Source organism: Dipodomys merriami, unplaced genomic scaffold (genome assembly GCF_024711535.1).
Source record: "Dipodomys merriami isolate MVZ:Mamm:240054 unplaced genomic scaffold, mDipMer1.0.p SCAF_418, whole genome shotgun sequence".
NCBI classification, from domain to species: Eukaryota; Metazoa; Chordata; class Mammalia; order Rodentia; family Heteromyidae; genus Dipodomys; species Dipodomys merriami.
Window position 1 is genome coordinate 811,225 of NW_027205804.1, and position 144,179 is coordinate 955,403.

Below are 144,179 nucleotides of genomic sequence, written 5' to 3' on the forward strand. Positions count from 1 at the left end.
GTGGTGTTGGTGGTGGTGGTGGTGGTTTTGGTCGTGGGCCTTGAAATCTGGGCTTGGGCATAGTCCTTCAGCTCTTCAGCTCGAGGCTAGTCATAGTGCCACTTCTGGTTTTCTGTTGGTGTATTGGAGATAAGAGTCTCATGGACTTTTCCTGGCCAGGCTGGCTTTGAACTGTGATCCTCAGATCTAAGCCTCCTGAGTAGCTAGTATTATATATGTGAGCCACTGGCACCGGGCTTGAGTCAGTATTCTAAGTACAAGGAAAAAATACAAGCGGTTTGAAACAACCACATAGTTATCTCAATAGATGCAGAAAAAGCTTTTGACAAGATCCAACACCCCTTTAGGATGAAGACGCTGGAAAAACTATGAATTCAGGGAACATTCCTCAATATAATAAAGGCTGTATGTGGCAAACCTACAGCCAGCATTATACTTAATGGTGAAAAACTAAAGCCATTTCCTCTTAACTCAGGACAAGAAAATGATGTCCACTCTTTCCACTTCTCAATTTAGTATTAGAATACCTAGCTACAGCAATAAGACAAGATGCAAACATAAAAGGTATCCAAATAGGGAAAGATGATGTATAACTCTCCCTCTTTGCAGATGACATGATCTTCTACGTAAAGAATCCCACAGACTCCACTCCCAAATTACTCATGCTGGTTCAAACTTTGGCAAAGTAGCAGGGTATAAAATTAACTCTCAAAAACAATGACTTTTCTGTATGCCAACAATTAGAAAAGCATGGCTGAAATCAGGAAAGCAACTCCATTCGAAATAGCCCCACAAAAAATAAAATACCTAAGAATTAACTTAATCAAAGAAGTGAAGGATCTTTATGATTAAAACTATAAAAACCTGAAAAAGTTAATCAAATCGGAATTTAGAAAGTGGAAAAACCTTTCATGCTCCTGAATTGGAAGGATCAACATCGTGAAAATGGCAAAACTTCCCAAGGCTATTTACAAATTCAATGTGATACCTATCAATATTCCAAACTCATTCGTCAAGAAAATAGAAGAGGCAATCCAAAAATTTATATAAAACAATAAAAGATGCCCTATAGTAAAAATGATCCTTAACAGAACAGTGCTGGAGGAATATCAATACCAAATTTTAAACTCTACTACAAAACCATAGTAATCAAAGTAGCTTGTTAGTGGCATAAGAAGAGACCTCAGTACCAATGGAATAGAATTGAAATCCGAGAAATGAACCCACAGATCTATAGCCACCTAATCTTTGAGAAGGGAGCTAAAAAAATAGAATGGAAGAAAGACAGCCTCTTCAGTAAATGGTGCAGGCAAAATTGGTTAATCATTTGTAGAAAACTAAACATTACAGGAAAAATAGGAGATATCCTAACTCTCCTTGGAACAGGCTGAAATTTTCTTAATAGCAACCCAGAAACACAACATGACAAAGGGCAAAAATAGAAAATTCAAAGGAAAGCCACTGATTGGTTGAAGATCTTCACTAGAAATACAACAGACAAGGGTCTCATATCTAAAATATACCTGGAACTCAAAACATTAAATCCCCCAACAACAAATCCTCAAAGAAACAACTGCACAATAAATAAGTGGGCTAAAGACTTACAGGGAAACTTCTCTGAAGTATCTCTGAAGGAGAAGGAAGGAAGGATAGCCAATAGACACATGATGAAATGCTCAAGCTCCCTAGCCATAAAAGAAATGCAAATCTAAAAAACACTGACATACCTCCTCACCCCACGTAGAATGGCTATAATCAAACTAATAAGAAGAGAACCTGGAGGAGATGTTGGTGGGAATGCAAAGTTATTCAACAACTTTGGAAAGTAGTATGGAGGTTCCTCAAAAGACTCTACATAGAGCTCCCTGATGTCCCAGTAATTCCACTTTGGGGCATTTACCCAAATGTTCACAAACAAGACCATACTAAAGCTACCAGCACAACTATGTTTATTGCAGCTTTATTTACCATAGCTAAGATATGGAACCAAACCAGATGCCCATCAGTAGATGAATGGATCAAGAAAATGTGGTATATATACACAATGGAATTCGATGCTGCCATCAGAAAGAATGCCACTGCCCCATTTGTTAGGAAACTGAAAGACTTCGAAAAAATTATATTAAGTGAAGTAAGCCAGGCCCAAAGAAACGTAAGTCTGAGACAAAGGGAATCTTTCAGACAGGTTAATGTTCAGTGAAATGAACACCAAGATAAAGACTCAAATGGTTTTTCTTTCTTGCTATTGTTTCTAGCATGTTTATAAGATTATTTCTTTGTTGATTTGTATGTTTCTCCCTCATGGTATAACCCTTGTTTTCAATGTATTTGATGTTGGTATAATTTGGGGAGGGCAAGGTAAAAACAAATTGGGATACAGGTGGATCCATTGCAACAATGACATGCAGAAGACATTATGTCCAAAAACGAAATTTCCAACTTTGGTGTGGCTTTGGGTGGGCAGAAGGGGAGATGGGAAGGAGAAACAAAGGAGGAGACAACAATGCTTGTTAAGAAATTTACTCATTACCTTGTCGAGTAATTGTGAACCTTCTCTATGTAGTTTCAAAATAAAAAAATCATGAAATAATAAAGTAAAAAGCATGTCAATTTTTTTTGTCGGTCTTGGGGCTTGAAATTTGGGCCTGGCATGGTCCCTCAGCTCTTCAGTTCAAGGTTTCCACTGTATCACTTGAGTCATTGTGCCGTTTTTAGTTTTTAAGACATATAATGGAGATATGAGTCTCACAGACTTTTCTGCCCAGGCTGGCTTTGAACCACTATCCTCAGATCTCAGACTTTTGGGTAGCTAGGATTACAGGCATGAGCCACTAAAGCGCAGATCCAAGACAATTAAAAAAAAACAAAATTTATTAAAATTTTTTTAATAAATAATCTTACTTTTTCAGCATTAGTTTATAACTATGAGTTATTTTTATATGTAACTGTGAATTTTTAAATAGAATCCAATATGTTTTACTATTACTCAGTATCTTACAAAAATCCACTGTAATTGAGTTTCCCCAAAGTCAATTATTACATACTCTATTACTCACAATTATTATTACACTCTATATTACATATAGTTTGAAGTGAAAATAGTTTGGACCATTTGAGATAAATTAGTAGATATTATTTTAGCATTATAAATTCATATCTGGGCTTTTTAAACGAAGGAAAGAAGATTTTAGAGTTAAAATCAAATATGAATGTGTACTGTGTCCCAATTGAACCAAAAATTCAGAGTTGATACAGACAAAATTATTTTCTTTACACTAAAGAGCTTGACGTAATACTATTGGAAATAGTGAGACAAGAGGAGGAAGAATTCATACCATTTCACAAAATAACTCTCTTATTCTGCTACTCCCTCCACTATGAAGACCTGCCCATTCCCAATTGTCAAAAAATTCCAAGTCTCTCTTTGAGAATTCTATTTGGAAACGTTCTAAATCACTGATTTTTTTTACTTTCCCTTATATGAAAAAAAATATAGACACAAAACAATTGAAATAAAATGCACACATATGTTTAAGTCACCACAATTGGAAAAACAACCAACAAAGTAGAATATCCCCAGGAACAAAAACATGTGCCCAGTTTTTTTAAGGATTAAAACCTCAATTACATGATACATTGGAGTACAGCCATAAAGATAACTGTGTCTAAGAAATACGGTTGTGTTAATTTGTAATTAAATTCATAAAAATGAACCTAACATAGCAAATCCATTGAATGGATCAAATTGTTTAAAACAAATGTGACTGTAGGCGGATTAAGACCTGCACATATCTAAAAGAATAAAATAACTAAATAATGACATACTTAAAAAATTCAGAAATGCAACGAATAAGTCTAATAATATCCATATTGAGAACTAATTCCTACTTATTTAACAAGAAAAAATATGCAAATAACAGAATCTGAGCAGTGTACATGAGTGTATATAATTTGAAAGTACTCCAAATTATACTTTGTAGAAGATTGAATGTGGCTTATCTAAAGGAAAATATCAACACATGCTATAAGTGAAATTAAAAATCTCATGAAAATAGAGAAGCAGTTTCTGGAAAATAATCTCTCTAATACTGACAAAATTGCATACCTATTTAGATAGATAAAAAAAAAAAAAAAAAAAAAAAAAAGACCCAAGTTCCTCGAGCTGTTTTGAAACTTTGGCAAAGTAACAGGATACATCTGTAACATTATTATGGATGTTGACTTTGGCATGTAATTCATTTTCTCTTTGATCTGACAAATGAATATATGAAAGAACAGAACTGCTCCAACTAAATATCAAGACCTAACTAAACATATAACCCAAAAAGTCATCATGTAAGCTGTATTGCAACTGGAGTAAAAGAAAAATCAGTCATAATGATTCTATATTTATTGCAAATGTTGATTTTTTTCATAAATTATTTCCATTAGCTTGCATTTTTAAAACTTTCTGTTACATGATGTATATCTGATGTATAGCTTGGTAACTAATTTAGGATGCTTCCTTAAAATTTGTTCTGGGTATAATGACTCACTTCAGTTCCTGTCCCATGAAATGATATTAATAACAAAAATTCTAATAACTACTGTTTACAATACACAAAATCTCATAAGTATGACACAGGTTAGCATTAGTTAACATTTTGATATCATGGTCCCATGACTGATGAGGCCTATCTGTATGAGTATCATTGTACCTAGATTACTAAACCTAAATTTAGCCACTGTTAAAAAATGTTTATATCTTTATTTGTCACCCATCAGAGATTAAATCTGAGTATAAAGCTTAAGTAAAATGATGAAGTAAGAATTTAGTTTTTAGGGATATAAAGTAAACAAAATACAACATAGAGTAACACACTGGTCTAAAATCAACCTATTTCTCCAAAACATATTTCTTTACATTGTGTATTATTCTCATGAAGGGAATGGGGAATGTGAGAAGAGGACTAATTTTATCCTAGAATCATTCAAGAAGTGCCCATTCAATCATAACATACATCACATTCCATTGGTATTCATATACATATACGTCACGACCGACCGCCTCGACCACCAAGGAAGACGTGACACCGAACTCTTCTTTCTGCAGTTTATTCAGGACTTTTGAGCAATCTTCTGACCCCAACCCCGGGGAGAATTCCCCACAGCATTAAGTACCCGCTGGGTAGCCAACCCTAATACGCCACGTGGGAACCACCAATAGGTTCAGGTGCGCGGAAGCAAGCCAGATTCTTTGCCTTAGCCATATAAGGAGTTGTTTACCACAGAGAGCACTCGCCATCGGGAAGGCGGATGGCGGAAGCAGGTGCCATCTTCCAGGTGCAGCCTCTCACAGCTCTCTACACATATGAATGAATTTCTTAGTATTTCCTGCCATTTGGAGGTGGAAGGACCAGTATTCCAACTGTGGGCTCCAGCTCCTACCACATTAACCTGAGCACAGGGAATTCATTGGTCTTTCCAAGAACAGCAAGACCAATGATTAGGCAGGCACCAGTGGCTCTCAGCAGTCCTCCTTGATACTTACAAGGCTGTGATAGGAGGATCATTGTCAAAGTCACCCTAGGCAAGAAAGTCCTTGAGACCCATGTCCAACTTCAGTGCCAACAAAGCCAGAAGTAGAGCCATGTGGCTCCAGTGTTAGAGGGCTAGCCTTAACCAAACGTAGCTCATCTGTGCCCAGATCCTGAGTCCATGGTCTGGGACTGGCAAAAAAAGACATACACAGAAATCTGTGCAGCCATCTGGATAAAGCAGGTCACACACAGCAGCCTTTATTTACATTTTATTATGAGACCAATGCAGGAACAGTCATAAACCAGGCAAGGGAAGAAAAGATCAGGTTTCTCAGAAGTAACCAGTATTCAGAAAATTAAACTTGGATTAGTAAAATGGTAGCATACTTATGTAAAAACTACCATTAAGAAAAAGATAAGGGGGGGCTGTGAAGGTGGCTCAGTGGTAGAGCACTTGCCTTGCATGTACCAGGCCCCCTGGGATTGATTCCTCATAACCAAATAAGCAAAAAGAAAAAAAATGACAGAAGTGGTGCTGTAGCTCAACTGGTAGAGCGCTAGCCTTGAGCTAAAGAGCTGAGGGACAGTGCGGAGGCCCAGAGTTTAGGCCCTATGACCAGACCCAAAAACAATTCACAAAAGAAAAAAAAAACAAAAAGAGAAGAGGGGGCTGGGAATGTGGAGTAGTGAGAGAGTGCTTGCCTAGCATGCAAGAAGCCCTGGGTTCAATTCCTCAATAGCACATCCACATAAAAAGCTAGAATTGATGCTGTGGCTCAAGTTGTAGAGTGCAACAGACAGTGCCCAGGCCTTGAGTTCAACCCAAGAACAGGCAAAAAGATAGCTAGGTAGGTATGTAGGTATGTAGGAAGGTAGGTAGGTAGGTAGTTAGGTAGGCAGATAGATAGATAGATAGATGGATAGATAGATAGATAGATAGATAGATAGATAGATAGATAGATAGATAGATAGATACATACATACATACATACATACATACATACATACATACATACATACATACATACATACATACATACATAGATACATACATACATAGATACATAGATACATAGATACATAGATAGATACATAGATACATAGATAGATAGATAGATAGATAGATAGATAGATAGATAGATAGATAGATAGATAGATAGATAGATAGATAGATACATAGATAGATAGATACATAGATAGATAGATACATAGATACATAGATACATAGATACATAGATACATAGATACATAGATACATAGATACATAGATAGATACATAGATAGATACATAGATAGATAGATAGATACATAGATAGATACATAGATAGATACATAGATAGATACATAGATAGATAGATAGATAGATAGATAGATAGATAGATAGATAGATAGATAGATAGATAGATAGATAGATAGATAGACAGACAGACACATAGATAGATACATAGATAGATACATAGATAGATACTGGAAACATAGATACATAGAAAGATGAGAGATGAAAATGGTCTTGGATGTCAGGAGGAAAGAAGGGAATAATTCCCAGTCATGAGGCCTTCTACAGTGTGCCAGGCCACCAGCATTGCCTTCACACAACCACAGAGCAGGAAGACTGTCCCTTTCCCACTTCTCAGGCAACCGAGGGCACCAGAGTCAAGTGGGCAGAGCCAGGTTCTAACTCAAGTGCTTGGCGACAGAAGAGAAAAGGCCTTGCCTATCCTTGGACTGGGGACTTGCATTAATGATGTGGAGAATGGAGGAAGGAGAAAATACTGGCAGAGGTCGAAGAAGCGTTTTCAAATCTGACAGATGGAGAGCCAAAAACCCACTCCCTAAGACCAGAGAGCTGGGTTTTCTGCTCTGTTCCTCCCTTCTTCCCCACTAAACTGGCTCTCTATTGGTAACCTAAAGATATCCTGAGGCTCCCTTCACCTGAGGGAGGAAGGTTAATTAGTCATTGTTTGAAGAGGATGAGAAAAGCCTGACCCTGCTGTGACTCTAACAAATGTTTCAGGTTTCCCCCACATGCTGGCTGTGCCTGGAATGAATGAAGAGGTTTTGCAGCTCGCTTCCCTGTTGAGTGTGCACATTCTGTCGCCTAATCCTGCAGGCCTGATCTCTTTACGTAGCCTGGCTTTTGAAATTGTTTTCTATCCTTCAAATACAGTATTTCACTGGAGTTCTTCCTGCTAACGGGGCTAGGGTTTGGATCCTGAGAATTTCATTTGAACCCATGATGGGTCAATAATGTTTTTTTCATGCTTCTATAGCTCAAGAACACTAAGAATATTTAGAGTGCAAGTAACTTCTCATCACCAAAGGAAACACAAGAATCTCTTGAACATCTGACCTTTCAGAAGTGGAAGTCAAAGTGTCATAGATTTTCCAGCCCTAGTTGGCTTTACCCTGTGATCCTCAGACCTCAGCTTTCTGAGCTTGGGTGACAGGCGTGACCTATTGGTGCTCTGCTAGGTTCAGAACTATAATGACATTGATAATACAAGTCAACTGCAAGGGGCTTGGTGAGCCTTTCAACAATGGACCTTTCAGAACCCTGTAGGACACAAGGTTATAATGCTAGAGCTGAGCATATGGATATGCTACATTTGAACCTTGAGCTCTGACTCCAATTCTGGTGTACACCAGCATTCATTTTACATAGAATGTTTTCCTAATTAGCAAATAAGAAAAGTACTTGGATTAACCCTCACTTTTTTCCATTTACGTGTCTCAAACTCAAGCCTGGGCATTGTCCCTGAGCCCTTCAGCTCAAGGTGAACATTCTACCACTTGACTCACATCGCCAGGTGGGGTGTTTTTCTGGTTCATTGGAGATAAGAGTCTAACAGGCTTTCCTTGCCTAGGCTGTCTTTGTACTGTGGTCTTCAAATCTTAGTTTCCTGAAAAGCGAGGGTTCCAATTGTGAGCCACAGGCATCTGGCCTATAGTTTTTGACAGTCCTGGGGCTTGATCTTAGGGCCTTGGAACTGTCTCTGAGCTTCTTTTTCTCAAGTCTAGTGTTCTACCATGTGAGCCACTGCACAGTTTCTGGCTTTTTCTGAGTATGTGACACTGAGGATTCAAACCCTGGCATTCATGCATGCTGAGTGAGCTCTCTACCAATACACCACATTTCTAGCACCACCCTTGCAATTTTATCCTTAAAACTTCCGTATCCTCTAGAAAAGGGTTCTGAGTATAAATCATCTAAAAAATCCCTATAGGATGTGTCCAAAGATAAATAAGACAAAGCTCTTATTGGAGAGACTCTAAGCAGGTGAAGCCTTTGAAAACTGCTTCCATTAAATCATATATCATGTTTCAACACTTAAAAATGTATTAATGAAAAATTAGTCAATGTCCTAAATTATTGTGTATAATTTTATAATAGATATACAAAATATTATGTGTATAATAATACTAAATACAATGAACAATAAATAAATGAATCAAGTAAAAATAAAATAAATACAAAATCATTAATAAGAATCATAATATGGAGTGGTTCCAGGAAGATGGCGGAGGAGAAGCTGGAGGCTAAACAAGCTCTCCCATAGAAAGCAGTTTTAGAGTTCCAGTGAACAGTCCTAAGCCACAGAATCACACAAAGTGTGCAATCACAGGACAGAGAGTTAGGCCAGAAAGGGAAAATCCAGCTAAGGAGACAGATCTGAGCACTTTCCATCAGCTGCTACTGCCAGGGTGCAACGGTAGTGGCAGTGGACGAACCAGCAATACCTGAATCACAGAGAGTGCAGGATGAAGGAGCCAGACACAGCGGATGAGCGGATTCTACTCAACACCATCAAGAACTGACAAGGAGCGGATATCTTCATCCTGCAGTTTGCAGACCAGAGACAACCCAGAAACCAAGACTCGGTGTGAGTAGAAGCCTGACGTCCTCACTCCTTCTTAGGAAGAAGAGGAGGGAAGGTCACCCCTCCCCCCCAGCATGGGAGATCTCCATCTTGGATACTGACAAAGCTCGGCAGAGCTGTTAGCTCCAACTCAGGCCTTGGAAGAAAACTAGAGTAATTTAGCAGGTCACAAGAGCCTGACCTGACCTGCCAGACTGAGCTTCACCCAGGGAAAAGTCACCCAGCTCGGGCACCAGCCCCAGGAGTGGCTTTCTTCACTGGGTAAACAGAGCCAGAGGCTGCCTCTCCATTTAGCAACCTTGACAATCAATTGAAATTCAGTAAACAGAAACCCTGAGAGTGGCTCCAGGCTGGGCTCTGTGAGTTTCTCACAAACTAGAACCCAGGAAAGCTACTGTTTGCTGAAAGTCCTCAACTCTACCCAGAACCTAGCTTTATCACAGCATCTCCAAACTTGAGGAAAAAGCCATCTCCCTATTTTGTGATACTCAAAGCAGATCACCTTCCCATTGAACTAACCTAGGAGGAGGATCACAAAATCCTGGGTAAAGCAGAGCATTTTTGTGCCTGTTCAAACAAACTGACTTAAGAAAGTAACCAAGCCAAAGGACCACAAGCAGACCAGAGACTCCAACAAGAGGCTGGTTATGGACACAACGAATATACAGTATTTTTCCCAACCCTCCCCCAAAAATCAAAAAACTTTCTTTTTTCTTCTTTTTTTTGTACCTTTTATACAAAAAATTATTTTCTAAAACTTTTTTTAATTTTTACCTTTTTTGAAAAAAAATTGTTTCTAGTAACCTTTTCTCCTCTTATAATTTTTATTTTAGGGTTACATTTGTGTGTATATTTTTCTTTCTTTTTTTTCTTTCTTTTTTTAAAAATTTTTTTTCTTATTTTTTGTTTAGCTCTACTGAAGTTCTGATCTTTTTTTGTTGCTTTCTTATCCTTTTCACCTTTTCTTCTCTTTTGTTCTTCTTTATGTGACTTAATTGTTGTTCTGCCCATCCTCATATAAACCCTTAGTTGACTATTAGACCGTATCTCCCATTGTGTACACACTTAATCCACAAATCTATTACTCAATTCAAAACCTCTGAGACTTAAATTCCTTAATAGCAGTACTACCTCTTTATACCTATATAATATTTTAATTTTTTTTATTTGTAAGTTTTTCACATTTCCTTTATATCGCTCCCCTTCTCTCATTATATTCACGTTCTTTTCTGAATGGTTTGTTTTTGTCTACAAAATATTTTAATTTTGACTTTTCTATTTTCTCTGGTCTCTTTTTTTTCCCTTTCTCTTTCTTCTTTTTTTCTCTCTCTCTACTTTGATCCTATCCAACCTATTTCCTGCTTTGAGATTAGGAGTTATTTACGTTAACTCTCCCTGTGCCTTCTCACATCACTCTATTCGTATTTTTTTACCCACATCTCTCCCTAAACCTAACACTTTCTGGTTTTCCAAATTCTTCTTTGTGGTGTGTGGCACATTAATATATAGTTGTTTGATATTGAATAGATGTATCTGTGGAACTACGTTTTATCTGCAGACTATTGACTGTGCAAATACAGACTTTGGTTGATGCTTGCCTTAAGGTAGTGTTCTAGCACTAAAGTGGTGTAATCTTCATACCAAATGGGCAGAATAAGCTGGAAAAAAACACAAGAAAAATGGCAAATCCGGGTATCTCAACTCCCACTCTTGATAACCAGGGGACAGAACAGATAATGTATAATCCAGAGGAGAGTTCCCAAATAGCTCTACAAACACTGCTGGCAAACATGATAAATGAAAAGATTGAAATCATACAAAGGACTATGTATGAGCGTGATTGGGAGAGAGAGGAGGCAAACAAAAGGATAATGTAGGAAAAGATTGAAAACCTACACGGGACACTGTATGAGCGTGATAGGTAGAGAGAAGACGAAATCCAAGGGTTTATACAGGAATACCATGAGTGTGAGGAAGCTACTCAAAAAGTGATAGAGGATTTACGTGAGCAGATTGAGAATAATCAAAGAGAAAGGCAGGAATGGTGTGAACAGGCTGAGAACACTCAAAGAGAACTAAAGGAATGGTATGAATGGAAGGAAGCTAAGCAAAGAGTAATACAGGAATTGAGAGAGCAGGATGAGAATACACAAAGATCACTAAAGGCATTCATGAATCCATTAACAAACAGTTGAAGGAAGTCAGGGAGACCACAAAGGGAATGCTGAATGGAAACCAATTGAAGGAATGGGAGTCCAAGGAAACCATAACAAATCAACTAAGTGATTTGAGAATAAACACTGAACACCAAATTAAGGAAGTAAAGAAGTTCATACAAGATCTAAAACAAAGCTACAACCAAGAATTTGAAGCCATCAAAGCTGACCAATTAGAAGCAAAAGACATAAAAAACAAAGTAGAAAGTCTTGACAGCAGGTTAGACCATGCAGAAGATTGAGTGTTGGGGATATTATAGATATTATAGAGAAAGAACATACAACCATCCAAGACAAGTCCAAGAAAAATGATAGATCTATCCAACACTAGGAAGACACCATCAAAAGGCCTAATCTAAGGATAATGGGTGTATAGGAGCACCTAGAAACAGAAGTTAATGGTCTAGGAAATTTGTTTAACAAGATCCTAGCAGAGAACTTCCCAAACATTCAAGAAGATAGGCCTATTCAGATACAAGAAGCTTTTAGAACTCCAAATACACCATACCAGAATAGGACATCCCAATATCACATTATAATCCACACAGGATCAATTCAGACCAAGGAAAAGATCCTTAAGGCTGTCAAGGAGAAAAGGTTAATCACCTATAAAGGGAAAACAATTAGAATTACCTCAGATTTCTCAGCAGAGACAATGAAAGCAAGAAGAGCCTGGAATGATGTATGCCATTCCCCAAAACCAAATAACTATGAACCAGTAATACTGTACCCAGCTAAAATCTCCCTCATAACTGAAGGCCAAATAAAAACCTTCCATAGCATAGAAAAATTGAATCCATCTCCACCAAACCAGCCCTAGAAAAGATTCTATAGATGTCCTAAACATAGAAAACCAACAAAACCACAATAAAGGTCAAGAAACTTCAACCAAAATGAGAATCCAAGAACCATAGGAACAATCCAGTCTACGCAGCCCAAAGAAGGTGGATAATATGGCAGGAACTCCCAAATACCTCTCAATTTTATCTCTCAATATTAATGGACTTAACTCTCCAATTAAGTGACATAGACTGTCTAATTGGATTAAAAAACAAGATCGTTCTGTCTGCTGCATTCAGGAGTCACATCGTGCCTGTAACACCACACATTTTCAACATTAAAGGCTGGAAAAAAATCTACCAAGCCAACGGCCCCCAGAAACAGGCAGTAGTTGTAATCCTAATATCAGAGAAAATATACTTCAAATTAAAATTTGTGAAAAGAGATAAAGAAGGTCGCTGCATAGTGATTACGGGAACTCTCCATCAGGAGGATATTACAATTCTAAATATCTATTCGCCAAACAATGGAGCACCCAAATTTATCAAAGAAACACTACTTTCCCTCAAATCCCACATAGATCCAAAGACATTAATTGTAGGGAATTTTTACACACCATTCTCCCCACTAGATAGATCAACTCGGAAAAAAACTCAACAGAGAAACCGCAGACCTAAACAGCTGCATAGATCAATTAGATTTAACAGACATCTACCGACCATTTCACCCAGCAGCATCTGAATACATGATTTTCTCAGCAGCACATGGAACGTTTTCTAAAATAGACCACGTTTTAGGCCACAAAGCAAAGTTTTCCACATTCAGAAACATTGAAGTTATACCTTGCATTCTCTCTGACCACAAGGGAATAAAATTAGTACTCAACAACAAAAGCCACCAAAGAAAGTCCGGTAACACATGGAGGATGAACAACACTCTGCTGAATCACGAGTGGATCATGAAGAGATTAGAAAGGAAATTCAAATGTTCATGCTATTCTACAAAAATGAGCAAAAAATTACCAGCTCCTAAGGGACAGTACTCAGAGGGAAGTTTATATGTCTGAGTTCCTACATCAACAAATTGGAGAGATCTGAAAGCAACAATTTAATGAGACATCTAAACCTCCTTGAAAAAAAGCAACAAGATAAGCCCTAATCCAGTAGATGGAAAGAAATATTTAAAATTAAGTCAGAATTAAATGAATTAGAATCCAAAAAAACTATAGAAAGAATCAACAAAAAAAGAGGTGGTTCTTTAAAAAATTAACAAAATTGACAGACCCTTAGCAAATCTTATCAGAAAAAGAAGAGAACACACCCAAATAAATAATCTCAGAGAGGAGAATGGAAACATCAGCACGAAACAACCAACATTCAGAACATTTTAAGGGAATATTTCTCAAATCTTTATGCTAATAAGTTTGAGAACTTGGCAGAAATGGACCTTTCCCAGCAAATATTGACAGGACAAAACTAAACCACGATGAGTTAAGCCATCTTAACTGGCCCATATCGAGTACTGAAATAGAAACAGCAATAAGAGACCTCCCAGCTAAGAAAAGTCAAGGATGAGAAGATTTTACAGCAGAATTCCACAAGGCCTTCAAACCAGAGCTCACACCAATACTCCTCCAATTCTTCAATGAAATTGAAAGAGAAACTTCACTACCGAACACATTCTATGAAGCCATAACCCTTAACCCAAAACCAGGCAGGGACTCATCAAAAAAAGAGAAGTATAGACCCATTTCTTTGATGAATATTAATGCAAAACTTCTCAACAAAATTTTGGCAAATCGACTTCAACAATTCATCCAAAAAATCATACACCACGATCAAACAGGATTCATTTCAGGGATGCAAAGATGGTTCAATATATGAAAATCAATTAATATTATTCTTCACAGCAACAGGACCAGGATAAGAACCACATGGTTATCTCAATAGATGCAGAAAAAGCATTCGACAAGATCCAACACCCCTTTTTGATGAAGCTTTTGGAAAAATTAGGAATACATGGAACATTCCTCAATACAATAAAGGCTATATATGACAAACCTACAGCCAGCATTATACTGAATGGTGAAAAACTAAAGCCATTTCCTCTTAACTCAGGAACAAGACAAAGATGTCCACTCTCTCCACTTCTCTTCAATCTACAATTAGAATGCCTAGCTACAGCAATAAGACAAGATGCATACATAAAGGGGATCTAAATAGGGAAAGAAGAAATGACATGATGTTGTATTTAAAGAATCCCATAGACTCCACTCCCAAATTATTTAAGCTCATTCAAAACTTTGGCAAAGTAGGAGGGGAAAAAATTAATCCCCCAAAATCAATGGCTTTTCTGTATGCCAACAATGAGAAAAGTGTGGCTGAAATTAGGAAAGCAACTCCATTTGTAATAGCCCCACAATAAATATAATACCTATGAATTAACTTAACCATAGGAGCAAAGGACCTCTATGATGAAAACTTTAAAAACTTGAAAAAGGAAATCAAACCAGAACTTAGAAAATAGCAAAAGCTCCCATGCTCCTGGATTGGAAAGATTAAAATCGTGAAAATGGCAATACTTCCCAAGGCTATCTACATATTCAATGTGATACCTATCAAAATTCCAACCTCATTCTTCAAGGAAATAGAAGAGGCAGTCCCAAAATTCATATGGAATAATAAAAGACCCCGAATAGCAAAAACGCTCCTGAATGGAAATAACGCTACTGGAGGAATATCATTTCGAAATTTCAAACTCTACTATAAAGCCATAGCAATCAAAACAGCTTGGTACTTTCACAAGAACAGACCTCCGGAACAATGGAATAGAATTGAAATCCCAGAAATGAACCTACAGACCTATAGCCATCTAATCTTCAATAAGGGAGCTTAAAAATAGAATGGAAGAAAGACAGCCTCTTCAGTAAATGTTGCTGCGAATATTGGTTAACTACTTGTAGAAAACAAAAGCTAGGTCCTTATATATCACCCTGCACCTGAATCAATTCCAAATGGATCAAAGACCTCGAAGTCAAAGCAGACACTCGGAAAACATTACAGGATGGAATAGGAGAAACCCTAGGTCTCCTTGGTATGGGCCAAATTTTTCTTAATAGAGACCCGGAAACACAACAAATCTAAGAAATGTTGGACAAATGGGATTGCATGAAGTTACAGAGCTTCTGCATGGCAAATGACATATCTAGCAAGATCAATAGAAAGCCCATGGATTGGGAGAAGATCTTTACCAGCCATACAACGGACAAGGGTCTCATATCTCAAATATACTTGGAACTCAAAAAATTATATCCCCCAACAACAAATCCTCAAAGAAACAACTGCCCAATAAGTATGTGTGCTAAAGACTTAAAGAGAAACTTCTCTGAAGAAGAAAGAATGATGGCCAATAGACACATGAAGAAATGCTCAACCTCTCTCGCCATAAAAGAAATGCAAATCAAAACAACATTGAGATACCAGCCTACCCCAGTTAGAATGGCAAAAATCAAGAACTTTAATAACAACAGATGCTGGAGGGGATGTGGACAGATGGGAACCTTACTTTATTGTTGGTGGGAGTGTAGACTTGTTCAACCACTTTGCAAATTAATATGGAGGTTCTCAAAAGACTCCACATAGAGCTCCCCTATGATCCAGCAATCCACTTTTGGGCATTTACTCTAATGTTTACAAACAAAACCACACTAAAGCTACCAGCACAACTATGTTTATTGTAGCATTATTTACCATACCTAACCTCTTGAACCAACCCAGATTTTACTCAGTAGATGAATGGATCAAGAAAATGTGGTATATATACACAATGGAATTCTATGCCTCCATCAGAAAAAAATGACATTACCCCATTTGTTAGGAAATGGAAAAAAATTGAAAAAAATTATATTAAGTGAAGTAAGCCAAGCCCAAAGAAACATATTTCCCATGGTTTCCCTTATTAGCAATATGTAGTATATGTATGAGTCAAGCAGAAAATTTCTGATAAGGTGATGTTAGGAAAATGAACACTTAGGTATGTATTTAAATATTTTTTATGCATTTGTTTCTAACGCATTTATAAGTTTATTTCTTAGTTGCTTTGTATGTCCCTCCCCCACAGTATAACCCCTACTTTCACTGTATTTTATGTCGGTATAATTTGTGGAGGGGAATGGGGAAAACAAGTCGTTTAAATAAGGATACAGGTGGACCCATTGCAGCAATGAGAAGTACAAGTTGTCATGTCGAAAACGAAGTTTATATCTTTGGTGCGGGGTGAGGGGGGGAGGAGGATTGGTTGGGGGTTTGGGGGTGGCTGGGAAGGGATGTGAATGGTAAACAAAGGAGGAGGCTAGAATGCTTAATAGGAAATGTACTCATTATCTTGCCCATGTGATTGTAACCCCTCTGTACAGTATGTTCACAATAAAAAAAAATCTCAAAAAAGTCATGATATGTAATACACATACACAATTAAATATATATCACATATTACACATATATAGAAATATTTTTCCTTTGTAGGGCTTTCATTCAGACCCTGGGAACTCTAGCATGAATTTGTTTTCCTCAAGTACAGTGAGCTTTTCCTTCACCCATGGTGCTAAAGAGTTACCTGGATGGTGAAATCAATTCCCAGCAATGATGGAAATAATGGCCCTAGTTCCAAGACAGTGACTTAATTTTTTTTAATGAAAGCAGTTATCTTTATTCAGTGCTATACTGAACATTAAATAAAAGCCGTGAGAATTTTGTACAGCTATTCAGGTATCTTTCCCTTACCCCCCAAAAGATCCTCTGAGCGCAATTTTTTTTTTGCATTTTTGTTTTTGGATCCAGTCGTGGGGCCTGGACTCTGGGCCTGGGCGTTGTCCCTCAGTTCTTCAGCTCAAGGCTAGCGCTGTACCACTTGAGCCACAGTGCCACTTCCGGCTTTTTTACTTTTTGCTTATGTGGTGCTGGGGAATTTAACCCAGGGTCTCATGCATGCAAGGAAGCGCTCTACCACTGAGCCACCTTCCCACCCCTATTTTTTCATTTTTTATTGTAAAAATGTTTTACAGAGGGGTTACACTTAAATGAGCAAGGTAATCAGTACATTTCCTATTGAGCATTGTTGCCTCCTCCTTTCTTTTCTCCCTACTATCCCTTCCCTCCGTCTACATAACTATTCCCCTGCCGAGCTCAATGACTTAATTTTTTTTTCTTTTTACTTTTGGCATTGCATGTGTTTTGAACTCAAGTGGTGACAACTCTGCACTTTCCCTCACATTGCTACAGATTTACCAAGACCCTGAGTTCAAATCCCAGGCTAGGGAATAAAACTAACAGAAATTCTAATCCAGGGAGCTTTATTTTTTTAATTTATTAATTAATTAAAATTTTAATTTATTATTTATTTTGCTAACATGGGGCTTGAACTCAGGCCGCAGTAACTCTGCCTCAACTTCAATCACCCTAGGATGGGGTGCAGCCTCCGGACCCATAGCTGATCCTGGGATCCTAGGCCCAGAAGACTTGCAGGAAGAAAAAAAAGTTGCATAGCACAAAAAGTGGTGAGCTGCAGAGGGCTGGGGTTTTACTTCTTTCTTTTGCATAGTGACCCATCCTGGGTCTGAATGACAAGGCTGCAATGTGGACTTGACCTTCCATTGCTGAAGGCTGGTGGGCTATCAGGGAAGCCATAAGCCAACCTGTCAATATAGGCCCGGTCCTGGTCCTGAAATCCTGGTCCTGACACCTACCAATGGCAAGAGATCACAAGAGACTCCTTCCTATGCATAGGTATACCAATTGAAAGAATAGATCATGCTTTGATGGAGTCTAAAATTGGATGCAATAATCCTAGGATGCTAATTTATCTTAATTAATAGTTTATTAAGCATGAAAATAATAATATTCTGCAATGGCAGTATAGTAAATGCCTAAGAGTTGGTAGGAATATAGAAGGTGTCATTCAATCATAGATAGATGTCTCTGGTGCTCTTTACCAATATATGTTTATTTGTGTACCAACAAATGCTTATCCATGTATCACTGTTTTGGCCAATCCTGGGGCTGGATCTCAACACTTGGGAACCAACTGACAGTTTCATTGACTACAGACTGCAGTGCTCACACTCACCCATTCATGAATTTGGCCTGCTAGGCCCTGAGTTCAGATCCCAGCAATGCCAAATGTTTAATGCTGGAGTAAGAAGTTGAGTGTGACACATATTTTCCTTTTCTGCGAGGGTCCTGTGTGTCAGGCATGATAGAGATGACATCAGAGTCAGTAAAATAAATGGTACATAAATGAATACAAGAAGAAATAAAATGAATAACCACACCAAATACAATATGGACTAAATATCTGTACGGAAGTATAAATCCTATGTTTGAACATATATAAGGAGTATGTTTTCTAGGCCTGAGGCTTGAATTCAGGCCTAGGGATAGGCCTGACTTTCTTGTCTTCAAGAATCGTTAGATTCCCTTCCCTCACAGTGTTGCACATTTACCCAGAAATTGAGTTCAGATACCTGGCCTGGCAGAAAAAATGGCACTAAATGCACACAAGTGAGCTAAATAATTTTTTTAATTGTGTGCTATTGGGGAAGCCGTACAACCATGCCACAACATAAGCCTACAGTTCAAAACCCAGTCATGCCACTTCCAGATGGTGGAAGATCCTAAGAGACTACTTCCTATCTATAGGAATAATGATGGAATGTTGTCAATTTCACAGTTGAATGAATTGCTCATGGGTGATACTCGTATAAAATTAGACGTCATGATTTCAGTCAGCTGATTGATTTTACTTAATATCTTATGAAGCATGAAAAGAATAATATTTCTCACAGGGAAGAAATAATTTCAGGATAATGATTTACTTAATCATTTATAAAGGATGAAAATAAAAATAAAATTACATGGAAGCATAATAAATACCCAAGAATTGGTAGGAATGTAGTCTATATAACTGAATAATGGATAGACATCTCTGGTACTGTATAAAGATATATATTTATTAGTGTACTACCATCTGCGTGTCAATCTGTTCTTACTTTATCAAACCCTGGGGCTCGATCTCAGGTCCTGGGAACTGCTTTCAGCTCAATTTGCCCCAGGATGGCATGCTGATAATCACCCATTCATGTATTTGGCCTTGTAGGCTATGAGTTCAGATGCCAGCACTCCCAAACAATGAATTGTGAAGTAAGAAGGTGATGTTTACATGTTTTCCTTTTCTGTGAAAGTCTTTGGTGTCAGGTATAAGTGGAATACATATACAGACCTATATAGTATATAATCAATGTAATCAATGTTCTATGTGCCATAATAGTCAATAAAACAAACATGAATAAAACAAAAATAAAATGAATAACTACACTGAATGCAATATGGAGTCAATATATGTATATAAATATAAATCATATATTTAAAATGTACATGAATAGGATGTTTTCTAGTGCTGGGGATCGATTTCAGGCCTAAGGAACAGACATGAAGTTCTTGACTTCAAAGAGGTGAGCTTCCCATTTCCACACAGTGCAACAGAGTTACCCAGACCGTGACTTAGAATCCCGTCTTGGCAGAAAAAAATGGCACCTTTATACTATGTGATGCACAATTCTTAGGTATTTCATTCTGCCTCCATTTAATGAATGTGATTGATCAAATGCTTCATAAAATTTTGATTAAAATTGATCAGTGTCCTATAATATAAATGTGTATAATTTTATCCTAGAATCATTCAAGAAATGCCCATTCAATCATAACATACATCACATTCCATTGGTATTCATATAGATAGGAATGATTTTCTGAAGATGTCTTGCCATTTGGAAGTGGCAGGACCAGGATTCCAACTGTGGGCTTCAGCTCCCACCACTTTAACCTGAGCATAGGGAACTCACTAGTCTTTCCAAGAACAGCAAGACCGAAGATTAGGCAGGCACTAGTGGCTCTCAGCAGTCCTCCTTGATACTTACAAGGCTGTGATTGGAGGATAATTGTCAAAGTCATCCTAGGCAGGAAAGTCCTTGAGACCCCTGTCCAACTTCAGTGCCAACAAAGCCAGAAGTAGAGCCATGTGGTTCCAGTGGTAGAGGGCTAGCAATGAGCAAAAGTATCTCACAGATTGCCGAGTTCAAGGTCAAAACTGACCACAAACAGACATACACAACAATCTGTGTAGCCATTCGGCTAACATAGGTCACCCTCTTTTCCCCAACTGAATTAGACAGAGTTCTCTGGGAAAGAGGCTGGGGGAGCCGCTGTCATCTTGACTCTGCCCATGTTATATGCATCACAGGATTCCAGCCACACCCCCATTCTTTCATGGTTCTTTCTGACCAATGGGATACAAGAATTGTCACCACCCCCCACATTCCATGCTGCCCAGTACCAGCATTCTTCTCTGTTGGTTGATATCACCACCAGGAGTTGAGGAAAGTAGAGGTGGCTGAGTGGTGAGCAAGAGACTGGAGGCAACTTTGCAGTAGAGTAGGAAATTGACATCAGTTAATGAGAGAATAGAAAACTTCCCAGAGCCTGCGAATGTGGCCAACCCATCTTTCCCTTCCCAGCATTCAGAGGTCTGAAACAACAAGACTCCTTGAGAGAGCTCTCACAAGAAACTATTGCCAGAACACCAGCAGAAGAATCCTCCCATCAGACCTGCAATATTCAAGAAAACAAAAAACATGAAAAAGGGAGGAATCCCCAAGACAAACAACACGGAAGTGTGATTCAGCAGAGGGTCCAGCCAAAGGTGATGATGACCATGGGCCTCCCCTGCCTTTGGACACAGTCACGTCCCCCAGGGTCAAGATTGTCAAGGATCCCGATACCACCAAGGATCTGCAGAGGTGCTACCAACACGTAGTGCCTGCCCGGGACCACAGGAAAAGAAGAAACCAGGCACTATGTGCCAAGATCCAACCACTGAAGTAGGAAAAGACAGACCTGCAGGATCAATGGGAGAAAGAGAGGGAGAAGATAGCCCAGGTGCACAAAGGACCAAAAACAGAGCTAGAGATCCACAAGCCACCCATACAGAGGTCGGTTTTGGTAGAAAGCGATTTACAATCTGCACAGGCCTAAGTGAAGCAGGTGGCCAAGACAAAGAAATGGAGCAAAAAGCTCTCACAAACTGCCTGCATGCCACAGAGCAGCTTGTGGCGGAGCTGGAGATGTGGCTTCTGTGGTCACTGCTGCACAGAAGGAGACCAAAATGTTCTTCGAACAGCTGAATGATATGACACTTCAGCTTGAGGAAAAGACCAGAAGCTTCTATTACCTGGAGTAAGTGAACACAGAATTTCAGAAGAAGCTGTAAGCACTCTGGACACAGAAGAGCAACAGGAAGAAGAGAATCTGCAAGTTCCAACAAGTGCTGGTGAGGTGTGAGGTACTGAAGAGACTACTGGACAACCTGAACTGGATGGTGACCTCAGCAAATCTGGAGAGGACCTGAGCATTGAGAGGTCAACATGGAAGGAAGAGGCTCAGTGGCTGACTGAGCAGGTGAATGAACTGAAAGAAGGGACAGAGGGGAGGGAGAGGCAGGTGCTGGACATAAAGAATACTGGGAGAACTGAGAAGCAAGCTGACCGGGCCAGAAAGCCCTGAGGGACCACTCAGGCCAAGCAGCAGTTGCAGACACAGGCCTACCTCAGGCAGATGGAGTTGAAAAACCTGGAGTAACAACTTCACATCCAGGTCCAGGAAAACTAGAGGCTCCGTTTCCAAAACACGGTGCAGCAGGGGCAACTACAGAGACTGGAGGAGAAGGCCAAGGATTGGCAGGAGATCCCCGTGACCCCATGATGCCCATGTGTGTGAAACCCATAGCAAGAGTAACAGCTGGCCCTGCTGCAGGATGCTTTTCACAGGGAGAACAGTGAGAAGGAGGCACTTGCCAGCATCCTGGACTCAGAGCAGCATGTGAAGAAACATCTGTGGGAACAGCTAGACCACTCAGAGGAGAAGATAGAGCCATGAGAAGAGATGCCTGAAAGAGAGAGCCAAGTGGCTTAGGATGCAGGAGCAGCAGGAGCAGTCCCTGGCCAAGCTGTAGGAGCTCTGAGCCACCTGTGAGTAGACATTGCCTCCAATGACCAGCTGAACTCCAAGAAGGAGGCCCTGTAAGAGCACCTGCAGGGGCAGACCCAGCTGCTGGCGCAGCTGAAGCAAGTGCAGGGCCGGACCAACTGGGGGACCAGGCCACCCCATAGTGGAAGGACACTCTCAAGTGCCTGGAAGTGACCAGACAACAGGAGGATCACCTGCAGGCCCAGCTGAGCTTCCTGGCTTTCCCTGAGGATGGGGAAAGTGTGAGCCTTGGAGAAACAAAAGGTGAGGATGTGAATCCTCCCAAAGTGACCATCACAGATGATGGAGACATGCTCCATGACTAGAGGTATGTGGCTCTGCGAGTGCTCTCAGAGGCTGGCATCCACAGGGGGAAACTCTTGCTGCAGGAGCAGTGGCCCCACTGCAGGTGCCAGCCTACCAGGTAGCTCAGTGCCAGACCAAGTTGGAGCCACAAGCCCTCCGCCCCCATGAGCTGCCACCACTGCAGGCATGAGGATGGGAAATGGGACACGTGGGCATCCAAGAAGAAAATCTGATTTGTCCAAGACCTGCATGATAAGGTGGACTTCCATAGTCCAGTGGATGAGCTCCACCATCAATGCAGCCAGCTGTCAGAACACATTCGCACCATAGAGGAGTCCCTCATGGCATGTAAGAGCAGATATTCATCCGGGATGAACTGTGTTGGGAGAATGCCAAGAGTGTGTGCTGGGACTCCCAGGAAAAGATGGAGAAGAGAGAACTGCAGGAGCTGCTGTCGGTTCTTGCAGGAGATGCAGCAGAGTGTGGGCTCCAGATGCCGGCACAGGCTGAACCCCCCCACACTCAGGCTCTGGGGTGGGGGAAATGAGGGAGGAGCAGAAAGGTTTTGAATAATTGCAACTTCAAGACAGCTTGGAAACTGCCAGAGGAGAGGTTGGGGTTCCCAACCCCATAGATGACTCCCCCATGGAGCACATTCTGCCACAGATGCCCACATCCAGAGCCTCCTACAACTCGTGGGCTTGAGCAAGGAGTGTTCCAGCCCTTCCTTCTGTAGACTGATGTGGATGATGAGTGTCTATCCGACATACTAATTCTCAAAAGCCTTGGCAGCCACCAGAACTAGGTGGCCAGGTGACCTTCTCTCAGGCCTCCATCTGCTGTGAGATGAGATGGATTAACTGCGGGCCAGGTAGGGCAGAGGCTGCTGAGAAGAGGCCCAAATTCAAGAGACATCTAATGGCCCTTTGGTGGCCTGGGAAGAGACCCTTGTTATGCTGATCACAAACAATAAATTGTTTTCAAAGGGAAGAAAAGCCTCCAACAAAGATTTGTTCTTCCAGTCCTGGGGATTGAACTCAGGGCCTGGCCACTGTACCTGAGCTCTTTTTGATCAAGGCTGGTGCTCTATCAGTTGAGCCCCACCTCCCCTTCCAGCTTTTTCTATGTAGAATGGAACCCAGGGTTTCAGGCATGCTAGGCGACCACTCTATCACTGAGTCACAATGTTAGCTAGGATGATTTTCCCCCATCCCAAACCCATATGGCCATTCCTCAGATAAATAGGAAGTAGTGGCTAGGATGATTATGAAGTACAAGTCTGGTTCACAGATAAATACTTCCCTACCCCTCTTAGACCCCCTTAGTTGAAATTTCTCTTCCACCACTGAGGGATGAGAGAGGGAGAGGGGAGTCCCTAGAGAGGAGTACCAAGAACAGTGGCTCTCTGAGCCCCACAGCTTACCCCACACAAATGGTCCTCTACATTCCAAACTTACCTAACTCAATGTGGAGTCTACAATGTCTCCCCACCTCTTGAAGGCTCAGATGAAAAAAAGGTCAGCCCTGGCCTCATCCCACACTCAGGGTAGAAGCTCCTAGTCCCAGACTGACTTCCACCTCTGACTGCCCTGAGTGAGGCTGGACCCACCACTCATCACAATGTTGACGGTGATGACCTCATGGAGGGATTCCAGGAAGAAGATTTATGGCAAAAAGCAGAAGCAGCAGAGTGACTAGGGCAGAAGGAGGCTGGGTGATTACTCTGGAATCTTCCTCCTTGGAGCCAGAGTCATGCTTACCCAAAGCATGGCCAAGGCCAGAGGGTGAGACAAGATGGAGGAGCATGGGACTAAAGGAGGTATTACTTTGTCTTGGAGCACTTGAAAATTCCAATTATATTTGGCCTATGCCAATCCCAAAGCCAACATGCAATGCCTCTCCTTGTTTTTGTTGTCCATGCGTGCTGTCCCTGAGCTCTTTTTCCCAAGGCTGGCACTCATCCACTTGAGCCACAGGGCAACTTCTTGTTTTCTGACTGTTCATCATGGATAAGAGTCTCACACACTTTCCTGACCAGGCTGGCTTGACACCATGAGCCTCCAGATCTCAGCTTCCTGAGTATCTAGGATGGCAGGTATGAGTCACCAGTGCCCAACATGTGATGCTTTTTGAAGGCATCTCGGCGAGTCTGTAAAAGGAGCCCCAAAGGGCCTGGATAGACCACGACTCAATCAAGGAGTTGTGATGGGGGAAGGCTGACCTTCTAGCCATTCTGTTCCCCCAAATTAAATATGCTAAGTGGTGTTATATGCATCAAACACCTAGTTCAATATCCACCAGTATTAGTGGGGAAAAGGTAGAGAATACCCCAAGATTGCAGAGTAGAAATCTCTGATTTTGCATGCATGTGGTATGTGTGTGTGTGTGTGTGTGTGTGTGTGTGTGTGTGTGTGTGTGTGTGTGTGTGTGTGTGTGTGTGTGTGTGTGTGTGTGTGTAAACTCAGGGCCTAGGCGCTATGCCAGAGTTTTTTTTTTTTTTTTTTTGCTCAAGCCTAGTGCTCTGCCACTTGAGCCACAGCCCACTTGCTTTTTGATGGTTAATTGTAGGTAAAAGTCTCAAGGACTTTCCTGTCTAGGGTGGATTCAAAGCATGTTGGAGCCCCAGGGAAGCAAGAATAAACACAACTTGCAGGTACAATCCCTATGGTGGGTGACTCCTGCCGCCTGGTGGCCAGATGAGGGACATGTGGCCCCATGCCATTGACCTCTAGAGTTCAATTGGGGGAAGTGACCAGGGCCAAACTCAATTTTTCTCACCCATAGTGCTGAGGCCAGAGCAGGTCTGCTCCACCCTAGGCCAAGAGAATTCCAGGAGGCCTGGTTCCCAGGGGCACAAGGAAAGGAAAGGTCAGCTCCCAGCCCTGCTAAGAGCCTTTGTCCACAGACACCCTAACTTGGCCTTCCTGATCACAATAAGACCTTTCAAAGAACAACCCCAAAAAAACAAAATTGGAGCTATGGCTCAAAGTGGTAGAAACTGTAACATTGAACCAAAGAACTCAGGGTCAGTGCCCCTAAGCTTTGAGTACAAGACCCCCAGCTAACCCTCCCACATAAAACACAGGTTGGCTAAAGAAAACTAGTAGGATTTGTAAAGTGTTTCTGAAGAATTTTGATACTGAAGAAAGCACCCTAATTCTAATGACAGCTGAACTTGTGACATACAGCTACGTGCTGAGTCCTTCACAGGGTACTGTTTGCTGGGGCATTCACACATGGGGGTTTTGTTCTGAGTCCTCAAAATGGTGCTGTTTGCTGAGTCATCCCAAAGGGTGCTATGTGCTGAGTCCCTGAGAATATTCGGCTGTGCTGGGTTTTTCAAAGCGTGCGGTGTGCTAGGTGCATTACACATCGTACTGTATACTGAGTCCTTCAAAATGTGCAATATGCTAACGGGAGGAAAGCCAAGGGGAGGAGGGGTAGGGCCCAGGGCACACTGCTGTAGAAGCAGTGGCCAGGGTCAAGGGGGCAGGGGCGGGGATGGGCACGCCCTGTGGGGGCAAGGCAGCCCAGGAGAAGTGTAGGGGCAGAGAGAGAGAGAGAGATAGAGAGCAAAGAGAGGAGGGAGCACAACCACAAGGGCAAACAGCTTCATCAGCTGGCGGCCTCTTGGATTGTACTGCAGGTTCTGGTGGGGAGCAAAGCATGCAGAGCTGGCACAGCAGGCACATCACCACAGGCAGCCACGTAGAGGCACGGTGTCCATGGACGCCCTGAGTCAGGTCCTGTGGCAGTGATCATGGCGGCAGTGGTGGCAGCTGAGGCAGCAGCAACAGCTGAGGCAGGGACGGTGTTGGCTGAGGAGGAGGAACAGAGGTCACACGAAGCCCTGCCATGCACCCGCAATTGCCCCTGTCCCCTCCCAGCAGTATTGTGTTTCAAACATGGCGCTTTCAGTTTAGACTTCTCGCAGACATCCAGTGGAAATGGCACATCCCTGGCCGGCGTGCAGCCCTGACCCTGTCCTGGTCCCGTTCCTTGGACTCTGGGCCTATGAGCACCGGGAGCCACCGCCTACAGCTTTTCCCAGCAGCACACATGAGTGGCTGCCCCAAGGGCTCACATAAACCCTCCAGCTCCCGTCTTCCCACCTGACCTGGACCCAAGACTCCTGCCTCCCCTTCTCTATCCTGCCTTCGCTCCCCCACACCCCACAGTCCACTATAGCCCTGCCAAAAATGTGCCCCAGGATTAGGGGGTTGGTGTAGGTGTCCATCCGAGGATCCCACCCCCATCCCTACCAGCCAGTGTCCCAGGAAACACAGAGATGCAGGAATGGGTGAGGAGGTGGTGCCACAGAGCCCCTGTTCTGGAGCAGTAGGAGCCACACAACCGGGCATCTGCACCCTTCCTTTCCCTGGTGGGAACCTGGTGGTTTTATTCAGAGGTGGGGAGAAGCACCTCCACACATGCCTTCTCGGGCCTTTTCCTTTTTTGGGGGGGTAGTGGGTGTTGGATGGAGAAGATAGGCCCTCCTTGCTGTGTGAGTCCTTGTCTTCCGTGCTCGATCACCCTTTCACCCGAGGAGGGTCTGAGAAGAGCCCACTAGGAAGTTGAGGGCACTAGGGGGTCAGATAGAAGGTGAATATTTGGGAGCAACACACCCCCTCTGACACACATATACCCAGCCTGCCCCCCCATCCTAGCTGTCAACAGTACTCACAGCGTGATCACATTTCCAAGCTCTCCCAGCATCTGCTTTTCCTCCACTGGGAATAAGGTGTCCATGTATTTCCCTAATAGTTCACGTTTGTTGAACTGTATAGAAAAATGCAGTGCATTTTCTGCCATCTGCTTTTTCACAATTTATTTTTCCTTTTTCCATTTTTACTATTTGAAATTATTCTAACTGGAGAGTAGGGAATTGATGGAGAGCAGAGGAAAGATGTTCCTCCGTATTCCAAGGTACAGACTGAAAATAAGGAGCAGTGATGTCTTCATGGGCAGCTTATTCTAGGAATGAGAAAAGATGAAATAATGCCTTCTATATAAATGATTTGGGAAATGGCAGAGCAGAAAGTGAAATGATGCAACCAAAAATATAAAAGCAAAATAAATTAGGATAATTATGGAGTAATCCAATCATATTATCTATGAGAACCATGAATGAGAGAGGGGAAGAGAGAGACAGATGTCCAAAGACCTAGCAAGCCAAAATTTATGCCTCTGATGAATTTATAGTGCAAGCAGAATTTTATGTTTTAAAAAAGATGGAAACAGAATTTATGTATTTACTTCAAATTAGTAAATACATTTTTAGTAGCCTACATAAAGAAACATAGCATTGACCAAAATGCAGACACGATTCTACATCCTTGATAATAGATCTGACTGAAATCAGTTGAATCACACTTTTGCTGTACAATGAAGGAATAGGTCCAGGCTAGGAAAACAGCAAGAGAAGGCAGGCCGATTGTATCTGTGACAAAACTTTGTGGAAAAATAGTATTGAGGATTACTGACTGGTGATCCACTTGCTCTGGAAGAATGATTCTGAAATATTGCTTTCTGATTCTCAACTATTGCTTTGATCATTATATACTCCAAGAAGAAAAAGTGAGATTTAATTGATAGCAAAGGACTACAATACATTTTGACTTCTCATTAAGCACCTTCAATCATGGAAACCACATGAAGACAATAGACAGGCTACATTTTTAGATGAAAACAAGTGTTTTTAAAAAAAAACAAGGAATTTAAGTAGTCATGCAAAGTACTTCTATTTTACTACTGCATTATACATTTGTTTCTAATTTGGGGTACCAATAAATAATGGATTTATTAGAAAGTTCTTAAACCTCATATGTCCAACAATGAGTTTTCTTGTACTATATCATGGTATTTTTTGTGTATTATCTTATGAAGAAATTTAAATTACTAACATGAAGTTCTGACAGGACAATATCATCACTGTACATCTTGCTTCTATACTCTCAGTTTTAAATTACTATCTAAGTATGTGCATTAGATAAGTATAGAGGAAAAAGTAGAAGCCACACTGGTGGCTCATGTCATTAATCCTAGCTAATCAGAAAGATGAAGTCAGAGGATTGTGGTTTGAAACCAGACCAAAAAAAAAGTCCTTTAGATTCTGATTTCAAAGAAACCAACAAAAGCTAGAAATGGAGCTATCCTTGAGAAAACTAAAACAAAAACATAACAAATTCTGGGACAGAGCCAGGCCCTGAGTTCAAGCTCTATTATTAGCAACAAACAAATGAATGAAGTAATTAGTTAATTAATTAATTAAAAATAAATTAAGTGGTCACATGTGCAGAGGCAGGTAAAATGTAACACCCATGGTGACTGGATTGTGTATTATTTTGTAGTAAGGCAAATAATCATTTGTACTAATAACTAATATTTTATTTGAACTTTTTTGTACAATAAATCCTGAATTTAGCATGCATGTATATGTGTATGTACATGTGTGCACATGTGGGTATTTGTATATGTGTGTGTGATGTTGCAATGATGCTTGCCAATGTGGACATAGTGAGCCTGAAAAGAGCTAACTGTGTTTCAGTGTTTTTATCATTGTTATGTCATGTCATTTCAGTTGCACCACCCTTTTGTACATTTTAGTTGTCAAATAATAACATCATCAGAATAAAAGCATTTACAATATTAAGTTAGATAAAAGAGATCACGTTCAGCTCTTATTATATGTTAGGTGAGAAGATACAGACATAATTAGGTAGTAAGTTATTCCTGTAAGATGACTGTCAGTACAAAATATGTATTTGACCTCTTAAACTGGTTATCCTTTTAAGATATGCTCAAGGAGTGAATTTTACCAACTTGACCAAACAGGTATTCCTGTCTGGTTATAACCGTGAAACACAAGGTGGATGAACTCTTTCTGAATTTCTGTTGAAAATAACTTTACTTGTAAGAGCATATCTATTCTCACTAAGAGATAATCAACACCATATTTATTATGTTTGAATATCCCATCATATTGACTGAAAATAGGTATTGTGGATATGCTTGTTATTGTGGATATGCTGTTTCCATAACTTGGATACGGTGAATAGTGCAGCAGTGAACATGGTTGTGAAAGTGATTTTACTGTAACCTTTTGGGAAGAATTCATCACTATCTTTCTGGGAGCCATTTTCTAGCCAATTTTCCAGAATACGTACATCCCTCCCTTTATCTCCATCACAACGTTTTGCAAGTCCTCAAAAACACACTACCCCCTACAGGTCTCGATAAGCTAAAACCACACTGTGCCCATTTTTTATCTCTATTTCTTTATCTTTTTTTGTTTGGTGAAAATACCATACAGAGCTGTTACAATTACATGGGCAAGATAATGAGTACATTTCTTATCTAGCATTGTTGCCTCCTCCTTTGTTTCAACTTCCCATCTTTTCCCATACCCCCCAGAAGTGATCCTCCCCCCCCCCCGCAAAGTTTTAAAGTTCGTTTTTCGACATACTGACTTGTACGTCTCATTGTTGCAATGAGTCCACCTGTATCCCTATTTAAACGATTTGTTTTTTCCCTTCCCCTCCACAACTCATACCAACATCAATTACAGTGAAAGCAGGGGATATACTGTGGGGGAAGGACATACAAAGCAACAAAGAAATACATTTTTTTTCATAATTGTACACATAATTTAGTGAGAACCTTCTATGTACTTTCCTAATGTTGGAATGAGGGATATGACAATCGAGTAAAAGTCCGAAAAATGTAAATTAATTAGCTATTACCATATTTTAAACCATTTTGAGCTCTAACTCCTAGCCTTACTATTATTTTAATCTTCATTTGATTACTTCATCTACCCCCTAAATTATACAGGTGTGTTAAATACAAGGGCAAAAAATGTGATTTGATTTTGACACTCATGTAAGGATAAACAATATGGACAAATAAATGGATTGGAATTAATAGCCTCATTATCCATTTTGATAAAGATGGTTGTCCCGAACTTATTCTGAAAGACCCCAGACTCCTGGGATACTTTCGTCAAGGGAGGGTGCCCCAGAAAACTCAGACTCCAGGGCAGGAGATGCAATAAGCAAGAGGAATTTATTTGACGTTTGCTCAAACGAACTCTCTGCCCCGGTCAGTCAGAGAGCCCTGAGCAGCGGTTACAAGCCTTTTTTTAAGGCAAAAACCACAGAATTAACGCATAACACAAAGCATCCCATGATTGGTCCATTTAAAGGTCATCATATACACCAACAATCACTTTGCCACGCGGGAAATTTTGTAACACTCTTTGTAAAATGACTGGCCCATGGTTGGTTTAAGGGGGGTTTACATGGTTACAGGCCTATGATTGATTGACATTTGGCTTAACTTGTGGTCTTGCCAGGTGGTCGTTATCTCAAGGTCCTGTCTGGGGAATTTCTAAATGGGAACTGAGGAACACGTACTGTGTGTTCTTTATCTACAACCACTGACCTTGTCCTGGGGCCGACATCTGGGCTCTGAAACTTTACCCAATTTCTTATTTCCAGGGAGGGGTTTGGTGTTAACGCAAGCAAGCAAGTTTACAGAAGCAGTCAGCAATTAGTAAATTGTAAAATGGACACAACCCTAATTTTTCTAATTCTTCAATTCTCACAATTCATATTCCATTCAACAACAAGAAGCATGTGACAATTCCCTTTGGTTTGCTCCTTATTAAATTTTGTTTCCATTTTATTTTATAATGAAGGATGATTTCATAAATCTTCTGTAGATACAAAAATATGTTAAAATATTACTATCCATATGCATTGATATATACATACATACATATATTACAGAGGTTATAATGATAATTTATAACTTCTGCAACTGTTCAATTTAATGTTATTAAAAAAATCGACAGCTCATGCCTGGAATCCTGGATACTCGGAGGCTGGGATCTGACGATCATAGTTTGAAGCCATCCTGAGCAGCAAAGTCCATGAGCCTGTTATCTCCAAACAACCAACAAAGAATCAGAATTGAAACTGTAGCTCAAAGTAGTAGAGTGGTAGCCATGAGAGAAAAAGCTCATGGACCCCACCCAGGCTCTTAGTTCAAGAACTACAATCTACCCAAAAAATTTTATTTAATTTACTTATCACCCAAATGCACATCCATGCTCAGTTACCTTTGCAAGGTCACTCTGTTATGTCTGGAGTAACACATAACATTATCACTTAAGTAGGAATCATTGCAACAAGGGTTCACACTCTCACTCTCTCATGGATTTTTCTCCACAGAAACACTCAAATCTTACAATTATTCCAATTATTTAAAGCCATAGCTTTTTTCTTTAATACCGATAATATTAGAGTTTGAATTGATTGTCTTGTGTCTCCAAAATGGATGTTCTTACCAATTGGTCATGCCACCAACCCCAAATTATACTGATTAATTTTCAGATAGAATCTGGCTTCCTACTTACGTATGATCGAGGGCTCAGTTCACTTCATGATTTTCTTCCTGGAATTTAGAATAACAGGTGCCTGGCATTGTGTACACATCTTTGTGTCCAGTCTGGGATTTAACCAATATATTCACAACAGTAGACTGCCATATTGTCAGGATTTTCTTAAGCATATCATAGCTGATTTTTTTAAATCTTTGCATTTCCTTCAGGTTCTTGAGTACTGAATTAATTTTTGTTTACTTGGGTTGTTTTATTTCATTTTAATGTATGTGTTGAGTTGTTCCTCACTTTTCCTTTTGTTTCTTTCATTCACGTTCTTACCTATAATGCTGAGAAACCAATTCTTCTTTCTCAAGATAGTCAAGGTGAACATTACTACAAAGCAATTTCAGTAATATTTAAACACCTTCATATATATGAATGGTATACGAATGCTAAGTGGTGGGAAGGGTCTTTTATTTCACAGTCGTCTATGGCATACACAGGCAGATCGTGAGTTATATGAAGATAATAAAAACTACAGATGCTTGCCAGGAGGAGAAAAGCCTATTATTAATTGTTTGACAGAAGCTTCCTTTCTCGTGAAAGTAATATGTTGCTTGATGCAGGATTTCACAAAATTATATTGCTAGCAAGAACCTAAACCATCATCTAATAGTACAGAGTTCAGAGAGATGAATTGACCTCCTGAATAACTTACTTTTATGTCAAATAAAATCAGTCTTCCAAAAAGACAATAGACTTTAGAGAAACATAATGAGTTGAATGTAAATAGATGCTTAGCTGATTTTGTAAATTGATGAAATATACAGCGAAATACAGTATAGCAAAGTAAAAAAAAAATTAAAGAACTTCACATTGAAATACTAATTTGTTGTGTGTGCACAAACATGCATGTATGCACATGGGCATATGCATGTGCTTATGCACGCATTCATCATTTCTAAGGCTTGGCAGTGCCTGGGCACTATCCCTAAGCTTCTGTGACCAAGGATAGTGGTCTACCACTTGAGCCTCTGCTCCACTTCTGGTTTTTTGGAGGTAATCGCATGTATTTTCATGATTGGACTGGCTTTGAACAGTGGTCTTCAGATATCAAGTTCCCGAGTAGCTAGCCAAGCTGATTCAGCCTCTGAGAAACTAGTTAAAATTCTGCCTGTCCTCTGTGCTTCACTGCTCTTTTATTCTTTTCCTGAGGTAATCACAGGCCTAAGTCATATATATGTCTAATGACTTTAAAAATACTGTTACTGCTTGGCATCAGGGGCTCCTATGTGTACTCATAACTACTTAGGAGGCTTGAGAACAGAAGCCAGGTCAAAAGTTTAGTGGACTTCCTTCTCAATCTATAGCTGGGTGCATTGGATCATTTCCACTATCCTGCACTATCTAGAGGCTAAGTTTGGAAATACTGCAGAATCCAGGCCAGCCAAGGTAGGAAGCTAGACAAGTTGGTGTGAAACTCTGATGCCATTGATGATGGGAAGGCTAAAAGGACAGATCAGGTACAAGTTCTTATGGAAAGGGAATCCATATCCTTAAATTAACCACTGATATGACGCCAGCCTAGCAAGAACAATACCCAATTTGAAATCCCCACAATTTCCCACAACCAAAATAAGTATATAAGTTAACATCCAAAAACTTTGTACATTCTGTTCTTTTCTCTAATATCAGCTTTATCTGATTATCATATGATGTGACAGAATAGTTTCTTCATTGAACTTAAGATATATTTTAAAAGACCTAGAAAATTCTGTCTCACTTATTAAGTGCAAACAAATGGGAAATTGCCTCATTTCTTACACATTTGACTACCAGTATAAATTCATCTTATGACTATTATTAGTGGTAATATATTCTGATTTATTCAGATTTACTCTACCTTGTAACAGTTTTTAAACGTTTGGCTTCTCTGCTGAAGTTCATGTATTTAAATAGTATCATAAAATTATATTCCTTGAGTACTAATGGCAGTTTTCTAAAATGTTTTTAATCAATGGCTTCTAAGAATTCTAAATTGGTATATTATTTGGTTTATTTTTAATTTCAACTTAATTTAATTGTAAAGGTAATGTACAGAGGGGTTATAGTTACATAAGTAAGATTATGAGTACATTTCTTATGGACGGAACATTGTTATCTCCTCCATTGATTTTTTTTTTTGTACACTCAAAAAAAAAAGAAATACTGATGCTTTTGCTGTTGCTATTGATCAATGGGTACTTTTGCTTTCTTTGTTCATACATTTGTTATTATAAAACTGATATACAGAGGCTTTACAGTTACTTAAGTCAACTAAAGAGTACTATTCGCTTCGTAAATTTCAAATTTTGAACTTATTTTCTTTGGTTTCTTTTGGGGTAATTCTTTTTTCAGAGTTATAGGATTAGTTAATTTAATTTTGCATGATTTTTACACATGTAAATTACTCAGACATATTTTTCTTTTAAAATATTTAACATGTGAATAGGGATACAGGTGGACTCATTGCAACAATGAGATATACAAGTCGTTATGTCAAAAAACGAACTTTACAACTTTGGTGCGGGGTGGGGAGGAGCGGGGAGGATTGGGTGTGGGGGGTCAGGGGAGAGGATGGGAAGGGATGGGAAGGGGAAACAAAGGAGGAGGCTAAAATGCTTGATAAGAAATTTACTCATTACCTTGCCCATGTAATTGTAACCCTTCTGTACAGTATTTTCACAATAAAAATGAATAAATAAAAATTATTTTCTTAATTTTTATATGGTTGGTGAATTTAAATAAATTTATTTTTATAGTTCTAAGCATATTTGTCCAAGTAACAAATACTGAATTTTTTAAAAGCACATGCTTTCTTAAGAAGGGCTTCATTACCTGGTCACTTTTTGTAAATATTTGTACTTGAATTAAAAAAAATAATGTTTGAGCTGGGCATGGTGATTTGTGGCTTCCATTTTCTAGCTATGGTGGGAACTGCAAATAGGGTTTGTGATTCAGAGAGCATGAGAAACTGAGACCTTATTATAAAAATATCCAGAGTGAAATGATTAGAGATATAGCCATTTAGAGCACTGGCTATCATATTCTACATCTGGAGTTAAAACACCAGAAACATCAATCTTTTGTCAAAATAAAAGGATACATGTTTCAAAATGTTTATTAGTTAAAACTTGTTTGCAAATTTTCTCATGTCTTCTATTTCTTAATTTTCAGTTTATTTAATCTATAAGAATCCAAGTACATTGTGACTATTTAATTTCTACTAAATTTTAAATAGTACCAGCAATATTATGATTTCATATATTACCATACTTTTACTATTTGTGATAATTTTCTCTGTTTAATATGATAATATCAATATTCCAAATGTGTGTATGTGGTGTGTGTGTGTGTGTGTGTGTGTGTGTGTGTGTGTATGTTTATGTGGTATTTATCTGTGTGTGCTTTGTGTGTACTTTGTAATGCTTGGGAGATCACACCATAGCTTTAGATGTGCTACAGCCAATGTTTTACCACTGAGCTCTACTGTCTAGTTACAATCTAAATAGTGTTTTGAATTATGACTTTTAAATTTTCTTTGCTAGTATGTTTTTTGCACAATTATATATGATAAAATGTGATCCACTTCTATCCATGTTAGCAATTTCTATTGTTATTTAGAATATTTCCATTGCTTTTCCACTTCCAAACTCTTGAGTTTGTTATTGATAAAGATTTTACTTTGCTCCTTTTCTGTCTTCATTCTTTTTCCCTTTAGAGTTTACCTATTATTTCTCTTATTTCTTTGGAAATTAATTATTATATTTCTATTACAATTTCTTTATATTGTAAACTGGTCCAAGCAATGCTTTATTTTCTATTTTATTTTTGCGCATGTTCTCTGGCTCTCAGTCCAAACTATTAGGTGGACTAGGTCCCATGGATTCACTTATTTGCAATATCTAGTATATGTCTGAGTCAAGCAGAAAAGGTCAGATAAGTTGATGTTAGGGAAATGAACCCTAAGATATATATTCAAATGTTTTTTTTTTCTTTCATGTGATTGTTTCTAACACATTTATAAGATTATTTCTTTGTTGCTTTTTATGTCCCTCCCCAACAGTATAACCATTGCTTTCACTGTATTCGATGTACAATTTGTGTAGGGGAAGGGGAAAAACTAGTCGTTTAAATAAGGATACATTTGGACCCATTGCAACAATGAGATGTACAAGTCGTTTTGTCAAAAACAAACTTTACAACTTCGGTGGGGGGGGGGGCTGGGAGGATTGGGTGGGGGCGGGGGAGGATAGGATGGGATGGGAAGGGTAAACAAAGGAGGAGGCTACAATGCTTGATAAGAAATGTACTCATTATCTTGCCCATGTAATTGTAACCCCTCTGTAAATTATTTTCACAATAAAAAATTAAAAAATTAATTTCATTCAGGACACGTTGATTATTTTCCTTATTCTCGTCTCTGAAGACTTTCTGTTTTTTGAACCACAATTCCAATGATATACAACTCCTATGTGGTCCATCAATCTATCCCCTCTCACGCTTCTCTGTTTTACAGCTCAAGTCATTATAATTCCGTTTATTATGCTAAAGCGTTATCTAAATCTTAACTCATTCCTAAATTAATTTCAGTTGTTTCAAGCATTCTCTAAAGACATTTTTCTATATATAATATCTGGGCTCTTATGTTTCACAACGTGCAAAATATGAGTGACTATCAAACATCAAGATATCTCTGTAGAATATTGGTACACCTACTCCATACACTTGTATGTAAGTTCAAGGAATACAGATCAGTCAAAACAATTTTGTAAGATGGTGTAGCTTGAACACTCATACTAGATTTGAATCTTATTACCATGTTTAGTAGTGAAGACAACATAGCTCTACTATAAGAACACACACATAGAAAAATGTAACAGATTTGTCAAAAATAAATTCTTATATGGCTAAGGAGATTGAGCATTTCTTTATGTGTCTATTGGCCATCCTTCTTTCCTCTTCAGAGGAATTTGTCTTTAAGTGTTTTTTTACATTTGGAAACAAACTTTATTTCTTAAGATATAATATTCTGTTAATGTCTTTTTTTAAATTTTATTTTATTTTTTGTGAACATACTGTACAGAGGGGTTACAATTACATGGGCAGGATATTGCGTACATTTCTTATCAAGCATTGCATCCTCCTCCTTTGTTTACCCTTCACATCCCTTCCCAGCTTCCCCCCAACCCCCCACCCAATCCTCTCACCCTCCACCCCACCACCGCACCAACGTTGTAAAGCGCGTTTTCTACATGACAACTTGTACTTCTCATTTTTGCAACAGGTCCACCTGTATCCTTAAACGACTTGTTTTTCCACATCTCCTCCACAAGTTGTATTGACATCAAATATACTGAAAGCAGGGGTTATACTGTGGGGGAGAGACATAGAAAGCAACAAAGAGATAACGTTATAAATGCGTTAGAAACAAATGTATGAAAGAAAAAATCATTAGAATACATATCTAAGGGTTCATTTTCCTAACATCACATTATCTGACCTTCTCTGTTTGACTCATACATATACTAGATATTGCAAATAAGGGAAACCATGGCAACTATGTTTCTTTGTGCCTGGCTTACTTCACTTAATATAATTTTTTCCAATTTTTCCATTTCCTAACAAATGGGGCAATGCCATTCTTTCTGATGGAGGCATAGAATTCCCTTGTGTATATATACCACATTTTCTTGATCCATTCTTCTACTGAGGGGCATCTCGGTTGGTTCCAGATCTTAGCTATGGTAAATAATGCTGCAATAAACATAGTTGTGCTGGTAGCTTTAGTGTGGTCTTGTTTGTAAACATTTGGGTAAATGCCCAAAAGTGGGATTGCTGGATCATAGGGGAGCTCTATGTGAAGTCTTTTGAGGAACCTCCATAATGCTTTCCAAAGTGGTTGAACAAGTTTACATTCCCACCAACAATGAAGTAAGGTTCCCTTCTGTCCACATCCCCTCCAGCACCTGTTGGTGTTAGAGTTCTTGATTTTTGCCATTCCAACTGGAGTGAGGTGGTATATAAATGTTGTTTTGATTTGCATTTCTTTTATGGCTAGGGATGTAGAGTATTTCTTCATATGTCTATTGGCCATCCTTCTTTCTTCTTCAGAGAAGTTTCTCTTTAAGTCTTTCGCCCACTTATTTATTGGGCAGTTGTTTCTTTGAGGATTTGTTGTTGGGGAATTTAAGTTTTTGAGTTTCAAGTATATTTTAGATACGAGACCCTTGTCTGTTGTATGGCTAATGAAGATCTTCTCCCAATCCCTGGGCTTTCTATTGATCTTGCTAGCTATGTACTTTGTCATGCAGAAGCTCTGCAACTTCATGCAATCCCATTTGTCCAACCTTTTTTGGTTTGTTGTGTTTCCGCGTCTATATTCAGAAAATTTCGACCTGTACCAAGGAGACCTAGGGTTTCTCTTATTCCATCCTGTAATGTTTTCAGAGTATCTGCTTTGACTTCGAGGTTTTTGATCCATTTGGATTTGATTCTGGTGCAGGGTGATATATAAGGATCTAGCTTTAGTTTTCTACATGTAGTTAACCAATTTTGCCAGCACCATTTACTGAAGAGGCTGTCTTTCTCCCATTCTATTGTTTTAGCTCCCTTACCGAAGATTAGATGGCTATAGGTCTGTAGGTTCATTTCTGGGTTTTTAATTCTATTCCTATTGTTCCTGAGGTCTGTTCTTATGCCAATACCATGCTGTTTTGATTACTATGGCTCTATAGTAAAGTTTGAAATTTGGTATTGATATTTCTCCAGCAGTGTTCTTTCCGTTGAGGAGCATTTTTGTATTCGGTGTATTTTATTGTTCCATATGAATTTCTGGATTGCCTCTTCTATTTCCTTGGAGAATGAGGTTGGAATTTTGATAGGCATTGCGTTGAATTTGTAGATAGCCTTGGGAAGTATTGCCATTTTCACGATGTTAATATTTCCAATCCAGGAGCATGGGAGATTTTGCCATTTTCAAAGTTCTGTTTTGATTTCCTTTTTCAAGATTTTAAAGTTTTCATCAAAGAGGTCCTTCACTTCTTTGGTTGAGTTAATTCCTAGGTATTTTATTTTTTGTGGAGCTATTACAAATGGAGTTGCTTTCCTAATTTCAGCCACACTTTTCTCATTGTTGGCATACAGAAAAGCCATTGATTTGGGGGGTTAATTTTATTCCTTGCTACTTTGCCAAAGTTCTCTTTAATTCTTTAGCCCACTTATTTATTGCGCAGTTGTTTCTTTGAGAATTTGTTGTTGGGGGATTGGGATTCAAATTTTTATTTCTTTCTTGTTATTGTTTCTAACATATTTATAAGATGATTTCTTTGTTGTTTTGTATGCCCCTCCCCCAAAGTATAATCCCTGTTTTCACTGCATTTGATGTTGGTATAATTTGTTGAGGGGAAGGGTAAAAAACAAATTGCTTAAATATGAATACAGGTGGACCCATTGCAACAATGAGATATTCAAGATTTTATGTTGACCAACGAACTTTACAACTTTGGCCAGTTGGGGAAGGGGGTTGGGGGAAATGGGAAGGAATGGGAGGGGGAAACAAAGGAGGAGGCAAAAATTATTGATAAGAAATGTACTCATTACCTGGACCATGTAATTTTAACCACTCTGAATGTTATGTTCACAATAAAAAAATTCTGTTTCATGGTCAATAGATTTCGAAAAGGATGTCATTACTTCCTAAAATAAAAATAGAATCTTAAATGGGTGTATTGGCACTATTAATTCTTTTTTTGGTGAAAATACTGTACAGAGGGTTTACAATCACTTCCCATCCTCACCCCCCCCACCAAATTCCCCCCTCCCCAAGTTGTAAAGTTCGTTTGCGACATGACAACTTGTACTTCTCACTGTTGTAACATGTCCAACTGTATCCTTATTTAAACGACTTGTTTTTCCCCTGCCCCTCCACAAATTATACCGACATCAAATACAGTGAAAGGAAGGGTTATACTGTTGGGGAGGGACATACAAAGCAACGAAGACAGTATGTTATAATTGCATTAGAAACAAATGCATGAAAGAAAAAAAACATTTAAAATACATATCTTAGGGTTCATTTTACTAACATCACCTTATCTGAAATTTTCTGCTTCACTCATACATATACTAGATATTGCAAATAAGGGAAATCATGGGACCTATGTTTCTTTGGGCTTGGCTTACTTCACTTAATAAAATTTTTTCCAAGACTTTCCATTTCCTAACAAATGGGGCAATGTCATTCTTTCTGATGGAGGCATAGAATTCCATTGTGTATATATAACACATTTGTGAGATACAACCTCACCCAAGTTAGAATGGCAAAAAGCAAGAACTTTAATAACAAGAGATGCTGGATGGTATGTGGACAAAAGGGAACCTTACTTCATTGTTAGTGGGAGTGTAAGCTTGTTCAGCCAATTTGGAAAGTAGTATAGAGTTTCCTCAAAAGACTCCACATATAGCTCCCCTATAACCCAGCAGTCCCACTTTTGGGCATTTACCCAAATGTTGACAAACAAGACCACACTAAAGCTGCCAGCACAACTATGTTTATTGCAGCATTATTTACCATAGCTAAGATCTGGAACCAACCCAGATGCCCGTCAGTAGATGAATCGATCAAAAAAAATGTAGCACTATTACTTCTCTATATTTAACAATGATCTTAGAATACTACTTCAATCCTTATACAAAAATTTAAAATAAAAAATGATTATCAAACTAAATGTGAGATGTGAAAACCCAACTATGTTTATTGCAGCATTATTTACTATAGCTAAGATATGGAACAAACACAGATGCCCTCAGTAGATGAATGGATCAAGAAAATGTGGTATATATACACAATGGAATTCTATGCCTCCATCAGAAAGAATGGCATTGCCCCATTTGTTAGGAAATGAAAAGGCTTGTAAAAAGTTATATTAAGTCAAGTAAGCCAGGCCCAAAGAAACATAGGTCCTATGGTTTCCCTTATTAGCATTATCTTGTATATGTCTGAGTCAAGCAGAAAAGGAGAGATAAGGTGATGTTAGGGAAATGAACCCTAAGATATGTAATCAAATGTTTTTTTTTCTTTCATGAGATTGTTTCTAACACATTTATAAGATTATTTTTTTGTTGCTTTGTATGTTCCTCTCACACAATTTAACCCCGGCATTCACTGTATTTGATGTCGGTATAATTTGTGGAGGGGACGGTGACAACAAGTCGTTTAAATAGGGATAGAGGTGGACCTATTGCAACAATGTGATGTACCAGTCATTATGTCGACAATGAACTTTTGAACATTGGTGGGGGGAGCAGGTAGGAATGGGTGGAGGTGCAGGGGGAGGATGGGAAGGGATGGGAAGGGGAAACAAAAGAAGAAGCTACAGTGCTTGATAATAAATGTACTCATTATCTTGCCCATGTAATTGTAATCCCTCTGTACAGTATTTTCACAATAAAAATAAAAATTAATAAAAATTAATAAACAAATAAATGTAAAAATTCATGACATTGGATTATTAGGATCAGTAAATGTTTCTAAAAATGGCATGGAAAGCATGAGTGGGTAAAGACAAGCAAGAATAAACTGGATAATATCAACTGATGAACTTTCATAATTCAAAGGACACTATAACAGAAGTGAAAACATATCCAACAGATAGAGGGCACATATTTGTTAATGCTACAATGTTAATGCAAAAATGATTCTGAGTCTAAGTATTTTCATATCTTCTAATTCTATATAAATTTTTTTCCAGAATAGGATATTTCTTTACAGAACATATGTAAATTGGTAGTCGATAGGAGGAGCATAGAAAATAAGCTCCTCTTTATTATCTAAGAATAAATAAAAAGAAAACTTACTAGTATGGCCATAATATAAAAAAGACACTAAATATAGTAATGCATTTGTGGAGAAATTTATATACTCCACATAGCAAATTGATTTTTATAATACTGCAATCATTTTATCATTCAAGTTTTTAAAAGGTTAAAGGAGAATTATATAGTATCTATCCATTACTCTTCTATTTATGTATTAAAGATACGTAAAAACTTGTTTGCACAGGGAATGTAGTTCATTGACAATGCACTTGAATAGTATGTGTGAGATGCTGGAAATATCGCCAAAAACAAATTTTGAAAAGACACACTATAGAGGCTGCATGCTCGACAAATTCCTGTAACTGAATTTTATATCTATTTTAATGTTTGTTCTAAAAATTACAGCATTTCTCTTTGAAGAAATGCAAGTTTGTGATAATTAGACTTTGAAAAACTATGAAGGTAAAATTCACTTCCAAAGGACTAACATGTATACAATAAAAGGAGATATCATATTGCAGGTGAATTACACATCATAAAAAAACAATTGTTAAAAATACTTCACACAAAATGCAGAATACTTAAAAAGATGCTTTCGATATTGGCTAAAAACTTTGTAAACGACAGGTTTTAAAACAAAGATGTGATTTATGTTCATTCTGAGGGTCTTTTTCTGTTTATTTTTAGTTTATCCAGAGATAACTGAATAAAAAAGTGTATGTGATAACTGGAATACCTAGGAATTATCACTTATAAGTAGTTGATAAACCTTTATGGAAGGAACTTTTAGCAATGACAGAAGGCACAAATCTATGAATCTGCATTTTATAAAAGCCAAATATTACTTGCTCAATCCAATTACTTTACTTTGCTAGGGGAAAAAATATTCTCAAGATAAGAGACAACAGCAGTGAAAAGAAACAAAATACACAGTCATCTTGATTTATTTTTGAAAATAACAAATTCCACTTAAGGGACTCCAATATTAGTATCTATGAAGATGTGCCTGAATGCGAACATCCATTGAATTGTTGGAATTTTAATTTCTATGAACATGTGAAAACTGGAACAAGAAAACAAATATAGTCTTAGAGGGAACCAGGCTTTGAATAATTTTCTTAATTGTTTTGAAACTACAAAAGAATTGACACTCCTTTCCTTTGGAAACATTAAAAATGTTTATCACTTATTATAATTCAAATACCAAGCAAGACTAATTTTATATAATCATTACAAATGCCATTTTCTTACTATTGTAAAATAGATTAAAAGACCAGTCCCAATGTATTACCTATGTATTGTTGTTCTTTATTACTAATCATTACCTAAATATATTAAACAAACTAAATAGTCATGTCTTTAACATAGAGGTAAATATTCTATACTTTTACTTACAATTTTCCAGGGGCATGTATTCATGTTTCTAAGAAATTGTTTAAATAAGGATACAGGTGGACTCACTGTAACAATGAGATATACAAGTCGTTATGTTGAAAAACGAACTTTACAACTTTGGCAGTGCAGGAGTATAGGGGGGAGGAGATGGGAATGGGAAAGAAAGGGAAACAAAGGAGGAGGAAACAATGCTTGATAAGAAATATACTCATTATCTTACCCATGTAATTATAACTCCTCAGAACGGTTTTTCACAATAAAAAATAAATAAATAAATGAATAAATAAATAAATAAATAATTTAAAAAAATTTTAAAGAAGAAATACAATCAGACAGGTAGAGACAGTAAAAACACTAATGTTATTCCTGCAGTCTCTGAAATGTATAATGACTTTTCTTGGTGGTATTGTTTTCTTATAAATAAAATAGTTTATTTCCACATTTTGATGGACTAAGATGTAGTTTTCAACTTAGTTCAAATAACATTCTCATATAGATACTATTGAATAACCAATGTTTCCCAATGATATATTAAGAGTATGTTCTTCAGTACAGCTGTAAACTCATGACACAATTTACATAATACCACTTACATATCTGTAATTACCATAAGAGGACACAGGCCATAGAGCCAGGAGTTAAAATTTATTTTTATTTCTGCATGAATCTATTTGTGAATTTATACCAACAAACTGAATTTGACTCTTTCCTTATTTGTAAGCTAAGTTGGAAAATGTAAGGACTCTTCACTTTTCTTTCTGTTGCTCTAAAAGTCAACAAATATATTCTTCAATATTTCTGGTTGATTACTTTCATTTACAGATGAGAAATGTAAGGCAAACTGTTAATGTATTGAGTAAATAATGATACTAGAATTTGTGTCTGAGCTCTTAACTGTGTGCTTACAAAGAGAGTAATTTGGTGATAGAGATGACCAATATGAAAAGACTAAGGGGAAAAAAATAGCATACTTTGTAAATGTTTCTTTTAGGACTAGGTGACCAGTGATGAGTACTTGAAAAAAGCTGGTGTCAGGGCCATAAAAAGGAGTACTTGGACATTATATTAGTGACAGAAACAGAAAATCTTGATCATTCATCTTATCTAATGGGCAGAGGTAGAAGGGTAACAAAAAAAATCTAAAGTGCTTCCACATTTCTGGCTGGCAACTGTGTTAGTTATATTCTTGGTGATAAGGACTACAGATGAAAATGATGGATCTAGAGGAAAAAACTCTCTAGTAGTTCGAAAGTTTATGTTAAACAGATGCAAAGATAGGTCTGTTTAGACATCATCACAATATCCATGACCATGAATATGAAAAAGAATAATAAAATCTGGGGCACTATTAAAAGGAAGAGGAAAAGGAAAATTCTGACACAAAGTGTGAGCAATGTGAGCACTAGTGTGGACAAGATTGGAAGGATGAGACAAATAAGGAAACAAAAAAGTAATAAACACAGATTTACATAAGTAAAAGAAGGAAAGAATTTTCAGGATGATATTGAGGGAAATATACTATTTGGATTTGAAAAGTAAAAGGACACAGACATGTTCAATAAGAACAGTGTTTTGGTGAAAGTCATTGATAAAATTTTGAGATATGAATGTGAAGCCATAAAATATGGATCCATGAATACAACAGATCCTGTTGATTTTAAATGCTGGGAACAATGCTTTGATACTGACCTTAGAAGAATTATACAGATGTAACTGTTATGAACTTCATTTTGAGGTATTCTTGAATATTTTTGAAGCCTTTGTTTAGTCAGGACATTAGAGATTGAACTACAGCACAGACAAGCCAAATTTCTCCTACACTTCGAATGAGTAACCCATGTATCCACATTAGGTTGGAATTTTATTAAAATATCTTTAGATATATTTGTATATCTTATCAGCCTATTCATTATATAAGTAGGATAAGTAACTCCAAGTATTTGGTTGAACATACAGCTTTACTGAAGTTGCTGAAGACTCCTTTAATTGATTCTTCTTTAGAATAGCCTCAATAGCTACTGACAAATCATAACTGTCATATACTCTATTGAAATCTAATTCTTGTTAGGGTTATCTCCATGCTGAAATATCCCTGTCAATCAACCTGCCACAAATTCTTATATGTAGGAAGTGCTCTAATAAACTTCAAGCTTTTATTGAATCGAAGAGTTCAGACATTACCCATACCAATAGGATTCAATGCCTAAAAAGATAAGACATTTTACTTTAATGCCTTTCTTTCATTTTCTCATACATATTGGCAAGTAGGGAAGGATTCTGATGTAACAATAATACAATGGTGAGTGGTATTAACACAACATCTAGGATCTAATGTGAATTTGGTTACTTACTAATTAACTCCAAATTTTGTGGATATGTATTTTTCTCCTGGGTAAACTATTGAGCTCCAAGCAAATGTCCCTAGGAGCCTTTCACTTCTAATATCACTATTTGTTTCAAAATGCTTTAAATTCTACACCCTTTAATGTGGGCATATAGTTATATTGTGAAACTTTTTTCCTCAGATAGTGAGTACTACCCTATTGCTTAACATGGACAAAGTACTTCATACATAAACTGAGCTTGTGCAAACAAGAAGTGGTAGTTGAGCAATGTTCTTACCAGTTTATACAGATGAAATGGAAATAGAGCAACTATGAACGCAAAACTAATGTGCAAAAAAGACAAAGTCACAAAGTAGAATGTGCCAAGGAAATGCTGAAGTATAATTTCAAATTATGTTCTCAGGTGTGAGGATTTGTTCAAAGTACTGCTTCAGAAAATGTAGTTGTAAAGCTTCCGACAATGTAGTTGCATATCTTGGGGAAAAACTGCTTTAAACTATTCTGGGATAATTGTCCAAGTAGAAGCCTCTCACTCTTACTCTAATCAGCCACAACATCATCATCTTAGGAACAATTTTCCAAGTGCAAAGTGAAAAAAAGAGGACTCATCACAGCTATTGTTCAGGTTGAAGTAATGGTAATCACATAACATTTCTTATAAGTCTTCATTTATTTTGGAGCATTAAGTAGGGAAAAGACAAATAAATATTTTGCATATACCTAAATTATGCGCGATGTATTATATTATTCTCTATTTAACTTGGAATTTATAGATTATATCTTTTTATACTCTAACTGGAGACAATGATCTCCTTTCAGGTATTTCTTCTCTTCCCCTTCTTTTGCCCTTCCACTTACATAATTGTTATTTAAAGAGCCATATTTGAGCTTGCTTTTCTAAATTCTGAATTTCTTCATACTTCTGGCAGCCTACTTAATCTTTCTCAAGGGAATATCTTGTCACTACCATTTTTATACTATATGATATTGGATATCTTCCTCCTAATTCAGTGCAAGATATATATTAGACTCATACAGATATCTCAACAATTTTAACAACATATACTATCTTACGTAGAAATCATTATTTTAGTATATCTGGGGAGGTGGCACCTGTCATTTTTGAATGGCCCTAAGTGATACTTACATGCAATCATGTTTTAAACCAATATGCTACTCAGAAGATGAACAAATTGATAAAATGTTCCACCGTGTATATATACATATATATACACAGTGGAATTCTAGGCTTCCAATTTATAAGGAAATGGAAAGACTTGGAAAAATCCTACTAAGTAAAATAAGCAAGACAGAAAGAAACAGATTCCAAGGATTCCCTCATTTGTAATAAGTAGGAAATATCTAGGATAGTTCTAGCAGATGAGCAGAATGGCTCAATAGCTATGTATATATGACCATATAACATAATGCTGAGCAAAATGAACTCCTAGATATGGAAACAGAGGTTTTTCTTTATGGTTGTTTTTAATGTACTATGTGATTTCTTTTTTCTTTTGTGTTTTCCCCTATGGATTATCCCCTGCTGTATTTGATTTTTCAGTATCCTCTGTATTGCATACACATTTATCTTAATTTGACAAGGGAAAAGGAACAACAAAATGGCAACACAAGGACAAAGGGCAAACCAATGCAATAACACTACTCACAAGACAATATGTAGGAAATTTACATTACAAATTGTGAGGGGTATTGGGGTTAAGAAAAAGTGTGAGAAAAATGAAGGAGGGGGAAAAAGTTCGACATGTTATGTATTCACTACCTTACAATTACTGAAAACCCTTCTATATATCAAATTGACAATAAAATTAAATTTAAAATAATTTACATAAAATATATTCTCTGTATTGCTATAGTAAATATTATTCTGTCTATTACCTTTTTAAAAAATGAGCAATATTTGGTTTCTAATTTGAATTAATTGCCCCTTTTTTATCAGAGGGTCATCAACTTGAATGTTATTAAACTATACAAAATATTCAGAATATACTTGCCATTATTTTGAAAAAAACATTATTTTGGTATTGTCTCATACTGAATATAAAATAGTTCAGTTCTCTGGAAACTCCTAACTTTTAAAACTGAATATTTGTTTTAAGAGGACAGAATATATGTGTTCTTCAAAATTCCTATGACTACTAACTACTCATTTTCAAATTCAAAACATGCCATACAAGAGACATTTAAAACAGTCCAGTTTTTATTTTATTTAATTCTGCAATAGATGCAGTTTCCAATGGGGTGTTACGTATTTAAAAGTCAACAGGAAAATAGCCATATTCTGGTAGAAGATAAAACTATGAAGTGTCAATTATAATTAATTCCTCAAGAGTAAACAATTTTTCATCAGAGTAAGCTATTATTTCGATGACAATCAATCCCAATATTTTATGCCGTAAAGTCATCCTAGCCCAACAGTTTCCAACTTGTAAACTGCACCTTAAAATTCAGCATATTCACAGCATGACTAGTATATCACTATTGTGAAAAAAAGACTACACTTCTGCTAATGTGATGCCCTTTCTATTGTTGAAAGAAACACTATACTAAACTTTGATGCATCTTTTTCCCCCAAGTGGTATTCTTGAGATCAGAAAACTTGCAAATATTGTTTATACTTATCTTATTATCTATCATGGATATTCAGGAGGCTAAGATCTGAATATTATGGTGAAAAGCCCACCCAGGCAGGAAGTTTCCTTAGATTCTTATCTCTAAAAAACTGCTCAGGAGAATTCAGACACAAGTGGCACTAAGGTTCAAGTGGTAGATCAGTAGCCTTGAGCAAAAACAGGTTCAGTTACAGTGCTCAGGCCTAGAGGTCAAGCCCTAGGATAAACAAAACAACAAAAACAAAATGAAAACAAGCCACAGAACTATCATTTTTCTCTGAAGCCAGAAAGCATTCATTTTACGTGGAGCTGCACCATAGATTGATGCTGGAAGTAAGTGGAAGGAACTGTTACTGAAAGTGGAAACTGATTCCTAGAGAGGACTTGAACATAGAGAAATGACAAAGTTCAAGTTAATTTGTGCTGTCCTTTTTACAGTACAAGAAAAGCTTCCAAGGCTTGAAGAAATCTCTGTCCCTGACTTTTTCAAGTGTTTTCTTTACTCATATAAAACTTGTCCTTAGGGGCTGGAATGGTAGAGCACTTGCCTTGCATTCATGAGACCCTGGGTTCGATTCCTCAACACCACATAAGCGAAAGGAAAAAGCCAGAAATGGCACTGTGGTTGAAGTGGTAGAGGGCTAGCCTTGAGCTGAAGAGCTGAAGGACAGTATATGGGCCCAGAGTTCAGGCCCCACGACAGGACCCCCCCAAAAAAATTTATCTTAAACTGCTAATTGAGAGAATTCCAAATGGAAACAATATGCAATTTGAAGGCCAGAATAGAACAAAAGGTAATAACTGTTTTAAAAGTGTTCTACTGCAAAGAAACAAAGACATGGTGGTTTTAAAATGTCTTATGCACGGATATATGACTCCTGAGATGATTCTCCTGTTGTAGGAGTCAGTTATCCATTCTTTTATTCTGGTCCTGAGTTCTCCATAGCAATAAGGATTCCAAAAAGCAGGTGTCAGTAAGATCAGCAAAAGATCAGCCTCTATTCAAACCAATGCTTAACAATGGTCCCAAAGAAATATGTGCGTTTTTTCATTTGCTTTTTGTTTGTTTACATGTGCTGGTTCTGGGGCTTGAACCCAGAGGGTGGACCCTGTCCCTGTACAGTTGTCTTTCCTGCCCACCGACTTCCTAAGATTGTATTCTACTGCTTGAGCCAAAACTGCACTTCTGGCTTTTTTAGTGTGTAATTACAGATAAGAGTTTGACAAACTCTCCTGTCTGGGATGGCTTTGAACTGAGATAGTAAGAAATCCAAGTGACATCAACTGTATGGACTTCTCTATTGAAACAAGAAATATTAGATGAAGTTTATTATAAAGCTAATATTTGACAATTTTTAAAAGAAGAGAATATGTCCAGCAAAGAAGCCATAAATTAAATAACTCAGCAAAAGTAAGTGCACTGAATCATTTTGGAATTATTTTTTCTGTTTGGGAAGATTACTATTGATGTCATCATTCCTATGAGGGGAAATTAACGTTCTATTTGCACATTGTTTGTTGGTCATGGGGCTTGAACTAGGATCCTGGTCTCTGTCCCTCAGCTCTTTAGCTCACGTTGAGCACTCTACAGCTTTAGGTCCAGCAACACTTCTGGGTTTCTGGTGGCTAATGGAAGATAAGAGTCTCATGGAATTTCCTGACGAGGTTGATTTTGAACCAGAATCCTCTTGTGTCAACTTCCTGAGTAGCTAGGATTACAAGTGTGAGCCACCAGCATCTGGATTATATTTGTATTTATGTGCATTTAATGTCACTGTGTAGACAAAGAATGGAAATTTGAATCAAATGATGACATTGAAGCTTTTCAGGAAAATTGAGGTAGCAATAAATATGTCCTCCTTTTCCATGTTGTTACATTAATGACTCATGAGTCTTGCGACTCTTACATTAGCATCCTCTGCTGTCTGCGTATGTGGAGTGGTATCATAAATTGTTTATAGAGAAATATAGAAAAACAGATTTTTTGAAAGCAAAGGAGGTCAGGTATGAAACAACAGCATAGAAGGATATACAACTTATCAGACAGAGATAAAGAACTAGCCTAAGTGACTAGAATGCTAACGGCAATGAGGAATAAGCCTAGTTGATAACTAGTTCTTCAATAACCAAAAATGGTTTCCTAGAAGAGTTTCTGGTATAACTTAGTTATTATCATTTATTCCTTCCATCTAGAGTTATTCGTTCTCTTCTGTCAAAACTATAAATTAGCCTATCTGCTTTTTGATGCCATGACTTACCAAAAAGATTTCCAAATCCCACTTAGACTACCCTTCTGATTGTGATTAGCAATGACCACTCAAAAGCCTGGAATCTTTGAATTTCCATGATTAATCTTCACCTGATGTCTAAACACATTCTTGGGATTAATTGCTTTGACCTATTAACACAACGTTCCTTTTTTTATCACCCTATTCTAATATAGGTAAAGTAAATGAATTAAGAACTATTGTTAGGTATCAGTTGGAATGAGCAACTATATATTGCAAGTATGGGTTCTTTATTTTGCATTTACTAGCTAAATGATTTTTTGGCAGTCCTGGGGCTTGAACTCAGGGTCAGGGATCTGTTTCTGAGCTTGTTGTTTGTTTGTTTGTTTGTTTGTTTGCTCAAGACCAGCACTCTATCACTTGAGGAACAGCTCCACTTCCAGTGGTTCTTTTTCTATTTATGTGGTACTGAGGAATTGATCCTAAGGTTTCATGCATGCTAAGCAATAACTGTTCTATTAAGCCACATTCCCAGAGCCCTAAATGACTGTCTTTCTTTTTTATATTAATAAGTTTTTATTGTGAAAATACCGTACAGAGGGGATAAAATTACATGAGCAAGGTAATGAGTATATTTCTTATCAATTATTGTTGCCTCCTCGTTTTCCTTACCATCCCTGCCCATCCCTTCACCCCAACTGACCCCCCCCCGCCAAAGTTGTAAAGTTTTTCAACATAACGACTGTACATCTCAATGACGCAATGTGACATTCCTAAGATGGCATTACTTTTTCATTCCATTACTATGTATTATAATTTAGCCCAGGCGTTACAAAAGGAAGTGGAAAACAATACTAGGTCCAGTAAGGCTGACATTCCTATCACATTACTAAGCAAGTACAGTGTTAAGACCTGCAGGACTCATAGGGCTGTTGCATGTGTCATTATTATGTAAAACACTATTAACCATCTTCTCTGACATCCATAACATTTTGCTTCCATTTTCAAGACCAACAGCCAAATATCTAAGCCTTTTTTATTGATAGGGTGTGTTTCCTAGAAAGGAAGAAGGAGGTGATGTTGGAAAAATATGAATATTGGCTCTCTGTCCATATTTTTTGCATTTTTTAAAAGTGCTACTGATGATCTCCCACTTACATCTAATTGACTATACTGTCTGCACCAGATGAAGATTAATGAAGAAATTTATTCTGGTGGGTAGTCTCATATATTAACAAAATCCATTTCTGGAAATAAGATACTAGGTAAGAAAGTATAAAGTATTGTTATAAAATGGTTTATTCTCCTTGCAGAACAAAAGCTCGCTATCTTAATTTTCACATTAAGAGATCACTAAGTAGCAAAATTGTGTAGAAAGCTAGCATAAGAATATGGAAATGAAATCTGTCTCCTAATATTATAAAGACAATTTCTTTCATTTTTAGTTACAGTTCCTAAAGTAATAAAAAAAATAAGGTAAAACAGAAACAGAAACTCAATTTTCTATCCTTCCTAACTTTCCAACAGAAATTAGAAAATCTAGTAAAAATACAGCAATCACAGGGTGGTATAGGATGGAATAGGATTACCAGATGGTGAAAAAGAAGATAACAAAAATAGGTACCCTGGAACAATGGAAAACAAAATCTACACCTACAGATTGTGATGTAACTAGAAAATAGTTTCTACTCTTCTAAGACTTTGATATTTTAGGTTTGTTTACACAGCAACTTTCATCTCTAAGGAAATGACTCTTTATTAATACTCACGGTTTTGCAGCTTATAACCCAGCAACAAATAATGCTTCTAAATGTAAACAAGCATGATACTAAGAGTAACCAAGGTTACTTCCATCGCTATAACTGATAAATAAGAAAGATCTTGGGGAATAGTCAAACAATCTTGATCTTTTTCATACCTTTCCTCATCTCCAACAGAAGACCTAGTCAAGATATTGAAAACATTAATAAAGGATTTTTATATTTTTATTGTTCACACTAAAGCAAACACACTTTTCCTTTTTAAAAGCTTGACTTTGAAAGAGTCAGACCCTCACCATTATTTTATACACAAAAGTTTACTGCTTTTGCTTAGGTGTTTTCCTGCCTTTGGGTGTTGCTCTCTATTATTTTGGCAATTACATAGAAAAACAAGATAAATCCATTATGCTTATGTTGAATTGTTCAAAGTCAAGCTGTCTTCAAACAAAGTTTTCTGTTCTTGTGACTATGCATCCCACTCTGCAAAATCTAAAATCATGCTTTTTAATTTAAATTAAATCTCATGTATGAGACTATTTGGTCCACACAGACAGTGGTTCTTATTTTGAGGCTTCAGACGAGTGCTATTGTTTATAACCACTCCTGTTTTAACAGGATGGGACAAAGAGAAGTAGTGAGTTTAATTATAAAAAGGAAGCATGAGACATACTTATTTTTGTTGCTAATGCTCTAACCACTTCAGATTATTTTTCAGGCCAAGCCTCCCTTGAGCAATGATCGCTTACCTATGGCTTCCACAAACGTGAGAAAACAGGGAAATTACACTATATCTAACTTTCTTTGTTTTTATAGTTTCTCACGAATTTTTGTTTGCAGAACTGGTCCTGATATCACTCTTCTAAATCTCTGCTTTCTAATTAGCAAGGTGTATTTCATCTCAAGCTTGGACCCACTCTATTTTTTAATGTAATCATTCAATATTATATTGTTTTCTAGAAATCATTAAATTCCATTGAGGTTTATATGGATCTTTATGTTAGAAGAACACAGATAAATCCCTTGAATACTTTTTCCAATTTATTTAAATATTTCTAGTATAACATCACAAATAGGACATTAACATTTCACAAGTACCTCATGTAGACCAGTTCTTTTAATTATTTTGTGCACATATTAAGTCCAATATAATTTTATCAACTCTATATGAATAAACAATATTTACAGGTAAGTTTCTTTACCAAAAATAAATCTGTCTCAGGCTTCCCTTTAATAATTGAAACCACTACTTCTCTTTGTCTCATCCCAAAATTGTTTCATCCTGGCAACCAACGTATTTTTTTCCAGCTTCTAGATCATGCAATTAATAAGCTTTTAGGATTGCCTTCAAAACTTTGGTAAATTATTCCCAGTTATTTTATGTCTGGATATTGTATTGCATACACTCAAGTTGCCTTTTAGTTCTGTTATTAGAGAATGTAGCACAATTCATTTCCCACTCATTTGAAGGAAGCCTGAATTGATTTCCATTTCTTTGACTAGAGGAAATAATGCTGCTATAATCCTCTGTGTTTTGGCCTGTGGGTGAATGTTACATTTTATTTTCATGAGACAAAGCCTGAAGAGCTCACTTCCTGTGCTATATAGTGTGCACTTGCAAATTTCATATTCTAGGGGCTGGGAAGGTGGCTCAGTGGTAGAGCGCTTGCCTTGCATGCATGAGGCCCTGGGTTCGTTTCCTCAGCACCACATAAGCAGAAGAAAAAGAAAATAGAAAAAAAAATTCATATTCTAGGAATCTGTCAAAATGTTTTCAGAAGTGGCTTTCCCATTTGACATTTCTGCCACCATCCATTTTCTCTGTTTCATGATAGCATTTAGTATGGTCATTATTGTATTATGTGAAGTAATTCTCAAACATGTTTTATGATGTCATTTTAGTATTAATGTCCATTTATTTGATGACTGATGTTTTTCTTGTGCTTATTTTTCACAAGATGTATTTTGTAGGTTTCTAATTGAGGTTCTTTTTAGCATTAGGTTTTGAGAGTTCTATATAGAGTCTAGATTTGAAATATACGATTTGCAAATATTTTATCTTTGATTTTGCATACACTTCATCATCATTATCTTCATCAATGTCATCATCAACATCACTATTAGTATTACTACTATTACTTTTTTACATGCATCTATAGTCTTGGGGCTTGAACTCAGGGTCCCCGAGATTTGTTGCAATTTGTTAACTATTTACCATTACAGTCATACCTCATTTCTGACTTTTTTGCTGATTAATCAGAGATAAGCTTGTCAGGGACTATTTTGTGGGGAGCTATCTTCAAACAGAAATACTCAAATCACAGTCTCCCAAGTAGCTAGGATGAGATACATGAGCCACCTTCTCCCAACTTCTATTCACTACTTGTATATGAGCTTTCACAGACAAAATTATTTTACACTTTCATTGAATTCTACAATATCGTTTTCTTTGCCTATAATTTTAATGCCAAATTTAAGAATGTTTCATCTCCAAATTGACAAGACATCTTTCTTTGCTTTACATTTACATCACTCTTTTTGTTTTATATGCCACATTTTAATAATGCTTGAAGTTAATATTTGAATAAATTTTTGTTTGTCAATGTTCACTTTTTAATTCTCCCCAATACTGTCTAACCTATCACCACTTATTAAAGAGAATGTCATTCCACAAATTTTTAGTTATATCCCTTATATTCCTTGATAATATTTATGTGGAGCTAATCTAGTGCCCTACAGACCCATTGAGCTGTATAAACTTTCCTCTACAAATATAAAAATTTTACACTAACAACTTTAATACTGGACAGATAAATATATTCCAGTTTATTTTCCTTTGTCAATGAATCAAAGAGTGCTAGGCAGGTGTTTTTAGAAAGTGTCATAAATGTAAATAAAACTGTGAAGCTGGCCGAAGTTGGCTCATGCTTGTAATCCTAGCTGCATAGGAGGCTGTGATCTGAGGATTGCGTTTCAAAACTAGCCAGAATGGGAATGTCTGTAAGACTCTTATGTCCAATTAATGACCAGAAAACCAGAAGTGACACAATTGCTCAATGGGTAGAACACTTACTTTGAGCTGAAGAGCAGAGGGGCGGTACCCAGGACCAGATTTCAAGCCCCATGAATGAACAAAAAAGGCGAGGAGACAATTTATATCTTTGCTCAGTTGTATCCTGCAATCCACAAAAATATATATAGAGATTAGTGGAAAAAGAAACAACAATAAGATAGCACTGCGTAACTACTATGTAGAAATTGGCATCCTTATACATTGGTGCTTGGCACTTAAAATGATGAAGTCAGTTTGTTAAACATACTGGCAGTCTTTAATATATTACACATAGAATTGCCTCTAAGATCCAGAATTTTGAATCCTAATTTTATATACAAATATATTTCAATGTATTTCCAATGAGACATATGTACAAGATTATATATAGCAAAACATTTTACAATAACATATAATAATATATTGAAATGCCCATTGAGGATGTTATACAATTATGCCCATGAATACAAAACAATATGCTCTATCTATGAGAATAATTTACATGGACTTACTTTGGAAACAGTAATATGACATGGGAGAAATGGATAAAATAGACTACATTCTCTAATTATATGAGCTTTTTAAAATTGACACATCTGTATAGGTAGAATATGAAATAATAGCTGCTCAAGGGAAGGGTAGGATGAAATGATATCAGGGAGTGATTACTTTTAAATATTGGAGTGTTTTGAGAGGGTAGTGATGATAAAATGTTCTAGAAGTGAAGGTGATGTTCTTACTCCAACTCTTTAATATTCTAAGAATCATTGTACTTTATCGAAGGATTACAGATTGCATTTGGATTAACCTTAGGAAAAATTTTAGAATAGTAGTGGCTGAATCTGAATGATAATTTAAAACTTAAAATTACAGAATTCTGTAATGCATAACTTTAGTATGTTCATGAATAAGACTATCAAGAAAATATGATCTGTGTTATAGTCTCTAGGTGACTATACATGACATTGCAAGTCAGGAATATCCTACAAAATTATGTAAATTGATGGATGAGATAGGATTCAGAAGGATGAGGGATAATGAGCATAAAGATGCACTGTATTGGCCATGGAATGTGGCTTAGTGGTAGACTGCTTTCCTGAAGCCCTGGGTTTGATTCCTCACTACTACATGATAAAAAAAAAAAACTGGAATTGGCAATATGACACAAGTTGTAGAGTGCTAGCTTAAGGAAAAGAAGCTCAAGGACATTGCCAAGACCCTGAGTTCAAGCCCCAGGACTAGCCAAAATAAAAGATGCATTATATTAAGCCAGGCACTGGCGGCTCATGCCTGAAATCCTCGAAAATCAGAAGGCTGAGGATTGAGGTTTGAAGCCAACCCAGCCAAGAAAGTCTGTGAGATTCTTATCTCCAGTTAAATGTCATAAAAATCTGAAAGTGCTGCTGTGCCCCAAGTGATAGAGTTCTAGTGTACATCCAAAGGCGCTCAGGGACAGCGCCGAGACTCAGAGTTCAAACTTCAGGAGAGAAAAAAGAAAAAAAAATACTCACTAAACACTATTCATAAATTGCATGGTCAAACAGCAACTCCCATACAACTACTTAAAGTTAATTAAAAGTATGATTAGAATAAAGTACAAGTCATTTGGGGAAACAGACCTAGATAAAATACAGGAGACAAAGTAAATTTTATCTCATGCAGTTTGAGTTGAAATATGTCCTTCAATCTTCTTACATCATTTATTAAATTGACAATACTGCCAATTATCTGTCAATTTCCTTGAGGAATAGATTGAATTCTGCTGTCCTTCCGTAGAAAACCATAAAGTTGATTCTTTTGCCTCTTATTGAAGTATATCTGATATTTTAATGTAGATTTGTCCTAATATAATATTCATTTAATCAATCTTTTTTTTATTTTATTAATCAATCATTTCATTAGGATGATGTTGGTAAGATTTTTTTTTCCAGTAAGTCCTATCCCATATAATAAATGAGAGCATGCTGTATCAGTCTCCTATTAACATGAACAAATACTTTATAAAATTAACTTAAAAGGTGGAAAGATTATTCTTGGCTTTTGATTTTATACATTTCAGGTTGTGTTTCTTATCCTTATTGCTTTGGGTTAGTGGTGGTACAGTACCCCATGTCAGAAACAAATAATGGAGTTTGTGTATTCATGGAAGCCAGGAAGTAAAGAAGAGAAGGAATAGGAGTGGGAGAGGGAAAAAGAGGAGGAGGGGAAGAGGCAGAGGGAGAAGAAAATGGAGAAGGAGAAAGAGAAGGAGAAGGAAAAGGAGAAGTAGAAGGAGAAGGAACAAAAGAATTTTATCTTAACATCCTCTTTCATCACAAAGTTCTCAGTGACCAAATCTCTACAACTATGCCCACTTGGAAGGGTTCACCTCTTTATGGCAACATAGTGAAAGATAATTATTAATCCCAATCTTTTATGATTTCAGATTTAATTTCTAGAATGGTGGGTAGATATTTCTATACAATTGCGATAATTTCGGTTCCTAAATATTTACTTGAATTAATCAGAGAAGCTATTTGGCGTGTAGGTATTTGGTTATACCATTGCTGGAAAGATGAATGAAATATTTTGAGTGCAAATTGGGAACGTGGATCCTTTGTGTGTCTGATTCTGACTTTACTTAACATATTTTTAGATCAACCGATTTCTTTGCAAATGATGTAACAGTCTTCAGAATGGATGGGTACAATCCAATTATGTATATTGCCACACTTTCTCCAACCATCCCTCCATGAAAGGGCATCTGGGCTATTTTCATAACTTGGCTACAGCGAGTAGTGAAGCAGTGAACATGGTTGTGAAAGTGATTTTACTGTAATCTTTTGGAAGAACTCATCACTATCTTTCTGGCAACAATCCTCTAGCCAATTTTCCAGAAGCACATCCCTCCCTTCATCTCCATCAAAACTTTTTGCAAGTCATTAAAACACACTACCTCCTACAGGTCTCAATGAAAGATATCCAAACAGTACCCATATTCTTTCAATGCATTTTTTCATAATCATACACATAATTTAGTGAGAACCTTCTATATACATGACAATATAGTAAAAGTTTCTTCATGTGTCTAATAGCCATCCTTCTTTCCTCTTCAGAGAAGTTTCCCTCTAGGTTTTTAGCCCACTTAATTATTGGGCATTTGTTTCTTTGAGGATTTGTTGTTGGGGGATTCAATTTTTTGAGTTCCAGGTATATTTTTGGTATGAGACCCTTGTCTATTGTATGGCTAGTGAAGACCATCTCCCAATCCGTGGGCTTTGTATTGATCTTGCTAGCTATGTCCTTTGCCATGCAGAAGCTCTGCAACTTCAAACAATTCCATTTGTCTAACCTTTTTTTGTTAATTAGTTATGTTTCTGGGTCTCTATTTAGAAAATTTTCGCCTGTGCCAAAGAGATCTAGGGTTTCTCCTATTCCATCCTGTAATGTTACCAGAGTGTCTGCTTTGACTCCTAGGTCTTTGATCCATTTGAAGTAGATTCTGGTGCAGAGTGATATATAAGGATCTAGCTTTAGTATGCTACAAGTGATTAACCAATTATGGCAGCACCATTTATTGAAGAGGCTGTCTTTCTTCCATTGTATTTTTTAGCTCCCTTATTGAAGATTAGATGACTATCTGTTTGTAGGTTCATTTCTGGATTTTCAATTCTATTCCAGTGGTCCAGTGATCTGTTCTTGTGCCAGTACCAAGCTATTTTGATTAGTATGAATAGAGTTTGAAATTTGGTATTGATATTCCTCCAGCACTGCTCTTTATGTTAATGATCGTTTTTGCTATTCAGGTACTTTTATTGTTCCATATGAATTTTTGGATTGCCTCTACTATTTCCTTGAAGAATGAGGTTGGAATGTTGATAGGTAAAGCATTGAATTTGTAGATAGCTTTGGGAAATATTGCCATTTTCACGATGTTGATCCTTCCAATCTAGGAGCATGGGAAGTTTTTGCCATCCTCTGTAGCCATAAAATAAATGCAAAGAAAACAACATTGTGATACCAATGACCTCAGTTAGAATGGCTGTAATCAATAAAATAAAGGCCTTAGAAGACAGCTTTGCATCCCTGAAATGAATCCTGTTTGATGGTGATGTATTATTTTTTGGATGAATTATTGAAGTCGATTGCCAAAAAAAAATTTTGGGGGGGGGGCTTGAACTCTGGGGCTGGGTGCTCTCCCTCAGCTCTTCAGCTCAAGGCGAGTGCTCTACCACTTGAGCTACAGTGCCACTTCCGGTTTTCTGGTGTTTATTGGAGATAGGAGTCTCACAGTCTTTCATGCCTGGGCTGGCTTTGAACTGGGATCCTCAGGTCTCAGTATCCTGAGTAGCTATGATTATAGGCGTGAGCCACCAGCACCCGGCTTGACCAAAATTTTGTTGAGAAGTTTTGCATCAATGTTCATCAAAGAAGTGCCTCTATAGATCTCTTTCTTTGATGAATTCCTGTCTGGTATTGGAATGGGGGTTATGATGGTTTCGTAGAATGAGTTCGGTATTAAAGTTGCACTTTTAATTTCATTGAAGAGTTGGAGGAGTATTGGTGTGAACTCTGCTTCGACGGCCTTGTAGAATTATGCTGCAAATCCATCTGGTCCTGGGCTTTTCTTAGATGGGAGGTCTCTTATTGCTGTTTCCATTTCAGTGCTTGATATGGGCCTGTTAATTTGGCTTAATGCAACTTGGTTTAGTTTTGGCATGTCGATATTTGCTAGGAAAAGGACCATTTCTGCCAAATTGTCAATCTTATTAGCATAAAGGTTTTAGAAGTATTCCCTGAATCTTGGTTGTTTTTGTGGTGATATTTCCATTCTCAAATCTGAGTTTATTTATTTGGGTGTGATTTCTTCTTTTTCTGATAAGATTTGCTATTGGTCTGACAATTTTGTTAATTTTTTGAAGAACGAATTCTTTGTTTGGTTGATTCTTTCTATTTTTTTGTATTCTAATTTGTTTAATTCTGAATTAATTTTAATTATTTTTTTTTCCATCTGCTGGATTAGGGTTTAGCTTGCTGGTCTTTTTCAAGGAGGTTCAGCTGTCTCATTTTGCTTCAGGTTCTTTAGTACTGAATTAATTTGTGTTATCTTGAGCTGTTTTGCTTCATTTCTGTGTATGTGTAAAGTTGTTCCTCAATTTTCTTTTATTTCTTTCACTCAAGTTCTTACTTAAAGTGTAAGAAGCCAATTCTTCTTTCGCAAGATACTCAAGGTGAACATTACTTATTCCAAATCAATTTCAGTAATATTTAAACACATTCATATGTATCAATGGAATATGGATGCTAAGCACTGAGAACGAACGGTCTTTCTATTTTCACAGCAGTCTTTGGCATAAACAGAAAGGTCAGGAATTATATGAAGATAATAAAACTACAAATGCTTGCCATGAGGAAAAAAACCTATTATTAATTGTTGGACAGAGGCTTCCATTCTAGTAAAAGAAATATGCTACTTGATGTAGAATTTCACAAAATCACATTGTTATGAAGAACCTAAACAATACTACAGAGTTGAGGGAGGTGAACTGGCCTTCTGAATAATTTACGTTTGGGTCAAATAAAATTAGGCTTCTAAAAAGAGAGTAGACATTGGAGAAAAATGATGAGATGTATGTAAATAGGTGTTTAGCTGTTTTTTTAATTTGTAAACTAATGCCAGGAGATAAGTAAGTTATGGCAAGGTAAAATTTAAGACCTTCCATTGAAATACTCATTTGTGTGTGTGTGTGTGTGTGTGTGTGTGTGTGTGTGTGTTTGAATGTACGTGTACGCACATGTACATGTACTCATGCATGAACACATCGTTCCTGAGGCTTGGATAAATGGCCTGGGCACCTTCCCTAAACTTCTGTGCCCAAGGCTAGGGTCTACCTCTTAAGCCATTGCTCCACTTCTGTTTTTTTTTTTTTTTTTTTGAGGTAAAAGCATGCATTTTCAAGTTTGGACTGGCTTTGAAGAGTGGTCTTCAGATCTCAGTCTCCCAAGTAGCTAACTAATATTATTCAGCCCTTGAGTACCTAGTTAAAATTCTGCCTGTCCTCTATGCTTCACTGCTATTTTATACTTTTCCTGAGGTAATCTCAAGTGTAACTCATATATAAATATATAATTTATATATATTTAAAGCAAATATATATATATATATATATATATATATATATATATATATATATATATATATATATATATATATATAGTTTTAAAAATACTGTTACTGCATGCACCAGGGGCTCATTTATGTAATCTTAACTACTTAGGATGCTTGAGAACAGAATCCAGGCCAAAAGGTTAGTGGACTTCCTTCTCAAGTATAGCTAGGTGCATTAGATAATTTCCACCATCCTTCAATATCTATATCTAAGATTGGAAGGATTGTAAAATCTAGGCCAACCAAGGTAGGAAACAAGACAAGTTGATGTGCAACTCTGATGTCGGTGATGATTAGAAGGCTAAAAGGACAGATCAGGTGCATGTTCTTGTGGAAAGAGAATCCCTATTTTAAAATTAACTACTGATATGACGCCAGCCTAGCAAGAGCAATACCCCAATTTGAAATCCCCACAATATTCCACAACCAAAATAAGTATTAACATCCAAAAACTTAGTACAATCTGTTCTTTGCTCTAATAGCATCGTTATTTGATTATCATATGATGTGACAGAATAGTTTCTTCATTAAACTTAAGATATATTCTAAAAGATGTAGAGAATTCTTTCTCAATTACTAAGTGTAAACAAATGGCAAATTGCATTTCTTACATATTTGACTATTACTAAAACTCATGCTTATTATTAATAGTAATATATTACGATTTATTTACTTTGTAACAGTTTTTTAACTTTTTGCTTTTCTGCTGAAGTTTAAATATTTAAATAGTAACATCAAAGTATATTGCTTGGGTACTTAGGGCAGCTTTTTTACAAAGTTTTTAACGAATGTCTTCTAAGAATTCTTAATTGGTATATTATTTGGTTTATTCTTAATTTCAATTTAATTTTATTGTAAAGGTAATGTACAGATGGGTTATAGTTACATAAGTAAGGTAATTAGAACATTTCTTATGGAAGCAACATTGTTATCTCTTCCATAGGATTTTTTGTATACTCAAAAAAAGAACTACTGGAGAATCATGGATTATGCCGGAGGAGAAGCTGGAGGCTAAACAAGCTCTCATATAGAAAGCAGTTTTAGAGTTCCAGTGAACAGTCCTAAGCCAGAGTATCACACCAAGTGTGCCTTCAAAGGACAGAGAGTTAGGACAGAGGGAGAAAATACAGGCAAGGAGAGAGACCTGAGGACTTGCCAGCAACCACTGCTCCAGTGGAAGCAGTGCCGATGGTGACCGCTGCCACCATCCCTGAATCACAGAGAGTCCGGGATGAAGGAGCCAGACGCAGCGGGTGAGCGGATTCTACTCAACACCAGCAAGAACCGACAAGGAGTGGACAATTTCATTCCTCAGTTTGCAGACCAGAGACAACCCAGGAACCAAGACTCAGTGTGATTAGAAGCCTAACGTCCTCACTCCTTCTCAGAGAGCAGAGGAGGGAAGACCACCCCTCCTTCCCCAGTACCAGAGATCTCCATCTTGGATACCGACAAAGCTTGGCGGAGCTGCTAGCTCCAACTCAGGCCTTGGAAGAAATCTAGAGTCATCTAGAAGGTCACAAGAGCCTAACCTGACCTGTCAAACTCAGCTCCAACCAGGGAAAAGTCACCCAGCTCGGGTGCCAGCCCCAGGAGTGGTTTTCTGCACCGGGTAATCAGAGCCAAAGGCTCCCCCTCCCTTTAACAGCCTCAACAATCAATTGAAATTCAGTAAACAGAAACCCTGAGAGTGGCTCCAGGCTGGGCTCTGTGAGTTTCTCACAAACGAGCCTCCAGGAAAAGCTGTTTGCTGAAAGGCAACTCTACCCAGAAGCTAGCCTCATCATAGCATTTGCAAACTTGAGGAAAAAGCCATCTCCCTCTTTTGTGAAACTCAAAGCAGATCTCCCTCCCATTGAACTAACCTGGGAGGAGGACCGCAAAACATTGGGGAAAGAAGAGCATTTTTCTACCTGTTCAAAGAAACTGACTTAAGTAACCAACCAAGCCACAGGAACAGAAGCAGACCAGAGACTCCAACAAGAAGCTAGTTATGGACACAAGAGAGATACAGGATTTTTCCCACCCATCCCAAAAAAATCAAAGAACTTTTTTTGTTGTTGTTGTACCATTTATAAAAAATTTTTTTTCTAAAAATGTTTTTTTAATCTTTAATTTTTACCTTTTTTGAAAAAACAATTGTTTTCTAGTAAGTTTTTTATCCTCTTAGAATTTTATTTTAGGGGTATATGTGTGTGTGCGTTTTTCTTTCTTTTTTTTGATTTTTTTTTTGTTTAACTCTACTAAACTTCTGATCTTTTTTCTTTCTTTCTTATCCTTTTCACCTTTTCTTCTCTTTCGTTCTTCTTTATGTGATTTAATTGCTATTCTGCACATCCTCAGATAAACCCATGGTCGATTATTAGACCTTATCACCAATTGTGTACACATTTAATCCACAAATTTATTATTCAATTCAAAACCTCTTAGACTTAAATTCCTTAATAGCAGTACTACCTCTTTATACATATATAATATTTTAAGTATTTTTAATTTTTAAGTTTTTCACATCTCCTTTATGTCCCTCCCCTTCTCTCATTATATTCATGTTCTTCTCTGAATAGTTTGTTTTCGTTTATGTATAACATTTTTAATTTTTACCTTTCTATTTTTTCTGGTCTCTTTTTGTTACCTTTCTCTTTCTTTTTTTTCTCTCTCTACTTTCATCCTATCCAACCTATTTCCTGCTTTGAGATTAGGACTTAGTTAACACTCCCTGTGCCTTCCCACATCACTCTATTCCTAGTTTTTACCCACATCTCTTCCTAAACCTAATAATTTCTGGTTTACCAAATTCTTTTTGCGGTTAATAGCCGATTAACATATAGTTGTTTGATGTTTAATAGATGTACCCATTGAACTAGATTGTATCTGCAGACTATTGACTGTGCAAATACAGACTTTGGTTGATGCTTGCCTTAAGATAGTGTTATAGCACGAAATCTTGTTAATTTCACCAAATATGGGCAGAGTAAGCCAGAAAAACACAAGAAAAATGGCAAGTCCGGATATCTCAACTCCCACTCATGATAATCAGGGGACAGAACAGATAAGAATAATCCAGAGGAGAGTTACCAAATAGCTCTACAAACACTGCGGGCAAACATGATGAATGAAAAGTTTGAAAACATACAAAGGGCTCTGTATGAGCGTGATAGGGAGAGAGAGGAAGCAATCCAAAATTTTATACAAGAATATCATGAGCGTGAGAAAGCTACTCAAAAACTGATACAGGATTTGCATGAGCAGGTTGAGAATACTCAAAGAAAAAGGCAGGAATGGCATGAGCAGGCTGAGAACACTCAAAGAGAACTACAGAAATCGCATGAACGGGAGGAAGCTAATCAAAGAGTAATAGAGGAATTGAGAGAGCAGGATGAGAATACACAAAGATCACTAAAGTCATTCATGGGAAACCACAAAGGGAATGCTGAATGGAACCCAACAGAAGGAATGGGAGTCCAAGGAAAACATAACAAATCAACAAAATGATTTGAGAATAAAAAATGAACACCAAATTAAGGAAGTAAGGAAGTTCATACAAGATCTAAAACAAAGCTTCAACAAAGAATTTGAAGCCATTAAAGCTGACATACTAGAAGGAAAAGAAATAAAAAACAAAGTAGAAAGTCTCAACAGCAGGTTAGACCATGCAGAAGATCGAATCTCGGGGATTGAAGACAGCCTATATATTACAGAGAAAGAACATACAACCATCCAACACAAGTCCAAGAAATATGAGAGATCTATCCAACACTGGGAAGACGCATTTAGAAGGCCTAATCTAAGGATAATGGGTGTAGAGGAGCACCTAGAAACAGAAGTTAATGATCTAGGAAAATAGTTTAACAGGATCCTAGCAGAGAACTTCCTAAACATGCAAAAAGATAGGCTTATTCAAATACAAGAAACTTTTAGAACTCCAAATAGAGCAGAACAGAATAGGACATCCCACCGTCACATTATAATCCACACAGGATCAATTCAGACCAAGGAAAAGATCCTTAAAGCTGTCAAGGAGAAAAAAATTAATCACCTATAAAGGGAAACAAATTAGAATTACCTCATTTTCTCAGCAGAGACAATCAACGCAAGAAGAGCCTGGAATAATGAATGCCAACCCTAAAAAAAAACAACTATCAACCAAGAATACTGTACCCAGCTAAACTCTCCTTCATAACTGAAGGCCAAATAAAAACCTTCCATAGCAAAGAAAAATTGATACAATACATGTCCACCAAATCAGCCCTACAAAAGATTCTTAAAGATGACCTACACATAGAAAACCAAGAAGCCCACAATAAAGGCTAAGAAACTGCACCCAAACTGCAAACCAAGAACCATAGGAAGAACACAGTTTCACAGCCCCTAACAAGGTGGATAACATGGCAGGAACTCCAAAATATCTCTCAGTCCTATCTCTTAGCATTAAAGGACTTAAATCTCCAATTAAGCCACCTAGACTGTCTTGTTGGATTAAAAAACAAGATCCTTCTATCTGCTGCCTTCAGGAGTCACAACATGCCCATAAAAACAAACACATTTTCAATGTTAAAGGCTGGAGCAAAATCTACCAAGCAAACAGCCCCCATAAATAGGCGGGAGTTGCAATACTAATATCAGGTAGAATAGACTTCAAATTAAAATCTGTGAGAAGAGATAAGAAGCTCGCTACATACTAATTAAGGGATCTCTCCTTCAGGAGGATATTACAATTCTAAATATCTATTTGCCAAACAATGGAGCACCCAAATTTATCCAAGAAACACTGCTTTCCCTCAAATCCCACATCGATCCAAAGACATTAATTGTTGGGCATTTTAACATACCACTCTCAGCACTAGATAGATCAACGCGGAAAAACTCAACAGAGGAACCACAGATTTAAACAAATGCATAGATCAAGTATATTTAACAGACATCTACCGAATATTACACCCAGCAGCATCAGAATATGTTTTTCTCAGCAGCATATGAAACATTTTTTAAAATAGACCAACTTTAGGACATAAAGCAAACGTCCAAATTCAGAAACATTGAAGTTGTACCTTGCATTCTCTCAGACCACAAGAGAATAAATTTAGAACAAAACACCAAAGGCCACCAAAGAAAGTCCGGTAACACATGAAGGCTGAACAACATATTGCTGAATCACGAGTGGTCAAGGAAAAGATTAGAATGGAAATTCAAATGTTCATGCAAATTAACAAAAAAGAGGACACAAATTACCAGCTCCTCTGGGACACAGCAAAGGCAGTACTCAGAGGCAATTTTATAGTTCTGAGTTGCTACATCAACAAATCGGAGAGATCTGAAACCAACAATTTAATGAGACATCTGAACCTCCTTGAAAAAGAACAGCAAGATAAACCCAATCCAGTAGATGAAAAGAAATAATTAAAATTAAATCAGAATTAAATGAATTAGAATCCAAAATAACTCTAGAAAGAAGCAAGAAAATAAAGAGTTGGATCTTCAAAAAAATTAACAAAATTGACTGACCCTTATTAAATCTTATCAGAAAAAGAAAAGAACACACCCAAATCAATAAACTCAGAGTTAAGAATAGAAACATCACCACGGAAACAACCAAGATACAGTTTTGAGAATACTCGAAACTTTATGCTAAGAAATTTGAGAACTTGGCAGATATTCGACTTTTTCCTAGCAAATATTGACATGCTGAAACTAAAACAAGATGAGTTAAACCATCTTAGCAGGCCCACCTACAGCATTGAAATAGAAAGAGCAATAAGAGACCTCCCAGCTAAGAAATGTCCAGGAACAGATGGTTTTACAGCGGATTTCTACAAGCCTTCAAAGCAGAGCTCACACCAATACTCCTCCAACTTTAGTTCACTTCCGAACACATTCTATGAAGCCATCATAACCCTTATCCCAAAACCAGTCAGAGACTCATCAAAGAAAGAGAAATATAGAACCATTTCTTTGATGAACATTGATGCAAAACTTCTAAACAAAAATTTGGCCAATCGACTTCAACAATTCTTCCAAAAAAACATACACCATGATCAAACAAGATTCATTTCAGGGATGCAAAGCTTGTTCAATATAGGCAAATCAAATAATATTATTCCTCACATCAACAGGAGCAAGGAAATAAACCACATGGTTATCTCAATAGATGCAGCGAAAGCATTCAACAAGATCCAACACCCCTTTGTGTTGAACGTTTTGGAAAAATCAGGAATCCATGGAACATTCCTCAATACAATACACGCTGTATATGACAAAACTACAGCCAGCATTATACTTAATGGTGAAAAATTAAAGCCATTTCCTCTTAAATCAGGAACAAGACAAGGATGTCCACTTTCTCCACTTCTCTTCAACCTAGTATTAGAATGCCAAGCTACAGCAATAAGACAAGATGCAGACATAAAGGGGATCCAAATAGGGAAAGAAGAAATAAAACTCTCCCTCTTTGCAGATGACATGATCTTTTATTTAAAGAATCCCATAGATTCCACTCCCAAATTACTCAAGCTGATTCAAAACTTTGGCAGAGTACCTGGGTATAAAATTAACACCCAAAAATCAATAGCTTTTCTGTATGCCAACAATGAAAGACGTGGAGCTGAAATTAGGAAAGCAACTCCATTTGTAATAGACCAACAAAAAATAAAATACCTAGGAATTAACTGAACCAAAGAAGTGAAGGACCGCTATGATTAAAACTTTAAAAACTTGAAAAAGGAAATTAAAATATAACTTAGAAAATGGAAAAAACTCCCATGCTCCTGGATTGGAAAGATTAACATCGGGAAAAATGGCAATACTTCCCAAAGCTACCTACAAACTCACTAAGATACCTTTCAAAATTCCAAACTCATTCTTCAAGGAAATAGAAGAGGCAATCCAAAAATGCATATGGAACAATAAAAGACCCCGAATAGCAAAATCACTCCTCAACGGAAAGAACATTGCTGGAGAAATATCAATACCAAATTTCTACTATAAAGCCATAGTAATTAAAACAGCTTGGTACTGGCACAAGAACAGACCTCAGGACCAATGGAATAGAATTGAAATGAACCTAAAGACCTATAGCCATCTAAACTTTGATAAGGGAGCTAAAAAAAAAGAATGGGAGAAAGACAGCCTCTTCAGTAAATGGTGCTGGCAAAATTGGTTAACTACTTCTAGAAAACTAAAGCTAGGTCCTTATATATCACCCTGCACCAGAATCAACTCGTAATTGATCAAAGACCTCGGAGTCAAAACACACACTCAGAAAACATTAAAGGATGGAAAAGGAGAAACCCTAGGTCTCCATGGCTCAGGCCGAAATTTTCTAAATAGAGACCCGGAAACACAAGAAATCAAAGAAAGGTTGGACAAATGTGATTGCATAAAGTTGCAGAACTTCTGCATGGCAAATGACATAGCTAGCAAGACCAATACAAAGCCCACGGATTGGGAGAAAATCTTCACTAGCCATACAACGGACAAGGGTCTCATATCTAAAATATACTTGGAACTCAAAAAATTAAATCCCCCAACAACAAATCCTCAAAGAAACAACTGCCCAATAAATAAGTGTGCTAAAGAGAAACTTAAAGAGAAACTTCTCTGAAGAAGAAAGAAGGATGGCCAATAGACATATGAAGAAATGCTCAACATTGCTAGCCATAAAAGAAATGGAAATCAAAACAACTTTGAGATACCACCTCACCCCAGTTAGAATGGCAAAAATCAAGAACTCTAATAACAACAGATGCTGTAGGGGATGTGGAGAGAAAGGAACCTTACTTCATTGATGGTGGGACTGTAAACTTGTTCAACCACTTTGGAAAGTAATATGGAGGTTCCTCAAAAAACTCCACATAGAGCTCCCCTATTACCCAGCAATTCCAGTTTTGAGCATTTACCCAAATGTTTACAAACAAGACCACAATAAAGCTACCATCACAACTATGTTTATTGCAGCATTATTTACCATAGCTAAGATCTGGAACCAACCCAGATGCCCCTCAGTAGATGAATGGATCAAGAAAATGTGGTATATATACACAATGGAATTCTATGCCTCCATCAGAAAGAATGACATTGCCCCACTTGTTAGGAAATGGAAAGCCTTGGAAAAAATTATCTTAAGTGTAGTATTCCAAGCACAAAGAAACATAGGTCCCATGATTTCCCTTATTTGCAATATCTAGTATATGTATGAGTCAAGCGGAAAATGTCAGATAATGTGATTTTAGGAAACGGAACCCTAAGATATGTACTTTAAATGTTTTTTCATGCATTTGTTTCTAATGCAATTATAAGATTATTTCTTTGTTGCTTTGTATGTCCCTCCCCCACACTATAACCCCTGCTTTCACGGTATTTATTGTCGGTATAATTTGTGGAGGGGAAGGGGAAAAACAAGTAGTTTAAATAAGGATAGAGGTGGACCTGATGCAACAATGAGAAATACAAGTTGTCATTTTGAAAACGAACTTTACAACGTGGGGGGGCAGTGGATTGGGTTGGAGGGGTGGGAGGATGGGAAGGGAGGGAAGTGTAAACCAAGGAGGAGGCTACAATTCTTGATAAGAAATGTACTCACTATCTTGCCTATGTAATTGTAACCCCTCTGTCCATTATTTTCACAATAAAAAATACTGCTGATGCTTTTGCTGTTGTTGTTGACCAATTGATGCTTTTGCTTTCTTTTTTCATGCATTTTTTATTATAAATTTGATATACAGAGGTTATACAGTTACTTAAGTCAACTAAAAAGTAAACTTCATTTTGTTTTCTAAATTTCAGAATGTAAACTTTATAACTTATTTTGTTTCTTTACGGAAATTTTTTCAAAGTTGGTGAATGAGTTAATTTAATTGGACATGATTTTTACACAAGTAAATTATTTGGACACATATATTTTGCTTTTAAAATATTTAAAATGTGATCTCTACAAACGCTGCTTTTACACATGGTAAATGCAAAGCCTGAAAACCTGCAAAGCACAATGAATGAGCGTGATAGGGAGAGAGAGAAGGCAAACCAAAGGTCAATACTGGAATAAAATGAGCGTGAGAAAGCTACTCAAAAATTGATAGAGGAATTGCGTGAGCAGCTTGAGAACACTCAAAGAGAAAAAAGGAAAGGCGTGAGCAGGCTGAGATCAGTCAAAAGAAAGGCAGGAATGGCGTGAGCATGCTGAGAAGATGCAAACAGAACTATAGGAATTCTGTGAACGTGAGGAAGCTAATCAAAGAGATATACAAGAATCGAGAGAGCAGGATGAGAATACACAAAGATTACTAAAGGCATTCATGGATTCCATTAACACAGAGCTGAAAGAACTCAGGGAGACCACAAAGGGAATGCTGATTGGAAGTTAACAGAAGGAATGGGAGTCCAAGGAATACATAACCAATCAACAAACTGACTTGAGAATAAACACTGAACACCAAATTAAAGAAGTAAAGTAGTTCATACGAGATCTAAAACAAAGCTCCAACAAAGAATTCGAAGTCATCAAAGCTGATCAACTAGAAGGAAAAGAAATTAAAAAAAAAACAAAGTAGAAAGTCTTCACAGTAGGTTAGACCATGCAGAAGATCGAATCTCGGGGATTGAAGACATCCTATATATTATAGAGAAAGAATATACAACCATCCAAGACAAATCCAAGAAATACGATAGATCTATTCAACACTTGGAATACACCATCAGAAAGCCTAATCTGAGGATAATGGGTATAGAGGAACAACTAGAGATAGAAGTTAAAGTTTATGCAATTTGTTTAACAGGATCTTAGCAGAGAACTTCCCAAGCATGCAAAAAGATAGGGCTATTCAGATAGAAGAAACTTTTAGAACTCCAAATAGACCAGACAAGAATAGGACATCCCATCATCACATAATCCACACAGAAACAATTCAGAGCAAGGAAAAGATCCTTAAAGCTGTTAAGGAGAAAAGATTAATCACCTATAAATGGGAACCAATTAGAATAACATTAGATATCTCAGCAGAGACAATCAAAGCAAGAAGAGCCTGGAATGTTGTATGCCATGCCATTAAGACAAACAACTATCAAGCAAGAATACTGTACCCAGCTAAACTCTCCTTCAATAAATGAAGGCCAAATAAAAACCTTCCATAGCATAGAAAAATAGAAACAATACATCTCCACCAAACTAGCCTTACAAAAGATTCTTAAAGATGTGGTACACATAGAAAACCAACAAGACCACAATAAAGGCCAAAAACAGCCCTCAAACTGAGAATCCAAGAAACATAGATAGAACACAGGAGGTACAGCCCCCAAGAAGGTGGATAATATGGAGGAAATCCCAAATACCTCTCAGTCTTATCTCTCAACATTAATGGACTTAACTCTCCAATTAAGTGACATGGCCTAGTTGGATTAAATAACAAGATCCTTCTATCTGCTGCCTTCAGGAGTCACACCTTACCTATAAAAACAAAGACATTTTCGATGTTAAAGGCTGGAACAAAATCTACCAAGCAAACGACCCCCATAAACAGGCGGGAGTTGCCATCCTAATATCAGATAAAATAGACTTCAAATTAAAATTTGTGAGAAGAGATAAAGAAGGTCGACACGTACTAATTAAGGGATCTCTCCTTCAGAAGGATATTACAATTCTAAATATCTATTCAACAAACAACGGACTAACCAAATTTAGCAAGAAACACTACTTTCCCTCAAATCCCACATAGATCCAAAGAAATTAATTGTTGGGGATTTTAACACAACACTCCCCCACTAGATAGATCAACTCGGCAAAAACTCAACAGAAACCACAAATCTAAACAACTGCATAGATCAACTCGATTTAACAGATATCTACCAAATATTTCACCCAGCAGCATCAGAATACACGTTCTTCTCAGCAGCACATGCAACATCTTCTAAAATAGACCACATATTAGGCCACAAAGCAAAGTGGTCCAAATTCAGAAACATTGAATTTATACCTTGCATTCTCTCTGACCACAAGGGAATAAAGTTAGAACTCAACACCAAAAGCCACCAAAGAAAGTCGAGTAACACATGGAGGCTGAACAACACACTGCTGAATCATGAATGGGTCATGGAAGAGATTAGAAAGGAAATTCAAATGTTCATGATATTCAACAAAAATGAGAACACAAATTACCAGGTCCTCCGGGACACAGCAAAGGCAATAGTCAGAGGCAAGTTTATAGCTCTGAGTTGCTACATCAACAAATTGGAGAGATCTGAAACCAACAATTTAATAAGACATCTGGAACCTCCTTGAAAAAGAGCAGCAAGATAAACCCCAATCCAGTAGATGGAAAGAAATAATTAAAACTAAATCAGAACTAAATGAATTAGAATCCAAAAAAACTATAGAAAGAATCAACAAAGCAAAGAGTTGGTTCTTCGAAAGAATTAACAAAATTGACAGACCCTTAGCAAATTTTATCAGAAAAAGAATAGAACACACCCAAATAAATATACTCACATGAGAAGGGAAACATCACCATAGAAAGAACCGAGATTCAGAACACTATAAGGAAATAGTTCTCAAAACTTTATGCTAAGAAGTTTGAGAATTTGGCAGAAATGGAACCTTTCCTAGCAAATGTTGACATGCCGAAACTAAAACAAGATAAGTTAAATAATCTTAACAGACCCATATCAAGCATTGAAATAGAAACAGCAATAAGAGATATCCCATCTAAGAAAAGTCCAGGACCAGATGGTTTTACAGTGGATTTCTACAAGGCCTTCAAAGCAGAGCTCACACCCATACTCATGCAACTGTTCAATGAAATTGAAAGAGAAAGTTCACTACCGAACACATTCTATGAAGCCATCATAACTCTCATCCCAAGACCAGGCAGGGACTCATCAAAGGAAGAGAACAATAGACACATTTCTGTGATGAACATTGATGCAAAACTTCTCAACAAAATTCTGTAAAATCGACTTCAATAATCCATCCAAAAAATCGTACACCACGATCAAACAAGATTCATTTCAGGGATGCAAAGCTGGTTCCATATATGCATAACAATCAATATAATTCATCACATCAACATGAGGAAGGATAAGAACCACATGGTTATCTCAGTAGATGCAGAAAAAGCATTCGACAAGATCCAACACTCCTTTATGATGAAGGTTTTGGAAAAATTAGGAATCCATGGAACATTCCTCAATACAATAAAGGCTGTATATGACAAACCTACAGCCAGCATTATACTTTATGGTGAAAAAACAAAGCCATCTTCTCTTAACTCAGGAACCAGACAAATATGACCACTCTCTTCAATTCTCTTCAATCTAGTATTAGAATGCCTAGCTACAGCAGTAAGAAAAGATGTAAACATAAAAGGGATCCAAATAGGGAAAGAAGAAGTAAAACTCTCCCTCTTTGCAGATGACATGATCTTGTATTTAAAGAATCCCATAGACTCCATTCCCAAATTACTCAAGCTGATTCAAAACGTTGGCAAAGTAGCAGGGTATAAAATTAATCCTCAAAAATCAATGGCTTTTCTATATGCCAACAATGAGAAAAGTGTGGCTGAAATTAGGAACGCATCTCCGTTCTTAATAGTCCCACAAAAAATAAAATACCTAGGAAGAAACTTAACCAAAGAAGTGAAGGAACTCTATGATGAAAACTTTAAAAAAATTGAAAAGGAAATCAAAACAGAACTTAGAAATGGGCAAAACTCCCATGCTCCTGGATTAGAAAGATCAACATCCTGAAAATGGCAAAAGTGCCAAAGGCTCTCTACAAATTCAATGTGATACTCATCAAAATTCCAACCTCATTCTTCAAGGAAATATAAGAGGCAATCCAAAAATTCATAAATAATTGGGCTAAAGACTTGAAGAGAAACTTCTCTGAAGAGGAAAGAAGAATGGCCAATAGACACATGAAGAAATGCTCAACCTCTCTAGCCATAAAAGAAATGCAAATCAAAAAAACATTAAGATACCACCTCACCCCAGTTAGAATAACTAAAATCAAGAACTCTAATAAAAACAGATGCTGGAGGGGATGTGGACAGAAGTGAACCTTACTTCATTGTTGGTGGGAGTGTAAACTTGTTCAACCACTTTGGAAAGTAGTATGGAGTTTCCTCAAAAGACTCCACATAATGCTCCCCTATATCCCAGCAATCCCACTTTTGGGCATTTACCCAAATGTTTACAAACAAACCACACTAAAGCAATGAGCACAACTATGTTTATTACAGCAGTATTTACTATAGCTAAGATCTAGAACCAACCCAGATGCCCCTCAGTAGATGAATGGAATTCACAATGGAATTCTATGCCTCCATCAGAAAGAATGATATTGCCCCATATGTTAGGAAATGAAAATACTTGGAAAAAATATATTAAGAGAAATAAGCCAGTCCCAAAGAAACGTAGGTCCCATGTTTCACCTTATTTGCAATATCTAGTATATGTCTGAGTCAAGCAGAAAAGTTTAGATAAGTGATGTTAGGGAAATGAGCCCAAAGATATGTATTCAATTTTTTTTCTTTCATGTGATTGTTTCTTACACATTTTTAAGATTATTTCGTTGTTGCTTCATATGTTCCTCGCGCACAGTATAACCCTTTCTTTCACTGTAATTGATGTCGGTATAATTTGTGGAGTGGAAGGTGAAAAAAATTGTTTAAATAGGGATACAGCTGGACCCATTGCAAAAATGAGATGTACTCGTCGTTATGTCGAAAATTTACTTTACAACTTTGGTGCAGGGGGTAGGGGGGAGCAGGGAGAATTGAGGTGGAGGGGGTTGGGAAGGTATGGGAAGGGGAAACAAACGAGGAAGCTACAATGCTTGTCAAGAATATACTTATCATCTTGCCCATGTAATTGTAACCCCTCTGTACAGTATTTTCACAATAAAAATTAATTGAAAAAATATAGATAATATATTGGATATGAATTACATGTCAGCAAAAAAAGAAAACTATTGTTAAAGTACTTCACACAAAATGCAGAATATGTAGAACGATGTTTTCCGTGTTGGAAAAAACTATTTGTAAACTACAGTTTTTAAAACAAAGGTGTGCTTTGTGTTTATTTTGATTGTATACAGAGATAACTCAATCAAAAACTGTATGTGATACCTGGAATACTAGGAATTATTTATCACTTATGAGTAATTGATTACCTGTCTATAAGAAACTTTTAACAAATGACAGAAGACACAAATCTATGCATATGCAATTTATGAAAGCCATATGTTACTTGCTCAATCCAATTGCTTTTTTCTACTTTGCTAGGAAAAAAAAATTATTATTCAGATAAGAGCCAACAGCAGTGAAAGAAACAAAATACGCAATAATCTTGTTTTATTTGTGAAAATAACAAATGAAATTAAACAACAATTTCACTTACGGAAGTCCAATATTAGTGTATATGAAGATGTTCCATTGAATTTTTGGAATTTTAATTGCTATGAACATATGAAAACTAGAAAAAGAAAATATATACAGTCTTAGTGTGAACCAGCCTTGGAAAAATTTTCTTAATTGTTTTGAAATTACAAAAAAATGATACCATTAAAAAAATGATCTTTTCCTTTGAAAATCATTTTAAAATGTTTATCACTTATTATGATTAAAATACCAAACAAGAGTAATTTCATAAAATCATTACAAATGTCAGTTAATTACTATCAAAAAATAGAATAAAAGGCCAGTCCCAATATATTACCTACCTATCATTTTTCTTAGTTCCTAATCATTACCCAAATATCTTAAACAATCTAAATAGTTATGTCTTTAACATAAACATTCTATATTTTTACTTAAAATTTTCCAGGGCCATGTGTTCATGTTTCTAAAAAATATTAACAGCAGTTAAAAGATGCTTTTGTGAAATTAATGTGATACTTTTATTGTTGTTTTGTTGTTTTTGTTGTTGTTGCAATACCTGGGTATTGTCCCTAAGTCTTTTTATGCTCAAGGCCAGCACTCTACAACTTGGAGTACAGAGCTAAATCCTGTTTTTGAGTGGTTACTTGGAGCTAAGAATCTAATTGAAGATACGAATCTAACAAGTACTTTACTATCTGGGCTAGTTTCGAACAGGATTCTAAGATATCAGCCTCCAGAGTAGGTAGAATTATAGGTATGAGATACCGGCACTTGGTTTGAGGTATTTTTTAAATTTTAATTATGTTTTAATATGTTTGTGTCACTATAATGTACATCATTCTACACATAAATTCATATTATATATATATATGTATTTCTGATGACAAATTCTTTCTAAAATATATCTCTTTCTACACATAACTTATATATATATATATATATATATATATATTTCTGAAGACAGACTCTCTCTAAAATTTTTATGCTATTTTTCACCTTTTTCATTTCAAAGATATGCAGTCTGTTTTTCTAAAAGTTTTCTAAAGTAAAATAACTAATATTTCAATACAAAGTAGAGTTTATTACTTTCAAGAGAATTTTAGATATACACATGATATTGTAGTAACATTTATAGTATATTACTTGAAGAAATTCGTTCAAACTCTTAAATATTTGTGTGCAATGACAGGGAGAGAGGAAGGTAATTCATAGTGGTTAGGAATTTGCAATGCTTCAAAAATCTATTCAATAATTTGTTATAAGCATATAGTCATGCTACCCGATATGGTTTAGTTTTGTTCAATTGTTCAAATTTTAACATGGATGCATGCCCAGTGGTAACATTAAAATTATTAATCAAAATACAAATAACTGCAAAATCAGAGACACATATCAAACTTTCAATAATTATCACTTATTATACTAATAATAATTTTGATGAAGATGATGATGAGCACAATTTACCCTGATATTGACAATGTTACGATTTAAGAGGAAAATTTCTTAGACATCTGTGAAGATAGATTTCCCACATTGAATACATAGTAATACACAGCATTGGATTACATACAGTGAGAATAACAAGAAGAGAATTTCAATATCAAGAAATACAATCACATGAACTGGTAGAGACAGTATAAACCCTGATGTTATCCTGCAATGTCTCTAATGTATACTCATTTTTCCTGGTGGTATGGTTTTCTTATAACTGAAAACGTTTATTACCACATGTTGATTATCCCACATAGAAAAAATATATTATGCTGAGTGATTTCTGTTACCAAATTACCTTGTTTGATCTAGCCTTGGGAACTTAGGAGGAAGCCTTTCACCACCCACAAAGCCAGTGGCTTAGTTGTATATCCCTAGATGATAACAACACATGCCTCAGGCATGCTTCACTCATTAGGCAGAAATCCTTGGTTAGTTTTAGTTTCTATCCAGTTCACTGGAGAATACCTATGTATAAATTTATGAAGAACACTTGGCAACAAATAAAGCACGAAGAAAAAATTTTATGGACCAAGATAAAGATTTTAACAGTGTGATTAGTTCAAATACCATTCTCATATTGATATGATTCATCAATCAAAGTTTTCCAATGATATAGTATGAATATGTTCTTCAATAGAGCTGTAAACACATGACACAATTTACATAATACCACTTACATATCGGTAGTTGCCTGGCCTTAGAACCAGGAGGCAAAATTTATTTTTATTTCTGCAGGAAATAATTTGTGACTTTATACCAGCAAACTGAATTTGACTCTTTCCTTATTTGTAAGCTAAGATGGAAAATGTAAGACTCTCCACTTTTCTTTTTTCTTGCTGTAAAAATCAAAAAATATATTTTCAGTATTTTTTATAAATTACATCCATTTATAGATGAAAAATGTAAGACCAATAGTCAATATAGTGACTAAATAATGATACTAGAAATTGTTTCTGAGCCCTTCACTCTGTGAGCTTACAAGGAGCAGTATTGTGGTGATGGAGAGCACTAATATGAAAAGTCTATGGGGAAAAAGCATACTTTGTAAAAGGTTGTTTAAGACTAGGTGACCAGTGATGAGGACGTGAAATAGGCTCGTGTGTCAGGGGCATAAAAATGAGTATATAGAAATAATATTAGTGTCAGAAACAGAAAATCTTGATCATTCATCTAATCTAATATGTGTGAGTAGAAGGGTAAAAAGAAATCTAAAGTGTTCTATATCTCTGGACAGGCGACCATGTTAGTAACATTCTTGGTGATAAGTATTACAAGTGGAAATGATTTAGGGGAAGGACTCTCTGATAGTTGTAAAGTTTATATTAAACTGATGCAAAGATAGCTCTGTTTAGATATCATCAAAATATCCACGACCATGAATATGAAAAAGAATAATATTATCGGGGGGCATTATTAAGGGGAAGAGGAAAAGGAAAGTTCTGACACAAGTGTGAGAAATGTGAGCACCAGTGTGGACAAGATTGGAAGAATGAGATAAATAAGGAAACAAGAAAATAATAAAGACAGATTTTCAGTAGTAAAAAAAAGGAGAGAATTTGCAGGACGAAAAGGTCAAAAATGTTACACAGATTTTGAAGGAAATATGCTATTTGGGTTTGTACCTAAAAGTGCATAGATAAGTTCAATAAGAACAGTGGTTTGGTGAACTTGTAGAGATGTAAGTCATGTTGATGAATTTTTTGAGATATGAAGCCATAAAACTCTGGATCCATCAATTCAACAGAAACTGTAGATTTTAAATTTTGGAACAAATGCTTTTATTGTGACCTTAGAAAAATTATACAGATATAATTGTCATGAAATTGACTTAGAGGTATTCTGTGAATATTTTTGAAGACTTTGTTTAGCCAGGAGATTATAGATTGAACTACAGCACAGACAAGACTAATTTGTCCTACATTTCCAAAGAGTGAACCACATCAGTTTGCAATTTTATTGAAATATCTGTAGATATGTTTGTATATCTTATCAGCCTATCCAGGATAAATGTAGGACAAATAACACGAAGAATTAGGTTGAATATACAGCTTCATTGATGTTACTGAAGACTCTATGAATTGATTCTTCTTTAGTATAGAAAATGTCTCATTATCCATTGACACATCATAACTGCCATATACTCTATTTAAATCTAGTTCTTGTTAGGGATATCTCCATGCTGAAATTACCCTGTCAATCAACCTGCCAAAAATTCTTATATGTAGGAAGTGCTCTTATATACTTCAAGCTTTTATTGAATGGAGGAGTTCAGACATTACCCTCACCACTGGAATTAAATGACTAAAAAATAAGACATTTTGTTTTATTGCCTTTCTTTCATTTTCTCATCCACATTTGCAAGTAGGGAAGGACTCTGATGCAACAATAGAACAATGTAGACTTGTAATAACACAACATCTAGGATCTAGTGTTAATTTGGTTACATTAGCTCCAAAGATTGTGGATATTTATATTTCTTCTGGCTAAACTCATAAGCTCCAAGAAAATGTCCCTAAGGAGCCTTTAAATACTAATATCAGTTTGTCTCATAGTGCTCTAAATTCTACATCCTCTATTGTGGGCATAGTTTTATACTGTGGAACTTTTCTCCTCAGAGAGTGAGTACTACCCTATTGCTTATCACAGATATAGTACCTTCATACATAGACTGGGCCTGTGCAAACAAGAATTGGTAGTTGAACAATGTTCTTAGCAGTTTGTAAAGATGAAATGGAAATAGAGCAACTATGAACTCAAAAGGAATGTGCAAAGGCCCAAAGTAGAAGGTGTGCCAAGGAAATGCTGAGTTATAATTTCAAATAACGTAACGTACTCAGGTGTGAGGGTGTGTTGAATGTACAACTTCAGAAAATGTAGTTGAATACCCTGATGGGAAAACTTCTTTTTAAAATTTATTTATTTATTATTTATTTTATTGTGAAAATACCGTACAGTGGGGTTACACTTACATGGGCAAGTCAACGATTACATTTCTTATCAATCATTGTAGCCTCCTCCTTGTTTCCCCTTCTCATCCCTTCCCATCCTCCCCCCGCCCTCTTTAAAGTCTTCTGGGATAATTGTAAAAGGAGAAGCCCCTAACTATACTCTCTAATCAGCTACAATATCATCAACTTAGGGAATATTTTCTAAGAGCAGAGTGAAAGAAAGAGGGCTCATTGCAGTTAGTGTTCAGGTTGAAATAATAAGAATCACATAACTTTTCTTATAAGTCCTCATTCATTTTGGAGCATTAAAATTGGAAAAAGCAAAGTAAATATTTTGTATCAAAGACCTTGAACTCAAAGCAGACACTCTGAAAATATTACAGGATGGAATAGGAGAAACCCTAGGTCTCCTTGGCTCAGGCCAAAATTTTCTGAATAGAGACCCGGAAACACAACAAATCAAAGAAAGTTTGGACAAATGGGACTGCATAAAGTTGCAGAGCTTCTGCAGGGCAAATGACATAGCTAGCAAGATCAAAGAAAGCCCACAGATTGGGAGAAGATCTTTACTAGCCATACAACGGACAAGGGTCTCATATCTAAAATATACTTAGAACTCAAAAAATTAAAACCCCAAAAATAAATCCTCAAAGAAACAACTGCCCAATAAATACGTGGGCGAAAGTCTTAAAGAGAAACTTCTCTGAAGAAGAAAGAAGGATTGGCAATAGACACATGAAGAAATGCTCAACATCCCTAGCCATAAAAGAAATGCAAATCAAAACAACTTTGAGATATCACCTCACTCCAGTTAGAACGGCAAAAATCAAGAACTCTAACAGGTGCTGGAGGGGATGTGGACAGAAAGGAACCTTACTTCATTGTTGGTGGGAATGTAAACTTGTTCCACCACTTTGGAAAGCAGTATGGAGGTTCCTCAAAAGACTTCACATAGAACTCCCCTATGACCCAGTAATCCCACTTTTGGGCATTTACCCAAATGTTTACAAACAAGACCACATTAAAGCTACCAGCACAACTATGTTTATTGCAGCATTATTTACCATAGCTAAGATATGGAACCAACCCAGATGCCCCTCAGTAGATGAATGGATCAAGAAAATGTGGTATATATGCACAATGGAATTCTATGCCTCCATCAGAAAGAATGACATTGCCCCATTTGTTAGGAAATGGAAAAACTTGGAAAAAATTATATTAAGTGAAGTATGCCAGGCCCAAATAAACACAGGTCCCATGGTTTCCCTTATTTGCAATATCTAGTATACGTATGAGTCAAGCAGAAAAGGTCAGATAATGTGATGTCAGGAAAATGAACCCTTATATATGTATTCTAATGTTTTTTTCTTTCATGTATGTGTTTCTAACGCATTTATAAGATTATCTCTTTGGTGCTTTGTATGTCCCTGCCCCACAGTATAACCCCTGCTTTCACTATATTTGATGTCAGTATAACTTGTGGAGGAGATGGGCAAAACCCAGTTATTTAAGGATACAGGTGGACCTGTTGCAACAATGAGAATTACAATTTCTCATGTCCAAAACGAGCTTTACAACGTCGGTGGGGGGGGATGGGGGGAAAGGAGAAGGATTGGGATTGGGGGTAGGGGGTTGGCTGGGAAGGGATTTGAAGGGTAAACAACGGAGGAGGCTGCAATGCTTGGTATGAAATGTACGCATTATCCTGCCCATGTAATTGTAACCCCTCTGTACAGTATGTTCACAAATAAAATAAAATTAAATTAAAAAAAAAGAAAATGACAATTGATAGAACTTGAGGCCCTGAGTTCAAGCCCCAGTGTAGACACACATATGCACAAAAAGCAATAATAGTACAATGAACAGAGAAAGAGGCCAACTTTTTTTTGTTATTTGGTTTACTTTTGAAAGTAGTAAATTAATAAAATTGTGCTATTAATCTGTAATAATTTTGGAGACAGAAAGAAAGGTTGCTATTAAACATGTATCAAAACCTGAAAAAAAAGTCATTCACTGTCTGTAACATCACAAGGACAATGTGATCTTTTAATGCTATCTTGTCATTGTAGTTTTGTGATATCAAAAGTAGTTGTTGCTGTCTTCATGCAATGTTATATCACACTGGTGCTGTCTCAAAGGGTTTGTGATGTTACAATGGCATGTCTGATATCAATTGTCAGTTCATAGTGAGGGTATAGTTCCACAAAGGTACTGTGATGTCACAAAGGCCATGTTTTTTTTTCAAAGGTGCTAAGAGGTCCTAATAGTTTTGGGATGTCACAATGTGATAGTGATGTCAAATGGCAATGAAAGCTCACAATGGGTTGTTATGTCACATTGGTGATGAAATCAAATAGTTTTGGGAAGTCACATCTCATAATCACATGTCCAATTTCAGGTGCTACTATTTCACAATGAGGATATGAGTTCACAGAAGACTGAAGTTTAAAAGGCTATGAATTTTCTAAAATGCTATGAAGATATATTAGGTTTTTGAAAACACAATGGAACAGTGATCTCACAATAGCAATGTCATGTTGCAATATGATGACTTAATAATGTTTTGATACCACAATTGGTGATGCCACACTGGTGATGAGTTTACAAGTGTGTGATGTCATAATGGGTTGGTGATATCAAAATGACACATGTGATCTCAATTGTCATTAACTCACAATGAGTATATGAGCTCACAAAGGGACTGTGATGTCTCCAAAGGCATGCATTGTCACAAAAGTGAAGAAGTCCTAACAGGTGTGTGTTGGCAGAATGTGACAAAATGTTAATAACATCTATCAGTATGATGTCACCATAATCTAGATGTCACTCTGGATTCGGGTATCACATTTCATTGGGTATGACAGGATTGGAATTTCACAGTGGGTTAGTGATATCACTATGGCAATATGGGGTCACAAAGGGATTGTGCTACCAATATGGCTATTATATCACAAGGTGTTTCTACTATAATAGGTTTGTGCTGTGACAATTGGTTGGAAATGTAACAATGGCATGCCGGATCTCAAATGTCATTAATTCATAATGAAGATATGAGTTCACAACGGGACTGTGTTGTCTCCAAAGTCATGTGTTGGCACAAAAATGATGAAGTCCTAATAGATTTGTGAGTTCAAAATGTTACACAATGGTCTTGATATTTAACAATTTGATGTCACAATGTTCAAGACATCAGAGTAAATTTCTGATATCATATGTCATACTTGAATTATTATGAGTTTGAAAACAGATTATAAGCTTACTAAAGGCCTAAAATATCCTAATGGAGGCATATTACACGTTATGACTAAAAACTCCTGGTCTTTGGAGCTTATGATTATTTCTTTGAATTTGTATCCTCATGGTGAACTAGTAGAAATTGAAATTGAACATGTCATTGTCAAAATTCATAGTGACATAACAAACTCACTGTGACCTTATCACCACTGTGACATCACAAACTCATTGTGACATCACATTGCTGTTGTGCATTCACAATCACATTGTGACATCACAAAGCTATTGTGAAGTTTTAACACCTTTTAAAAAACACGTGACCTCTGTGGCATCCCAGACCCCTTGTGTACCCATATTCTCATAGTGAACTAATGAAAATTGTGATCACACATAGCATTGTATCATCACAAATACTTTGAGTAAAAATTATTACTGTGAAATCACATTGCCATCATGACACCATCATCTCATTGTGACATCACCAAACCCCAAAGACACCACACCATTTTTTCTTTTTTTTTTCTTCTGTTTTTTATTGTAAGTATAGTGTACAGAGGGATTACAGTTACATGAGCAAGGTAATGAGTACATATCAAACATTGCTGCCTTGACATCACATTGTCATTTTGATGTCATAAACACATCGTGAATGTCTATTCTTTGATTTCATTCTATTTCAAATGTGCCATGTGGGTAGATATCAGGAAATCATTGTGAACTCATAACCTTTGTGAAATCAAATCTCTTTGTTCCAGCACATTGCCTTTGTTATATCACTAACCCACTGTGATCTCAAATACCTTTCCTGTCCTCATAACTTTTGTGACATGCCATTGTGATATTTTAAGCCCTTTGTGAGGTGAAAATCTGTGTTCGACCACAAATTTCAGATATGACATGAAATATCTAAAATCCAGTGTAACATCATGATATCACACCGTTGGACATCATAACCATTGTGTCACTTTGGACATCTCAGACCTGTTAGTTCCTGACCTTTGTGACTACATATACTTTGGTGACATCAGAATCCCTTCCCCAACTCATATACTCATGGTGAGTTAAGAACAATTGAGATCCCACTTGCCATTGTGACATCACCAACCCCTTACGACATCTCAAATCTATTGTGAGCCCTCATCATTATGGCATCAACAATTGTGACCTCAAAATATTATTATAACATGACGTTGAGACATCACATTGTAATTGTGAAATCACTGTTGCATTGGTTTTTCACATAGTATGACCGCGTACTATGAAGCTTCTTCTATCACCTGGTATCCTCATATTTAATTATGAGTAATTGAAATTGGATATATCATTCTGATATTACAAACTGTGATATCACAAAACCATTATGACCTCATCACCACTGTGACATCAAAAACCCAATGGGACATCTCATTTCCCTTGTGACATTATCGATCATATTGTGCCATCCCAAACCTCTTATGACCTCTTACCACCTTTGAAAACACATGTGGCCTCTGTGACATTACAGAACCTTTTTTGTATCCATATCCTCATGGGGAACTAATGACAACTGACATCAGAAAACTGACATTGAAACATAACAATCCCTTTCATCATAATTGTGACATCATGTTGCCATTATGACACCATAGCTCATTTTGACATGTAAAACTACAATGACATCATATCATTGTAATATCACATTGTCATTCTGATGTCATAGACACGTTGTGTTTGCCTATTATGTTATTTGATTCTATTTCTAATGTTGCAAGTCGGTTGATATCAGAAACCCATTGTGAGTTTATGACCATTGTGATATCATGATATTTTAGTAGCATTACATTGCCATTGTTATGTCGCATTCCCCAATTGATGTCACAAAGGTATTTTGATGTGACAGTCGTTATGACATCACAATGAGTTTCTGATATCAACCCACAGGCCACATTTCAAATACAATGAAATGACAGATTAGGCATTCATAATGTGAATATGATGTCACAAAAATGACATAATGACAAATGCTATAATGTCATTGTCATTTTGTGATGTCACCACAAACTAAAGATGTCATAACAACAATGTGATGTCACACTGGTTATGACATCACACAGGGTTTATAATGTTAGAATGGCTATGAGGTCACAATGTTTTTCTGATATCAACTGATATTCCACATTTGAAATAGAATGAAATCACAGGATATACATTCACAATGTGTCTATGACAGCAAAATAGCAATGCAATGTCATAATGCTATGATGTCACTGTAGCTTGGTGATGTCACCATGAGCTGATGGTGTCATAACGACAGTCTGATGTCACACTGGTGATGATGTCACAAAGGATTTGTGATATCAAAATGGCATGTCAGATCTTAATTGCCATTAGATTATAGTGAGAATATGAGAATTAAATCACAATGACATACACAAATGAACGAACTGTGATGACACAAAGGCCATGTTTTTTTGTCAAAAGTGCTAAAGTTCCTAACAGGTTTCAGTTGTCAAAGTATTAAAGATATTAAAATGGGTAAGTGATGTCAAAACTAGTTTGTAATATCACATCTTACTTCAAATTTCAATTGCTGCAAGTTCACAATGATACACGTTCATAGAAAGAGCTTGCTGTCACTATATTTGATGTCGGTATATTTTGTGGAGGAGAAGGGGAAAAACAAGTCGTTTAAGGATACAGGTGGACCCGTTGCAACAATGAGAAGTACAAGTTGTCATGTCGAAAACGAACTTTACAACTTTGGTGCGGGGAGGGAGAGGATTGGGGGGGAAAGATTGACGGGGTGGGGGAGGCTGGGAAGGGATGTGAAGGATAAACAAAGGAGGAGGCTGCAATGCTTGATAAGAAATGTACTCATTATATTGCCCATGTAATTGTAACCCCTCTTTACAGTATGTTCACAATAAAAAAAATACTGAAAAGCAAAAAAAAAAAAAGAAAAAGAAAGAGCTTGCTGTCTCAGAGGCCATGAATTTTCTAAGATGTGATGAGGTCATAATAGGTTTGTGAAAGCATGATGGTACAGTAATATCACAATTGCAATATGATGTCAAATTATAATGTCATAAGAGTGTTATGTCACAATTAATTGGTGATGCCATAAAATGAGGAGTTCAAAAGTCTTGTGATGTCGCAGTAGATTGCTGATGTGACAATGGCATTCCAGACCTCAATTGTCATTAACTCACAATGAATATAAAAGTTTAGCAGGGGATTCTGAGGACTCCAAAGGCATTTGTTGGCACAAATTTGATGAAGTCAGAACAGACTTGTGATGTGACAATGTGACACAAGGAGTGTGATGTCACAATATTCATGATGTCACAGTATATTTCTAATATTTCTTATGATACCTGAAATAATATGAAGTCAAAAATAGAGTGAGCTTTCTTGGGCCTAACATAACACAGTGGCAACATCTCACAAAACCTATGAGGACAGGACATGTTTGAGTTGTCACAGTTGTTTGGAGATAGCACAATGGCAATGTTATGTCACTAAGGGATTGTGATATCACAATGGTAATGAAGTCAAAATTTGTTTTGATATGAACCCACATGCCAAATTTGAAATGTAATGAAATCATATAATAGGCATTCATAATGTATATATGATATCACAATGTGATGTCATAGTGGTATGATGTCATTACAGATTTGTGATGTCACAATGAGCTGATGTTGTCATAATGACAATGTGATGTCACACCAATGGTATATCTCATCTCAATTGACATTTCACAATGAGGATATGGATACACAAAGGGACTGTGATGTCAAAAAGGCCATGTGTTTTTTCAAAAGGGGTAAAAATGTCATATAATGGGTTTGGGTGGTCTAAAGGTGATTGTAATGTCACAATAGCAATGTGATATCACAATGGCTTTGTGATGTCACATTGGTGATGAGGTCATAATGGACAAGACAGGTTTGTGATGTCACAACATGTTAATGAATAGGACTGTGATGTCACAAAGGGATTTTCATGTCCCAATGGCTTTGAGGTCACAATGGATTTCTGATATCCTCCAATATTGCTTTCTTGAAATAGAATGAAATCACAGAATAACCATTCACGATATGTCTATAATGTCACTATGACATATGATGTTATAATACTGTGATAATTAAGTTTAGTGATGTCAAAATGGCATGTCTAATCTTATTTGTCATTAGATTACCATGAGGATCCCAAAGGTTGCTATGTGCTGAGTCCTTCAAAAGGCGCATTGTGCTGAGTCCATTACACTGGGTCCTTTGTGCTATTTTTTTAAAGTGTGCTGTGTGCTGTCATCCCAAAGGGTGCTATGTCTGAGTCCTTGAGAGGTAGGTATCACCTATAATCACACACACACACACACACACACACACACACACACACACACACACACACACACACACACAGTTTCACTGTATACCTGCTTGGTGTGTGTGGTGGATAGAGAAGAGTTTCCCCAGCGGTTGGGCTGAGGGGAGATTCAATCGCCATGAGCAGCTGCTGGGGTTGTGGGGAAGCCCTGAGCTGAGGCGAGGTTGTTCTGCCAGGGCCTGGTAGCCTTAGGGCAGATTTAGGGCAGCACAAGGCGAGGAGTAGGGAGGGGACATGACCCAGGGGAGGACAGGGCATGGCCAAGGGGGCACATGGCTGCTGCAACCAGGGGCACAAGGGTGCTGGTGCAATTGTGCAGTAGGGTGGGGCAGCCCAGGAGAGAAGTGGGGACAGAGAGAGAGCAGAGAGAAGAGCAGGCACATGCACCAGGGGAGGCAGCATCAATGGCTGGCCTCTGCTGCTGTAGGAGCATGGGTCTGGGCCAGGAGCATATAGCACAGAAAGACAGCACAGCAGGCACAACCCTCTCACAGCCCCAGGGAGGCTCAGAGGCTAGGTAGGCCCTGAATCCGAGGCCCCTGTGCCAGGAGCTCAGCTACAGGCTGTTGTGCTCAGCCCCACCACCTGCCCGCCCCGGGCCCCGGACCCCTTTAGTGCCCTCCCTAGGACACTGTTTTTCAAACATGTCCCTGCCAGCTCAGACCCGCGGCACCTTTTGGACTCATACAGAGATGGTGTGCCCCTGGCAGGCTTGCGGCCCTGACCCGGTCCCAGCCCCAGGTCCCCTACTCTGAGCCTGAGTATCCACCATGCCACTGCACCTGGAACCGCAGCTTACAGCTTCTCCCAGAAGTACACATGAGTGCTGCCCCATGGGCCCACACCTCCCAACCTCCCCCGCCCCCCGCAGAGCCAGACCAGTGTCTCCTGCCTCCCCTCTCCCATCCCAACCACACCTTCCCAGTGCCAGGCAGGTCAGGCCTGACTCTGAGACAAATGTGCCCCAGGAGTGGGGGGGTGAGGGAGTGGATGTCAACCACCCCAATCCCTAATGGTCAGCATCCCAGGAAACAGGGAGATGCAGGAATGGGTGAGAAGGGGGTGCCACTGAATCCCTGGCCTGGAGCAGTGCTTCTTCTCCCTGATGGGAACCTGGTGGCTTTAGTTAGAGGTGGGGAGCAGCCCCTCCACACCTGCCTTCTTGGGTCTTTCCCTTTTTCTGGAGGTGGGGGAGGTTGGATGCAGAAGATAGGCCCCCACCTTGCTGTGTGTGTACTTGTCCTCTGTGCTCAGTCACACTTTCTCCTGAGGAGAGTCCCAGAAAATCCCACTAGGGAGGTGAGGGCACTGGAGGTCAGATAGAAGTTGACTTTCTGGGAGGAACACCCCCCCTCCAACAATTGTACACCTGGCCTTTCCACCCCCCCCCCCAGCTGTCAACACTACTCACAGGGTGATCACATTTCCCAGCAATGCCAGCATCTGTTGGTGCTCCCAGTCCATCTGGTCTCCTTGTCCTCCCCAATAATCCACTCAGTCTCCCAGAAGCATCTAGGTTGGAAGCAGAGAGTCCGTCTATGTATGTAGCCTTTAGCACCCAATCCATTTCCCCAATACCCCCCTCACCCCGAGTCAGACAGCACCCTGGGGACCCCATGACCCCCTGCTTGTTTTCAATCCTGCTTCTGAGGAGCCATATGTCTGGGGGTTTCTTCACCACGTGTCTTGGCCTAGGGTTTTGGTGAGTGTAGAGTTAAGGCTGGTTGTTCCCAAGGGGAAGGATCTGGTCCTGGAGAAGGGGAGATGTGGATGGTGCTGTGTCATTAGGGTGGTGCTCCCCTTTGGTGGGAGCCCTTGTGTTTTACAAGGGAAAGGGGAATGGGAACCTACATGCTTCAGCTTGTACATTGTCCCAGATAAGAAACCAACAAACTTAGGAGAGGCACTATTCTGAGTCTGTGTGTGTGTGTGTGTGTGTGTGTGTGTGTGTGTGTGTGTGTGTGTGTGTGTGTGTGTGAGAGAGAGAGAGAGAGACAGAGAGAGAGAGAGAGAGACAGAGACAGAGACAGAGACAGAGACAGAGAGACAGAGAGACAGAGAGACAGAGAGACAGAGAGACAGAGACAGAGACAGAGACAGAGACAGAGAGACAGAGAGACAGAGACAGAGACAGAGACAGAGACAGAGACAGAGACAGACAGAGAGTGAGAGAGAGAGAGAATCATTCACCTTATACAGCCTGACTGTGCTCAGGTGAGTGATCAGTTGGCAAATTGCAGGTTCTGCATGGATGTTGAGTCTTCTGTCACTGGTCTGGATTTGTGTGTGTATGGTGTGTGTGTGTGTGTGTGTGTGTGTGTGTGTGTGTGTGTGTGTGTGTGTGTGTGTGTGTGTGTGTGTGCTTGTGTGTGTGTTGGGATAGCAGGGAGATGAGAGCAATGTCTAAAACAGCTAAAGCATTTTATTTCTCTGTGTGTATTTGTTGTTGTTCTTTTTTCAATGCCAAGTACGAGCCCAGCCACAATTTTTGTTTTTACCTTCCCAGTTTCTTGGCTCCTTTATAGGAAGATTTCAGTATACATTCTTTTTCTCCTCTTTCCACCTCTCTCTTCCCCCTTTCCTATAGCTTAGATGGTGGGCCTGCATGTGCTTCCCCTAGGATACCTATGTGAACCCTGGACTAGAGTGAACACCTATCCTTCTATCCCCAGCCAGAAGTTTGGTGAGGCGAGTGTGACCACAGCCACACTCTTCCAGCCAGACACTCTGCTTTTGTGTTTATAGTTGGAGCTAATTCAAAGGTTGGGAATGTGTCTGCCGAACATCATTTGGGAACCAAATGGGGGAGAGGGTAGGGCAGGGGCTGTGAAGCTATGAGGATTTGGGGGCTGGCATAAGGTGTGACATGGCAGATGGTTCAGCATGAGCGAGGATGAGAGGGGAACCTTACCTAGTGCATTTATGGTCTCTGTGGGCATCCAGTCACAGGGCTCTAGGCACCCACTGGTGATGTGGATTCCTTCCTGGGGCATTGTACCAGGTCAATCATCTGTGGAGTCCTGCAGACTCCAATTGGTGTCTCGCCTGGGCTGTTTCCAGCTGGGCAGTGGTAGGCAAGTCCATTCTTCCTGCTGGAGCCCTCTCTTTATCAGGAGGTGGCAGTTAGCTAGGGCTCAATGAATGCCAGTTTCTGTAACCTGCTGTAGGCTGTCTGGAAGGAAAAAGGGAACACTGACTTGGGAACACTTTAAGTTTGTTTGGGACAAATTAAATGACACATTTTCCAGGGTTTTTCTTTTATTTAAGTTGGAAATTTCCACTACTGCCTGGGATTATGGGTAAAATTAGATGGATAATTTCAGCTGCCAAAAAATGACGTTCAAAGCAGCACAGGCAGAGTTCCTAAGCCAGATTGTCTCCTGCTTTGGACGTTGTGACTGCATTTCTCTGGAAGCTGCTGAATCTCCTCCAGCTCTCTCTAAGGTGATCACCACAGTGGAGGACAGGCTTCCAGCTGTGAGTAGATATGATTCGCAGCACCTGCACTGGACTCTTGTAGATTCAGAAACCAGGGATGCCTCGAGGATACTTTATCTGCAACATGAAACTTGTTGACCATCCTGGCTGGCCGCAGGGGGAGGAGAGGAGAACCCTTCAGCTGGGCCTTCAGCTCATGGCAACCTCATTCACACCTGAGTGGGGAATTGAGTGCCACAGAGCTCGTCAGCCGCTGGACAGAGATCTTTGAGAAGATAGGCATCCCATAGGCCCCAGAATCCAGTGAGTACATTGTAGCTTACTTCCTCAGAGCCAAAACAGATAAGTGCAATGGCACCAGGAGGGCAGGAAGAGGGATGTGGGAGAACTCTGGGAGCTACCTCAGGCTTCGTCCCTCCTCCCCCACAGAGGATATTTATCTGAATCAGATGGGACTTTTCTGTAGTATTGTCATAGACAGATGTTCATTTATTTTTCCACAAACAGTTACAGTGCACGCCAGTCTCTGGGGGGTCATAGACAATAAAAGGTTCCAGTGTGGTTCCACAGCACATGAAGAAACCTTGGTTTGAGCTGGATGACAGTGCTTCACTACTTTTATTGTAGCTACTTAGGAAGCTGAGATTGGAGGCTTGAGGCTTTTGGCCTTGGCAGAAAAGCCTGTAAGACTCTTGTCTCCAATTAACTATCAAAAACAAAATGCCAGATGTGGATGTGTGTCTCAAGCCGTAGACTACTACTCTTGAGTAAAAATGCTCAGAGACAGCACCTACTCACCAAGTTAGAGACCCAGGAGTGACACATAGAATGGAAAGAGAGAAAGAGGAGGGAAGGAGAGAGGGAGGAAAAGAGAAAAGGAAGGAAGAAGGGAGAACATGCAAGTCTTGGCTTGGAGTCCCTGGATCAAGGTAGCCAACCATTCACAATCTCTGTGGGGACAGTTTCAGAGCCTAAAGCCAGTATGTAGGACCAAGCCACTGACACCTTAGCAACTTCATGACATCCAGGAACTGTGTGATCACCGACTGCAGAGGGAATCAGCCTTGGGCTCAGGGTGGGTCACCAGGTTTGAACCATACCTGGCCCCAATGAGTTTATTTTCTGGTCAGATAAGAAGAAAGTGTCCAAGGGCTAGGGAGGTATTGGTGTGAGGGAGTGTCAAGGGGGGAGGCAAGGTTTGAGCAGGAAGATGAAGAGGGAGGATGATCCCAGGTCAGGTGTGTCAGGACATTGGAGTCATTATCTTACCTGACAACCTAGACTACCAGTGATAGAGCCTTTGATCCAGCCACACTGCTATTAAAAGTCCTTGCTGTCATTCACTGCAGGATGCCTGTGCAGTACATCCTTGGGAACTGGGACTTCCAAGGGCTGAATCTGAAGATGACACCCCGGTGTTCATTGCTCCACCTGAGGCAGAGGTAAGCATGCCACTCTCACAGGACAGCCTGGGAATGAGGGCAGGAGTTGGGACCCATGTCACCCCGAGACTTCATCGAGAGGGTGCTAGGGTCCCATGAATGCCATTCTCAGAGGCAGAAGTGGGTCTCTTTGCTGGCTCAGCCTTTAGTTTAGATGGAAGATCTGGGATTCAGATAGGGCCAGCTGAAGGTGGGACAGGGCTGGGTAGAGGCTGGTGGGACAACCAGAGGCACTGGGATCTGAGCAGTGTTGTTTCTTTGATAATATTCACAAAAGAGGAACATTACTGGGATAGATCAGCCCTTTTCACCTTCCTAAGAGGGACCTAGAGACCCCCAGTCTCCATCCCTTGACCAAGAAACCCTTTTATTCCCATATCATGTGGTTGGATAACTAGACCTCACCTCACTGCCCAGTGTTGAGGCAGGACAGTGAGAGATCCTGCTTCTTTGATAAAGTCAGGGGATCCTCAGTATGAGATTGTACTTGAATGTCCTAACTTGATGCATGGTCAGTCCCATCTAAGACTGCCATGATGTAGGAAACAGAATCTAGAGAATCAGAGCTGGATGGGGTCTTTCTGGGAGGCTTGAGTATTATGTGTTAGCTTTAAGCTCCTGTGTGCCCAACTGCTTCCCTTTCTTGGGTGGGTCTTTGCTAGAAAAAGCTGGAAACTAGGGTGTGGGCCTTGTCTTTGATGCTCAAAGCTAGCACTCTACCATTTGAACCACAGCTCCACTTCCGCTTTTTGGGGTGTTTAAGTGGAGATAAAGAGTTCTCATGGACTAAGGGTGGCATCCAACTACAGTCCTCAGATCTCAGTCTCCTGAGGGGATAGGATGACTAGCATGGAAAAGTATCTTTGACCGTGTGCCAGTAACAATTGGCTGTCATCCTAGATACTCAGGAGCTGAGATCTGATGATTATGGTTCAAAGCCACCCTGGGCAGGAAAGACACTGAGACTCTTATCTCCAACAAACCACCAGAAAACCGGAAGGGGTGCTGTGTCTCTCGCCTTGAGCTGAAGAGCTCAGGGACAGCACTCAGGCCCAGAGTTCAAGCCCCACAACGACACAAAAAAAGAAAGTAAAACATGTTTGCCTGCAAAGATTTGGAGGTGTGCGTGTGTGGTTGCTGTGATTGAAAGACCTGGTCCTGGCCCCACTGTACAGACATTTCTAAGAATTCCCCAAGTTTGCCCCAGTTTGAAACCATAGTAGGATGGGTGGTGCCTTACCAAGAACTCAAGAGGATGAGGCCTGTGGCAGGCAGGCAGTGGGCGGATGGGTGCAGGGGTGGGATTGTTGTGTCTGTATTTTCTCCACTGAAGGATGGATTTGGATGCTGGTTGTCAAAATCTGAATTCAAGGGTTGCAAGAAGTTTGTGGCCTGATGAATTGGGTTTCCTCTGGGTATATGAAGGTGGCTGAAGCCAGGTGTCACCGGTGCTCACAACTGTCACCTAGCTACTCATAAAACTGTAAAGACCAAGGTTCAAAGCCAGCTAGGGAAGGAAAGTCTGTAATACTGATAACCACTGAACCATCAGAAAACTGGAAGTGGTGCTGTTGCTCAAGTGTTAGAGTGCTCATCTTCAGCTGAAGAGCTGAGGGACAGCATCCTGACCCCGAGTTCAAACCCCATGATCAACAATAAACAAAGTGGTGGCCTGAGTTTTCCACATAGTAGTGTGTACGGTAGGAAATTCCATGCTGGGTTATGAGACATTACAGATATGAGAGAGGATCAATGTTGTGTCTATCGTTAGTCTGAGTATGATAGTGCTGTCTTCTCACAGGACGGATGTGATCCTAATGGAGGGAGTTCATGGTTCTCTTCTCAGGAACTGCTGAGACCTTGGAATGTCTGCGTGTGTGTGTGTGTGTGTGTGTGTGTGTGTGTGTGTGTGTGTGTGTGTGTGTGTGTGTGTGTGTGTGTGTGCTCGCGCGCGTGCGTGTGCGCATGCGCCTGTAATTTTCCCTCATCTTTCTCTATCCCCTTCCTAGGTACCTGTCTGCCTCTTTCTGACCTCAGATGGTGTCCCACCTCCACACCCATCTTGTCAGTCCTAGGGTTTGAATTCATGGCCTGGACGCTATCCCTAAGTTTTATGCTCAAAGCTAGCATTCTACTACTAGAACCACAGCTCTAGTTTTAGGGTGCTTAATTAGAGAAGAGTCTCATATAGACTTTCCTGTCTGCACTGGATTACAGTTCTGATCCTGAGATCTCAGCCTCCTGAGTAGCTAAGATTACAGGGGTGAGCCACCAGCAGCTGCCCTCTACCTCCCACCTATAACCTCAGCCCTCCGCTGAGTCCCAGACGAGTATGTCGTACCAAGCTCACATTTCTTTTGCCAGTGTTGGGGCTTGAACTCATGGTCTGGACATGTTCCTGAGCTGCATTTGCTCAAGGCTACATTCTATCAGTTAAGCCACAGTGCCACTTATGGCTTTTTCTGTTTATGTGGTACTGAGAAATCAAACCCAGGGCTAGGTTTGTTAGGTAAGCACGCTATCACTAAGCCTCATTGGAAGCCCAAGGCTCATTTCTAACAGGTGCTATGAGTGTGGGACTTATTTGCATACATTTTTCCTCACAGAAATCACTGGCGATGACCTCCATCATAAAGGGGTGTTGGATCGTTTTCTGCATCTATGAGATAATCATGTGGTTCTTATCCTTGCTCCTGTTGATGTGATGAATTATATTAATTGATTTACGTATATTGAACCAGTTTGGAATCCCTGAAATGAATCCTGTTTGATCATGGTGTATGATTTTTTGGATAAATTGTTGAAGTCGATAGGCCAGACTTTTGTTGAGAAGTTTTGAATCAATGTTCATCAAATAAATGGGTCTATAGTTCTCTTTCTTTGATGAGTCCCTGCCTGGTTTTGGGATGAGGGTTATGATGGCTTCATAGAATGTGTTTGGTAGTGAGCTTGCTCTTTCAATTTCATTGAAGAGTTAGAGGAGTATTGGTGTGAGCTCTGTTTTGAAAGCCTTGTAGAAATCCGCTGTAAAACCATGTGGTCCTGGATTTTTCTTAGATGAAAGGTCTCATATTGCTTTTTCTATTTCAATGTTTGATATGGGCCTGTTAAGCTGGTTTAACTCATCTTGGTTTAGTTTTGGCATGTCAATATTTGCTAAGAAAAGGTCCATTTCTGCCAAGTTGTCAAACTTATTAGCATAAAGTTTTCAGAAGTATTCCCTTATAATATTCTGAATCTTGGTGGTTTCTCTGGTGATGTTTCCATTCCCTCTGAGTTTTTTTATTTGGGTGTGTTCTCTTCTTTTTTTGATAAGATTTGCTAAGGGTCTGTCAATTTTGTTAATTTTTTCGAAGAACCAACTCTTTGTTTTGTTGATTCTTTCTACAGTTTTTTTTTTTGGATTCTAATTCATTTAGTCCTGATTTAATTTTAAATATTTCTTTCTGGCTACTGGATTGGGGTTTATCATGCTGCTCTATTTCAAGGAGGTTCAGATGTCTTATTAAATTGTTGGTTTCAGATCTGTCCAATTTCTTGATGTACGAATTCAGAGCTATAAACTTATCCCTGAGAACTGCCTTTGCTGTGTCCCAGAGGAGCTGATAATTTGTGTGCTCATTTTTGTTGAATAGCATGAACATTTGAATTTCCATTCTAATCTCTTCCATGACCCACTCATGATTCAGCAGTGTGTTGTTTAGCCTCCATGTGTTACCAGACTTTTTTGGTGACTTTTGGTGTTGAGTTCTAATTTTATTCCCTTGTCGTCAGAGAGAATGCAAGGTATAACTTCAATGTTTCTGAATTTGGACAAGTTTGCTTTGTGGCCTAAAATGTGATCTATTTTTGAAAATGTTCCATGTGCTGCTGAGAAAAACATGTACTCTGATGCTGCTGGGTGAGAAATTTGGTAGATGTCTGTTAAATCTAGTTGATCTATACAGTTGTTTAGATCTGAGGTTTCTCTGTTGAGTTTTTGCCGAGTTGATCCATCTAGTGGAGAGAGTGGTGTGTTAAAATCCCACAATTAATGCCTTTGGATGAACATGGGATTTGAGGGAAAGTAGTGTTTCTTGGATAAATTTTGGTGCTCTGTTGTTTGGCGAATAGATATTTAGAATTGTAATATCCTCCTGAAGGAGAGATCCCTTAATTAGTATGTAGCGACCTTCTTTATCTCTTCTCACGAATTTTAATTTGACGTCTGTTTTATCTGATATCAGGATTGCCACTCCCGCCTGTTTATGGGAGCCGTTTGCTTGGTACATTTTGTTCCAGCCTTTAACATTGAATATGTGTTTATTTAATGGGCAAGATGTGACTCTTGAAGGCCGCAGATAGAAGGATCTTGCTTTTTAATCGAACTAGATAATCTATGTATCTTTTTTTAAAAAAATTTTATTTTATTTTATTTGAGAACATACTGTACAGAGGGGTTACAATTACATTGGCAGGATAATGCATATATTTCTTACCAAGCATTGCAGCCTCCTCCTTTGTTTACCCTTCACCTCCCTTCCCAGCCTCCCCCCTCCCACCACCCAATCATACCCCCCTCCCCCCCCCACACCGACATTGTAAAGCTTGCTTTGACATGACATTTTGTAATTCTCCTTGTTACAACAGGTCCACCTGAATCCTTAAACGACTTGTTTGTCCCCATCTCCTCCACATGTTATACTGACATCAAATAAAGTGAAAGCGGGGGTTACACTGTGGGGGAGGGAAATACAAAGCAACAAAGAAATAATCTTATAAATGCGTTAGAAACACATGCATGAAAGAAACGAAAACATTAAAATACATATTTAAGGGTTCGTTTTCCTAACATCACATTATCTGATCTTTTCCGCTTGACTCATACCTATACTAGATATTGCAAATAAGGAATTGGAGAATTAAGTCCGTTAATGTTGAGAGATAAGTCTGAGAGATATTTGGGAGTTCCTGCCATGTTATCCACCTTCATGGGGGCTGGGAAAACTTGGTTCTTCCTATGGTTCTTAGATTCTCAGTTTGGGAGCAGTTTCTTGGACTTTATTGTGGTCTTGTTGGTTTTCTATGTGTAGGACATCTTAATGTATATTTTGTTGGGCTGGTTTGGTGGGGATATATTGTTTCAATTTTTCTTTCCTATGGAAGGTTGTTATTTGACCTTCAGTTATGAGGGAGATTTTAGCTGGGTACAGTATTCTTGGTTGATATTTGTTTGTTTTTAGGGCATGCCATACATCATTCCAGACTCTTCTTGCTTTGATTGTCTCTGCTGAGAAATCTGAGGTGATTCTAATTGTTTTCCCTTTATAGGTGATTAATCTTTAATCCTTGCCAATTTTAAGGATCTTTTCCTTGGTCTGAATTGATCCTGTGTGGATTATAATGTGAGGGTGGGATGTTCTATTCTTGTCTGGTCTATTTGGAGTTCTAAATGCTTCTTGTATCTGAATAAGCCTATCTTTTTGCATCTTTGGGAAGTTCCCTGCTAAGATCCTGTTAAACAAACTGCCTAGACTGTTAACTTCTGTATCTAATTGCTCCTCTACACCTATTATCCTTAGATTAGGACTTCTGATGGTAATGGTACCCCCAAGTGTTGGATAGATCTATCATATTTCTTGGACTTGTATTGGAAGGTTGTATATTCTTTATCAATAATATCTAAGCTGTCTTCAATCCCTGAGATTCAATCTTCTGCATGGTCTAACCTGCTGTGAAGACTTTATACTCTGTTTTTTATTTCTTTTCTTTCTAATTGGTCAACTTTGTTGGCTTCAAATTCTTTTTTGAAGCTTTGTTTTAGATCTTGTATAAACTTCTTTAGTTCCTTAATTTGGTGTTCAGTGTTTATTATCAAATAACTTAGTTGATTGGTTATGGTTTCCTTGGTCTCTACTTCCTTCTGTTTGGTTCCATTCAGCATTCCGTTTGTGGTCTCCCTGAGTTCTTTCAGCTCTTTGTTAATTGATTCCATGAATTCCTTTAGTGATCTTTGTGTATTCTAATCCTGCTCTCTTAATTCCTGTATTACTCTTTGCTTAGCTTCCACACGTTCATGCCATTATTGTAGTTCCCTTTGAGTGTTCTCAAGCAGCTCACACAAATCCTGTATTAGTTTTTGAGTAGCTTCCACACGTTCATGATATTCCTGTATAAACCTTTGGATTGCCTCCTCTCTTTCTCTATGATGCTCATACAGATTCCTTTGTAGTTTTTCAATCTTTTCCTGCATTGTCCTTTTGTTTGCCTCCATTGATCTTTTGTTTGCATCATCTCTCTCCCTATCATGCTAATACAGAGTTCTTTGTATGTTTTCAATCTTTTCATGTATCATGTTTGCCAGCAGTGTTTGTAGAGCAATTTGGGAACTCTCCTCTGGATTATACATTATCTGTTCTGTCCCCTGATTATCATGAGTGGAATTTGAGATACCTGGACTTGCCATTTTTCTTGTGTTGTTCCGGCTTACTCTGCCCATTTGGGATGAAAATAACACCCGTTTTGTGTTAGAAAACTATCTTAAGGCAAGCATCAACCAAAGTCTGTATTTGCACAGTCAATAGTCTGCAGATACAATCTGGTTCAACAGATACATCTATTCAACATCAAACAACTATATATTAATGGGCTATGAACCACAAAGGAGAATTTGGTAAACCAGAAATTATTTGGTTTAGGGAAAGGTGTGGGTAAAAAATAGGAATAGAGTGATGTGGGAAGGCACAGGGAGAGTTAACTAAGTCCTAATCTCAAAGCAGGAAATAGGTTGGATAGGATGAAAGTAGAGAGAGAGAAAAAAAGAAGAAAGAGAAAAAAAAAAAGGGAGCCGAAATAATAGAAAAGTAATAATTAAACATATTATGCAGAAGTGAAAAATATTCAGTGAAGAACGTTGATATAATGACAGAAGTGCAGGGATATAAAGGAGATGTGAAAAATTTAAAAATAAAAATACTTAAAATATTATATAGGTATAAAGATGTAGTACTGCTATTAAGGAATTTAAGTCTAAGAAGTTTTGAATTGAGTAATAAATTTGTGGATTAAGGGTGTACACAGTGGGGGATAAAGTCTAATAATCAACTACGGGCTTATCTGAGGATGTGCAGAACAGCAATTAAGTCACATAAAGAAGAACAAAAGAGAAGAAAAGGTGAAAAGGACAAGAAAGAAAGAAAAAAAGATCAGTAGTTCAGTAGACCTAAACAAAAAAAAAAAAATTAAGAAGAAAAAAAACAAGAAAGAAAAACGCACACACACATGTACCCCTAAAATAAAAATTATAAGAGGGAAAAAAAGTTACTAGAAAACCATTTTTTTCAAAAAAGGTAAAAACTAAAATTTTAAAAAAGTTTTGGAAGAAAATTTTTTATAAAAGGTACAAAAAAAAGAAGAATGTTCTCTGATTTTTTTTGGAGGGGCGGGAAAAATCCTGCATCTCCCTTGTGTCTGTAACCAGCCTCTTGTTGGAATTTCTGGTCTGCTTGTGGTGTTTGATTTTCCTGTGGCTTGGATGGTTTCTTAAGTCAGTTTGTATAAACAGGCAGAAAAATGCTCTACTTTACCCAGGATTTTGTGATTCTCCTCCCAGGTTAGTTAGATGGAAGTGAGATCTGCTTTGAGTATCACAAAAGAGGGAGACAGCTTTTTCCTCAAGTTTGGAGATGCTGTGATGAGGCTAGTTTCTGGGTATAGTTGAGGCCTTTCAGCAAACAGTAGCTTTTCCTTGGGGCTAGTTTGGGAGAAACTCAAAGAGCCCAGCCAGGAGCCACTCTCAGGGTTTATGTTTACTTAATTTAAATTGATTGTCAAGGGTGCTAAAGGGAGGGGCAGCCTCTGGCTCTGATTACCCAGTGAAGAAAGCCACTCGTGGGGCTGGCGCCCGAGCTGGGTGACTTTTCCCTGGGTGGAGCTGAGTCCTGAAAGTCAGATAGGTTCTTGTGACCTGCTAAATGACTCTTGGTTTCTTCCAAGGCTTAAGTTGTAGCTAGCTGCTCAGCCAGGCCTTTGTCAGTAGCAAAGATGGAGAACTCCTGTAGTAGGGAGGGGAAGGGGTGTCCTTCCCTCCTCTGCTCCCTGAGAAGGAGCAAGTACTTCAGGCTTCTACTCATGCCGAGTCTTGGTTCCTAAATTGTCAGTGGTCTGTGAACTGCTGGATGAAGATATCCGCTCCTTGTCGGTTCTTGCTGGTGTTGAGTGGCATCCCCTCGCCTGCCATGTCTGGCTCCATGACGGACTCTCTGTTTTGCAGTTATGGTGGCTATGGCAGCTGCCACAACCACTGCCACCACAGTGGTGGCTGCTGGCAAGGGCTCAGATCTGTGTCCATCCTTGATTTTCCTTCTCTGGCCTAACTCTCTGTCCTGTGATGGCAAACTTGGTGTGATTCTCTTGCTTAGGACTGTTCACTGGAACTCTAAAACTGCTTTCTATGCGAGAGCTTGTTTAGCCTCCAGCTTCTCCTCCTCCATCTTCCCCTATCTTTCTCCTATTTGTTAGGAAATGGAAAGACTTGGAAAAAATTATATTAAGTGAATAAGCCAGGCCCCAAATAAACATAGGTCCCATGGTTTGCCTTATTTGCAATATCTATGATATGTATGAGTCAAGCAGAAAAGTTCAGATAAGGTGATGTTAGGAAGTGCCAGAGGCAACTATTTATTATTGAATGATATCTACTGCTTTCCTACCAACTCTTCAGTATTTATTATACTTCCATTGAAGGAATATTATTCTTTTCATGCTTAATAAACTATTAATTAAGATCAATCAGCATCCTAGGATTATTGCATCCAATTTGAGACTAAACCAATACACCAACTACTCTTTCAATCAGTATTCCTAAGCATAGGAACGAGTCTCTTGGGATCTCCGCCACTGGTAGGTGTCAGGACAGGAATTTGAATCTGGGGCCTATGTTGACAGGTGGGCCTATGGCTGCCCTGATAGCCTGGCAGCCTTCAGCAATGGCAGGTCAGGTCCACTTTGCAGCTGTGTCATTCAGAACCAGGGTGGTCACCCTGCAAAGAAAAAAATTATAACCCCCCAGCCCTCTGCAGCTCACTACTTTTTGCGCTGTCCCACTTTTTTTTCTTCCTGCAAGCCCTCTTGGCCTGAGATCCTAGGATTGGTTATGGGTCCAGAGGCTGCAGCTTAGCCTAGGGATATCAAAGCTTGGGCAGTGTTGCCATGACCTGTATTCAAGCCCCGTGGTTGGCAAAAAAAAAAGAATAAATAAGTAAATAAATAAATAAATAAATATTTTAACTAAATTAAAAAAATAAAGTTCCCTGGTTTGGAATTTTTGCCAGTTTTATTTCTTATCCTGAGATTTGAACTTAGGGTCTTGGTAAATCCATACCAATGTGAGGGAAAGTGCAGAGTTGCCACTACTTGAGTTCAAACCCAGTACCAAGCCAAAACTAAAAAAAATAAGTACTGATCTTGGGAGGGGGAGGTTGTTGTGGAGATTGGAGAGAAGAGATAGTAGTGGGAAAACAAAGGAGGAGGCAACAATGCTCAATAGGAAAAGTACTGATTACCTTGCTCATATAACTGTAACCCCCTGTACATCATTTTTACAATAAACATCATACAATAAATAATGTAGTGCTCAGAGAAACACTTTGGGAGTAAGGGAAGGATGTCTGAATAGCTGTACAAAATTCTACACTGGTTTTTTTGAAATTGTAATTTTTTTTCATTTTATTTTATTTGTGAACATACTGTACAGAGGGCTACAATTACATGGGCAGGATAATGCGTACATTTCTTACCAAGCATTGCAGCCTCCTCCTTTGTTTAACACTATTTTATTAAAAAGGTTCAGTATGCAACTGAATAAACATAACTGCTTTCATCAAAAAATTAAGTCACAGTCTTGGAAATGGGGCCAGTATTTCTGCCATTGCTGGGATTTGATCTCACATTCCAGGTAACTTTTTTGCACCATGGGTGAAGGCAAAGTTCACTGTCCTTGAGGAAAATAAATAAAGGCTAGAGTTACCAGGGCCTGAAGTAAGGCTCTGCAATGGAAAAATATTTATATACATGTGTAATATATGATATATACTTACATATGTAAGTTTATTACATATTATGATTATTGTCATTGATGTTTTAATTTAGTTCATTCATTTATTCATTGTTTAATGTATTTAGTATTATTACACACATAATATTTATTACATTTTGTACATCTATTATAAAATTATACACGAAATTTTGGACACTGAATCATTCTTTATTAATACTTTATTAAGTGTTAAAACATGATACATAATTAAATGGAGGTATTTGTCACAGTCATCACATGTTTAGAGTCTGTCCCAAGTATGAGCCTTGTTTTATTCATCTTCGCACAACTTCCTATAGGGATTTCTTTAGATGATTTATAGTCAGAGGACTTTTCTTCAGGATCGGCAAGTTGAGGGATAAAATAGTAAGAGTGAAGCTGGGAATGTGGCTTAGAGGTAGAGAGCTTGCTCAGCATGCATGAATGCCAAGGTTTAAATCCTCAATGCCACATACTCAGAAAAAGCCAGAAGCTGTGGCATGGCTCAAGTGGTGGAGTGCTAGCCTTGAGAAAAAGAAGCTCAGAGACAGTACCCAGGCCCTACGTTCAAGCTCCCAAACTGCCAAAAACAATAGGACAGATGCCGATGGCTCAGACCTAGAACCCTAGCTTCTCAGGAGGCTGAGATCTCAAGACCACAATTCAAAGACAGCCTAGGCAAGGGAAGCCTGTTAGACTCTTACCTTCAATGAACCACCAAAAGACCCCACATGGCACTGTGGCTGAAATGGTAGAATCTTCACCTTGAGCTGAAGGGTTTAGGGATAGTGCCCAGGCTTGAGTTCGAGACACACAACTGGAAAAAAGTGAGGGTTAATCGAAGTACTTTTCCTATTTGTTAATTATGAGAACATTTTCTGGAAAATGAATGCTGGTGTACACCAGAATTGGAGTCAGAGCTCAGAATTCAAATATAGCAGGTCCATAAGCCCAGCCTGACTCTAGCATTATAACCATGTGTGCTACAGGGTTCTGAAAGGTCCAATGTTGAAACAGTTAATATGCTCCTCAAGCCCTTAGTGATGAGATGTTGACTTGTATTTTCAATGTCATTACAGTTCTGAACTTAGCAGAACACCAAAAGCTCACGCTAGTCACCCTAGCTTAGGAGGCTGAGGTCTGAGGATCACAGGGTGAAGCCAGCCAGGGCAGGAAAGTCTATGATGCTCTGATTTCCACTTCACTACAGACAAAGCAGAAAGGGTCTCATGTGACAGAGCCCTAGCTTTGAGCCAAAGGAGCCCAGGGACAGAACCTAGATCTACAATTCAAGCCCAAAGACCTGCAAAACATTTAAAGCAAAGGACAAAAAAAGAAGGAAAAATCAGTTACTCCCTTTGGGTTTGATCAATCTCTTAGTATCTTGGAAGATCCTGAGGTGCTAGCTCTAGTGAGGTCTAGTTCCATCCATTTCCCTGCAAATGCCATCATTTTGTCCTTTCTAATGGCTGCATAGTATTTCATTGTATTTAAGTACCACAATTTTTGGATCCACTTATCAGTAGTGTCCCATCTGGGTTGTTTTCAAATATTGGATATTGTGAACAGTGCTGCAATAATCATAGTGGTGTGTGTGTCTTTGTATACTGGTTCCTGTTTTTCACAGTAGATGCCTAGGAGTGGTATGGCCAGTTCATAGGAGAGGTCGATATTTAGCTTTCTGAGGTACCTCCAGACTGCTTTCCTAAGTGGTTGTATTAGTATACATTCTCACCAGCAATGCAGTAATGTTTCTCCTTCTTTGTATCCCTTCCAGCATTTGTCATTGGCTGAACTTAGGATGTGGGCTATTCTGACTGTGGTAAAGTGGTATCTCAGAGTTGTTTTTACTTGCCTTTCCTTTACAGCCAGGGATGATGAACATTTCCTCATGTGTTTTTTTTGCCGTTTTTATCTCTTCTTCTGAGAAGTCTCTTTAGCTCCATTGACCATTTCAAGATTGGTTTGTTAGGTTTGTGAATGGTTAGTTTCTTGAGTTCACCATATATAATGGATATTAGGTCCTTGTCAGATATATTGCTGATAAATATTTTTCCCAATTATTTGGCTTTCTTTATAGCTTGGTTGCTATTTTTATCTTTGTAGAAATGTTTTATTTTAAGGTAATCCCATTTATGGAGTCATTCTCCAATTTGTTGTGACCCTAGGAATTTGTTCTAGAAGTTCATGCCTGTGCTCATAATTTCAAGTGTCTCTCATGCTTGGCCCTACAGTAGTTTCAGAGTTTCACACTTGATGTTAAGGTCTTTAATCCATTTTGAGTTGATGTTAGTGCGTGGTGATAGGCTAGGGTCCACTTTTAGTTTTCTGCATGTGCCAGTTTTCCCAACACCAGTAGTTGAAGAGGTTATGCTTCTTCCACTGTATGTCTTTGCTCCTTTGTCAAATATCAACTGACTGTAAATATGTGGCTATATGTCTGTGTCCTCTTACCTCTCTCATTGATTTTCGCGCCTCTTTTTGTGGCACCACCAAGCTGTCTTTGTTATTATGGCTCTATAGTAGATCTTGAAGTCCTGTATCATGATCCCTCCTACATTATTTCTTTTGCCTCAAATTGTTTTGGCTATGCTAGGTCTTTTGTTGTTCCATATGAATTTTTGGACTATTTTCTCTATTTCATAAAGTAGATCACTGGAATTTTAATGGGAATTGCATTGAATGTGTTTATTAATTTTGGCAGTATGGCCATTTTCACCATATTAAGTCTGCCTATCCAGGAACAGGAGAAGATTTTCCATTTCCTGGTAATCTCTATGATTCCTTTTTTAGGCTTTTATATTTTTCATGATATAGACCCTTTTATCTGTGGTTAAGTTAATATTGATATACTTTTTTGAGGTCATTGTGAATGTGGTTGTTTCCTTGATTTCCCTTTCTTCTTGTACATTGTTGCTGTACAGAAAGGCGTCTGATTTTTGTGGTATAAGCTCTAAGAGTTTTGGGATGGAGCTTTAGGGATCGTTAATTTATAAAATAATGCCGTCTGCAGAAAGAGATAGTTTATCTTCTTCCTCTCTGATGTGGATCACTTTAATGTCTTTTTCTTGCCTTATTGCTCTGGCTAAGAATTCCACATCTATATTGAAGAGGAGTGGAGAGAGTGGGCATCCTTGTGTTGTTCCTGTTTTTAGGGGAATTGACTGTAATTTTTCCCCATTAAATATAATATTGGCCTTTGATCTGTCATGTAAGGCTTTTATTGTCTTATGAAATGATCCTTCTATTCCTATTTTTTTTCTAGAGCTTTTAACATGAATGAGTGCTGAATTTTATCAAAAGATTTTTCTACATCAATGGAGATAACCATGGGTTCTTGATCTTGGATCTGTTGATGTGATGGATTACATTTATTGACTTCCATATGTTATATCATCCCTGCATCTCTGGAATGAAGCCTATTTGGTCAAAATGTATGATTTTACTATATGTTTCTGGATTCTGTTGGCTGAAATTTTATTGCGGAGCTTTGGATCAATCTTAATTAAAGAGATTAGTGTGTAGTCCTTTTTTGTTGGGTCTTTGCTTGGTTTGGTAATGAATATGATATTGGCTTTATAGGATCAGTTTGGAATTCCTCCCTCTGTTTCTATTTCTCTGAAGAGCTTGAGGACTATGGGTATTAGTTCGTCTTTAAAGGCCTTATAGAATTCTGTAGTAAATCCATCAGGTCCTAGGCTTTTCCTGTTGGAAAATTTCTGATTACTTCTACTATCTCATTGTAGTTTATTGACATCTTTAATTGATTTATTTCTTCTAGGATCTGTTTGGGCAATTTGTATTTCTTTTTTGTTTTCAGGCAGGGAAATAATTTTATTTACCGAACTGCTGCTCCCACTATGCATGGTGGAGAATCATGGCTGAAAAAGAAGTGGGGCGACCCACCTCTGGGCCAGGACTTCTCTAGGCCAGGGACAGGAAGAGGTGTGGCCAGGTGGGGGAAATGTGTGGCCACACTGGATCTGCATATGACCTCAGGGTCACGGACCCTAGTAAGGTCAGATGGGAGGCAAGTTACCAGAGGTGGCCAAGGATGTGACCTAGCAGGAGGGGAAGGTGATTGCTTCCAGGTCTACCAGTTACCTATATAACAGATACTGCGTGGAAACTTAGCCAAGGGGGAGGGTGGTGTCCCTGTTCAGACCTTAAATTCCGACCTTTTGATAATTATGAAAAAGGGCAAAGATTCACTGTGGCTACTTCCTGTTTGCAAGGGGCATCCACAGTAGGGGTAAAAGGCTGAGATGTGTTCCCCTCTTGGAGAAGGCAGCAGGTAACTTCTGTCACTTGGGCACTGAGTTCTTAGATAAAGTCTGGAGGAGGCAAGTCTCTTGGACAATGTCTGGAGAAGTACTCCTGAGGCACTGAGGGACTGAAAAAATACTAGAGGGCAAATAAATGGCAAGATGAAGGACTTGGGGCTGAAAATGTTGGTAAAATGTCCCTAACTACTTCTGACATCTGGTGAGTAGATAGAAAAGAAGTCAAGTGACAAAGTCAAGAATATAAATTCCTGTCCAGTTGAAAGGTAGACAGGTATGGACATTACATGGGCAGTCTTCTTACTTCTATTGACCTCCCGGCTCTGGTTAATTTTGAAAGGACAGGCACAAATTGGATAATGTGATATCATCTACTCTTACTCCTCTCCATGTTCCCTTGTTCTTCAGACTAGCTGAGTCTAGGTGCTCATTGCTGGGATGGTTTGTCCCAGTTTATATTCAAAGAAGTTTGAGCTCAAGACCTGGACGTTGTCCCTGAGGACTTCTGCTCAAGGCTAGCAGTATACCACTTTGAGTTATAGTACCACTAGCAGTGTTTTCGGGTTATAGATAAAAGTCTGGAACCTTGCTTCCAGCCTGCCTCTTTGCAGGTTAGTTGGGAGATGGAGTCTGAGGGATTTTTCAGCCTGGGCTAGCTTTGAATTGCAATGTTTGCCACACAAGTCCTTTTTATTTCCAATTAAAGTAACAAGGAGATCATATAGTATAAGTAGAGCTTACCTGGTCCTTATCAAGAATTGACCAAATATTCTGCAATGACAAAACTCGTTAGATGTGAGAATCTTAGCACAGATATGCCCAATATTTTAGAATCACGTAGTCAGTACTAGACTACACAACACAAAACAAAAAAGGCAAAACTCAAAACCTAAAATTTTTGACAACAATGTTTAGATATCTTTGCTAACAAAGCACATCAGATGGTTGGGCCTCAGTTACCAGGGTCTGTGAAAAGAGCAACTTGTTAGCAATGAACATAATAATATATGGATGGAATAGTAGCAAGCTTTGTTGCAGTGTAAGGGTTTCAGAAAAAATGCAAAAAAAGCCTGAACAAAAAATCAAGCCTAGTTTGGCCAGCCTTTGAGAGGTAACCTAGAAGGGGTCACAGGAACTTAGCCCATGTCACACTCTTCAGGGCACAATCCAAAAAGTTGTAGAAAAGTAAGGGTGAGATATAGAAAGTTGGAAATTAATAGCAGAGAGCAAAGATAGCCTCAAAGTAAACCGAATTCTGACCATGTACCATTGCAGAGGCAAAAATTGTCTAAATCTGAGAAAGGCATAAAAATATTAGGTGACCTGGCTATCCAGGAAGCACAGGAAGCATTTCAGAGGGGTTTCAAATCTCAGACATGACTCGCAGCCTCCCATCAAATGTGTAGGAGAGTCAGTCTGGTGAGTGAAGGAGAGCTGACAAGGCAGAAGCAGCATTATGACTTCCCCCAGAGCCCTCTAGAGAGAAATGTCCAAGCCCCCCAAACCAAGAATCCTTGGCTTTGGTGGTGACCATCCTTTTGGCTAAAGGAAGTAGGAGCTCTCTGGCATGGCGCCCCATCTGAACAGAGATTGAGCCACCCAGAGTCATAGAGAGAAGTGTTATTCACCAGAGTAGAGAAGTGGTGTGGATGTGGATGTAAAAACTAGAAATAGTTTTGGTGAAAAGTCTCGTGTGGTGTCTCAAGGCAGTTTGGTATGCAGAAAAGGGATGGTTAGGAAATTCTAACATTTCCAACTCAAAAACCTCATCCGATTCCCTGCACCCTATGTAAGGTATTTTAAATAGGTAGGTTTTATTAGGTAGCCATTGAAGAGAACAACACAGGCTATCCAGGCAGGAAAAGAAGTTTATTTACTGAATTGCTGCCCCCCCACACATGGTGGAGAGAAGCATGGCTGTAAAGGAAAGGGGGGATAGCAATTTGTATTTCTGTAGAAATTCATCCATCTCTGCTAGGTTTTCCTTTCTTTGTGAGTAGAGGCTAGAATTATTTCTTTATGATTTTTTGGATGTCTTGGATGTTTCTTCTAATTTTTCCTTTCATATCTCTATTATTATTTTTGGTCTCCTCTCTTATTTTGATAGTACTCTTGCGAGTAGTTCATCAGTTATATTGCCTTTTTAAAAACACAACACAGTTTTTTTGTTTCATTAATTTGATTTAAAATTTTCTTAGTCTCTATCTCATTAATTTCAGCTCTTATTTCAGTTATCTCTGTCTAGCACCTTTAGGTTCAATTTTTTCTTGTTTCTCTAGCAGTTTTAGTTGCATCATAACATTGTTTGCATGTTCTATGTTTTATTGATGTGTGCACTGAGAGCAATAAATTTGCCCCTCAAGACTGCTTTTGCTGGGTCCCATAGGTTTCTTTGTGATGTATCTTCATTTTCATTGAATTGTAGGAACTTTTTAATTTCTTTTGTAATTTCATCTGTGACCCATGTCTTGTTTAACAGTGTGCTGTTTAATTCCCATGAGTTTAAGTTTTTTTCTACTTTATGCCTTGTTATTGAGAACTAGTTTTATTCCACTATGGTCAGATAGAATACAGAGAATTATGTTGATCCTCTCGTATTTGCTTAAATTCCTTGTGTGAACTAAGAAATGATCTATTGTAGAAAAAGTTAGTGGGCTGACAAGAGTAAGTCCCTGCTGGTGTGAATGCCTGTAATTCTAGCTACTCAGGAGGCTCAGAACTGTGTATTCATGTTCAAAGCCAGCCCAGGCAGGAAAGTTCATGAGGCTTTTCTGGGGTTGTTCAGCACCACACACTGCCTCAAGTCAGGGGTTGTTCACCACCTTTGCCACCATGGCCTGGACTGGGCTGCTTATGCAAGCTAGTTTGGAGAGGCACCACACTCCAATACGGGTCTGGAGTTGTTTGCTGCTGCTGTCGATGCTGCTGCTGCTACCCCAGCTGTTGCCACTGCCCCAGCTGCTGCCACTGCCCCAGGATCAGCTGGGCCACTAATGCAAGCCAGGCACTCCACCACGAGTCAGGTGTTAACCACTGCAGGTGCCTCGGGCTAGGCTGGGCCAATTATGCGGGCCAGTATGGAGTGGCACAAACCTCCAAAGGCCAGGAGTTGTTCACTGAAGCTATACCTGCCCCAGCCACCGCTGCCGCCCCAGACTGGTCTGGGTTGTTCCTGTGGGCTAGTGCCATGAGGCATTGTACCTGGAGTCTGGGTGGCTTGCCACCACTGTCAGCTGCTGCTTCTGCTCCACGTTAGGCTAGGCTGTTTAAACCAGCAGGACAGGGGTGCCACACTGTGAGTCTAGGGTCATTTTCCACTGCTGACAGCTGCTGCTGTTCCTGACTGGGTTGGGCTGCTTGCACAAACAGGCAGAAGCGCCGTGTCAGGAAGGCTGTGGGGAGTTTTCATGCCGGCTCTGCCTTCTGAGATTTTTGTTTGTATTCTCTGGGTTGGCACCGGATCTTGGGAATCTAATGGGAGCCTTGGGATTCTTGTGGGAATGTAGTCTTCATAGGGTCTAGAGCCGGCCCACTTAAGTAGCCTGGCACAAAGCCCCACCACTTAAGCTGCTCAGTGAGGAGCCTCATCACCAAGAAGGGGTGGGGGAATTGGTCTTCCCACTTTACTCTTTGTGTATTTTTTTCACTTTTCTTTTTTCACTAACTGTATCTCTCTAAGTTCCCAGATGGTTTCCATAAGGAAGCCAAAAATGACCTCCAGATGGGGTCCCCAAAACAGGCTGGCAAGCTTGCCCAGATGCACCCATAGAGGTACCTAAATGAATTTGTCCATGTTAGTCCTCTGGAGACAAACACTCGAGGTAGACTCTCAACCTTGAGGGCTGACCCTCTCACCAATGGGGATTTTTCCCTGGGGCCAAGGACTGATGCCATCCAAATGGATTATCTTGATGGGGTCTCCAAATATTAGGACCTCTATAGTTGAAGAGAATCCATTGACACACATTTAATATAATAAATGTTCTTCAAACTACCAACCCCCCAAATTATGACATCCAAAGCTCCAAACATCAAAGGGCAAGCCTTTTTCCCCTTCCCTTTGTCTCTACTTTTTTACAGACCTATACTTCCTTTGAGGTCTTTCGCTTTTTCCATTCTACCAGATCCTTCTTCTCTTCAGGCCTCTCCACTCTCCACAGGCTTATCTGCTTTGCCTGGTTCATCAGTTGCCATCCTTCACCTCCTGTTCTCCCTCAACATCCTCTCTTCCCAGGTCTTTCCCCTTCTGCTATCACACCACTTCCTTCCATCCAGGACTTTTCCCTTTTTACCTCCTCTTCTATTGCTCTGAACAAGCAGCCTATATAAAGTCTGTACCCCTTCTCCACTCCAACTGCCTAACAGTTTTCAACTGTCACATCCCAAACTACCCACAGCCCAATCACTTCCTAACAGCTCAACAGGTGGTGATTAATACACCAGCCCCTCCTACAGAATGTTCCACCTTCTTTGGTGGCATACTTTGTCCTCTCCAGCTATCCAAGAGTTGGGGTCACACTGATTATCAGAGTCTACAGATTATCAGGGATCTGCTGATTATTACAGTATCCTCCTTGTGAACTAGTAGCAATTGAAATTGGAAATTTGATTGTGATATTACAAACTCGTTTTGATATCACAAACCCATTTTGACATCATCACAACCTCGACATCACAAACCCATTGTGACAACATTGTCGTTGTGACATCATAATTCCATTGTGATATCTCAAATCTATTATGACCTCTTAGCTCTTTGACAAGTCACATGCCCTTTGGAACATCACAGTCCCTTTGTGTACCCATATCCTTATTGTTAACTAATGACAATTTAGACCAGACATGCCATTATAACATCAAAAATTGTGACATCCTCAACAGTGTGACATCACATTTCCATAATCAGAGCATCAGCTCATTGTGACATCACCAAACTTACTGACATAATCACATTATGACAATTCTCATTGTGACATCATAGACATCACTTACACAATGTAACATAACAAACCTCTCCTGTCCTCATAACATTTGTTTCATGCTGACTGTTATGTTTTTAAAATGAGGTTGTCGAGTAAGAACCTCACCACGCACGTGGTATTCAGGCAAGGGGTAGGTTTATTCATCATTACGGCTGGCACAAGGCCATGTTGGTCCTCCATGTGGCTGGAAAAGACCTGGGAAAAACCTGGGGAAGAACTGGGAAAAAGAGCGTCTGGGCCTGGGCTAGGCCTTTTCTAGGGTATGGGCGGAGAAAGGTGTGGCCACATCAAATTCAGATGTGACTTCAGCAGATGTAGATGTGACCTCTTCTAGGTGTGCCAGTTGCCTAGGTAACATAGGTACTGGGTGGAGACTTTGCTATAAGGAGGGTGTAGTCTGCTTGCCATCAAGGAGCTGACCTTACACTGACATTGTGATATCTTAGACCTTTTTGCCCTCATAATTTGTTTTCAACCTAATATTTCATGTATGGCATGAGATACCAGAAATCCACCATGACATCATGACCATTGTTACATCACACTGACAGATGTCATGATTACAATGTCACATTGTGACATCACAAAAGGTTTTGATGTCACAAATAGTTGGTGATGCCATACAGGTAAGGGGTCACAGTAGGTCTATGATGTCACAATTTGTTGGTGATATTCAAATGGCATAATGGATCTCATTTGTCATGAGAATATGAGTTCACAAATGGACTGTGGTATCTCCAAATGCATGTGTCACAAATGTGGTGAAGTCCTTGGAGGATTGTGATGTCACAATGTGACACAATGTTCATGATGTCTGTCACAATAGTCATGATGATACAGTGGATTTCTGATATCACATATCATAATTGAAATATTATAACGTTGAAAACAGATTGCGAGCTCATAAAGGGCCTAAGACATCACAATTGTAACACGTCACAAGACTTATGAGGACAGGACAGATTTGTGATGTCACAATATGTTAGTGATATCACCATGGCACTGTGATGTAACAAAATGATTGTGATGCCATATATTTATGAGATCACAATTTTTTTTCTGATATCAACCCACGTGCCACATTTTAAAGAAAATTAAATAAGAGAAATGGCATTTACAATGTGTCTATGAAATCACAATGACAATGTAATGTCATAATGGTATGAGGTCATTGTAAATTGGTGATGTTGCAAGGAGGTAATTGTATCATAATGAATATTGTTGTCACACTTGTGATGGGGTCACAAAGGGTTTGTGATGTTACAATGGCATATATGAATTCAATTGTCATATGTTCACAATGAGGATATGAGTACACAAACGGGCTGTGATGATACAAATTTCATGTGTGTTTTCAAAGGTATTTAGGGGTGATGATAGCTTTATGATACACGATGTGATCAGATCACAATGGGTTTTTGATGTCATAATGATATTGTAATATCTCAAACACGTCCAATTTCAATTGATACTATTTCACAATGTGCATACAAATTCACAGAAGGAGCCTGAAGTCCTAATGGACATGAAATTTTTTTAATGTTATGAGGTCATATTAGGTTTGTAAATACAAAATGGGACAGTGATATCACAATGTCAACTCCCTACATCATGTCAAAATATTGTTTTGATGTCACAATTAGTTGATGATGTCACATTGGTGATGAGGTCACAAAAGATTGGTGATGTCACAATGTGTTGAGCATGTCACAATGACATGATAGTTCTCAATTGTCTTTAATTTACAATGAGTATATGAGTTCACAAAGAGACTGTGGTTTCTCCAAAAGTATGTGTTGTCACAAATATATTGAAAACCTAAAAGGTTTGTGATGTCAGAATTTGGCACAATGGTTATGACATCTGACAGTGTGATGTCACCAAGGTCATGTGTCCCTGGGAATTTGTGATATCAAATGTTGTATGTGAAATCTAATGAGGTCGACAACGATTATGAGGAAAAAATAGGCCTAAGGTATCAGAATCGCAGCATGTCACAAAATTTATGATGACAGGCTAGGTGTGTGATGTCAAGGTGGGTTGGTTATATCACAATGGCAACGTGATGTACAAAGGGATTGTGATATCACAATGGTTATGAGTTCATGATTTATGATATCAACCTACAGGCCACATTTGAAATAGAATGAAATCACAGAAGAAGCATTCCTAATGTGTCTATGATGTCACGATGACAATGTGAAGTTATAATTCTATCATATCATTTTAGTTTCATGATTTCACAATGAGCAGATGATGTCACGACAATGTGATATCACAATTGTGATGATCTCAGAAATTGTTTTTGATGTTAAAATGTCATGTCTGATTCTCAATTGCCAATATTTCACAGTTAGGATTTGGATACACAAAGGGACTGTGATGTCACAAAGCTATGTATTTTTTCAAAGGTTATTAGAGTTCATAATAGATTTGGGATGTCACAGTGTGATCCTAGTGTCAGAACAGCAATGTGATGTCACAACGAGTTTATGATGTCACAGTGGTTATGAGGTCACAATGGGTTAGTTATGTCATGAGTTGGTAATATCACAATTATTTGATTTTCAATTGCTATTAGCTCACCATGAAGACACTGTAATAACCAGCGGTGACCCTACAATCCACGGGAACAGATAGTCATCATGGTCTGCTGGTCTGGATCACTGGAGAGGGGGGTGCATGCCACTGGAGTGGGCAGGACATGCTACTGAAGTAGATAGGATGTCAAGCCCCACATGTTGAGCTGCCAAGAAGTGATTGGGCATGGACATTTGGGAAGTGAAGATTGAAAACTAGTAGGCAGGAAACATATTGCAGTGGGGGAAGGGTACAGCCTATATATAGCCTGCATGTTCAGAGCAACAGAAGGGGAGAGAAAAAGGGGAAAGTCTTGGACGGAAAGAAATGATGAGACTGCAGGAGGGTAAAGACCTGGGAGGAGAAGAAATTGAGGGAGAGCAGGAGGTGAAGGACAGCAACTGGCACCTGCACAGGGCAGGTCAAGAATAGAGCAGCCTGAAGAGAAGAAGGGAATTGTGGAAGGAATAAATGAAAAGACCTGAAAAGTAGGACAGGTCTGGAGAGAAGGAGGATGAAGAGAAAGGAAAAAGCCTTGTCCTTTGAAGTGTGGAGCTTTGGAGATCATTATTTTGGGGGTTGGTTTTTTGCAGACCAGTTAAGAAATGCCTGGGCTACCCTTTGGAAGTCTGAGAGTTCATGGTTGAGGCTGCATTTAGCTCTGGCATCCAGCCCAGGTCAAGGTAGTAGCTTCTTACAAAACTTATGAGGACAAGACAGGTTTCTGATGTTACATTGCATTAATGATATCACAATGTCAATATGAGGTCACAAAAGGATTGTAATGTCACAATGATGATGTGGTCACAATGGGATTCTGAAATCAACGAATATGCCACATTTGAGATAGAATGAAATCACAAAATAGGCAATCACATTGTCTCTATGAACTCACAATGAAAATGTGATGTCATTATGTTATGATGTCATTGTCATTTTGGGATGTCAAAACTGGTTGATGGTATCATAACAACAATGTGATGTCACTCTGGAGATGATGTCACAAAGCGTTTGTAAAGGTACAGTGGCCTGTCTGATGTCAGTTGTCCTTTGTTCACAATGAGGATATGGTTACCCAAAGGGACTGTGGTGTGACAATCACCATGTGCTTTTTCAAAGGTGCTAAGAGGTCACAACAGTTTTGGGATGTCACAAGGTGATCGTGATAACACTGTGGCAAAATGATGACACAATGGGTTTGTGATGTCATAGTGGTGATATGATCACACTTGGATAGTAATGTCACAATGAATTTGTAATATCATCATTATATGTCCAATATCATTCTACTAGATCACAATTAAGATACAAGTTCACATAAGGTGCTAGAAGTCAGAATTTTGTAAAATATTAAGAGGACATTATAGGTTGGTGAAAATGCAAGGAGACAGAGATATCCCATTGGCAATGTGATGTTACCATTACATGAGATAGTATTGTTTTGAAGTCACAAATGATGATATCATACAGGTGATGAGGTCCCATAGTTTTGTGATTTCACAATGGAATGGTGATGCCCAATCTGTAATTGACAATGACTATATAAGTTCACAAGGGATAATGATGTATCCAAAGGCATAAGTTGGCACAAATGCAATGAGTCTTCACAGGTTTGTGATGTCACAATGTGACTCAGTGTTCATGACATCTGGCAGTGTGATGTCACAGTAGTCATGATGTCATAGTGGAATTCTGATATCACATGTCATACCTGAAGTATTTGTGTTAAACCATTTATGAACTCAGAAAGGCCAGAGATAACACTGCCATCATGTCAAAAAATTTATGAGGACATGACAGTTTTGTGATGTCACAGTGGGTTAGTGATATCATAATGGCAATGTTGTGTCATCAAGGTATTGTGATATCATAATGGTTATGTGGTCACAATGTATTTGTGATAACAATGCAACTTCCACATGTGAAATAGAATGAAATCACAGAATAGGCATTGCAATTTATCTGTGACATCACAATGACCATGTTATGTCATAATGCTATGATGTCATTGTTGTTTTATGATGTCACGATGGGCTGATGTTGTCATAATGACAATGTGATGTTACACTGATGATGTCACAAAGGTTTGGCGATGTTAAAATTGCATGGCTCATCTCAATTGTCATTAGATCAAAATGATATGGGTACACAAAGTGCCTGTGATATCACAAAGGCCATGCTTTCTTTCAAAGCTTCTGAGGTCATAATCGGTTTGGGATGTCACAATGTGATCATTGTGGCACAATGGCAATGTGATATCACAATGAGTTTGTGATGTCACCACAGTGATGAGGTCACAATGAGTTAGTGATGTTTCATCAAGTGTGTAATATAACGATGACAATTTCATCTAATTCATTATGAGGATATTATAATAACCGATGGGGACAGAATTATTTGTGGGAGCCAATAATCATTATGAATTCTTGGCCTGGCCCACTGGAGAGTGGGGGGAATGCCAAAGGTGGAGGTGTAAAGCCTCACATGGTGAGCTGTCCAGAATGATTCAGCATTGGGCAGTTTTGGAAGTGATGCTTGAAAACTGTTAAGCAGGAGACCCATTGGAGTGAGGAGGGGTACAACCTATGTATAGGTTGCATTTGCAGAGCATTGGAAGGGGAGATAAAATGGGGGCTACCCAGATGGAAAAAAAGTGGTGAGACCACAGGAAGGGAATAACCTGAGAAGAGAGGAATTTGAGGGAGAGCTGAAGGTTGGCAAGTGGTCATTGGGACAGAGTAGGGTAGGCCTGTGGAGAGTGTAGAGGCCTGAAGAGAAGCAGGAAGGGAAAAACCAAGAAGGAAGGACATTTCTGTAGTAAAGGAGGGAGGAATGGAAAAGTAAAAAGCCTTGCCCATTGAGGTTTGGAGCTTTGGTGATCATAATTTTTTGGCTGCTGGTTTGCAGGCCAATAAGAAAGGGTGGGGCTGCCCACTGGAGGTCTGAGGTTTGGTGATCAAGGCTACTCTTGGACCTAGGTATCCAGTCGAGGATAAGGTAATCACAGTCCTCTTTCCAGTGAAAATTGGTTTATTATATTAACTGTAACTTGATGGCATACCTCCTTGCCATAGAGGTAATAAGTACTCGAGTTCATAGAAAGAGCTTGAAGTCTCAAAGGTCATGAATTTTGTAAGATGTGATGTGGCCATAACAGGTTTGTAAAAGCACAATGGGACAGTGATATCACAACGGCAATACCACAATGTCATTTCAAAATAATGCTTTGATACCACAATTAGTTGTTCATGCTATTCTCATGATGAAGTCACAATAAATTTTTGATGTCACAATGGGTTCTTGATGTCAGTGTGGCATGGCAGATCTCAATTGTCATTAATTGGCAATGAATATCTGAGTTAAAAAAGGGACTGTAAAATCTCCAAAGGCATGTGTTGTCACAAATGTGATGCCATTCTAAAGGGCTTGTGATGTCACAGTGTGACACAATTGTCATGACATCTGGCAGTATGATGTCACAGGGATTTCTGATATCACATGTCATACCAGAAATTTGAGATTGAAAACATTATGAGCTCACAAAGGGTCTAATATGGCAATGGGAGCATGTCACAAAACTTATAAGGACAGAACTGGTTTGTGATGGCACAGCAGGTTAATGATATCACAATGGGATTGTGATGCCACAAAAGATTGTGAAATCACAATGGTTATATAGTCAAAATGGGTTTCTGAAATAGAATGAATTCACAGAATCTGCCTTCACACTGTTACGTCTATGATATAACAATGTCACTGTGATTTATAATGCTATAATGCCATTGTCACAATGAGCTGATAGTGTCATAATGACAATTTGATGTCACTGCTGAGTGATGATGTTACAATGGTTATGAGGTCACATTATGTTTCTGATATCAACACACATGTCAACTTTGAAATAGAATGAAAAAGCTAAGAGGCGTTGGCTCACACCTGTAATCCTTGCTACTCAAGAGGCTGAGATCTGAGGATCACAGTTCAAACCCAGCTAACACAATAAGTCCATGAGACTCTCATATCCATAAAAACCACTAGAAAACCAGAAGTGGCACTGTGGCTCAAATGATAGAGTGCTCGCCGAGTGCTGAAGAGCAGGGACAGCACCCAAGCCCAGAGTTAAAACCCGACGACTGACAAAAAAAGATTAAAAACAGGCATTCACAATCTGTCTATAACATCACAATGACAAAGTGATCTCATAATGATATCTTGTCATTGTAATTTTGTGATGTCAAATGTAGTTGATGCTGTCAAAATGACAATGTTATGTCACATGGTGATGTCACAAAGGGTTTGTGTTGTTACAGTGGCATGTCTGATATCAATTGTCAGTTCTTAATGAGGGTATAGTTACACAAAGGGACGATGATTTCATGTGTTTTTTCAAAGGTGCTAAGTGGTCTAATAGGTTTGCAATGTCACAATGTGATAGTGATGTCAAATGGTAATGAAAGCTCACAATGGGTTTGTGATGTCACATTATTGATGAAATCAAATAGTTTTGTTAAGTCACATCTCATAATGACATGTCCAATTTCAGTTGCTACTATTTCACAATGAGGATATGAGTTCACAGAAGGCTGAACTGTAAAAGCCCATGAATTTTCTAAAATGCTATGAAGACATACTAGGTTTTTGAAAACACAATGGAAAAGTGATATCACAATGGCAATGTGATGTTGCAATATGTTGATTTAATAATGTGTTGATAAAAACTGGTGATGCCACTGTGGTGATGAGTTTACAAGATGTGTGTGATTTCACAATGGGTTGGTGATATCAAAATGACAGATATGATCTCAATTGTCATTAACTCACTATGAATATATGAGCTCACGAAAGGACTGTGATGTCTCCAAAGGCATACATTGTCACAAAAGTGACAAGTCCTAACAGGTGTGTGTTGTCAGAATGTGACAAAATGCTCATAACATCCATCAGTGTGATGTCACCGTGATCTAGATGTCACACTGGATTCGGGTATCACATTTCATACCTGGATTTGGTGTGAGAGGATTGGAATTTCACAATGGGGTAATCACATCACTATGGAAATGTGGGGTCACAAAGGGATTGTGCTACCACAATGGCCATTAGATCACAATGTGTTTCAAAAATAATAGGTTTGTGCTGTAACAATTGGTTGGAAATGTCACAATGGAATGCGGGATCGCAAATGTCAATAATTCCCAATGAAGATATGAGTTCACAAAGGGATTGTGTTGTCTCTGAAGTCATGCGTAGGCACAAATGAGATGAAGTCATAACAGATTCGGGAATTCACAATGTGACACCATGGTCTTGAAGTCTATCAATGTTCAGCATGTCAGAGTCAATTTCTGATATCTTATGTCATACCTGAATATTCATGAGTTTGAAAACAGATTATGAGTTTACTAAAGGCCTAAAATATCCTAATGACAGCATATCACACAAATTATGACTAAAAACTCAGGGTCTTTGGAGCTTATGATTTTTCTTTGAAACTGTATCTTCATTGTGAACTAGTAGTAATTGAAATTGGACATGTCATTGTGATATTACAAACTCTTAGTAACATCACAAACTCATCATGACCTTATTACCACTGTGACATCACAAACCCATTGTGACATCACATTCCTGTTGTGAATTCACAATCACATTGTGACATCACAAAGCTATTGTGAACTTTAAAAAAAAACACATGACTTCTATGGCATCAGAGACCCTTGGTATACCTATATCCTCATAGTGAGCTAATGAAAATTGTGATCACACATAGCATTGTATCATCACAAATATTTTGTGCAATAACTATGACTGTGAAATCACATTGTCATTATGACATCACCATATCATTGTGACATACAAAACCCCAATGAAACCATACCATTTTTTTCTTCTGTGTGTTTTTTTTTGTAAGTACAGTGTTCAGAGGGATTACTGATACAAGAGCAAGGTATGAGTACATATCCTATAAAACATTAGTGCCTTGATATCACAGTGTCATTTTGATTTCATGGATAGATTGTGAATGCCTATTCTTTGATTTCATTCTATTTCAAATGTGCCATGTGAGTTGATATCAGGAAACCATTGTGAACTCATAATCCTTGTGACATCAAAATCTTTTTATCACAGCACATTGCCTTTGTTATATCACTAACCCACTGTGACATCAAATATCTCTCCTGTCCTCATAACTTTTGTGACATACCATTCTGATATCCTAGGCCCTTTGTGAGTTGAAAATCTGTGTTCGACCTCATATTTCAGGTATGACATGAGATATCTAAAATCCAGTGTAACATCATGATATCACACTGCTGGTCATCATAACTATTGTGTCACTTTGTGACATCTAGACCAGTTTGTTCTTCACATTTTTGACTACATATAGTTTGGTGACATCAGAATCCCTTCCCAAGCTCATATACTCATTATGTTAATGACAATTGAGATCCCACATGCCATTCTGACATCACCAACCCCTTGGGATATCTCAAATCTATTACGACCTCCTCATCAGTATGGCATCACCAATTGTGACATCAAAACATTATTATATCATGATGTTGAGACATCATATTATCATTGTGAAGTTATTGTCCCATTGGGTTTTCACATAGTATGACCTCATACTATGAAGCTTCTTCTATCCTCTGGTATCCTCATATTGAATTATGAAAAATTGAAATTGGACACATCATTCTGATATTACAAACTGTGAAATCACAAAACCATTGTGACCTCATCACCACTGTGACATCAAAACCCAATGGGGCATCTCATTTTCATTGTGACATTACAGATCACATTGTGCAATCCCAAAACTATAATGACCCCTTACCATCTTTGAAAACACACATGGCCTCTGTGACATCACAGAACCTTTTTGTATCCATATCCTCATAGGGAATTGACAACTGACATCAGACATAACATTGAAACATAACAAATCCTTTCTGACATCATCATAATTGTGACATCATGTTTCCATTATGACACCAGCATCTCTTTTTGACATGTAAAACTACAAGGACATCATAGCATTATACATCACATTGTCATTCTGATGTCATAGACATGTTGTGTTTGCCTCTTATGTTATTTGATTCTATTTCTAGTGTGGCATGTCAGTTGATATGAGAAACCCATTGTGAGTTCATGACCACTGTGAGTTCATGACTACTGTGATATCACGATGCCTTAGTTGCATCACATTGTGATGTCACATTGATGTCATAAAGGGATTTTAATGTGACAATGGTTATGACATCAAAATCGGTTTCTGATATCAACCCACATGCCACTTTTCAAATACAGTGGAATCACAGATTAGGCATTCATAATGTGTCTATGATGTCAAAATGACATAATGGTAAATTCTATAATGTCATTGTCATTTTGTGATGTCACCATAAGCTAAAGATGTCATAACAATGTTATGTCACACTTTATGATGTCACACATTGTTTATAATATTATATTGGTTATGAGGTCACAATGTGTTTCTGATATAAACTGATATGCCACATTTGAAATAGAATGAAATCACAGGAAACACATTCACAATGTGTCTATGACAGCAAAACGGCAATGCGATTTCATAATGCTATGATGTCACTGTAGCTTGTTGATGTAACAATGAGCTGATGGTGTCATAAAGAAAGTCTGATGTCACACTGGTGATGATGTCACAAAGTGTTTGTGATGTCACAATGGCATGTCAGATCTTAATTGCCATTAGTTGATAGTGAGGACATGAGAATTAAGTCACAATGACATACACAAATGAATTGTAATGACACAGACACCCTGTTTTTTTGTCAAAAGTGCTAAAGTTCCTAACAGGTTTTGGTTGTCAAAGTGGTAATGATATAAAAATGGGTTAGTGATGTCAAAACTAGTTTGTAATATCACATCTTATTTAAAATTTCAATTGCTAAAAATGCACAATGATACAATTTCACAGAAGGAGCTTGATGACCCAAAAGCTTTCTAAGATGTGATGAGGTCCTAATAGGTTTGTGTAAGCATAATGGTATGGTATTATCACAATTGCAATATGATGTCAAATTATAATGTCATGAGTGTTGTTATGTCACAATTAGTTGGTGATGCCATAGTACTGATGAGTTCAAAATAGTTTTGTGATGTTGCAGTAGATTGGTGATGTGACAATGGTATGCCAGACCTCAATTGTCATTAACTCACAATGAGTATATGACTTCAGAATGGGATTGTCAGGATTTCAAAGGTGATGAAGTCAGAACAGATTTGTGTTGTGACAATGTGACACAATGGTCATTATATCTAGCAGTTTTATGTCACAATATTCATGATGTCACAGTATATTTATAATATTTCATGTCATACTTGAAATAATACGAGGTCAAAAATAGATTGAGCTCTCAATGGGCCTAACATAACACAGTGGCAATATAGCACAAAACTTATGAGGACAGGACATGTTTGAGCTGTCAATTGTTTAGAGATATCACAATGGCAATGTTATGTCAGAAAGGATTGTGATGTCACAATAGTTATGAAGTCAAAATATGTTTTTGATATGAACCCACAAGCCACATTTGAAATATAATGAAATCACATAACAGGCATTCATTATGCATATATGATGTCACAATGACAGTGTGATGTCATAGTGGTATGATGTCATTATAGATTTGTGATGTTACAATGAGCTGATGTTGTCATAATGAAAATGTGATGTCACACCGATGATTATATTGTAAAGCCTTTGTGATATTATATTGGCATATCTGATCTCAGTTTACATTTCACAATGAGGATATGGATACAAAAAGGGACCATTATGTCACAAAGGCCCTGTGTTTTTGCAAAGGTTCTAAAGATGACATAATGGGTTTGGGAAGTCTCAAGGTGATTGTAATGTCACAACAGCAATGTGATATCACAATGGCTTTGTGAGGTCACAATGGACAGGACAGGTTTGTAATGTCACAGTGGGTTAATGATATCACAATGGCACTGTGATGTCAAAATGGGATTTTCATGTCAAAATGGCTTTGAGGTCACAATGGATTTCATATCCACCAATATTGCTCACTTGAAATAGAATGAAATCACAGAATAGGCATCCACAATATATCTACAATGTCATTATGACATATGATGTCATAATATTATGTATGATATTTAACTTTAGTGATGTCAAAATGGCATGTCTAATCTTATTGGTTATTAGATTCCCACGAGGATCCCAAAGGTTGCTATGTGCTGAGTCTTTCAAAAGGCACATTGTGCTAAGTCCATTACACAGGATTCTTTGTGTTATTTTTTTTAGTGTGCTGTGTGCTGTCATCCCAAAGGTTTCTATGTTCTGAGTCCTTGAGAGGTAGATATCCCCAACAATCATAAACACACACACACACACACACAAACACACAAAGAGGGTCACCGTGCACCTGCTTGGTGTGTGGGGTGGATGGAGAAGAGTCTGCCCCAGCGGTTGGGCTCAGGGGAGATTTGATCCCCTGGGCAGCTGCTGGGGTTGGGGGGAAGCCCTGAGCTGAGTTGAGGCTGCTTCTGCTATGGCCGGGTAGCCTTAGGGCAGAGTCAGGACAGCACAATGTCAGAAGTGCGGGTGTGACCAAGGGGGAGGGGTTTTGATCAAGGAGAGGACACATACACTCAGCCTGCCGCCCGCCAGCTGTCAACAATATTCACAGGGTGATCAGATTTCCCAGCTCTGCCAGCATCTGCTGATGCTCCCAGTCCATCTGGTCTCATCCTCCCCAAGAATCCGCTCAGTCACCCAGAAGCATCTGGGCTGGAAGAAATTAGTTCATCCATGTATTTAGCCTTTAGGACCACATCCATTTCCTCAACACCGCCCCCACCCTAGGTCATACAGCCCCCCTGGGGAACCCATGATTCCCTGCTTGTTTTCAGTCCCGGCTCTGAGGAGCCACATATCTGGGGATTTCTTCATCCAGCATACTGGCCTAGGGTTTTCAAGAATGGGGAGTTAAGGCTTGTTGTTCCCAAGGGGAAGGGTCTGGCCATGGAGAAGGGGAGAGGCAGGGTGGTGCTGTGTCATTAGAATGGTGCTTCCTTGGGTGGTAGCCCTTGGTTCTGAAAAGGGAACTGGGAATGGGAACCTGTGTGCTCCAGCTTGTACATTGTCCCAGATGAGGAACCAACAAACTTAGGCGTCTGTGTGTGTGTGTTTGAGAGAGAGAAGGAGAGAGAGATAAAGAGAGAGGGGGGTAGAGAAATCATCTTTCTCCTTGTACAGACTGACTATGCTCAGGTGAGTGATCAGTTGGCAAAATGCAGGTGCTGCATGGAAGAGTCTTCTGTCGCCGTTCTGGATGTGTGTGTGTGTGTGTGTGTGTGTGTGTGTGTGTGTGTGTGTGTGTGTGTGTGTGTTGAGAGCAGAGAGATAAAAGCAATGAAAATATATTTAAGTCACCATGTCTAAAAACAGGAAAAGCATTTTATTTCTGTGTGTGTGTGTATTTGTTGTTCTTTTTTCATCAATACCAAGTACGAGCCCAGCCACAATTTTTTTCTCCTTCACAGTTTCATGGCTCCTTTATGGAAGATTTCAGTAGACATTCCTTTCCTCCCCTTTCCAAATCTCTCTTCCCTCTTTCCTGGAGACCACAGTAGCTACTAGGCCTGCGTGGGTCTCCCCGAGAAGACCTGTGTGAAACCTGGATTACAGTGCACACTGGTCCTTCTATCCCCAGCCAGAAGTTTGGTGAGGCAAATCTGACCACAGCCACACTCTTCTAGCCAGACCTTCTGCTCTTGTGTGCATTGTTGGAGCTAATTCAAGGGTTGGGATGAGTCTGCTGAACATAATTAGGGAACACGATGGGGGAGAGGGTAGTGCAGGGGCTGTGAAGCTATGAGGTTTTGGAGGCTGGCATACGGTGTGACATAGCAGACGGTTCACCGTGACCGAGGATGAGAGGAGAACCTTACCTAGGGCATTTACAGTCTCAGTGGACATCTGGGAACAGGGCTCCAGAACCCCAGTAGTGGTGTAGATTCCCTCCTGGGGCAGTACACCAGTGGTCAATCCTCCCTGGAGTCCTGCAAACTTCAATCTGTGTCCTGCTTGGTTTGTTTCTAGCTGGGCAGTGGTAGGCAAGTCCATTCCCCCTGCTGTAGCCCACTTGGTATCAGGAGGTTTCAGTTAGCTAGGGCTTGCTGAATGCCAGTTTCTGTAACCTGCTGTAGGCTGTCTGGAAGGAAAAGGGGACTACTGACTTTGGAAACCGTAAGGTTTGATTTGGACAAATTAATGCCACATTTTCCAGGACTTTTTTTTATTTAAACTGGCAATTTCCAATAAAGCCTGGGATTATGGGTAAAATTAGATGGACGATTTCAGTTGCCAAACAATGATGTTCAAAGTGGCACAGGCAGAGGTCCCAAGCCAGATTGTCTTCTGTTTTGAACGTTATGCCTTGAATGCCTTTCTCTGGTTGCTGTTGAATCTCCACAAGGTCTCTCTAGGGTGACCCCCACAGTGGAAGACGGAAGACGTCATGGGGAACAGAGATTTTGACATTGCCATCCCAGCCTGCCAGCTGTGACCAGAGACAATTCCCAGCACCTGAACTGGACTCTAGAGATTCAGAGACCCAAGGCTGCATTGAGGATCCTTTCTCTGCAATATGAAACTTGGAGGTTGGATGTGGTAGACCATCCTGGTTGCCTCAGGGGGAAGAGAAGAAGCCCCTTGAGCCAGACATTCAGTTCATGGCATCCTTGTTCACACCTGAGTGGGGAATTGAGTGCCACAGAGTGGGTCAGCCGCTGGACAGAGATCTTTGAGAAGATAGGTATCACAGAAGTCCCAGAATCCAGGGAGTGAATCTTGGCTCACATCCTCAGAGCCAAAACAGTTAAGTGCAGTGGCATCAGGTGGGTGGGAAGAGGGAGGATGGAGAACTGTGGGAGAACTACATCAGGTTTCATCCCCCCTCTCCCACAGAGGATACTTACTTGAATCAGATGGGAATTTTCTGTAGTATTGCTCATTTATTTATCCAACAAACCATTATAAAGTGCGCCAGGCTCTGGGGCATCATAGACAATGAAAGATTCCAGGACTGGTCCCACAGCACATGAAGAAACCATGGTTTGATCTGGATGCTGGTGCTTCATACCTGTCATCCTAGCTACTTAGGAGGCTGAGATCGGAAGATCGAGGATTTTGGCCCAGGCAGCAAAGCCTGTAAGACTCTTGTCTCTAATTAACAACCAAAAACAAAACAAAAGAAATGGATTGTAGCTCAAGCCATAGACTGTTATCTTTGAGTAAAAAGGCTCAGGAACAGCACCTAGGCTTCTTCAAGGCCCAGGATTGACACTGACACAAAGAAAGGAGAGAGAGAGAGAGAGAGAGAGAGAGAGAGAGAGAGAGAGAGAGAGAGAGAGAGAGAGAGAGAGAGAGAGAGAGAGAGAGAGAGAGAGAGAGAGAGAGAGAGAGAAAGAGAGACAGAGACAGAGACAGAGACAGAGACAGAGACAGAGACAGAGACAGAGACAGAGAGACAGAGAGACAGAGAGACAGAGAGAGACAGAGAGACAGAGAGAGACAGAGAGAGACAGAGAGTGAGAGAGGAGAGAGAGAGAGGGAAGGACAGAGGGAGAAAAAGAAGAATGGAAGAAAGAAGCGTTAACAGGCAAGCCTTGGTTTGGAATCCCTGGAACAAGAGAGCCAACCATTCACAATCTCTGTGGGGAGTTTCAGAGCCTAAAGCCAGTATGAAGGACCAAGCCAATGATCCCTCTGCAACTTCATTACATCCAGGAGCTGTGTGGTCACTGAACCCAGAAGGAAGCAGCCTTGGATAGACCCTAGGGCTCAAGGTGAGTCACCAGGTTTCACTCATCCACAAACCTAATGAGTTTAATTTCTGGTCACATAAGAAGAAAGTGTCCAAGGGCTAGTCTATTGGGGTAAGGGGGGGCAAGGGATAAGCAGGAAGATGAAGAGGGAGGATGATCCCAGGTCAGCTGTGTCTGGACATTGGAGCCATCATCTCACCTGACAACCTAGACGACCATTGATAGAGCCTTTGACACAACCACACTGCTATTAAAAGTCCTGGCACCTTACGTTCACTGTTGACAATCTGGATGTCATTCACTGAAGGATGACTGTGCAGTAGAATCTTGGGGACTGGGACTTTTGAGGGCTCAATCTGAAGATGAGAGCCCCGGTGTTCATTCCTCCACCAGAGACAGAAGTAAGCATACCACTGGCACAGGACAGCCTGGGAATGAGGGCAGCAGTTGGGACCCATGTTCCCCCGCGACTTCATCTAGAGGGTGCTAGTGCCCCATGAATGCCATTCTCAGAGGCAAAAGTGGGTCTCTTTGCTGGATCAGTCTTTAGACTAGATGGCAGATCTGGGCTTCAGAGAGGGCAGACTAACGGTGGGGCAGGGCTGGGTAGAGGCTGGTGGGAAAACCAGAAGCACTGGGATCTGAGCAGAGTTGTTTCTTTGATAATACTCACACCCTAGAACATTGCTGGGATAGATCAGCACTTTACACGTTCCCAAGATAGAGGGACCTAGAGCCCCCCAGTCTCCGTCCCTTGAACAAGAAACCATTTGGTTCCCATATCCTGTGGTTGGATAATTAGACCTCACCTCACTGCCCAGTGTTGAGGCAGGACAATGAGAGATCCTGAGTCTTTGATAAGGCCAGTGCATCCTCATTATGAGTTTGCACTTTAACGTCCTAACTTGGTGCATGGTCAGTCCCCTGTAAGACTGCCATGATGTAGGACATAGAATCTAGAGAATTAGAGCCAGATGGGGTCTGTTTTGGGAGGCTTGAGTATTATGTGTGAGCTTTGAGCTTCCGTGTGCCCACCTGATTCCCGTTCTTGTGTGGGTCTATGCTAGAAAAGGCTTGAAACTAGGGCATGGGTCTTGTCTTTTATATTGCAAGATAGCACTCTACCATTTGAACCACAGCTCCACTTTTAGCTTTTTTCGGTGTTTAATTGGAGATAAAGAGTTCTCATGGACTTTGCTGCCAACTGGTGGCATCCAACTGCAGTCCTCATATCTCACTCTCCTGAGGGGATAGGAAGATAAGCATGGAAAATTATGTTTAGCCGGGTGCCAGTAGTTCAAGGCTGTCATCCTAGGTACTCAGGAGCTGAGATCTGAGGATCACGGTTCAAACCAGCCTAGGCAGGAAAGACCCTGAGACTCTTATCTCCAACAAAACACCAGAAAACAGGAAGGGATGTTGTGGCACAAGGAGTAGAGTGCAACCGTGAGCTGAAGAGCTCAGGGACAACACCTGAGCCCAGAGTTCAAGCCCCACAACCGAAAAAAGAAAGAAAGTAGAACATTTTTGCCTGCAAAGATGTGGAGGTGTGTGTGTGGGTGCTGTGGTTGTGAGACCAGGTGCTGGCCTTATTGTCTAGATCTTTCTAAGAATTCCCCAAGTTTACCCCAGTTTGAAGCCCCAGTAGGATGGGTGGTTACTTAACAAGAACTCAAGAGGACCAAGCCTGTGGCAGGCAGGGAGTGGGACAATGGGTGATGGGGTGGGATTGTTTTGTATGTATTCTCTCCATTGAAGGATGGATTTAGATGTTGGGTGTCAAAGTCTGAATTCAAGAGTTGCAAGAAGTTTGTGGCCTAACAAATTGGATTTTCTCTGGGTATATAAAGGTGGCTGAAGCGGAGCGTCACTGATGGCTCACAACTGTCATCCTAGATACTCATAAACCTGAGATATAAAGAACATGGTTCAAAGCCAGCTTGGGCAGAAAACTCTGTGAGACTTGATATCCAATGAACCAGCAGAAAACAGGAAGTGGCACTGTGGCTCAAGTGGTAGAGTGCTCATCTTCAGCTGAAGAGCTAAGGGACAGTGCCCTGGCCCAGAGTTCAAACTCCATGACCAACAATAAACAAAGAGGTGGCTGAGTTTTCCACATAGCATTGTGTACGGTAGGAAATTCCATGCTGGGTTATGAAACATTCCAGATATGTGAGAGGCTCAATGATGTGTCTACAGTTGGTCTGAGTACGATAGTGCCATCCTCTCATGGGGGCAGATGTGATCCTAATGGAGAGGTTCATTGTTCTGTTCTCAGGAACTGCTGAGGCCTTGGAAGGTCCATGTGTGTGTGTGTGTGTGTGTGTGTGTGTGTGTGTGTGTGTGTGTGTGTGTGTGTGTGTGTGTGTGTAATTTTCCCTCGTCTTTCTCTGTCCCCTTCCTTGATGCCTGTCTTCCTCTTTCTGACCTCAGATGATGCTCCTCCTCCACACTGACCTTGCCTTTAGCCCCCTATCAGGGTCTACAATGAGTCCTAAATTGACAGAGGCCTGTGTTCCAGCTTTTCTCTGGGGCACAAGTCTAGCTGTCCAAATATTTGGCAACCTCCAGGGGATTCTGGCACAGCAGTGCCAGCTGGCATAGGGTCTCCCCTGCCTCAGAGGGAGGGTATTAGTCATGTGATGTCCTGTCCCTTTCCTCAGCTGGGCCTCTGACTGCACATCCATCTCAGCAGGCTGGAATTGGAGAGGGGAATGGGAGGAGTTGCTGGTGGCTGTGGGCAATTCAAGCTTGTAGCTGAATGAAGGCAACCCAAACAAGGAGGATCCAGGGTTACATAGGAGGTGAGGCTAAGGTGGCTTAGGAAATCTAAATATGTTTTATTGCAGGAAAGTCTATCTTCCGGCCCCAGCTGGGCCTCTCAGGTCCTTCTAGTCAATTCTGGAAGTCCAGAATACTGAGACACAGACTTCAGATTCTAGGGCCAGGGAACTGGGGGAGAATGGTATGGCTAATAACTCAATGTTCTGGGGCATTACCTTGACCTGGCTATGCCCCCCTTTGTGTATGTTCACTTCATAACACAATGTTGGCCACACACCGGCCACTTGTGACAGTACTGTGGAAGTGGCAGGAGTGGAAGTGAGTTCTAGGATGACCAAAATATTGATTTATGGCTTGTGGGGGTGGCAAAGGGTGTCTTTAAAAAATCTTAGAGCTGAAACTCAGGGCCTAGGCATTGTTGCTGAGCTTCCTTTGCTCAAAGCTAACATTCTATCACTTGAACCACAGCTCAATTGTTTTTAGTAGTTTATTGGAGATAAGTGTGTCACGGACTTTCCTGCCTGGGCTGGCTTCAAGCAGCCATTCTAAAATCTCAGCCCCTTGAGTAGCCAGGATTGCTGGTATGAGCCACTGGCACCTGCTAAGGATGTTAGTGTTGTGTGTGTGTGTGTGTGTGTGTGTGTGTGTGTGTGTGTGTGTGTGTGTGTGTGTGTGTGTGTTTACCAGGACTTGAACTCAGAGCCTAGGTACAATCTTTCAGTTTGTTTGCACAAGGTTGGTGCTGTACCACTTGAACTACAGTAGCTCTGCCTCCCAGTTTTTTGGTGATTCATTGGAGATAAGAGTCTTCCCAGGCTAGCTTTGAAGCTTGATTAATCCTCAGGTCTCAGCCTTGAGTAGCTAGGATGACAATCCTGAGCCACCAGCACCCAGCTGATAATGCCCTTTCTCCACAGTGGACTGGGAGCTCCTGAAAGCTTTTCTTTATTTTTCCTCTGTGAGTACTGGGGCTTGAACTCAGGGTCTGGGCTCTGGTCTCTTAACTTTCCCTCAAGGCTGGCACTCTACCCCTTGAGCCACAACTCCATTTCTGGCTTTTGGTCGTTCATTGGCAAGAAGAGTTTAACTAACTTTCCTCCTCTGAGCTGGCTTTGACCCATGCTCTCTGATCTCAGTCTCCTGAGTAGCTCGGATTTACAAGGGTTGAGCCACTGGTGGCATTGGGTAGAAGCTTTTCTTAAGCAAGAGTTCTTCACTGCATTTTCCCTCACTCCTCCATGCAAAGGAGGCCTGAGGGTCAGCAGCTGTGAAAAACAGGCTTCCAGCCACAGGAAATGGCTGGGGTCAATGATGAAAAGACAAACTAATCTTCCCCGGGCCCCATTCTGGGACACCCTCTGCCTTACCTGTGACTCAAACCTTGTACAAACCTTGTCCCAGCCTTGAATGTCCTGACAGACTTGTCTGAAGCCTCAGAACCTTCATCCTACCCACACCACCTGCTCTACACTACACCTCAGGACCTTTGTCCATGCTGTGTACCTTCTGCCTGAGGCTATCTGTCTTGTAGCCACATCTTAGAACTCCTGTGGAATTTTGGCACTGGTTATATCACCTCCGGGAGCAAGTCTTTCCTTCCCTTTCACTCTTTTTTTATATTGAGTTGTTAGAGATGGAACTTGTGCAGGCTGACTGGTAAATACTCTATATTGGGGTGTGTGTGTGTGTGTGTTTGTGAGAGAGAGAGAGAGAAAGAGAGAGAGAGAGAGAGAGAGAGAGAGAGAGAGAGAGAGAGAGAGAGAGAGAGAGAGAGAGAGAGAGAGAGAGAGAGAGAGTGCATCTGTGTGTGTGTGTGTTTGTGTGTGTGTTTGTGTGTGTGTGCTAGTCTTGGGGTTTGAATTCATGACCTGGACACAATCCCCAAGGTTTTATGCTCAAGGGTAGCACTGTACAACTTGAACCACAGCTCTGGCTTTTTGGGTGCTTAATTGGAGAAAAGAGTTTCATACAGGCATCCTTGCCTTCACTGGATTGCAATTATGACCCTCAGATCTCAGCCTCCTGAGTAGCTAAGATTACAGGGGTGAGCCACCAGCACCTGCCATCTATACCTTTATAGGTGATTAATCTTTTCTCCTTGACAGTTTAAGGATCTTTTCCTTGGTCAGAGTTGATCCTGTGTGGATTATAATGTGACGGTGGGATGTCCTATTCTGATCTGGTCTGTTTGGAGTTCTAAAAGCTTCTTGTATCTGAATAGGCCTATCTTTTTGCATGTTTGGGAAGTTCTCTGCTAGGATCCTGTTAAACAAATTTCCTAGACCATTGACTTCTGTTTCTAGATGCTCCTCTACACCCATTATCCTTAGATTAGGCCTTCTGATAGTGTCTTCCAAGTGTTGCATAGATCTATCATATTTTTTGGACTTGTCTTGGATGGTTGTATGTTCTTTCTCTATAATATCTAGGCAATCTTCAATCCCTGAGATTCGATCTTCTGCATGGTCTACCCTGCTTTCAAGACTTTCTACTTTGTTTTTTCTTTCTTTCTTTTCCTTCTAATTGGTCAGCTTTGATGGCTTCAAATTCTTTGTTGAAGCTTTGTTTTAGATCTTGTATTGACTTCTTTACTTCCTTAATTTGGTGTAGAGTGTTTATTCTCAAATCACTTAGTTGATTGGTTATGGTTTCCTTGGACTCCCATTCCTTCTGTTGGGTTCCATTCAGCATTCCCTTTGTGGTCTCCCTAACTCCCTTCAGCTCTTTGTTAATGGATCCCATGAATGCCTTTAGTGATCATTGTGTATTCTCATCCTGTTCTCTCAATTCCTGTATTACTCTTTGCTTAGCTTCCTCCCGTTCATGCCATTCTTGTAGTTCTCTTTGAGTGTTCTCAGCCTCTTCACGCCATTCCTGCCTTTCTCTTTGAGTATACTCAAGCTGTTCACGCAAATCCCATGTAAGTTTTTTGAGTAGCTTCCTCACGCTCATGATATTCCAGTATAAACCTTTGGAATGCCTCCTCTCTCTCCCTCTCATGCTGATACAGGGTACTTTGTATGTTTCCAATCTTTTCCTGCATTGACCTTTTGTTTGCCTCCTCTCTCTCCCTATCACGCTACTACGGAGTTCTTTGTATGTTTTCAATCTTTTCATTTATCATGTTTGCCAGCAGTGTTTGTAGAGCTATTTGGGAACTCTCCTCTGGAATATTCATTATCTGATCTGTCCCCTGATTATCATGAGTGGGAGTGGAGATACCTGGACTTGCCATTTTTCTTTTGGTTTTCCGGCATACTCTGCCCATTTGGGATGAAAATAACACTAGTTTTGTACTAGAACACTTACTTAAGGCAAGCATCAACCAAATGCTGTATTTGCGCAGTCAATAGTCTGCAGATACAAACAAGTTCAACAGATACCTCTATTCAACATCAAACAACTATATATTAATGGGCTATGAACAGCAAATAAGAATTTGGTTAACCAGAAATTATTAGGGTTAGGGAGAGATGTGGGTATAAAATAGGAATAGAGTGATGTGGGAAGGTACAGGGAGAGTTAACTTAACTAAGTCCTAGTCTCAAAGCAGGAAAGAGGCTGGATAGGATGAAAGTTGAGAGAGAGAAAACAAGAAGAAAGAGAAAGGGGAAAAAAGAGACCAGAAAAAATATAAAAATAAAAATTAATAATATGCAAATGGAGAACAAACTAGTCAAAGAACTTGAATATAGTGAGAGAAAGGGAGGTATATAAAGGAGATGTGAAAAACTTAAAAATAAAAATACTTAAAATATTATATAGGTATAAAGAGGTCGTACTGCTATTATAGAATTTAAGTCTCAGAAGTTTTGAATTGACTAATAAATTTGTGGATTAAGTGTGTACACAATGGGGGATAGGGTCTAATAGTCAACTACGGGTTTATCTGAGGATGTGAAGAATAACAATTAAGTCCCATAAAGAAGAACAAAAGAAAGATAGGTGAGAAGGATAACTAAGAAAGAAAAAAAAGATCAGAAGTTCAGTCGAGCTAAGCAAAAAACAAAAAGAATTTTTTTTTAAAAAAAAGAAAGAAAAAAGAAAGAAAAACGCACACACACATGTATCCCTAAAATAAAGAACATAAGGGGGAAAAAAGTTACTAGAAAAGAATTTTTTTCAAAAAGTTAAAATTAATTACTCAATTCAAAACCTCTGAGACGTAAATTCCTTAATAGCAGTACTGCCTCTTTATACCTATATAATATTTTAAGCATTTTTTAAAGTTTTTCACATCTCCTCTATGTCCCTACCCTTCTATCAATATACTCACATTCCTCTCTAAATAGATTGTCTCTTAATCTCCATAATAACTTTAATTTTTACGCTTCTATTTTTTTTCTGGTCTCTTTTCATTTCCCTTTCCCTTTCTTCTTTTTCTCTCACTCTACTTGCACCCTACCCAATCTATTTCCTGCATTGAGATTAGGACATAGTTAACTCTCCCTGTGCCTCCCCACACCAATCTATTATTATGTTTTACCCACATCTCTCCCTAACCCTAATAATTTCTGGTTTTCCAAATTCTTCTCTGCGGTTCGAAGCCCATTAACATATAGTTGTTTGATGTTGAATAGATGTATCTGTTGAACTAGATTGTACCTGTAGACTATTGACTGTACAAATGCAAACTTTGGTTGATGGTTGCCTTAAGATAGTGTTCTAGCACAAAACTGGTGCTATTTTCATCTAAAATGGGCAGAGTAAGCCGGAAAAACACAAGAAAAATTGCAAATCCGGATATCTCAATTCCCAATCTTGATAATCAGGGGTCAGAACAGATAATGAATAATCCAGAGGAGAGTTCCCAAATGGGTCTACAAACACTGCTGGCAAACATGATAAATGAGAAGTTTCACAACTTACAAAGGACTCTGTATGAGCATGATAGGGAGAGAGAGGAGGCATCCCAGAAGTTTATACAGGAATATCATAAGCATGAGGAAGCTACTCAAAAACTGATACAGGATTTGCATGAGCAACTTGAGAATACTCAAAGAGAAAGGAAGGAATGGCGTGAGCAGGCTGAGAACACTCAAAGAGAACAGCAGGAATCCCACGAACAGGAGGGAGCTAAACAAAGAGTAATACATGAATTGAGAGACCAGGTAGAGAATACACGAAGATCACTAAAGGCATTCATGGAATCCATTTACAAAGAGCTGAAGGAAGTCAGGGAGACCACAAAGGGAATGCTGAATGGAACCCAACAGAAGGAATGGGAGTCCAAAGAAACCATAAGCAATCAACTAAGTGATTTGAGAACAAACACTGAACACCAAATTAAGGAAGTAAAGAAATTCATACAAGACCTAAAACAGAGCTTCAACAAAGAATTTGAAGCCATCAAAGCAGACCAATTAGAAGGAAATGAGATAAAAAAAAAAAAAAAGTAGAGAGTCTTGAAAGCAGGTTAGACCATGCAGAAGATCGAATCTCAGGGATTGAAGACAGCCTAGATATTATAGAGAAAGAACATACAACCATCCAAGACAAGTCCAAGAAATATGATAGGTCTATCCAACACCTGGAAGATACCATCAGAAGGCCTAATCTAAGGATAATGGGTGCAGAGGAGCACCTAGAAACAGAAGTTAATGGTCTAGGAAATTTGTTTAACAGGATCCTAGCAGAGAACTTCCCAAACATACAAAAAGCTAGGCCTATTCAGATACAAGAAGCTTTTAGAACCCCAAATAGATCAGACCAGAATAGGACATCCCACCGTCACATTATAATCCACACAGGATCAACTCTGACCAAGGAAAAGATCCTGAAAGCTGTCAAGGATAAAAGGATGATCACCTATGAAGGGAAACCAATCAGAATCACCTCAGATTTCTCAGCAGAGACAATCAAAGCAAGAAGAGCCTGGAATGATGTATGCCATGCCCTAAAAACAAACAACTATCAACCAAGAATACTGTACCCAGCTTAACCCTCCTTTGTACCTGAAGGCCAAATAAAAACCTTCCATAGCAAAGAAAAATTGAAAAAATACATCTCCACGAAAACAGCCCTACAAAAGATTCTTAAAGACGTCCTACACATAGAAAACCAACAAGACCACAATAAAGGCCAAGAAACTGCACCCAAACTGAGAATCCAAGAACCATAGGAAGAACCCAGTTCTCGCAGTCCCCAAGAAGGTGGATAGCATGGCAGGAACTCCCAAATACCTCTCAGTCGTATCTCTTAACGTTAACGGACTGAACTCTCCAATTAAGCGACATAGACTGTCTAGTTGAATTAAAAAACAAGACCCTTCTATCTGCTGCCTGAAGGAGTCACATCTTGCCCGTAAAAACAAACACATTTTCAATGTTAAAGGCTGGAACAAAATCTATCAAGCAAATGGCCCCCATAAACAGGCGGGAGTTGCAATCCTAATATCAGATAAAATAGACTTCAAATTAAAATTCGTGAGAAGAGATAAAGATGGTTGCTACATATTAATTAAAGGACCTCTCCTTCAGGAGGATATTACAATTCTAAATATCTATTCGCCAAACAATGGAGCCCCCACATTTATCAAAGAAACACTACTTTCACTCAAATCCCATATAGATACAAAGACATTAATTGTTGGGGATTTTAACACACCACTCTCCCCACTAGATAGATCAACTCGGCAAAAAATCAACAGAGAAATCGCAGATCTAAACAACTGCATAGATCAACTAGACTTAACAGACATCTACCGAACATTTCACCCAGCAGCATCAAAATACACGTTTTTCTCAGCAGCACATGGAACGTTTTCTAAAATAGACCACATTTTAGGCCACAAAGCAAACTTGTCTAAATTCAGAAACATTGAAGTTATACCTTGCATTCTCTCTGACCACAAGGGAATGAAATTAGAACTCAACACCAAAAGCCACCAAAGAAAGTCCGGTATTACATGGAGGCTGAAAAACACTCTGTTGAATCATAAGTGGGTCATGGAAGAGATTAGAAAGGAAATTCAGATGTTCATGCTATTCAACAAAAATGAACACACAAATTACCAGCTCCTCTGAGACACAGCAAAGGCAGTACTCAGAGACAACTTTATAGCTCTGAGCTCCTAAATCAACAAATTGGAGAGATCTGAAACTAACAGTATAATGACATATCTAAACCTCCTTGAAATAGAGCAGCAAGCTAAACCCCAATCCAGTAGACGGAAAGAAATAATCAAAATTAAATCAGAATTAAATGAATTAGAATCCAAAAAAACTATAGAAAGAATCAACAAAACAGAGTTGGTTCTTCGAAAAACTTAACAAAATTGATAGACCCTTAGCAAATCTTATCAGAAAAACAAGAGAACACACCCAAATTAATAAACTCAGAGATGAGAATGGAAACATCACCACGGAAACAACCAAGATTCAGAACATTATAAGGGAATACTTCTCAAAACTTTATGATAATAAGTTTGACAACTTGAGAGAAATGGACCTTTTCTTAGCAAATATTGACATGCCAAAACAAAACCAAGATGAGTTAAACTATCTTAACAGGCCCATATCAAGCATTGAAATAGAAACAGCAATAAGAGACCTCCCAGCTAAGAAAAGTGCAGGACCACATGGTTTTACAGCAGAATTTTACAAGGCCTTCAAAGCAGAGCTCACACCAATACTCCTACAACTCTTCAATGAAATAGAAAGAGAAAGCTCATTACCGAACACATTCTATGAAGTCATCATAACCCTCATAACAAAACCGGACAGGGTCTCATCAAAGAAAGAGGACTATAGACCCATTTCTTTGATGAACATTGATGCAAAGCTTCTCAACAAAATTTTGGCCAATCGACTTCAACAATTCATCCAAAAAATTATACACCACAATCAAACAGGATTCATTTCAGGGATGCAAAGGTGGTTCAATATACGTAAATCAATTAATATAATTCATCACATCAACAGGAACAAGAATAAGAACCACATGGTTATCTCAATAGATACAGAAAAAGCATTCAACAAGATCCAACACCCCTTTATGATGAAGGTTTTGGAAAAATTAGGAATCCATGGATCATTCCTCAATACAATAAAGGCTGTATATGACAAACCTACAGCCAGCATTATACTCAATGGTGAAAAACTTAAGCCATTTCCTCTTAACTCAGGAACAAGTCAAGGATGACCATTCTCTCCATTTCTCTTCAATCTAATATTAGAATGCCTAGCTACAGCAATAAGACAATATGGAGACATAAAGGGGATCCAAAAAGGGAAAGAAGAAATAAAACTCTCCCTCTTTGCAGATGACATGATCTTGTATTTAAAAAATCCCATAGACTCCACTCCCAAATTACTCAAGCTGATTCAAAACTTTGGTAAAGTAGCAGGTTATAAAATTAACCCCCCAAAATCAATGGCTTTTCTGTATGCAAACAATGAGAAAAGTGTGGCTGAAATTAGGAAAGCAACTCCATTTGTAATAGCCCCACAAAAAATAAAATACCTAGGAATTAACTTAACCAAAGAAGTGAAGGACCTCTATGATGAAAACTTTAAAATCTTGAAAAAGGAAATCAACACAGAACATAAAAAATGGCAAAACCTCCCATGCTCCTGGATAGGAAAGATTAACATCAGGAAAATGGAAATACTTCCCAAGGATATCTACAAATTCAATTCAATACCTATCAAAATTCCAACCTCATTCTTCAAGGAAATAGAAGAGGCAATCCAAAAATTCATATGGAACAATAAAAGACCCCGAATAGCAAAAACGCTCCTCAACGGAAAGAACACTGCTGGAGCAATATCAATACCAAATTTCAAACTCTACTATAAAGCCATAATAATCAAAACAGCTTGGTACTGGCATAAGAACAGACCTCAGTACCAATGGAATAGAATTGAAAACCCAGAAATGAACCTACAGACCTATAGCCATCTAATCTTCGATAAGGGAGATAAAACAATCCAACGGAAAAAAGACAGCCTCTTCAGTAAATGGTGCTGGCAAAATTGGTTAACTACATGTAGAAAACTAAAGCTAGATCCTTATATATCACCCTGCACCAGAATCAACTACAAATGTATCAAAGACCTTGAACTCAAAGCAGACACTCTGAAAACATTACAGGATGGAAAAGGAGAAACCCTAGGTCTCCTTGGCTCAGGCCGAAATTTTCTGAATAGAGACCCGGAAACACAACAAATCAAAGAAAGGTTGGACAAATGGGATTGCATAAAGTTGCAGAGCTTCTGCAGGGCAAATGACATAGCTAGCAAGATAAATAGAAAGCCCATGGAATGGGAGATGATCTTTACTTGCCATACAATGGACAAGGGTCTCATATCTAAATTATACTTGGAACTCAAAAAATTAAATCCCCCAACAACAAATCCTCAAAGAAACAACTGCCCAATAAATAAGTGGGCAAAAGATTTAAAGAGAAACTTCTCTGAAGAAAGAAGGATGGCCAATAGACACATGAGGAAATGTTAAACGTCCCTAGCAATAAAAGAAAGGCAAATCAAACCAACATTGAGATATCACCTCACACCAGTTAGGATGGCAAAAATCAAGAACTCTAACAACAACAGATGCTGGAGGGGATTTGGACAGAAAGGAACCTTACTTCATTGTTGGTGGGAATGTAAACTTCTTCAACCACTTTGGAAAGCAGTATGGAGGTTCCTCAAAAGACTTCACATAGAACTCCCCTGTGACCCAGCAATCCCACTTTTGGGCATTTACCCAAATGTTTACAAACAAGACCACACTAAAGCTACCAGCACAACTATGTTTATTGCAGCATTATTTACCATAGCTAAGATCTGGAACCAACCCAGATGCCCCTCAGTAGATGAATGGATCAAGAAAATGTGGTATATATGCACAATGGAATTCTATGCCTCCATCAGAAAGAATGACATTGCCCCATTTGTTAGGAAATGGAAAGACTTGGAAAAAATTATATTAAGTGAAGTAATCCAGGCCCAAAGAAACATAGGTCCCATGGTTTCCCTTATTTGCAATATCTAGTATATGTATGAGTCAAGAAGAAAAGGTCAGATAACGTGATGTCAGGAAAATGAACCCTTAGATATGTATTTTAATGTTTTTTTTCTTTCATGCATGTGTTTCTAATGCATTATAAGATTATCTCTTTGGTGCTTTGTATGTCCCTGCCCCACATTATAACCCCTGCTTTCACTATATTTGATGTCAGTATAACTTGTAGAGGAGATGGGGAAAAACCAGTTGTTTAAGGATACTGATGGACCTGTTGCAACAATGAGAAGAACAAGTTGTCATGTCCAAAACGAGCTTTACAATGTCGGTGCGGGGGGGGGGGTTAGGTGGGAGGGAAGGAGGACGGAGAAGGATTGGGATTGTGGGGGAGGGGGGAGTCTGGGAAGTGATGTGAAGGGTAAACAAAGGAGGAGGCTGCAATGCTTGGTAAGAAATGTATGCATTATCCTGCCCATGCAATTGTAACCCCTCTGTACAGTATGTTCACAAACAAAATAAAATTAAATTAAAATAAAAGGTAATAAAAATTAAAAAAGTTTTAGAAAAGAATTTTTTTTTGTAAAAGGTATTAAAAAAAAGAAGTGGGAAAAAAAGTTCTTTGATTTTTTTGGGAGGGTTGGGACAAATCCTGTATCTCCCTTGTGTCTATAATCAGCCTCTGGTTGGAGTCTCTGGTCTGGTTGTGGTCCTGTGGGTTGGTTTGTTTCTTAAGTCAGTTTGTTTGGACAGGCAGAAAAATGCTCTGCTTTACCCAGGATTTTGTGATCCACCTCCCAAGATCGTTAAATGGGAGGGGGTCTACTTTGAGTATCACAAAAGAGGGAGATTGCTTTTTCCTCATGTTTGGAGATGCTGTGATGAGGCTAGGTTCTGGTAGAGTTGAGGCCTTTCAGCAAACACTAGCTTTTCCCAGGGGCTAGTTTGTGAGAAACTCACAGAACGCAGCCTGGAGCCACTCTCAGGGTTTCTGTTTACTGATGTCCAGGCTGCTAAAGGGAGGGGCAGCCTCTGGCTCTGGTTACTCATTGAAGAAAGCCACTCCTAGGACTGGTGCCCGAACTGGGTGACTTTTCGCTGGGTGGAGCTGAGTCTGGCAGGTCACACCATTAAGTTCTTGTGACCTGCTAAATTACCCTAGTTTTATTCCAAGGCCTGAGTTGGAGCTAGCAGCTCCACCGAGCTTTGTCGGTATCCAAGATGGAGATCTCCAGTACTGGGGAGGATTGGCCTTCCCGCCTCTGCTACCTGAGGATTGAGGACATCAGTCTTCTACTCATGCCAAGTCTTGGTTCCTGGGTCGTCTCTGGTCTGCAAACTGCAGGATAAAGATGTCTGCTCCTTGTCGGTTCTTGCTGGTGTTGAGTACAATACGCTCACCCACTACGTTTGGCTCTTTCGTCCCAGACTCTCTCTCGGTATTTTATTTTTTGTGAGGCTATTATTAATGGAGTTTTTTCCCCCTAATTTCAGCCACAGTTTTCTCATTATTGGCATACAGAAATTCCATAGATTTTTTTAGGGTTAATTTTATAGCCTGCTACTTTGCCAAAGTATTGAATCAGCTTGAGTAATTTGGGAGTGGAGTCTATGGGATTCTTTAAATACAAGATCATTTCATCTGCAAAGAGGGAGAGTTTTACTTCTTCTTTCCCTATTTGGATCCCCTTTATTTTTGCATCGTGTCTTATTGCTGTAGCTAGGCATTATAATGCTAGATTGAAGAGAAGTGGAGAGAATGAACATGCTTGTGGAGTTCCTGAGTTAAGAGGAAATGGCTTTCGTTTTTCACCACTAATTATAATGCTGGCTGTAGGTTTGCCATATACAGCCTTTCTTGTATTGACGAATATTCCATGGATTCCTAATTTTTCCAGACCCTTCATCATAAAGGGGTGTTGGATTTTATCAAATGCTTTTAGTGCATCTATTGTGGTAACCATGTGGTTCTTATCCTTGTTCTTGTTGATGTGATGTATTATATTAATTGAATTACATATATTGAACCAGCTTTGCATCCCTGAAATGAATGCTGTTTGATCCTTCTGTATGATTTTTTGGATGAATTGTTGAAGTCGATTGGCCATAATTTTGTTGAGAAGTTTTGCATCAATGTTCATCAAAGAAATGGGTCTATAGTTCTCTTTCTTTGATGAGTTCCTGCCTGGTTTGGGGATGAGGGTTATTATGGCTTCATAGAATGTGTTTGGTTGTGAACTTTCTCTTTCAATTTCATTGAAGAGTTGGAGGAGTATTGGTGTGAACTCGGTTTTGAAGGCCTTGTAGAATTCTGCTGTAAAACCATCTCTTCCTGGACTTTTCTTAGATGGGAGGTCTCTTATTGCTGTTTCTATTTCAATGCTTGATATGGGCCTGTTAAGATGGTTTAATTCATCTTGCTTTAGTTTTGGCCTGTCAATATTTGCTAGGAAAAGGTCTATTTCTGCCAATGTCTCAAATTTTAATTTGAAGTCTATTTTATCTGATATTAGGATTGCTATTCCTGTCTGTTTATGGGGCCCTTCTGCTTGGTAGATTTTGTTCCAGCCTTTAAAATTGAAAATGTGTTTGTTTTTATAGGGAAGATGTTACTCCTGAAGGCAGCAGTTAGAAGGATCTTGCTTTTTAATCGAACTAGACAGGCCATGTCACTTAATTGGATAGTCAAGTCCATTAATGTTGAGGGATAGGACTGAGAGTTTTTTTGGATTTTCTGCCATTTTATCCACCTTCGTGGGGGCTGCAGCTACTGGATTCTTCCAATGGTTCCTGGATTCTCAGTTTGGGTGGTTTCTTGGCCTTTTATGTGGGCTTGTTGGTTTTCTATGTGTAGGACATCTTTAATTATCTTTTGTAGGGCTGGATTTGTGGAGATATATTGTTTCAATTTTTCTTTGCTATGGAAGGTTTTTATTTGGCCTTCAGTTATGAAGGAGAGTTTAGCTGGGTATAGTATTCTTGGTTGATAGTTGTTTGTCTCTAGGGAATGGCATACATCATTCCTGGCTCTTCTTGCTTTGAATGTCTCTGCTGAGAAATCTGAGGTGATTCTAATTGGTTTCTCTTTATAGGTGATTGATCTTTTCTCCTTGACAGCTTTAAGGATCTTTTCCTTGGTCTAAATGGATCCTGTGTGGATTTTAATGTGAATTTGGGATGTCCTATTCTGGTCTGGTGTATTTGGCGTTCTAAAAGCTTCTTCTATTTGAATAGGCCTATCTTTTTGCATGTTTGGGAAGTTCTCTACTAGGATCCTGTTTAAAAAATTTCTTAGACCATTAACTTCGTTTTCTAAGTGCTCCTCTACACCCATTATCCTCAGATTAGGCATTTTGATGGTGCCTTCCAAGTGTTGAATAGATCTATCATATTTCTTGAATTTGTCTTAGATGGGTGTATGTTCTTTCTCTATAATATTTAGGCTGTCTTCAGTCCCTGAGATTCGATCTTCTGCATTGTTTAACCTGTTGTCAGGACTTTGTTTTTTGTTTCTTTTCCTTCTAATTGTTCAGCTTTGATGGCTTCAAATTCTTTGTTGAAGCTTTGTTTTATATTTGTATGAACTTCTTTACTTCCTTAATTTGATGTTCAGTGTTTATTCTCAAATCATTTGATTGGTTATGTTTTCCTTGGACTCCCATTCTTTCTGTTGGGTTCCATTCTGCATTCCCTTTGTGGTCACACTGACTTCCCTCAGCTCTTTGTTAATGGATTCCATGCTCTCTCAGTTCATCTTTTACTCTTTGCATACCTTCCTCATGTTCATGCAATTCCTGTAGTTCTTTTTGAGTGTTCCTAGACTGCTCATG